Source organism: Cynocephalus volans, chromosome 7 (genome assembly GCF_027409185.1).
Source record: "Cynocephalus volans isolate mCynVol1 chromosome 7, mCynVol1.pri, whole genome shotgun sequence".
Lineage (NCBI taxonomy): Eukaryota > Metazoa > Chordata > Mammalia > Dermoptera > Cynocephalidae > Cynocephalus > Cynocephalus volans.
The window spans coordinates 150384415-150528593 of record NC_084466.1 but is presented as its reverse complement, the minus strand read 5'-3'; the positions used below and the strand labels follow the sequence as shown (position 1 = coordinate 150528593).

At 39.3% G+C, this 144179-nt stretch overlaps 1 protein-coding gene across 2 annotated transcripts; it reads right to left on the bottom strand.

The window, feature by feature from the left end:
* Nucleotides 1–45478: 45478 nt before the first annotated feature.
* On the bottom strand, nucleotides 45479–115806 carry WDR11 (WD repeat domain 11). Of its 2 annotated transcripts, none has more exons than XM_063102495.1 (29): nucleotides 115698–115806; nucleotides 114584–114695; nucleotides 102419–102572; nucleotides 101317–101490; nucleotides 98870–99056; nucleotides 96591–96756; nucleotides 96066–96180; nucleotides 95001–95196; nucleotides 94593–94696; nucleotides 83731–83907; nucleotides 81128–81212; nucleotides 75735–75841; nucleotides 73641–73716; nucleotides 71105–71213; nucleotides 69264–69388; nucleotides 68381–68528; nucleotides 61947–62053; nucleotides 61396–61510; nucleotides 60819–60990; nucleotides 53448–53556; nucleotides 52453–52515; nucleotides 51215–51280; nucleotides 50533–50710; nucleotides 49842–49937; nucleotides 49183–49348; nucleotides 48584–48681; nucleotides 48072–48217; nucleotides 47217–47296; nucleotides 45479–45942 (listed from the first exon to the last, which is right to left on the bottom strand). In XM_063102495.1, exons 1-29 carry the CDS (start codon nucleotides 115781–115783, stop codon nucleotides 45785–45787), a joined length of 3675 nt encoding a protein of 1224 aa, XP_062958565.1. In that variant the 5' UTR covers nucleotides 115784–115806; the 3' UTR covers nucleotides 45479–45784. The 2 variants fall into 2 exon arrangements, with proteins under 2 accessions (XP_062958565.1, XP_062958566.1); XM_063102496.1 differs by having other exon boundaries at nucleotides 48072–48178.
* Between the last annotated feature and the right edge of the window lie 28373 nt (nucleotides 115807–144179).

Here is a 144179-nt window from a genome sequence, read left to right as displayed (position 1 = left end):
ATATGTCTTTTATCTGTTCAAAAGTAAAGGGATGAACTCCGAAATGCCATCTGCTCTCCTATGCCAAGATACAGAGTCAGTTAAATGTACAGCTAAAAACTATGCTCCCTTTAAAATGACAATAAAGAATGGGCAGATTGCTCTGAAAGGGCCAGGCCTTAATACAAAAAGTAGTTGCTCACCTGCCTCCTGCCTCACCTGGAATTGTGAGCTCAACCTGAATGTCAATGCTAAGGCTGGCTCCACAGTAAGGCATGGCTTGTGCAATCTAGACATCTTTGGGGAAATACTAATGTCTCCATTTACTGCAGGTCCCAATCCCTGCCAACTCCTCCATCTGTTCTCATCACAACAGATGCTCACTTAGTCTTCTCCTCAGAATCCCAGGATTTTTATTCTCACCATCACTTCAGCCTCAACCTCTCTGCCTGGCCCCATGCAGCCACTCCCTCTGTGACGATGTCGCACTGAGCACAAACCTGGTTAAGCCTTCCAGGGCACCATATGAGTCAGGGAGCTCATTGTGACTTTAACGAACTGTAAGGAAATAAAACCTGTAAGCCAAGACTGGATCCAGCGCCCCCACATTCAGTTTCTTGAAAAGTATAAGAATTCCTTACGTTAGACCAGAATGTTGCATGAGAATTGCTGGGAACACTGGTTTAATCTGCACATCTGTGGAACGCACTTCTCCAGAAGAGGGGCTTAGGAAACTGTACTACAGAAAAGCACCGCAGATAATTCTTGTGATCATCCAAGCTTGGAATGCACGGATTTGGGCTATCAGTGCTAACTCTATATATCCTTGAGGTAATTTAACTATACATCAGATAAATTTATTTTAAAAGAATTATTTTTTCAAATATAATTATAATTGCTAATTTTATATTAACTTTCACTGCCAGTATTTCAACAATTACAATCATATTTTTAAATTGTAATTTTCTCTTTTTAGTGACAGTGGTACAGGCCTCCAATATAGGCCTTGTATTTTAATAAGAGGGTAGGTAATGTGGCAAGTTCGGTATTACTTTAGGTCACAGAATAAGGACATGCTGTTGTCATCAGGCTCCATATAATTTCCTGTGTTCCTCAAACATCTCCCAACTGACCTGACGTGACTTAAAATTAGCTTGAGCAATTTGACAGGATCACAACACCTGCCTTCAAGCTATAACTACACATTTCTCTTGTGAAATTTAATGTGCTCCAGTAATATGCTAAATATGGCTATTTTTACTTAATAAAGACAAAATAACAAAAAATAAGGTTATCAAAATCACTGTGCGCACCTAGAGGCAATCAAACAAATTCAAAGTTTATGAAGAAGTGTTATAAAGTAGTTTTATTATTACAAAATAGTGACCTAAAAAATGTATTTAGGTAGTTCTTTACATATTCTTTGAACTTTTTTCCCAGTTGGCTGATGCAATTTAGAAAGCATTAAAAAAGGTGACATTTAATATATATACAGTACTGTCATTTCTTATGTGTAAAATTAAACCTAGTAAGATGTGGACTACTGGATATGTGCTTATGTCCCTTATAGTACTAAACAAACATGCATTGACTGAATAAATGAGTAGGAATATAACCACAGAGAATAACAATTAGCGCTAGTGATTATAATTGCCATTATTTGCAATACTAAACATGCAATTTAAATAGCATGATGAAATTTTAAAGCTGCAAGAGGTCTAGACTTTTAAAATACAAAACTCATGTTGCAGGTTTGTGCTATTTACCATTTTCCCTCATTCCTCAGTCTTCATTTCCCCAGTAACCTACTCTCTTATTTTTTCTCCAATATATTTTCTTCTAAAATATGCAAACTTATTTTATCATTTTTCAAGCATCAAGCCTTTCCTCCTCACTAGCCCAATTACCTTAAGTATTGATATCGTCATCAAGATTATGGAACTAAAATTTCTCTTTAGGTAGCAAGAAAGTTTAAAACGGAAATACGCATTTTGTGTGAAATTAAACACTTTTCTTATTCTCCAGGGAAGTGATTGACTTCTAGAGCATCTTTAAAATATTTTTTTTCCTCAATAGCTTCAGTTACAATAATTTCGGGCTGAGGTTCTGTCCTGGAATGTGGGAGTCTCTGTTAAGAGTGTGACACATCGCGGTGCATGTCCACCGTTGCTGTGCTAGATCCTCTTGTCTTTCTCGTATCGATGGCCCAGCGTGAAGTTGATTTCACCCCTGGGGGCTACAGAGGGTGACAGGACTAGGCTAACCTGTTTACTCACCTTTGTGATTGGCTCAGGAATACAGATACTCCCTAAGTCAGGCTACCCAGGGACATCAAGACTCAACTCCAGGTGAGATCATGTCCCTGTCCGCTGGCCGGGGTGCTGTGATGACAGGCCTCAAAAGCTATTAGCCACCATGTGAGGCCTGGAAATGGGGCTAGCCCAGAGTTTAGCAGATCCCACGTTTAGATCCTGGTTATATTATTTGAATCCTAAGCTGATTTGCACCCAAAGATAGATTTTTGTCCTAGACCAGTGTTTCTCAAACTTTACTATGCATCCTAACAACCTGGAGGGCTTGTTAATGCAGATTGTTGAGCCCACAGCCAGGGTTTCTGATTCAGTAAGACTGGGGTGGAGACTGAGAAACTGACATTTCTAACAAGTCCCCAGTTGCTGCTGATGGCGCTGGATCAAGAATCACAGTTTGGGAATCACTGTCCCAATTATTTCCAGTAAGTGGACCAGAAAATTGCAATTTTTTCTTAAGCATGCTTTGGTTGCATTATCTATTATGTGGACTCAGGAAAAATGTCCTATCTGATACACTTATCAGTATCTGAAAGACACCTGTCCCCCAAATGAGCCTAAATTATTGCACCTTATTTAGTTGCTTATGTATTAAAATATATATAAAGGGAAGTCATGGGGAAATTATTACACAGAATAACAGATTTCATAGTATGTTTAGGGTTTTTTTTTTTTTCCTATTTCATATTATGCTGCAGTGTAATCAAATACTGGAGGTCCATGAAAAAATAATTTAATACATATATTTCTTTTCCATATAAAAGAAAGCAGATTTCTGATTTTTTTTTTTTTTTTTTTTTTTTTGCGGCTGGCCAATATGAGGATCTTGACCTCTGATATTTTCCACAAAAAATGTTATTATTGAGGAATTTAAATTGAAGCTATTTTTACATAATGAATATAATTAACAAGACAAATAGATCTTATTTTATTTTGGATATGGTAAAAATAACACTATACTCAGGAGTTACAGCTAGTGTTTTGTTTTGTTTTGTTTTGTTTACATACAACTTCTCATTCATCTTTCTCAACCCTAATGAGAAATGAGTAATTTATATCTAAAGGGGCAAAGAGCCTGGATACCCACAAATAAAATCACTAGTTTAAATAACTAGAAACATATCTGGATGTGATATTTTAGAGAAAATATGTTGCACTCAAAAGTCATATCTTTTAAAAATGTTCTTGGCTCCTAACGCATGCCCTAATATTATACAATGACATGGAAGTCTTTGGGAGCTGATGTATTCCTTGGTCGCCATGTGCCACTTGTGCACTGCCCTTTCGCAGACAACTGCTCCTCACGCCTTTGCCCCCCAAAGCATTGCCTTCTCCACTTCCCATTTCTGGCTCCAATATATGCCCCTCTGCTCTCCCAGTGGGAGATATTAAAAATATTTAGCCAAGAATGAGAAAAAGGTGTCAATACTCAGCACCAGAACAGGGCAGGGGTTCTCCAGATATTCAGGAATTTAACCCTTTAATTTCAAATAAGGAAGAGACCGGGGTGTCTCTGAGATGGGGGTGGAGAGGGAGGGGTTGCAGAACTTGCAATATTTGAAAACGAGAATGACCTTAACAGTTTACACTTACCAAATTACAGCCTTGCCCCCACCTCCCCAACCTGATCCCCAATTCTCTCGGTTCCGTCATATCACACGGTGCTTGGTGTTGTTTCTTTCTTTTTCTTTCTATGGCCACCTGCATAACTCAAAATAGTACTAGGTCTCACCATTGACTATGAAAATAGCTCTCTCATTGTTCCCTCCATGTGAGGGCTTTTCTTTTAGCATTTAGCCCAACAGCAGCCTCCCAGAAATTTCCATCTGGAAAAGCCTAGCGCTGTCCACATACATTTTGTTCGTTTGTTTCCTGTTTTTCTTGGCATTAAAAGGCTCCCTGTGAGCTTCTCCCATTTATCTCTGCAGGCTTCTCTGATAACGCCCCTAGAAGAAACATTGACCTAGACAAGCAAGACTACTATCCGTGAGGTCCCACCTTAAAATTGTGCTTGTTTTCTCCCGCTGGCTAGATCACCATACCTGCTAGTGAATGTCGTGCTCATCTTCAAAACAGAGTTCAAACTCCTCATGTACAAAGCACTTGTCCCTCCTTGACACTGCTTTATGCTACATCATAAACCTACTACCAGGTTCCCAAGGACAAGAACCACGTATTTTAATCTTTATTAACCCTGCAGCTGCCAATGCAGTGTCTTATCCATAATAATTGCTTCATACATAGTTGTTACTTGAGCAAAACATAATTACGCACATAGAATGTAAATATGTACCTCTCTTGTTTTATATCTATATATAAATCCTTAGCTTGTATATGAGAAAGCAGTCAATTTTCAGTTTCTTAAAGATTGTGACTATTTTTAAAGGATAACCTTTCTAATACTTGCACACGCACTTTTGTCTAAAATATTTATATACATGTGGACTTCTAATCAAACTGTATTTTAAATTTCAAAATCAATCAAACTTTATAGAAAAAAAAGTCCCTAAAGGACCTACAGGCCCTCATTAGAAAAAGGAAACCATATTCCACATTAAGTTAATGAACTGCATAAAAGTGTTTTAAATTAGTTTATAATAGGTGACTAGTCATCCAATGATAAACATAAGTTAAACTTTTTACATCTTCCTTTTTTCTTAAATAACTTGGATTTTATTTTTATTTAAAAACCTGAAGTGCAGATATCTGAATAATACTAAATACACTGACTGATTCCAATGTTTTTCTCCAATGAAGTTCTTAGAAGAAATTCTAAAAAACTAGATAATTCAAGAAACTAACCATATTGTGCTACATAAAATATTCTTTTGAGGTAGAAAAGGTGTGAAAATTAAAGAGAGTAATTTAACAAAAAGTAGATAATTGGTTTACTGAATATGCAAATGAAAACAGACAAGTATTGAATCTGTCTCACATAATGTGTCAATAGTTTAGTTTCATCTAACTGCTGTGCTTTATGGGATTTGGAGCATGCACTTACACTAAAATCTGTTGGAAGTTACCATAAAATGATAGACTGGGTATTTTTAAGTGCAATGTCCTTTGACTCACATGGCTTTTAGTCTAAATTTAGGGAATTAATTTTTATGAGATTAATATGAACTCCCTCACACATGAGCTTTTGTGTATTTTTGTATTTTCGTTTTTTAAGAATTTTTCTTGCCCCTTCACAAAAATCCTAAAGATGCCAATTATATATTCTTACATTTACTGTGTAACTAATTAATTGATATGTTTGGTTACACTGGAAATAAAAATGAAACATGTTTACCTCCCAATTAAATTTATATATTAGCTAGATATTTGCAATCACATCACTCAGCTCAGATCATCATATCAGCTAAATCCTATGGCTGATGCGGTTACTGCTGTCAGCTCTTCATCCCTCCTGCCATTGACACGGCAGAGAGCACAGATATCTGGCTTGGCCCCGTGACTGCTTTTCCTGCTGATATGTGGATATAAAGTGCAGGCCACTTGTTCTTTAAGAGACCTCAAGTATTTCCTCTTGCCCTCTAGTGCTTCTGGATCCACCATGGACAGCGTAAGGTAAGATAATGTGTAGCAGAACTGAGCCCAGCCTGAGCCTGGAATCCAGACTTCCAGCTGAGCTATGGCTGAACTGCACACCCAAGAGTGAAAAATATTCATTTTGCTTTTTATAAGCTGCTGAATTTGGGGGTGGTTTGTAATGCAGCATTCTTGGATCAATAACAGTAAAATCCTAAGAGAGAATATTATAGAAAATAATAATTCCTGCCCTTGAGGATTATATAATACAAGTGGAGTGATATGGGAATGGCTTGATAATAATAATGATATTGATAACAATAGTAATAGTAGCTGCTATTAAGCACGTGCTACATGCCAGGGGTTTTTCTGAGACGTTATACTCACAATAACACTATGAGATGAAGAAATAGAGGCACAAAGAAGTTAATTAACTTCCCAAATCACACAGTTCATACTGGGCAGAGCCAGTTTTTGAGTCTACCCAGTCCTTCTCTTTGTCTCCTCACTATTCTGCCTCTCATACTTTCACATACAAAAATGGCATTTAATTATTATGAATTAATACTGCATATGCTGATTCAAAATTGTGGAAAAGGGATTTAATATTTCTTGGGCATTTGTTACCCGGTGGCACTGTACTAAATGATATAACTTGCTAAGTGCACAGTTTTGATGTCAGACAACACGTGATCATAAACATTTCCTTTAATCTTTCTCAGGCTCATGCCTTTACCTTTATTATGGCAAGATGACTTACCCTACTATGGGTTTCTTGTGAGACTTTAACTGCACACAAGAGGCATATAGCAAATCCCAAACGTTAGCTGTATTATCATCACCTTATTTCAAATTCAAAAGCTTATGGGATACATTATTGTACTTAAATAGATTTTTAAAAGTACACTCCAAATAATGTTGCCCTTCTAGGAAAGGAATTTTTTTTTCGAGACTATTGGGTATAAATACCCCTCCCCCACAAAAACCTCATTCATCAGTTGTTCCTGAAGTTCATGGTTCTCTTGCTAGGTTTTCTTGCCTAGTTGACTCTTCTGCATGGAGGGCAGCAGAGACTATTGTGATTTTTTGATAACTACACACATAGGGGGTAAATTTTGAGCTGCACACAAATATTATTATTTTGTTGTACTTTAATAGGTTGTGTACAGAGAGTTGGAGAATTAAGGACAAACACCAATGCTTCTTTATAGGCTAGTAATACCTATATTACAATACCATGCAGGCATTGGGCACTCGTTAAATAATTGTTTATGGAAGTGAGAGTTCTTAAAATCCTCACAGGATTCTGCTCCTGCTGCCTTCTGATGGCTCAAGTCTCTCAGCTTCCACAGCTGGGTCTGGTCATAAGATTGCTCTGTCCTTCTCTAGACATCCTTCAGAGATGTTTAATAAATAAATGCTTGTTGAACTTAACTGAGGCTCAGAGACATTAAGTGACTTGCACAAGATCACACAATAAGTAACCACAGTGGAGAAAGAACAAATAGCTTTTGGTTTTTAATTCCAGTCCCCAAGGATTTTCCAGAGCAATCTGCTTCTGCATTTCCATCCTATCCAAACCAGCCTACTTAGCTTTCCCAAGGGAAAGATTACTAAATGCAATAAAGACTATATTAATAAGTCATAAGTCCTAAAATTCTACGTCTGGCATATCAGCAGGGATATTTGAAATATAGAAAGAGTAGAATTTCAGGAATTCTGAGCAGGCTGATGTGTGACACCGGCAGGATGTCCCCACAAGTCTCCCTATCATGACCCAAAGGCGGACACACCCATTTCCAAGGCATAAAGTGAACATTCATGATGACAATTGAAATTGTTTGGTTTTCTATAGACACCTTTCTTCCCTTACTGTCATTTCTTTTGGTTCACATTGCTTCCATCTCAAAAAAGCTATGTGTGTGTGTGTGTGTGTGCATATGCACACACACACACACATATATTTAATTGCATGTATTTGAATTTCTGGAGTTCATTTTATGCACACTTTAATTTTTATAAGAGCAAAAGAGAATCCCTAATGTGACTTATTCATAATAACCAAAATACATAGTACACAATATAACGTAAGTTAATGTTCATGAAAATAAAAATATGTAGTTTCAACTCTTCTACCTAACTTTTCTTTCACTTTTTTTAGACAAGGAAAATTGCCGGTTATGGAGGAATTCCTTCAGTTGCTGACTCGGGAGGATGCTTCTTTGGATAATTGTTGACGCTGAATGTAATCACTCTAAGAACTCCAATTACAGCTGAGAAAATGCTCTTTCTTGGTATGAGTAATTTTGTCCCAGTGATTTCTGTCACCTCAACTTCTTTTGACATTAAATGCATAAGGGGTGTTTTTGTCCAGTGCTTCTCCAGTATTTGAGATTTTATGACATATGTCTCTTTGACATAAGATAGAAATGAAAATGAAAATCTCCTTTTCCAAAAAAAAAAAAAATCAACAGGTTACATTTTTAAATGTAAAAATGAGATCCCTACAAATAATGTTCTCATTTCAGCACTCCAAAATTCATGAAAATATTTTCTCTAAATATGTGGTTTCAGGAAATCTTTAATATTATGCTTGAAGAGAAGCCTTCTATTGACTGAGTAAGGGTGGGGGAGAGCAAATTTCTTCTCAGGGTTACTCAGCATGACAGTTGGAGAATAATTCTTTTGACTACTTCTTAAAAGTTATTATGAAAATTGAATGAATATGTATGAAAATATTTCCCAGCAAAGCATACTCAAATATAAGCAGATATTTTCGCATTATTCTTTTGTATTCCTAATGTAGCATTAATCTCCAGGTTCAAATCCATCCATGCAAGCGATTGGGAGAAGTCTATCCAGCACATAACTAACAAGTCAAATATTTTCTTTCTTGAAACAAATGAATTATTTTTATGTCAAGACTGTTCTTGGAGCTTATATAACTAATGGTGTTGACCAAGAAAGAAAAAAAAAATTGTCTGTAACTTGTGTTTTAGATTTTGGAGAGAAAAAGGCTTAAGCGGCCAAATCATTTTGTTTAGAAAAATAACTAGTTTTATCTAAGTATTTTGCACTGCAGAAAATGATAGCTTTGAAAGAGCAGTAATGATCAATTAGGAAACACATTTACTGTGTATTGATTTTCTGAGTTTGGTTCCTTACTCTCTCCCATTGAGTAAGTCACAAATTTACAGTTAATGCCTTGCCATAAGAGGAGTTTCTTAGCAATACAAAAACTCATTGACCTCTTTTAAAAAATATTTTTTAGCCTGCTGTTCCCTAGGAAGTTTCCAGAGAAAATCATAGAATAAGAAACTAGGGTTTGTAACTATTCAGTTGGAATAGTTTTGTGTTTGAACTAGTGAATATGTACGATTACAACGCTAAGGCTCTTGGCATAGGAGCTTGATTTACTGCATAAGCTAAGACTGGGGTGGCGTAAGGTCAAGGCAGTCAGCACTCTATAAAGGCCTTATTTTTTCTTTTTCCTTTATAAAGCCATCATTCTCCTATCCACTCCCAAGATGACTGACAGCAGACAGAGGAATGAGTTCTATTACGAAATATAGTTTCTTATTTACCGGGAAATGTGATTCTCATAAAGACAAAGCACTGCTTTTTCAATGAAAATGAGATTTGCAACCTTCCTAAAGCTCTCTCTCTTTATCAGTTTAATAGTTAATGGAAAATAGCCTGAAAATTTGTGTGCAGGGGCCTAAAAATGCCCCAGTAAATCCCCTGGTCTCTCTCAGTCCCAGAAGTACTAGACTTCACCACCTTCTTACACATGACTATTGCCCTTGAAACCCAGACCAGGCTTGGAAGCTAAATTTCTCAAAGGATGATATCTCCCAGTTCCATTGATTTGAAGTGTCTCTTTGCCAATATCAGCCAGTGTGAAGACACTTTTATTAATACTTCTGTGTGGCTGGTGACTCCCTCATGCATGTCTGGGAACCCAACTCACACTAGTGGAAATATTTACATATGCATGCAATAGCCAGGGTGGTAGACAGCTGTGTGCCCATATGTGTATGAATGTAGGTGCTTATGTGTGTGTAATTTTAAATGGAAGTTTGAAATACTGATCTCCCCTATATGAAAGGACAAAACATACAACAATAACAAAAACTGGAAATTACCAAAATGTTCCTTAAGGCAGGCAGATAGTTAAATAAAGTAATACATCCATACCATAGAATATTATATACCTATTAAAATCCTTTTTAATATATATTATTAAATTAAAATGAGGGCCATGATATATTCTTAATAAAAAAAAAGTAAGAGAAAGGGAGAGGAAAAGACCTGTGTGCATGCATATATGTGTTTGTGTGTATATACACGTTTATAACAAACATATGAAAGGATATACCCTAAGTTTATATTGATTAACTGCATTGACTATGATTCAGAATAACAAGGGGTTCTTGGTATGCACATACTTAACTTCCTTGAATTTAATTATTGCATTGCTTAAGGACATGGGTAAGTTCTGAGAAATGTGTTCTTAGGTGATTTCGTTATTGTGTAAACACCATAGAGTGTACTTACACAAACCTAGGTGGTATAACCTACTACACACCTAGGCTGTATGGTACAGCCTATTGCTCTTACGTGAGTAATGAGTTGCACTATAAAGTCACTAGGCAATAGGAGTTTTGAACTCCATTTAATCTTATGGGACCACCATTTCATATGCAGTCCGTCGTTGACTGAAATGTCATTATGCAGCACATGACTGCACATGTGTTTAGGCATTCAAAGTATATATTTGGGGGGGAAAAGGGAGGAAAAATAATAAGGACACAAGATTACAGCTAGATAGGAAAAATAAGTTCTAGTGGTCTGCAGTATTGCTGAATGTCTGTAATTAACAGTGATTTGTTGTACATTTTCAAATGGCTAGAAGAGAGGAGTTCAGATGCTCTCATCACAAAGAAATGATAAATTTTTTCAATGATAGATATGATAATTATCCCAATTTGATCATCACACATTGTATACATGTATTGAAATAACTATGTACCCCATAAATATGTACACTTACTACATATAAACTAAAAAACAATAAAAATTTTTTAAAAGAAATATCTAAAAAATAGTGTGGAGATTCTGTCATTCCATTCAATGAGTGGAGGCTCTAAGTGGATGTGAAATGAGAGTGTGAAAGAGATGTCCCCTCAGTTGGCTGAGATTACTGGTGCACATCTCCTACTGTGAGCTTCTCACTGTACTGAGTGGCCCCAGAAGAGCAAAACCATCTAAGATGCATCTAATGCCCAGCCAAAAAACAAAAATGTCTTCCAGCCATGAACAAACACCCACTTACTAGTGTTTACTGTGCTAGACTAACTAAAAGATGGTGTAATGAATACAAACATGAAGCTTTTCTTAGAGATTTGTCAGGGTAATATTTAAACTTCAAATGCTGGAACTTTGCACTAATTTAGAACCTGTTCCCTGCATAAAATACAACCCCACTCTATTGACTTTTACTCATACACACCTGTATTGTTTGACTTTTTCCAGCAAATATGTATTGTGGTTTCATAATTTTTAAAGATCCAGATAAGTAAATTAATTTTAAAAGTTAAAATATTTAAATAAATAAATGTTTTTCGTACTCTCTGGGAATTTAATTCTGGTAGCCAGAATTTTAAAAATTATGCCATCATCTCATGGAAATAATAACCTCATAAAAACTGCTAGGCAAAAAAATGTACATGTTGAAAATATAAATAGGCATAGGGAATGCAGGCCCATACCTGGTCACTTAGTTACTAGAGTAAATACAATTAAAGGAGTATTCCCTTTCACCTTAGGATATTCCCATTAGAAATTCTAGGTAATAACAATAGTAATAATAGCTACCATTTAGAGTGATAATTATATGTCAGTTATTTTATTAGGTGCTTCATATATATCTTCTCCCTAAACTTTGCAATAACCCTCTCCAGAGTGTTAATTATGCCCCATTTTAAAGATGAGCTGAGTCTTACAGAATTTACCCAAACTGCTGAAGTACACAGAGCAGGTGAATTGGTTTGGAATCCAGCCCTACTGGTCTCATGAGCTCAAGCTCTCAACCATGGCATATATTCTACTCCTTGCCCTATTTTAATCGACTTGAACTTTTTGACAAAATCATTGTTTCAGACAGAATTAGATTTAGCTGCCAATAACAAAAAACTCCAAAGTAACATGGCTTAAACAAGATAAAAATTTGTTACTACCATATGCAAAAGCAATGCATGGTCAGGCAGTCCAGAACTAGTGTGACAGCTCCATATTGTCTCCAAAAAGCCAGATTCCTGTTTTGTGGCTAAGTCATCCTCATGGGTGGCCACCATGTTCATCTTGGTTCAAAAGGGCTGCTGGAATCACAGATGCGTTCTAGGCAGGAAGAAAGTCATTTCACTAGCAAGTCATTTCCCTTTTAGTCCCCCACAACACCTCTCCTTACATGTCTTCAGCCAAAATTTTATCACATGGCCACACTTAGTTCTTGGGGTGATTGGGGGGTGGGAGTGAAAAATTGGGTCTTTATCCTGGGTAGAAAGATTCCCAAATTAAAAATAATCAAGCCAGCAATCAGTCAGAATTAGGACTGCTGAAAATTCTCTCCTCCATAAAAGCAATAAGAAAACTGGCAAAAATTCTCAAAATCAACTTTTTCAGAACTCTGAAAATTAACCAAATGTCCATGGTAGCCTTGAAAATTAACAACCCATGTTCGTGGCTAAATCTAGCAGCTTTGGAGCTATCACAGGGAGTAAAACAGGAATAAAACTCTTTCAAAGTCTCATTCCCAGAGAATTACTATAATTTTATCTGTCTGCTGGTTCCCTAAAAGACCCCACCTGCAAGGCTATTTGTACTTTAGGTAACTTGGAGTTTGCCAGTGAGAAAAGCCTTTTCCCTGGTGGATTATTTGTTGAAAACAATTATAGGCAAGGGTTTGTTTAACTTCACTCTGAGGTAACTTAAGTTCCTGAGGCAAAAGATAACCTTGGAAAAAAAAAACAGACTAACCAATAAACTTAAAAGAAAAAGATGGAAAATAGGATGTCCACAGAGGCTTTGTAAAGTTCTGACCTATTCCTGGGAATCTAAAAGGTCATGTGAATATATAGCACTGTCTGCATGCTCAGAAAAGAACTAAGAATATCCTAGGCCATCATCTCTAGCTGACATTGAGGCCCTATGCAAGCACGAAGTAAAAGTTAAGGCAGAGTTGAAACATACTCGCTGAATGTTGCAGGCATGCCACAACATGAACACAGAGCCACTAGGCAAAGACTGAGAAACAAACAGGTTCCAAGCACTTAAGACAATCCCTATCCAATCGTTGGCTAAGTTTCTAAACTATTTGAGCAAAGACTTCAATGGCCATACACGATGAAGAATATATTTAACAAAATTAGTTCAGAAAAGTTACTAAATAAATAATAATAACCACAACAAGTAGTAACAATAACAAACCCTAGGGAAGGGGTAGAATCTGATTTCCAGAGTTGCCATACTATATTATTTAAAGTGTCAAGTTTCAACAAAAAATATAAGACACACAAAGAAATAAGAAAGTATGGCTAATACACATTTTTAAAAAAATCAATTGAAACCATCCCTGAAGATGCCCAGACATTACCACTAAGCAAAGACTTTAGTCAGCTATTTTAAATATTTTATTTAAATATTTTAAATATGTTCAAAGAACTAAAAGAAACCATGCCAACAGAACTAAAGAAGGTATGAGAACAATCTCTCACCAAATAGAGAATCAATAAAAAGATGGAAAAATAATAACATTTCTGTAATAAACAGTAGGATTTATTATTAGAGGCAAAACAATAGAAGAAGATATTGTTGCCTTAAAGATGCAGAAAATTTATCATTAGTTTTATATTTCTAAGACTATGTCTTCCAGAGGCTAGCTATAAGAAAATTCTGAGTGATTTTTGCCTCCAACCCTAGATACACATATTTAGCACGCAACATGGGATTTTGAGGAGTTTCCAAATTCTCCATAAAATGTATGTAGCATAAAAATATATTAGTTACAAGAATAGTACTATTATTTATAGAAAATAAGAAAAGCAGCTCTTTTCTCTTTCCTGTCTTTGAACAAAGTTTTAATATTACAGTAAGATTACCCATTTACCAAACAGTAATTCAAGTGTGACTTCAGCGCCTATAAACATTTGACTGGCTCAACAGTGAAAGAAGACCATCAAATTAGGAGTTACCCAAATAAATACCTCACTGTTCTCATGGTATTTATTGAGAGACAGTCACAGAAGTATTCCCCAATGAGATACTGATTTGTAGCAGGCTTACACATGTGGTAACAATTCCAAGGAGCCCTTTATATCAAGTGTCAGCATTACAAAGATTCGAAAGCGGACTCGACTACTGTCTGCAGCCCGCAGTCTACCAGATGATGGATTATGTATGAATGTCTGGTATGACATTTGCACTCATACACATCCATATAGACACACACATATAAATATGTTTCTGCACATGTGCATGTTTGTATATTCACGTATTTATGGTATATATATGAAATTAAGGTAGCAAATACATATGTACATGTACATATATGTGTGTGTGTGTATATAAATGCTTACAGAGGCAATTGGAATATTCTCATACACATGTAAAGAAAGAGAAGTTCAAAGAGGAGAAAGGGAACGGCTGAAGCCCATGCCAGTGTATTGGGAGTTTGAAGAACTAAAGTGACTACTGTTCAATCTGAAGTCGTTTGCATTCCTGTGATTAATAATCCCATCCCCAATGTCTCCAGAACATTCAGTAACGCTTACTACATACTCAAAAACTCCAAGAGCCTCCAGAAAAGAACACAGCTTGTCCACATCTTAGCCATGGCAGGCCTGTGTCAGGCTCCTGGCCTACGGAGCTAGAAGACAATTTGTCAGTTAAGGCACAAACTTTGTGGTAATTTGTTATAGCAGCAACAAAAAATAATACAAGGGCAGGATATGAAACTTAAGAAAATGGCTTGTCTTTGTAACTCTTTAGGCAGGGAATTCTCCAGACAAAGGATCATATCGGGGCTCTCCCTTCCCGCAATATTGATTCCCCACCTCAAGGCCATAAGAATCATGCGTCACAAAGTCAGATGTAACAGTCTGTGTTTGAGGCCCAGAGAGATGAGCAGCTTTTGGAGGGATTACTATATCAAGAGATGCAGAATGTCAGTTTTAGCATCATGTCTCAAAATATATTGAAGACTTTTGAGAACCCTATGACAGAGGTTTATGCTTTGAAAATTTAAAACATGTAACAAATAAATTTGTTCCCATATGTTCCCTTCTCTTTTGGGGGAAATTTTATGTAAAAAATAACTGATGAACTTATGACATTTACACTATTCGATCTGAACACCATAACGTTATAAATATGCTCTTCTAGATTGTCAAGGTGTGAGGATGACTGGGTCCGAGCCCAAGGTACGTCGTTCTCTATGGTAGAGCTGCAGAGCAGTGTCCAATTAAAGCAGTAAAAATGAGAAAAAAATGATATGCATGTCTGGCACTTTGAGGATAAAAACTTTTCATTCTTATGTGTCACTTGGGGTGAGACAAGATGCATTTATCTAAAATGGATGATCTAAGACAGTAGAGCCAACAAAAAAAGTGGCTTATACGAAGTGGGTGAACTTGTGGAGAACTCTAAATGCACTCTCCAAAACTACAAGAGACGTGAAGACTGATGAGAACACATCAGAGCAGGCAACGTGGAAACCAGAGGCTGTCTGTTCAATACATTAATTTACTGGTGAAGGGGGTTATTAAAGAGCTGACAATGTTCTTATGTACTTGGTGTCCCTGACGTGGGGACATAGAGAGGATATTTTAAAAAGGAGGGGTGTAGTAAATCTAAGGGGGGCCAGACAGAGTAAAGGAGTGGGCAAGTAAGACAGGCTAATGTTTGAAGGAAGGAAGAAAAGAAAGAAAATGGAAAATGACTAAGAAAGGAAAGAGTAACGAGTGATGCCACAGACTTGGAGGGAAATTATTCAACAATCTATGAAAAATGCAATTGCAAGGAAAAAGCAGATCCAACAGTCCTGCGACTATAAAGTGTCAGAAAGTCCAGTTCTCATGAATAATTACACATAATTTCCATACCATTCACTTAGCATTGTAAAAGTCAGAAATATCTGCAAGAAAAAAATTACTAATATTTATATATAAGAGATATTTCTGTGTATTTTAATTATTTTATTTTTACATTGTTTATACATAAAAACCAATATTATAAGAATGTCTTACAGTCTGAATAAATGTATACATTATATGAATATTAAATACTTTATATATAAATATACAAGTTATTATTAATATTATGCAGGATATAAGGTTCTTCCTATCCAGAAGGATGTTGTTCTAGAAGAAGACACTAAATTTCAGAGAAATCAAACAACTGACTTAAAGTTAACAATACAAACAAGTCAACCCAAGTTAACAATTGAGACAAGGTTCCTGTCCAGCCTCAGATCTGTCAGCCAGTAAAGTCCAGAGTCTCATTCTGTTAGCAATAATTCTTCATTTTACAGTAATTCCAGATAAAAATAAGGTTTTTAAAAAAATTTAACACAAACTTAAGGTCATTGATTGCCTGGTTTTTTCTGTGATCTCTTTATTCCCTCAGTTCGATCACACTTCCAGTCACTCAGACTTACAGACCCAGCATCAGGATGGATTCATCGTCTTACTCATCCTTGCATGCTAAATCATATTGATTCTACTTTTAAACACTCTTTAAAATTCAGGATTCATAATTCCATCCTTATTATGTGTCACCGGACTATAATTTAAACAGCATCTAAACTGGGTTCCTCCCCATCAAGTCTCTACTCCAACCTGCCATGCCCCGGGGCACCAGATTTTTCTCCATCACTCAGAGCGCTAGCCACCACTCCCCTTTGAAACACTTAATAGGTCCTATATGCTGTTTATTTGAGCACAAACTTTGCATTCACATTCAAAGCTCTTCACAATATGTTCAACTACAACTCTCGACATATTCTCTTCCGCTTTCCTGCAGCCTTAAGACCCAGCCAAGCTAACCCTTGCAGCCCTCACTATTCCCCAAATGCACCCACACGCTTTTCTGCCTCTGAATCTCTGCTTGAATTTTCCTTCACTCCAAATTCTCACAGTCCACCTTTTGGATTAAAAACCTCCCTATGCAAGGGTACTCAAAAGTACATGGGAAAATAGAATTAAAAGATAATACGAATCTTTCCGTGAACTTTTTGAAGCACCCTCATACTTATAGATTTATGTCAAACTCTCCCTCTTTCTCAAGAACTTTTAACTACAATATTTAATCCCTGCTTCAATAGAACCCTCATAGAAATTTGCAGAAATTATATTCTGCATTGAATTATAGATATCTGGTATTTCTCAGTCTCCCTACTCAGTTTCAGCTGCCATACAGTCCTCATCTTTGTCTTTATATTCCCTTCAACAGCAGAGAGCTTAGCAAGTATACAGCACTTCACAAGTGTGCTAAACTGAATTCAGTTAGCTCACTCCAATTACTAAAACTGAAACTCTTTTAAGTGACCTATCTCAAAAGTGATTTAAAATTATTTTTAAGAAATCAACATTTCAATTAAATGTAATCATACCTGTTCATGGGGCTACCAGGGATACCTCAGAAATTGCAAGTGTGTTTTCATGCAATCAAACATTTTGCTGTTATCAAAGACACATTTCACCAAAAGTAATGTACCACCATGTTATAGACCATCACATCCACAGGAAAAGTCATTAGCCCAGACCTTTATGCTATAGAAGTCTGAGGAAGATTCGTATGCCATGCACAAGGGGACACTGGAAGAAACAGACTTTTGATAGTGTGACCCTAATCACTTTCACCCAGCTCAAACTAAAATAAGTATTATTCTTATGATTCACAGTACAAAAATCCCAATAAATCTGACTTTAAAAGGGCACAGTGTATTTAATACAGCTGCTCTGAGGCTGGCCAACACCGTTATCTTTGCTTGACCTTTTGGGCCTTGAATCACTAACAGGCCTAGACTACATGAAGAAAATGAAATTGCTCTCACTGCACCAAATGCTCAACAAACATAAGACCACACTATCTATCCATCCATCCATCCATCCATCCACCTACCCACCCATCTATACTAGCCCACCTTTTGTGCATACTGTAGTAATATTTTGTCATATACATATATTAATATGTATTGAGCTCTTACTTTGTGTCAAACACTTTCCTAAGTGTTTTACATATGTTAAATCTTATGACAATTCTGTAAGGTAGGTACTGTTATTACTCTCATTTTACTGATGAAGAAATCAAAGCTTAGGACATTTAAGTAACTGCTCAAGTTTATACAACTATTAAGTGGTAGGGCTGGGATTTGAGTTCCAGGAATTTTCCCCCAGATCCCATACTCTTAACCACTCTATGATATACTACCAGAGTAGGATTTTGTTTTCTTTGTGGAAGTTGAGGAGGTCTCTGGAAGTTACTCCATTTCTGGAAAGAACCTGCAGGTTCTTACCATGGAGGTGAAGAGTGAGATGCACATAAACACAGAAAACCCACTATGTTTCCATCTTACTAGTTATAAAATTTGAACTCTTTCTTGAAAATGGAATTGAGAAGCCAAATTTAAATCACAAACAAGCCGGCAAGCAGGCAAGGCAGCCCGATGTACTAGCATGAGGCTCTCCTCACGGGCCTGGCGAATGTAGCCAGAGCATTTGCAGGGACAGATTCTGCTGGGGACCCTGCAGAGTAGGCCTCAATGGGCATGAGGCAGCCAGGCAAGAGTAGAAAATGAACACAATTACTTTGTTCAGCCTTGACATAAAGAGAAGCACTTCGCCTCCTGTAGAAATGCACACGTAACCAAACAAAACCAGGCGTGACTCAGTACTACATTTTGCATCAGGAAGGAATGCAGTGATGAAGGTGCTACAAGGAAGCAAGAAGTCCCTTTCTATGAAAGGACAAAAGCACTATACGCCATCGCATTCCCTCTGCATTATTTTTCAGAAAGGTACCAGCTCAGGTTCTTCAACTGGGGGGTTAATCTGATGGCACTGATAACTAGTATCACCGGTTAAAGGCTGCATCTCACCTCTTACTTTTCTAATGAAACAGTAATAGAAAAAGCCCTGGAAATTTTGCTCAGAGATCAAATTATTGAGGAGGCCTTGCAAGAGGCAATAAAAGCCAGAAAAGCCAGTTGAATTTGGAGCGAAACATTAGACGATGTGTAGCTTTCACTGCAAAGGGCCACCCTTCATAGTACTGCAGCTTGTGTGACTGATGAAGTTAAATGACAAGCTGTGGCATTCAGTATTTTTAATGGGTTGAACCACAACCTTCGCAGGTAAGCAAACCACATGGACGCACCTGTGCCCCAACAAATTACTTCTATGACCATTTTTTCTCTGCCAAACAGCCTGCGAATGAATTAGTCTCAGTATGCACTCCAGGACCCAGATGCCAAGAAAAAAGATTTTGCTATAAACTCATTCTTGATCTCGCTTGTGTTAGTGTTGGACGTTTAGTCTTAGCTACATTGAGAGTAAAATAAGTCTCTATTTTTTTCCTACACATTTGCCAAACCTCGGCTGGAATGTATTGTGTTGTCCTTTTACAAATGGAGTTCCTGTATCCTTGACAATGAACTAATTGAGGCTGGTGGCTTACATGACACATTTATGTGAAGCTGGTGAAGAGGCTAGGGGTGTTCTCTACAAAGGAATTTCTTGACCCTTTTCAATAACAGAACCTGAATCATTCCTTAAAAATGTGCAAGGGAAAAGAATGTATTTTCACTCCACCCTCACAAAATACCAAGTTTCACTGCAGCTCAGAAACTCAAGCGGCTGAAGTAATACAAGATCACTTCTAAGTACAAGTAAATATGTGCCTGTTTATTTTTTTCCTTGTTACAGTTTTTCGATATGCACTCCTGTCTTTGAACCATACCCTAAGCATGAAAGGGCATATCAGAATTCAAAGACACGATCTGCCCCCCAGGAGCTGAGGAAAATGCTGCCCCCCCCCCCCCGGTGTTTCCTAGGTGAAAATGAAATACACGTTTATGATCTGCAAATATTAGGGTTAACATTCTTGATGGGGATAAGAGAGCTCAGCAAAAGAACTCCATTCGGGAGGACGTTGGGGAATCTAGTCTGCAATGAGGACGTACAGGTGAGTGACATTTAGAATTAAGTAATTGCACCTTAAAAATATTATTTCCGTTTAAGTCTGGACCTTAGGGAGAAGTCTTGTAATAAATGATGCCAGACTGACTAGCAAAAGTAAGATCTTGGCGGACTGCAGTACTTGCTGGTGTTAATCCGAAGGGAGGTGCGTCCTCACCTCTCACTCCCGCGTGAAGCGGCAGACTTCCCGCAGGGGCGTGGTGACCCCTCAGGAGGCGGACCGCGCCGCTCGCTTACCTGCGCAGGTGCGCCGCTCCCTTACCTGCACAGGTGTGCCCGTGGTCGGTCTCGCAGTTCTGCGGATGTTTTCTTTGTTTTGGGTCGCCCTCTGCTTCCTCATTCCCAGTGTCTGGTAAATGTGGTTTGTAATTTTCTTTCAAAATGTGTTTACTGCGTTCATCATTGAAACGTTTGCAGAAATTAGAGTTCAATTTCAACAAATGTGGGGATCAAGAAGCAGCACGACTTCAACAGCCACCACGCAGGTACAGTACCAATGAGATGTCATCACCCACTCAGACATGGACGTGTCCCATCCTCCCCATCGGTGGAGCTTGAGGAAGCTTGGGTACAATGGACATCTATAATATGACTCAGGCAGAGAGACGTAAAATGTGGATACAAGAACCCAGCCCAGAACAACCAATCAGACTTTCTGGGTGGTGGGGCGAGGGCATCTATATTTTTTAACACCTCCATGGGTAGTTGTGATCCAAAACCAAGATTATCAACCACGTTTATTATGTACCTTTGACTTGACTCTGACATCACAAATCCTCAAAGGGCTTGCAGATAAAATATAGCAACTGTGGAATTTCCCATTTTTAGGAGTATTTATGTAATTGCATGCCTATATAATGGCCCTTATGAACAGGGTTAGAATTTTTGGAATGGAAAATATATTTCATTCAAAATGAAATAATCACAGTCCAATAAACTATTAAGAAGACTCCTCAACCCCCATGCTTGCATGTGATTTTTGAGGAATCACTGTGTATTCAGAAGGGTTCCCATGAGCTCCTGAGAAATTAGAGGTGGCTTGCACTTTTATTAAAAGCAGTACGGCAACTATTACATAAAAGGGCAATTCAGATCCAATGCTTTTGTTTTTTTTTTTTGGTCTGGTTTATTTTTGTTTGTTTTCGTGGTGGTTAGAAAGGAAGGGCAGGTTTATGTATCTTCTTTTAATATGAATCTTTATAAAAGAGAGAAAATAAAAATTCTCAAGAATAAAAGAATTAAATGCCTTGTAACAATTATTTTAATATTAATTTCTAAAAGAAACTTAACGTAAGTTTGTAAATACTTATAATACAGATCTGTTAGGACAAAGGTTATCTGTGAAAGAGCCAAGGCACAAATTTTACTTTAAAATCTTTGAATTGAACTTTTCATAATTATATGTTAAAATGCTATTTATTAAACATACTAATATTTTGGCAAAGCCTTATGTTGTTGCAGCATCTTTATCAAGCTTTATATATTTGAATTCTCTAGCCAGTTCTTATGATGAAATAGTGTTGATGTTATTCAATTTTGACAACCACCATTTAAACTTCCACAAAAGATTTTTTTTTAAGTGCTACCTACATTATGTCACAGATGCCATGTAGGGAAAGCCTTCGAGGAATCAACCACATCAAGTTCTTATCTCTTTTCTTGTCTCTTCTAGCAAACTAGGAGGAATAATAAAGTTCCAAGTCCATTCTGAGGGGAAAACCCCTCAAAGGGCATGTTTTCTGTTGGAGACATTGAGGTCTGGATGGAACACAGAACTATAAACCCAGCACTTAACATGCAGTGTTCCTGGGATATAACTTGAAATGTCTTTAGAACCCTATTATGTTTATTAAGTAACTCTTGTGTATTATAAAATCACAGCTGGAAATGTAGTGTTTGGAAGCACCACCAAATCAGCCAGCAGTTATAATAGAAAGTGAAATGTGAAGAGACTTTGAACAAAGTCGTACAAAATTATGCTGATGCAAAATTGTACCTAATCAGGAGGAATAAGCTGGTAATTCAGAGGGAGTGTGTCTGCATATTCAGCGGAGGTAATCACACAGAGAATTGTGAAAAACCTTCATTAAGAAAAATTCTGGGTCCTAGCCCGTGGCGCACTCAGGAGAGTGCAGCGCTGGGAGCGCAGCGACGCTCCCGCTGCGGGTTCGAATCCCATTTAGGAATGGCCGGTGCACTAACTGGCTGAGTGCTGGTCACGAAAAAGACAAAAAAAAAAAGAAGAAGAAAAATTCTGCAGCTGAGGACCCAGTTGTTAAACAACTGAAGCTCCCGCTGTCAGCCTGGGAGAAACACCACTTAGGCAGCCTAGCAACAGGCCCCCAGCACCGCCCACCCCTGCAAGCCACTTGCCAGTGGCCCCAGATGCTTCCGTGGGTATGGAAGGGGAAGACGTCATTTGTCATGATTCTGTTAGATTTGTAAAATCTGACCATACTCTGAACATGGACTTGTCATTAAGTGGTTTAAAACACTAAGTCACAAGTTTCTAATTGTAATAAGACACATGAGCTTTAAGGAGAGATGGTTACTGTATTATAAAGTATGCAGCCCTTCAGACATGAAGTCCATTCTTACCTTTCTCTAGTATGTGGAAAATTTGCAGTTGTTGCATATAAGTAATTCTCGCCAGCGAGCTAAAGGGCAGGTTGGACTTGCCGATGTCTCGAACTCTGTAGAGATCCCCTGACAGCCATGTGTGTAAGAAAACATACATATGCACATCAACAGGACAAGGAAGAGGCTTTCCAACATCTTAGGCAGGTCACTAGGAATTGACTCTAATATGGACCATTCAGAAACAAAAGGGAATCAGTGATGGGAACTGTTCCTTTACAATAATAAAGTAATATTTTAAAATTAATGGTTACCATTAAATGCCTCTGAGTCACAGCATAGAAACAAATTATAGAGAAAGTAATGCCCAGGTCTTATGAAGACCATAGTACAACATGTAACAGGGAAAATGATGGAGAAAATTTCAGATTAGTCATCATGAGTCTGCCTGAACTCCGATAGGGCTTGTGACTCTCATACTTGCATGATTATTAGAAAGGGGTCACTGTTGCCACAAGTTCAGTCATGTACTGGGTGGAGGGGCAACAGATTCATACACCCATGACGTAATGGCCCCCTGTGTCAGTCCATAGTAGGACTACCGTGCCACAATTTTGGGGGGGTTGCCCCAGCACCAGATGTTGGGATGCTGGGATGTGCTGGTGGACAAAGTCCCAAGTATAGCATCTCTCTAATCCTGACCTTCACTCCCATTACTTGGACGCTTCACTTCCGATACCTGTCACCAGTCCTGTGGTCTTCTGATCTAGACTGGCTTGTGATAGGAATGAGCTTACCCCAATTTTGCCTGAGTAGAACTGAGGGGACTACTGAACTTTAGGGCTGCACAGGCTACTTTTCCATTATGCATAGTGGCAGGAGACTTAGTGCAGGCTTCTGGCAGCCAGTACTTTCTTAACTTCTATAAACAAATTATGGTCCTATAGAGTCATTTAAAGGTTTAGTAAAAAATATTCTGATTGTATAAAGAGAGAAATCATTTCTGTGTCTGTTATGATCTCTGATGGAGCACTCTTGCAGACACAGGTTTTCTGAATTAATACCACCTAATTAAAGTAGAAGACTGAAAAGGGCAGAGTTGATGCAGGGGCAAAAGGCACTTTTGAGTTCTTACTCCTTTATGATTCCATCGACATTCTTAGAATATGGGTTTCTGCATTGCCTAAAGTAACATTCTCATAAATGTGCAGTGCTGGGTTAAAAAACAGAGAGGCAGAGATGAAAAGACACGTGATCAAAATTGGGAAAAATTTCTCCTCCAAGAAAGAACAATGTTCAACCTAATGCTCTAAGACAGTGCATTAGTAAAACCTTGTTTACTGTGTTCCAAGACCGTTGATCTTTCACATGAATCTACATCACGGAAGTCTGTGAGAGCGCAGGGTAATGCATGCAGTTCAGGAAGGGCTACTCTAGCCTAGCGCCAGAGTGAGCTCCCGCCAACGAGAACCTCGCAGTGGAGCAACACATTCATCACAGGAAGCATAAATGAGGGTTGCATGTGGTGAGGCAGAGTCATTGAGTATATTATCTAATAAGACAATCAAGCCAGGTGTCCACTCTCATTACCTTGTATAATAATGCCGATTACCTATTTTTTTTTAAAAAGATTGACTTTGATAAAACTCAAAGAACATAAGAATTTCAAAATAAATTTAGATTTTCTCCCCATTACCTATGTTTTTTTTTTTTTGGTGGCTGGCCAGTATGGGGTTCCAAACCTGTGACACTGAATTTATAAGGCTGTGCTCTAACCAACTGAGCTAACCGGCAAGACCAGACTTTCTCCCCGTTACCATGTCTGTGGATCTTGGGTTTGGAATTTTAATGTGGCTGCTAATAATTGCATCTGTTACCATGACTTTTTCTCTCACCACCTCTCCAAGTGTGGTCCCAGGGCCGGTAGATAACCTGTTATTGTTATCGTTGTCGTCATTGATGATATTTTGCCTATAGTAGAGCAATCCCCAAAAGCACTCTCAACTACTTTGTCAACCAAGTGACCCATGATGGAACCCTAACAGTTGGAAATGGACAAGCCCGAGATAGTTCTTGAGTCTGAAATCTCTGTGGGTTTCCAAGTTATTGTTCTAAGAGGAGAGAGCTCACGGAAATCCATTCGTGCTGTTATTGCTGATATCCTGCTAATTTATAACACCTTATTACAACCACTGACATATACTGAGAGCCGCACTAAGCGCTGATACCCCTCATGACCTTCCCATACCCCTGAGTCCCTGGGCCTCCTCCAGAGCCCAGCACCACGGGAGAAGGCCAGCCCTGCAGTCCACCGGCATGACTCTCTTCTAGGAGGGGATGTAAGACAGAATGAGGTGGAGTGAAAAGGCCAGTGCATTGGCCTGAGCCTGTCACCAGTGTGTGACCACAGGCTGTATCTTCCCTTTCTGGGCCTCAGTTTCCCAGTATGCAGAGGGGCTATAAAAGTGATTTAGAGGTATTGGACTCTTAAGAAATAAGCTTCTATGTAAGGTATAAAATCCCCTTTCTTAGTCACAAAAGAGAGCACAAATGGATTAGGAAATTTCCTGTTCCTTTGGCTGGTGGTTTTGGAGGGCTGAGTCTCCCCACAGGTGGTGTTCACACAGAAGACTGTCCAGTGAACTGAGTTCAGTGGTGGTTGAAGCAGCCTGAGCTCCATTTCCTGAGCTCTACTGCCTTCTGCTGCCCAGCGCTGGCTGGAACATGCTGATGCAGCGCAGAAGCATCTTCTAAGACTTTTACCCACAGAGAACCTTCAGCTCAGGATGGGCAGGGATTGCCCCCACCTCCACTCCCAGCCACACAGCAAGTCAGCAGGGCTCCTGCCTCCCCACTGGCCGGGCAGAGTCCTCTGGCTCATGGATTCTCCAAGTGTGGTCCCAGGGCCAGAGCCTCAGCACCACCGAGGAACTTGTTAGAAATGCAGCTCTCTGGGCCCCACCCCAGACCTCCGGAATCAGAAACTGTGTGGGCGGGGATCAGTGCTCAGCATTTTAATAAACCTTCAGATAGTTTGAGAACCTTTGCTATCTCTTTAGAAATACAAGTCCAGAAGAGAAACAGACTTTCTTATCATATTGTGCATCTTTAAAATTAAAACAAGATATGCAGGAGCTGGACTTCTTGTTTTCGTTTTCATGTTTTGAAAGTTTAGTGTTGTGAGAACATTCAGATTTCCACAGCTCACAGGTGGTTCAATCTGAGCTGTAGCAGAGGAGACTCCTCAGAGACAAATACTTAGAAAGTCTCTGCTGTTGAGTGATGTCTGTGTCACTTCCTTGAGTAACATACCTCTGCTGTTGAGTAGGATTTCTGCATTTTGGGGAGATACTTCTGAAGGCAGATATAATCAGGGACTGAATTTGGATTTTCTGAGACTGTCCTGATTTGAATTCATTCATTTGCTCATTTGGCAAACGTTTATTGAGCACCAACTATGGATTACAAAGACTGTGCTACTGGTAGGCGTGTGGTTCCTACCCTTGTTCAAACTGCATTCCAGTGGAGAAGAGAGATAGCAGACCAGAAATTCACACAGAATGAATTAGCTGAAATTAATTAGTCATGACTGTAATAAGCCCTATGAAGAAGACATTCTAAGTGCTCCGATAGGCAGTAGGGCAGAGACTAGAGAGAGAAAGAATTATAGAACAGTGTGACAACACATCTCATGAGGGACGTGGTCCTGAGTGCTATGGGAGGTAGAAGGACGCCTTAAATGCCACCTTCCCACATGGGCTGCAGGTGCAACCTGGAGAAAATACTTCACAGAGGTGGGGACTTGTAGTCTGAGTCTTTTCACAATTAGAATTGAACATGACTTTTTTGTGTGTGGAATAATTTTTATTGTTAAAATTTATTTTAAAATTATGTAAAATGTGGAAACTATAGATAGTGCAGATAAGGTAAACATTTTAAACCAGCTATAATCCCACCAGGTACACATAACCACTGACAAGAGTTACTTGTAGAGCCTTCCGGATCTTTTTATGTCAATATATGTGATAATATACTACATTGCATTATACTATGTTGGATTATATATGCTGTCATACTATATATTGTTTTGTAGTTTGCTTTTTTAGTTAGCAATGTAGCATGGCAGTTTGTCTTCTAACATGTTTGTTGAGCACCGACTATGTGTGAGGCATACAAAGTGTTCAGTGCTGGATGTGCCCTGTAAACAAAGCATACCAGGATGCTGCCTTCACGGATTTACTGGGTGTATTAAATGGAAAAATAAAAGAAACATCAAGGTACCATGAGGAATGACAGTAACCTCATTTGGACAGAAGAGTCAAGGGAAGCCTCTTCGAGAAAGGAAAGATAAAGAGAAGTTACCCAGAGAGGCAGGGAGGGAAGCAGCCTGGCAAAGGGAACAGAACATCCAATGGTCCAGAGAAGGGACAGGGCTGGGCTAGTCCCAGGGAAGCCCCAATAGAAGGTGGGTGTGGCCAGAGCACCAGGGGAGGGGGCGCTGGTTGATGGGGGTGTGATAACCTCAGGTCACCAGGTTGAGGCCACGGTGCTCCTGTGGGATCCTCAGGTAGAGAAGCACAGAGCCTTGATCATGCACAGCCTGGTGTTCTGGGGAGGGAAGTCACATTTACCTAAAGGCGATGGGAATGTGTTATGAGATTTTAAGCTGCCGGTGGCATGATTTCAGCTTTTATTTCTCACCCAATGCTCGGTGCAAATGTTTTGGAGAAGAGCAAAGAGGGATGTCTAGAGACCTGTTAGGAGGCATTGAGGAGGTCCAGGGCAGAGGTGATGGCTCCAAATAAAAAATTTACATTGGCGTCAATGTTTTTAACAGCATAGGATTCCACCATAAGGATGTACCGGAATTGCTTTAAGCAACTCTTGGATATTTAAAATTGCTACAATTACATCTGTGCAGCTAAATTTTTGTGCCCATTCTTGTTTCCATGGCAAAATGCTGAAAAATGAAATTTCTTAGCCACTTGAAAGAACTTATACGTACCACTAAGTGATGCCATGGCCAAGTTGTGTCAAATTGCACTCCCAGTAAGTAGGCTGGTGTGACGGGCTCCCTTCCCTTCCCTGCTCAGGCCTCCTCTGAAAGAATGAGGTGTTCCAGGAACACCCAAGGAGCAGGGGGGCACCTGAGCAAGAGTGGCCACATTGAATGGCTGAGGCCCTGGGTGGGGGCAGATGGACAGGCCGGGCACTGGGAAGAGCCGTGTGCGAGGGAACTCCATGCCCAGACGCAGGGCGGGGGCAGGAGAGTGACGCGCTCTCATCCCTGACTGAGAGACACACTCCCCTCCCTGTCCTGCAAGGCCTTCCCATGGCCTGGATTGGCTAGGTGATTGTGGGGCCACTAATCACTCAGTGAAAAGGGACAAGCAAGGAAGGGGGAGGGATACAGGGCCGTGGCAGATGCATCCAGTGCCCATTTCATTATAATCCCCTCGGCTTGTCCCCGCCCCCTAGTGTGTTCTGCAACGTGTCAGATCATTGGCAGGGGTTTTTCTTACTGGAAATATGGTCACTTTAAGAAGACAGTGGCAGTGCTCTAGGGCTTACTGTGTGGAAGATCATAAAGTATATATAGAGAGGATGACGTCTCCAGGGACAGGAGGGCATAACACGGATCAGGGGGCTCTGGGCAGGAGGCAGGGAGGGCAGTGGGGCCCTGCTTGGATGGAGCCTGGGGGGGAGGGGCAGAGAGCAGGGGCTGGGGTGATCACTGCCCACTTGCCACTCCGTGGGGGCGTTTAAGGGGCCGGCCCTTGGTAACAAGGGCTGAAGTCTCCTTCCCACAGACTGAGTGGATAAGCATGCAGAGCTGTGTTCCAGCCCTATGTCCTGGCCTGACACAGCCCCAAGGCTCAACACCTGGCAGTGACGGACCCCGAGGCAGTAGGGAGGGAGGGAGGGTCCAGCCCTTGGGATAGTGGCTCCCGGGGCAAGGGCAACTTCCAGCAGCAGCGGTGTGTTTGTTGGGAGCAGAGGACAGGTGAGGAAGTAGGCACGCACAGGGGACCGGGGCAGGGGAAGCTCAGAGCACTGACACCAGCACCCAGGCCGCAACTCATGGCTTGCTACCTGTCCGAAGGGTTCTGCTTGTTAAAAATGGGGAAATGGAGACTGAATAGGAAAGTGCCCAGCCAGCAGGGGACAGAAGGATGCCACACCAGGTCCATCTCCTGCCCTTTCCCTGGTCCCTATGATGGGTCCAGAGAGTGGTCCAAGATATCTGCGGACATTTCTGGGAAGATGGTCCTTTGCAAGCCACCGAGGACTTTGAAGAATGGGGTAGCCACCAGGGGTACATCAGTTCTTAGTTACAAGGACTATGACAGGAAAACAAGAGAGTGATGAGTGGAATAAACTCAGTCTGGGGTAAGTAAAATTGCCTGGGGTGCCATACAACCTCAGATGCTCAGCCCGACTCTCAAGCTCCAAGTGAAAAAGGTGTTGTGGTTATACAACATTTTTTTCAAATTTGCACATACAATTCAGGCAACCAGGAACGAGACAGAAATATCTGGGACACTACTTTAGAAGCACAAGTGTCTCCTTGAGGGGCCCTCAGTAGTACAGCAAGACCAAGATGCGCCAAAGTGTCAGACATATTTCAGCTCTCCTAGGGCATTAACATAGCTGATAGAAAACAAATCATGACACTAATGCTTTCTTATTTTTCTGATTATGGAAGTCACGAACTGTTGATGCAAAGCTGATTTTGGCCCAGAAAAGTATTTTGTTTGGCTTGTGCTGGATTTTCTTTAGTCAAGCCAACGTTAAAAGTTCTGGCTATTTCATGTATTTATTTGAATTTCCAGCTTCTTTTGAAAGATCAAAAGATCTGACACTCTGGGTCCCAATCTTTCTGTGCCAACAGTCAGCTGGAGCTCAGTAGCTGCTACGGATTCGGCTTCGAGTCTGTAACCCCAGAAATTCCCCTTCCACCTCGCTCCACCTAAGCACTAAGCAAGCACCGCACCTTGACCATGTCACTCACACTCTGTCTGCCCCATCCCTGCCGGCCTTTGACTTTCTGACTTGCTCTAGAGCTTGCAGATCATAGTTATCTATAAAAGAAAAAGGTTTGATCCATCTGAACCTAATCTGTACTAAAATCAAGTAATGCAAATCAAGGAGCTCATGGGCTCTTTGTGCAACACCAGAAATGTGTATATATTTCATTCTATCCTAGCCAACTGCTCTAGCCAACTAGCCCAAAATACAGCAACACTGTATGCTTTCACCTTTCAAAATAATCACAAATACATCTAGAAAAAAAGTTGTTGACCTCAACATTACTGGTCATTACCAAGCTTCCTGTTACACGCTGTGTTTGGCACTTTGCTCATTAGTGGAGGGTAAGCATGGTGCAAACCTGTGGAAGGTTTAAGACTCGCTTTCTTTTGGTGAGCTGGGAGAAGCAGGCCTTACTTGGTAGTTACAGCAGAGCAGGGTATGCAGCCTGTGGACCATGCGGGGGCTCACACTAGGGCCTCTGGAGTCTTACCTACTTCTCTAAGAAGTGGCCACAATATTTTTTCATGGGTTTAAAAGTGGTACTCGAGAGGCCAAAAACCTAAATGGAGCTTTCAGCAACAGAAGGGGGTCAGGAGACTATGAAAGGCTATATTCTAAAAATAAAAGTACACCAGAAAATAGACCAACCTCACCAGGATCAAAGCCCAATTTTGAATCACTTCAATTCCTAATTGGATTAAGGTAACCTGGAATTGCTGATGCACCTAGTTTAGCTGCCTGCAAAAAAGCAAAAGTAAATTCTCCCTGGAGGGAGACAACATCATCCAGTCTCAAATCATATCTAATTTTTTTAGATAGGGTGTCAAAAGAGTATCAGTAATACTGACAGCTGACTTCTCCATAGAAACAGCAGAAGCTAGAAGACAATGGAATATCATCAAAGTGTTGAAAGAAAACAATTGCCAACTAGGCCACCAGTGAAAATATCCTTAAAACACAGAGGTGAGAGAGAATTGTTGAAGCTGAGTGATTAGGACATAGAGGTTGAATACATTGTTTTCTTTACTATTGTATGCTTGGGATTTTCCATAAAAGAAATGAAAGCAAAATAGAGACAGTTAAGACAGGCAAAAGCTGAGAGAATTTGTTACCAGTAGTCCTGCACCAGAGGAAATACTGAAGTGTTCTTCAGGCAGAGGGAAAGTGATCCAGGCAGTAGCTGGGCAGTGCAGGGACTGAGAAACAGTGGAGGGCCGTGCTCTCTCCAAAGGCTCAAGGGAGGGTCACCTCTTCTTAGTTCTGGTGGCTGCTTGCAATCTCTGGTGCTTCCTGGCTCGTGGCAGCACCACCCCAGTCACTGCCTCCAGCATTCTGTGGTCTTCCTCCCACCATGTGTGTGTCGCTGTGCCCCCTCCTTTTCTCATAAAGATACCATTGATTGGATTTAGGGTCTACCCTAAACCCTAGATGATTTCATCTCATGACCTTTAACTAATCATATCTGCAAAGGCACTGTTTCCAAATACAGTCCCTTTCTGAGGTTCTAGATAGAGATGAATTTGGTGCGGGAGGCACTACAGGAGAGTCAGCAATTCCACCAGCGGTATTTCCAGCAGGTGCTGCAGTGTCCTGGACCTTGGCACAGGCCTATGCACACGTCCGTGGCTCGGGCTGTGGAAGGATTGCTTTGGGTAGGTCCATCCAGGAGTGCAGAGCCTTGAGACTCACCAAGCACTGCGATCACTCTGTGAAAAGCCACTACCCTCTCACCTCCCAAATTTAGTATTTCCATCTACATTCCCACTATCATGCTGCCTCAACTGCTTGTAGCTTAAGATCTATAGATTCTTACTGACATGGGAGTTAGTCTGATGAGCAAAGGGAGAAAGTGGCATGTGTTTGACAGGCCTGGGCCACAAAGGGAGCCAGAAGTCTGTCACTGGTTCTCCAAGGCCAGCAGCAGGCAGCACCTCACTGTGTCTCAGATTGGAGCTGGATCTTTACTAACTTCCCATTAGCCTTTGTCCTTTTCTGGGAGCTGTGCAGCGAGCTCAGGCCACTCTGTGTTAGTCGGGACTCGCTTCTCCATTTAACATTCTTGTGGACTCAAGTGGCTCCCACGTAGCCCAGTTCACACCTGGCAAGACTCCCAGCAGCCTCACCTAGGAGTGGCCAAGTTGGTTGGGGAAGGAAGGAAAGGGAGAAGGGTACAGATGGGCCTGTAGGTAATAGGAGTCTCCTCTATGGAGCTTTCTTGAAGGTTTGCCCCTGCTGCAAGTGCAGGCAGCATCCTGACTGCTTTTGAAATTTTCAGCCCTTGTCTTCTTTTGATCTTTGCTCATGATGCTTTTGCCTGCATGGTTGTTGGAGTTTTATTTAGTTTATTTACTGGATTTAAGCCCACCAGGATTCCCGAGTAGACCTCACAGTGGAAGCTGGCCCTGACCATGAGGAACTCTGAGATCAGGCTTTAAAGGATTTGTGGCCCCTGTGTCCCTGTCCAGGTGAAGAACAGGCCCTTCTGCCACTGTGGGGAGTGAGCACCATTCTCTGCTGGCCTTAGCATTAAAAACAGAACCACCTCTGAGGTAGCAGCATAAGAATGGAGGTTCCCAAGCCCTTGACCGAGAATGGCGAGCACACGCTCCCCCAGAGCATCTGCTACTTGTTTAAAAGAAAAATAAGGGCGAAGAGAAAGCAATGCATTCTCCAGCAGTTTTGATACAAAAGGAGAGCACCCCAAACCCAAATGGCATAATTCGTTCCAGTTTTGCAAATAAACCCACTTGGAACATCCAAACTCCACATGCTAAAAAGCTTTAAAAATGTTTTGGAAACCACGTTCTTGCCGGCAGTGCATGGCTAAGATGACGATTGATCCTTTGATTCTGGCTGCTGCTGACTGAACTCGGCTTCTGCTCCCATGTGAGGGGGAGCTCGGATTTCCCACTCGGCCGAGCATCAAATCCTTCTGAATCCCCCTCCTCTGGAGAGCTGGGCAGAGGGGAAGTAGCTTGGATGGGGGTGTCGGGCAGGCCTGAGTCTTGTACCAGCTTTGTCACTTACTGGTAGGGTGACCCACCATCCCAGTTTGCCAGGGACTGTCCTAGTCTTAGGATTGAAAGTCCCATGTACCAGGAAACTCATTTTGGGGCAATCCAGGACAGGTGGTCACCCTAGTCTTCTCAACCTCTCTGAGCCTTCGTTTCCTCTTCTGTGAAATGGGGCAATCACACCTACTATGAAGCTGTTAGGAGTAGATGGTGCTGGGCTTGGCACGCACAAGTAGATGGAAGGAAGCTTTGCTCCTTGAGAGGCTGAGCTCGGGGGCTCCCAGTAGGGCGCTCACTCACTGGGGCAGCTCCACCAGGCTCACCCAGATGTCTTCCACCCCTCACCCACTTTTGCCCAGCCCAGTATCCTTCCCATCCCCCATCCCTCACCTACTCTCTAGTTTCTTCCAGAGGACACACTGGCACCTGGGCACATCCCTAGGATAGGGATAGGCAGGGAGCTGCAGACGGAACTGGGCCTGGGGGCCAGGGGCTGAAGCCTCTCTGGTGACTGGAAGTGCCTCCAGACATCTGTGGGGCTGTCTCAAGCAAGAGGCACGAGGATGCTGTCTGGCCCCGTGGGCAGATGTGTGAATAGCTGAAATTTTGGGGGAAATTAAGTTTGGCTTGAAAAGTTATTGAAAAGTGGGCTCCTTTTCTTCCCTTTATCTTTTTTCTCTTTTAATGCTACAGCTGTGTCCTTTAAGCTGTGAGCAGGTTCTGTTCCTGGAGTTGACTAGAGACTCTGTAATTCACCTTGGAGATAAACTCTCTTTGTGTCTGGATAAGTTGGCCCCAGGGCCCCTGGGGAATCTACTTAGGACACTTTTCATTTACCAGGCCCGAGGCTTGGAAACAGATGGCAGGTGAAGTTAGAAGGTGCCCCTCCGCCACTGGTAGCCACAGATTTACACTGCTTCCCCCAGGAGAGGAAAGCCATTGAGCTACCCAACCCTTCCACTTGGGGGACGAGCCTTAGTGAGAGCAGGAAATGAGGCCAGGTGGCCATCAACCAAAAGGGAAGGTAGTTTAGACTTTAGGCCTGAACTCTAGACATAGAAACTGCCTATTTGCAGAGCAGCACCCAGTGTCAGGATCTTTCCCTGCCTTGTCCTCCTGGTGCTGTGGCTGAGCCTTGGGGCAGTGGCTTCCTGGTGTGAGTCCAAAGGGCGGAGGCACCTGGGGTCCAGGCTGGGCTCATAGACCTGCTTGTGCTGGGTGTAGAATCCAGGAAAAGATTGGCCAGTGGGTGCCCCAAAGTCCTCACAGTTTAGGAAAGAATAGCATCAAACACTTGTATAGCACTGCGTGCCAAACACTGTTGTGAGAGCTTCATGTCAGTCAACAACCCTATGGGATAAGTACAATGTATGATTCCCCATTTTGCAGATGGATAAATTGAGGCACAGAGAAGTATAGCATATTACTCATTGGTACATAGCTTATAGGTGATGGAGCTGGGATTCAGAATCCAGGCTTTGGACCACTACACTAGACAGCCACTCTGATGTGAGGGGCTCTCTCTAGAGTCATCCTGCTTTTACCTAAAGCACATTCTCGTGGTGGGAGCTAAGAGTAACACAAAGGACACCCTGGAAGGTAGTGAGTGCCCTGTCACATGAAGCATGTAAGCAGAAGCAGCATGCCACTTGGGAGAAGCCATGGCAAGGCTGAGTCCTTCCATCCTGGGAATCCTAAGAAACTAAACAGAAGGAAAGCTGTAGTGGTATGAATTAGTTAGAAACCACAAAAGGCTAAGAAATCTCATTAAATGTGTTTCTGTTCTCAGGGCTGCTTTCGTTTTGTTTTGGTTTAGTTTGGTTTGGTTTAAATGTTTTTGATTTTTTCTTCTCCATGAAACTTCTAGGTTTATAAAAAAATGTTTGATGTTCTAAATCCCAGCTTTGTATATATAAAAGATTCAATTTCTCTCTGGGAAAAGTCATTAAATCCTTTTGCGTAGACCAAGGTCACTCAGATCAGTTCAAAAAGAGCTCTAAGGCTATGTTCTGGAAAGGAGCCGTCTGTCTCTGCAGTTCAGGTGCCAGTCTTCTGCAAGGCTTGGACCCTGGGTCACCCCTGATGCAGTGATGCCGGGTGTTGCAGACATTCCTCTGAGAGTGTGGCATTACTGCTCTGTCCTTGCTTAGAATAGCATCCTCCACCCAGCACGTCCCTGTGCATCTCAGGCAACTGTGCCTACTCCAAAGGAATGGAAGGAAAGAATGAATGAATGAATGAGGGACGGCAGGAAGAAAAAGCATGGAGGGGAGAAGGGCATTCGTCCCGAAACTATTGTTGGCTGAAATGCGGTTAAGCCTGCTGCTTTACTGCAGGACTTCTCAGAGCCTTTAAAATGTTCTTGTGCATTGCCGATCCCCAGCTTTAGAATGCCTCATTTTCCCAACGCATTTGGTCCCCCACCCCTTTGTTTTTTCTGAGGAATATCTTGTGGGACTAGTGTTCCTCAGTATTTCCTTTTAGAAATTATAACTTTAAACTGTCATCTTCAGATAATAACTTTCCTCTCCACAAATATTTACTGAGTACCCACCATGAGCCTACGCGGACACTGAGTAGAGACTCTGGGGAGAGCTCAGCGAAGGACTTGTCTCTCCCATTGTTTACTGATTTCAGTTCAGACAGATGCTAGGGCTTTACAGCACCAGTAACGATAACCAATATTCTTTGGGCCAAGCTCTATTCTAAGAGCTTTACAACTCACCAAAGGAAGCACTGTCATTAGGCCCACTTTACAGATGAGGAAACTGAGGCATGGGGATGTTCACTTGTCAAGACTCACACCACTGGCAAATGGCAGATCTGGGATTCAGCCCTGGGGGTCTGGCTCCAGGGCACTGCTCTTTACTTCCTCGGGAGCAGCAGCACAGGCACTTGCAGAGTTGCTGAGGGGTCGCCTAGTGGCAGAAGGATACCAACATGGCCAGTGAGGGACTGAGTTCACCCCTCTAGTCCTCCTCCACCTCACCATATACACCGTAGAAACAGAAATCCTGGCTTTTCAAGACAGAGGTTGCCTCTTGGTTTCATACCTATCCACAGACTTCAGAAAACACACAACAATGACATGTCATTTTTCTTTTTTGAAAGTGCTTTTTTCTGTATTCATGAACTACAACAGAAGATAGTGTTAGCCTAACCAAACATTCCAGTTACTAATTCTGAGAGTTGCACTTAAAACAGAATGTGTTTGCTAAAGAAAATGAAATATGATTTAGGGTGGGAGTGGGGGAGTAGATAGTCCTGTTATATGTGCCAGGAAAAAATATTGAAACTTTTGGAATGTGATTACCCAACACCTGTTGGTAACCTTTCTAGAACACTCTGCAGAGAGTCGGGGGGCGGGCACCTGTCACACCGAGTCAGGTGGGAGGGCCTCTGGTGCCTTAGGGGTGAGGACTCAGGCTGGCACTGGCTGATCTCAGACGTGACCCTGAGCCTCCTGAGTCTTGCCCCTCAGCAGCCAGGTCTGGCTGAGCCAGGCCCCATGACTCCACCAGATGCTCCTTCCATGGGGACCCAAATGTGTGGCTGTTCCCTCATCATGGGGGCTGAAGCTGTCTTGATCTTGACTCAAAATTCAGCCCCCTCTCTGGCTTTTCCCCAAAACCCATCACATCAAGCATATGGTAGATTTCATAATTTTATTAAAGTTTTTTGGGGGTCCCAAGGATAGGGCACGTTGCACAATCTGCTGGAGCAAGCAGGACTAAAGACATGGTGGGACCCGAAACTGCCTGGGCTGTGAGATTTTTTAAAAAACAGGTTTTTTTATCCCTCTCTTCTTGTCCCCTGACTTTATCTTGTTTGCTGAACAGAAAACAAGGCTATTGAAAGCTAATCTGTACCTTGCAAAACAAGTTTCTCTTTGAGGCTTGCAGAATCAAGGCCAGCCAGAGACCTGCAAAGCTACATGGAGACTTTACAAAGAAGCAAATCAAAATCCTACAGGACCCTAAGATAATGTCAAGGATGAGAACAGAAACCAGACATAGCCTTGGTGAGACCTTGCACCTGGCTCCTTGCACAAAGCCCTCACAGCTCACGTCCCCCTCCCTCCTGCTTTTCATTCCCACGTTCCATTCTCTCAGCCTTTTTAAAACCCCTCAGTAAATCTGAGTCTTTGAGATGACTTTAGTCTGGCCATTGTCTTTCAAGTTTACCAGGAAGACGAGTTAGCCTAACATCTCCCTTAAGTCACCAGGATTCCTGCATAAAGCTGACCTCCTGTTCCACCAATTTAACTTTTCGGTCACTTGTTTTTGTTTGGAACAGCCAGAGTTGCGTTCAGTAACAAACCTATGGCAATCCCAAGAGAGATCCCTGTCGCATGCCAGTCTCCTCCCAAGGTAGCTCACTAACATCACCGCAACAGCTGTGATGAACGGCACGTGGGGTGCGGGACCATCTTGGTCTCCAGCATGTTCTGGAGACTGTTTCTCAGTGTGGAACACAGAGCCCAGTGTCTGCCCCCAAGCTCTGCCCACACCCTGGAGACTACAAGCAGCCCTCTCCATTCTCCCGCCCAGGAGGCAGAGGTGGCTATAAAGAAACCCTCCTGTAGGGAAACTGGGCTGCAGGACGGCCTTCCTGCTGCTGCTGCGGGGCTTCTAGGACCATGCCCTCAGCAGTTCCCACCTTTCCTTTCCCCTCCCTGAGCCCCACTCTGCCTGCCATGGTTCTGTCACCTTCTCAGGCTCCCAGGACACTTTGAGCCAAACTGAGGCCCATCTCCTCTACATCCTTTCTGTTCCACGATGATGTAGGGCTCATTCAACCTGTGAAATGGACTGAAAGGAGCATGAGTGGTCGGGTAAGGTGCAGACTTTGAGCTAGGGTGGTAGCCCCTGCCAGCTCCCTTGCTCCTGGACACAGCCTCCTCTGAAACAGGGCAGGGCGGGCCAGTCCCAGCCCTGAGCACCTCATGTCTTCTGGTCAGAGTTGGGTATATGTGGATTGCAGACCTCGCCCTCCTAAGGGGCACAGGCTTCTGGACAGAGGACACAGGCAAGGACCCAAGAAGCACCATAGACAGGAAGAAACCCTCAAGAAATCGGCCTCCTGTGAGATGCTCAGGCCTGCTGCCTGCCAGCCCCTACTGAGACAACTGTAGCTGGCTCCTTTTCCTCGCCTTCCCCACCAGGCTCTCCTTTATTTTGCATTCATTCATCCATCCTATATTTCTTGAGGGCTTTCTAATGTGCTAGACCCTATTCTGGGATCTGAGAATCCAGAAAAGAACAAGACAGACAAGTCCTGCCCTCATGGAGCTTACAATCTGGTCAGCAAGCTGGGGCAAAATAAGCAGATGTCAGAGGTTCCAGAGAAAAAAGGAAGTGGGGTAAGGGAGAAGAGGGATGGGGTGCCATTAACAAGGTCGGTCTTTCTGATGATGAGGCGACATTTGAGCATAGGGAGAGTGAATGTCTGAGGGAAGACAGCCCCAGGTAAAGGGGACAGCAGGTGCCAGGGTGATGAAGTGGAACAAGACGGGCTTGTTCAGGGTGCAAACAGGAAGAAGCCAGAGGAGATGTGCAGAGAAGTAGAGAGCTGGGGGCTAGATCCTCAGGGACTTGCTTACAGACAGGACACCGGAAGGGTTTTGGATTGTATGCTAAGTGTGGCAGGAGCCACTGGAGAGGTGGGGCCAGGGCAGCCTCAGACAAGAATTCCAGGTCTAAAGCTTTGTGAACAGACATTCTGCTACCTCTGGGGCAGGAGGAACAGCATAAAGCTGCCAAGTCCCCACCTCCTGACCTGACCTTCCCTCTCCAGTGCAGTCTGCTGGGTCCCACCAGAGTAGTCTGACCCACCTCACAGTGAGCAGGGTTGCAAGCTCCTGCCTTTCCTCAGCCCCATCTGTCCCTCCTGCCTTGGCCAGCCAAGCGAGTCTGAGAACGCAGCTCCCTGCCACCTGGAGCAGCTGATGGAGCCACCACCCAGGCCTCTGATCAGCAGTGTGTGTGCAGGACCGAGTCCCCAGCCAGGCCGTTCCTGGGGCATCCAGGCGGATGGCCCAGCCACTCCATCTACAGAGTCCTGGGGGACATGCTCCAACACTCCTCCAAAATGGAACCAGCTACTCGCTGGTGGCCTTAAGGCTCTTTTCACGACCACACCCTTTCCTGTGCTGTTTATCTGTCTGGACCCCTTGCGCTGATCCCAGCTGGTCCAAATTCTGCCCTTCTTTCAGGGCCACGCCAAGATACCTCCTGCTCCTGGAAGCTTCCAGTGAGTCACCCTGCTGCCTTTCTTTTCTTGCTGCATAGGTCTTTTGGAACTGTCTTGTTTTGCGTTGTTCTGAGCCATCCAGAGCCTGTCCCAGCTGTGAGAGGGTGCGTGTGTGTCTGTGATCCTGTTTTGTTCTTCCTTGGTGGGCGGTTAATTTCCTTTCTGGCCGAGGTTGCTGTTGGCCTCTCTGCTCCCTCCCAGCCCAGTGGCCTGTGGGGATGAGCAGGAGGGCAGAGGGGAGGAAAGCACAGAGCACACAGGGCTTGGCCCCTAGAGATGTGGCCCACTACTTGTCCCCCAGTGCTCTAAGGCCGGGTAGGCTGGGGCTGTCCCTTGCTGTTCCTGCCCTCGGGAAGCACACAGTCAGCCAAGGGGTAGACAGACATCCAGTGAAACCTGGAGGCGGCCAGGCCCCTTCTGTCTGTCCGGTGGGAGAGTCACTAAGGAGGGGCTGGGAGTGGGCAAGAAGACCAGCTCCCAGAAGGCACGGTGTGTGCTCCCTGCTGGTGCTGGCCTCTTGGCCTCGAGAGCCCTTCCCTTCTTTTCCACCAGGTGAATTCCAGGCTTTTCTCAAGAGTTAGTGACAGCTTCTTAGGGAAGCCTTGCCCCTCAGTTGTGGTGTAACACGCAATTCACCAGCCATAGCCTTGGGTGAAGGATGAGCTGTCCACACAGGACACGCTGAGGGTGGATGTGTCCTGTGCACCGCCACGTCGCTCAGCACCCACCAAGTTCATGGCTCCTGCAGTCCTTCAGAACCTGCCCAGATGGGCCAGCCTTGAGGGGAAGCAGCTTCTGCTTTCTGGTCATCAGTCACAAATGGACTTTCACATGCATTCTCTTGAAAGAAGTCCTCTCCTGCCCCCCAGACCTATTGTCTGCCTTCCCCATTTGGCCTTCAACCTGCCCCCTCCAGAATACCACCCCCTTGCTGCTGCTTTGTTCTCCCCTGCACCCCTAGTGCCTCCATGGGGTGCCAAGTCCCTGGAAGAAGGCGGTGGCTCCACAAATCCTTGGAGCTTGTTGTTCCCAGGGAAGGAAACGGGGAAAGGAAGTGGGAAGAGGCCAGGCGTGAGGCAGCATAAGGGTTGGGATGATTTCAGTGCTCGGGCAGGAGGGGACTTGCTGAAGGTGTGGGATTCTCAGGGGAGAGACTGCTGGAAGTGACTGAGCCTGTTTCTAGAGATGCCTCAAAGAGACCTGGATCCAGATCAAGTTCTTCCTGCTCAAAACAAGCTTTCCGCCATCTCAGAGTGGGTGATTTGAGGAGTCAGTCTTTCCTCCTTTTTCTCTCCCTCCTTCCCACTCCCAGCCATTCTAATCCCAGCTCCTACTTGTCTACGCCACTCAAGCCAGACTCCCGGTCCTGAATGAAAGCGGACAATGTGAAAACCTCATCCCTTTCTCATGAGCAGCCATGCTGACAGGTGACACACGTTCTTGAATGACTGCCAAGCACTAGAGCATCCTTCAGACTGACAAGCCCTTGCAGCTGTCATCTCTTTCTCTCAGCCACCCCGAAGGGAGACAATATTATCACCGTTCTACAAATGAGGCTCAAGGGACAACTTGCCCACAGTCAGGCAGCTGGAGTCCCGGCAAGTGCTGCTGCAAGCTCTGCTTTTACCCTTTGTTCTATATCGTGGCACTGGTGTTTAGGACCATTCCTGAGTGGATTTGCCAGAGGCAAAAAAAACAAAAGCAAAAACCAAGGCTTGGCTGACAGTTATTGTTAGCAAGAGCACATGGCTCCTGCGGACCCTGTGAAACATACTGTGGCATTTCCAAAAGCCCCAGCTCAGATCATATTCTTAACATCATTTGAGCGAACTTATGTCGAAGTCTTGCTAGAATACAATCCACCAGGACAGCCTTCTAGCTGCCAAATGGATAAGATGTATTTTCACTGGACTGCTCTTGGCGAAGATCTGCAACTTCAGACAAACAAGGGGCTGTTGCTCAATTAAACTCATGATGGATACACATTCTTGAAGAACACTGGGGAGTACATATCTGGAGCACTAAATTGTGCTGCTGGACAGGCAGTTCTTAAGAAAACTGAGTCATTTCCCCCCAAATCAGCCTGAAGAAATTTTTGTTACTTAGGCTTCCCTCTCTCCATCCTGCAATGTACCTGTGCACACTTATGGTTTGCCGATTCCCTCCTGGAACTTTTTCCATCTGATTATATTGCAGACTTGTCCATTCATCACTTCCGATTATTGGTCCACTTCCTGGTTCAGCTATATGGGATTCTTTGAAGCTCTAATCATCAGGCATTGCAGGGTTCCCTGACCCAGGATTCTCTTCAAGTGGATGCACATGAGTCCCTGCCCACTGTGAATTCTCTGCAATAGTAGTGCATACCACTGGTTTAGAACAACTGTTTTTGTTTTTTATCTGATAACCTGCATGAAGTATTCTGGCTTAAAAATGATGGCAGAAAGACTGGAATAAAGTGAAGGTCTGATAGCAGAACATATTTGGAGGTGTCTGCAGTAAAATGGAGATTTGTTTTAAAATGTTTTAATAATGAAACTGCTCTTGGATTTAAACATTTCCATCATCTACTGATGCCTTTTACCTGAGAATTGTCAGGAATAAGATTAAGGTTGGCCCGGGGGGTACACACTGCAGTTGCCTGGACCCACTCCCATGGAACTTGGGCCTGTGAAGGAGTCAGGTGGGATGATGCTTGTAACAACACTCTTCTGAGGAGGTAGGTTCTGGTGAGTCCGGCCAGGAAAATTGCAAAGGACCTCAAACCAGTCTGTAACCAAAGGGGCAGTAGGACATCTGACATTTCATCACAAGGTAGATTTCAGCCCTAGAACAGGAGTTAAACTTTTTTCCATGAAGGACCAGTTAGTAAAGTACATTAGGCTTTTCAGGCCACAAGATGTCTGTTACAAATACTCAATGCTGTCGTTGAAAGCAGCCATAGACAATGAGGTGGGCAAAAAACAGGTAGTGAGCAGGATTCAGGCTGCAGGATAGAGTTTGCTGACCCCAAGCCTGGAGCACCAATGACTGAAGTACAGACGCGACCGAGGCCCCTTCTCGTCAATGCCCCCTCCCCTGCCTGCGCACCAGCGCCTTGCTGTATCTTTTGAAATACCCCAAATGTAAAGAGAAAACTGACCCCTGAAGCTACATGTTTAAGGCAGTAACTAAGGAATATTCTTTTTAATCTCATCTCAAATTCTCAATGATTTGTTCAAATCCAGTCTTTCTGAAGTGGCACATTGCAGGGTCTCTGAACAAGTCCTCTTCCTTAATTGCACTTGCCTTTGCTAACTATAATATGGACAATGAGAAAGCTAAAAATCACCCCAAGTCCCCTGTGGAACCCAGAATGTCATTTTTCTTGTAATTAGGATAGTCACTTTTACTTTGATAAAGTCATATTTATTTATGTCTCCGAAAAAATTAAGGTAGGGGTGGTGTATATTTGGCTTTTTTAGGCATGAGAGCCAAACACTGAAGAGAAACACCTGAAATTGCCTGCTGGGTCTCATCAGGGAGCCTCAGTCACTGAAAATCTGAGCGGGAGAGAAGTGGGGCTTTCACAGGTTATTCTGAATGGGTGCTGCATGGCTGGCCGAGCAAACAAATGGAGGGAAAGAGAGATTCAGGATCCTTTAAGGCAAGGCAAGGCAAGGCAAGGCAAGATGGCAGGACAGTCTGCTTTTCCAAGATCCTTTCAGATCTGTCCATCTAATTGGATTCCAGCAATTTTAAGAACTGCATTTTGAAAGCCCAGCTCCTTCTCCTTTCTTCTCAAGCAGCAGCAAAGTGTAAAGTATAATCAATTAAAAATGCCTTTACATTTTAAGTGAAAGAGTTCTTTCATTCACGAGTTGTTTTGAGTCAGTCAAAATAATCACAAGCAGGTCCCCAGAGAAATGGCCCCGTTGGCTAAAACTTTCCCACTTCTCTGCTATTCCTGCCTGCCAGAACTCTTTTATTTCAGCAGCACATTACAAGATTGTGCTTTGAGGCTTTACTTCAATCACATACTATTGCTGAGAATGAAATATCCTGGGTAATCACAGAGCTCAGGATTCACTGAAACATAATGCCATCCTCATGCAAGATGAAATCTCCAGGAAGTAAATAGCCGAGAGGGGAGTTGCTTTCTTATGGGTGTCTATTATACCGAGACTGTCTGATTAGGCATGTGTGTGAGAGGGACATGAGGCTGTAAGAATGCTGCTCTGATAACTATTTTAAAAGAAAAAAGTGTCCTGCTCCACCTCCAAGGCAATGGGAAGACCTAAAGCAAGACTGTGGCAAGGCTGCAACAGAGCAGGAGAAAGATAACAGTGAGTGAACGCAGGTGATGGCTCTGACAAGACCAGCCGAGAAGCAGCCTGCAACATTAAGCCTTCCTCCCGCAGAAGCCCCACCTCGCAGACCTGGTCTTCCACCCCCCACCTAGGCTTTGCCTCAGGCAGCAGAGCAGAGCAGAGACCTGACAAGTAGCTCCCACAGGGGCTGGACAGACAGGGGCCTGAGGCCCTGAAGTCATTCTCAAGCTCACTCCCAATTCCAGCTGTGAAGACGCCTTAGCTAGTGCACTGATAACACAGTGCTCTTAAAGATCCTCTCTGACTGACACTCAGAAAGGCTGAATGTGAGAAATAATTCTACCCGTTCAGCTCGATTGCTAATGCTTAACAGAGATGAGTACAGCATGGTTTCAGCCATGCCCGTAAGATGACCATAGAGATATTTACAAGGGAACTTTCAGTTGTATCTTGGCACAGGCCTGGTCTCTCTGTCTTGCCACGACGAATACTAACTGCTACACCAACCAGCTGGACTGTGACACAAACCTGGGTCTTGGCCTTGTCTGCTCACTGGGTTCCTACCTAGCTGCTGTGCCTGGACACACCTCTTCATTCCCATAATCAAGCAATGTCTCATTACCTATTTGTTGGCCTCAAATTAAAGCATATTTAATTTTCAAAATGCACTGCTCCAGAATAAAATTTCTTCTTTTTCCTCTCTGCTTAACTAAGTTCAGCGTTCTTTTTTTCTTTAACTAGTTGATGGTTGTTATGGGTTGAGTGTGTGGGTTCTCCATCCCCTCCAAATTCCTATGTTGAAGCCTTTTCCTACAGTGTGATGGTATTTAGAGTGGGGTCTCAGGGGCAGGTAATTAGGTTTAGACTAGGTCCTGAGGCATTGACCCTCATGACAGGATTTGTGCCAATATGAAGACAGAGAGACCTGGCTCTCTCCAAGTGTGTGCACACAGGAAGGCCATGTGAGGACACAACAAGGAGATGACCCTCTACATACCAGGACGTAGGCCCTCAGCAGGAACTGAATATGAATCTGCTGACATCTTGATCTTGACTTCCAGCCTCCAAAATTGTGAGAAATATATGTCTGTTGCTTAAGCCACCCAACCTATGTTATTTGCTTACAGCAGCCCAAGCTAAGACAACGGCTGAATAAATATAATATATATGGACGATAATTTTAAATGGTAAATGATATAAAAAGAGCTGTGTTTGCCTAGTGCCTTTAGAAATTCTAATGGAACCCTCCTAGGCAAAGAAAGGTGCAAATAAAGTGAGCCAGGTACAGGACCAATGAATAGATCCTGGATTTCTTCTAGAACCGTTAGCCTGGAACAAGCATTCCTGGGACAGGGCTTTCCTCTCCATGGAGCTCAGTTCCTTGGCAGAGAAGGGTCAGGTGGTTGATTTCTAAGGGTAAAAAGAGGCTGTGCACCACCCTGCATGCCCAGGAGGGGAAAGAAGGGAATGCTCCTTCCCTCACCTTCTAGAGCACTGCTCTGGGACATGTTCCCACTCAGGAACTCAGAGGCAGACTTGCCCCACACGCGGGTGTCAGTCCTGCTCTGTGCTGCACCCACAAATCCCCACTTACAGGTTCCTCTGGATACAGCAGGAGCAGCTTGGACTTGGAGGAGGAGTAGCTGAATGATTTTTGAAGAGCCAGCATATCACCCATCTGACCTCACGCACAGCAACGTGGAGAATACAAAGACCTGGATGGAAGTTTCTTTTTATTTGTCATTTTTGTAAGTTATAGACATTTAAATTCTCAGCAATAATTTAGAATAGTTACATCACATATATTTCAGCTTTTGGAAGAACAAAGACAGAAAGTTAGAATACAAAGAAAGACTTCAAAAATAAGGATATTGTAATGCATCATAGAAGAAGTTAAAATCAGACTATCAAAGACCCATGTTCTAGAATTAAACATAAAGCTTAAAAACTCCCTATGAACCTAAGAGCCTGACATAACAAAATTTAGCCACTGCCTACGCCAAGGAATCAATAGTTCTGTTTTCAAGGTTAAGAAAACAAAAAGTGCTTTGGTAAGCTATCTTTAATGTTTAAGTATTTCTGCCCTGCTTGTATCTTGAATGTCTATATATATAAACACAGGCACAGCACATATTTGAGAACAGGTCTCACAAACTTCTTTTATTATAGATTCCACAAATATTTTTAAATTTAGTCAATGAGAAAAGCAATTTAGTATTTCAAATTTTAAGCTTAAAAAAATTAAAAGTATTTCCAGGGACTCTTAAAGCTCTCTCTCTAAAAGTATAAAATGTTATACACTTTCAAAGTCTAATGTGTTCACCTTTTTCTTTGAGATCAACACAGGATACAGAACTTGCTTGTAATAAAAGTGCCCATATACTGTTGTGTACTTATAACCTCAGAAAGGTGGTGAAACAGCTCACAAGGACCCTGTCTTCCTCCCCAGTCTGGAGCACGACCGCTGCCAGATCAGCTGCCCTCCCACCCTGCTTGTGACATCATATTACACATAGATTAACCTGTCACTCTGAAATTGGTTCTTCCTTGGGGGATTCAAGCTCATTCAGTAAATCTTTGCCAGCTGCTCCAGCTTTGGAAGCAAAAAGAACTGCTCCCTGTTTAAAACCGAGGTTCTTCAAACTTCGGGCATAATCTGCATATACAGCAGTGATGAGTTTCTGTAAACTGCAGTTAAGGAAAAGAAGAGCAAAAAGGGCCGTGATTATGCTCCACATGGGCTCTCAGGCAGGAAAGAAGAGCCCCTTCTTCCGGGCAGCTCAGGAAGAACCTGGGGTCCGCAGCAGGCTGCATGGGATGAGCACCCCCATCCCATGCGTTGGGGGAGGCGATTCCTGGCTGGGGGAGACCATGTCTCAATCTGGAACATCACTACACTTCGCACCAGCTGAGCCCAAAGCCACCCCTTCCAGAATATCCAACCAATGCCCTCCCAGATCCTCCCATGACCTACACTCAACTGAATTCTTAAAGAAGACGAGAGAAGAGAAACTTACACGCACAGCCTTGTTCCATTTGAAAGTCTGAGAAGGTGGTGGTGTGGGGGCAAGTATTTATTTTCTCTAAGGCAGGAATTGAGTTTTTAGACAGCCCTGTTCTGGTGTGTTCTGATATTCAAAACGGGTACTTTAAACCAGAGTCAACTTTACCAGTGACTAGATATGCATATAATCTTGAGTAAGCTTGGGCTTTAATTTTTTAAAAATTTTAATTTAGTTTTAGTTTAATTTTCTGTAAAAAAAATAAACACAGAACCAAATACCAGACATGTGGAAATGAGGCCAAATGCATTCAAGAAGAAGAGCAATGAGAAATGTAGAGTCACACAGACACAAGGGCTTGGGAGTCATACTCTCAAGTCCATTCTTTTCAAAGAAAAAAATGTGACTCAAGTGATGTCCAGAAGAAATAAAGTGTTCTGGGTTATGGGTTGACCACAGTGGTGTGCCTGGGTGACACATCTCTTTGGAGTGCTGTATCTTGTTCCATATTTGATGGTCACTATGGGTGACAGTGGGAGTCTTTCTTTTTTATTTATCCCCATATATATTTTTCCATATAAATATATAAAGTTTATTCCATGGAATGACTTGTTTTGGAAGAGTACTATTAAAGTACCAGGCCCTTATACCTTTCCTAAATTATTTCCGTCACCTTCCTTTTAAGTTCAAACAATGTATTACAAAATTGGGCTCCCTCTCCTTGCCAGTCCTTCCTGCCTCTCCCATCCTAGTTAGAACTGTGCCAGTGGAGCAGCAGCCTTCCTTCTCTTTCTTTCTCCTCCCTTTTCCCCCTGATCCTGGCTTTGGTGAATTAGAACATGGATCTTTCTTAATATAATCTAGATCCTGCCCAGGCAGCACAACTAAGAGGAATTCCAAAACCCACTCATGTCATTTTCTCCTTCCTCAGCATGAACATCCTTGCAAAGGATATCTGTGTCCTCATTGACTTCAAATGCCCCGTACTTGAGACAAGCTTCCACAAATAAGGCTGCTCTATCGAAGTATCTCATGCTGCACAACAGAACGAAATAAGAGTTAGTCTTTGTGATTTATATCGTTTGTGGGCAGAACCATCTATGTGTATATTTCTGTACAAAGACTTATACATGTTTTCCCTGGAAACCTAAGTGTTACATAAGTTACATTAGCACCTTTCTAAGCCCTGGTTTATAAAGGAAAGGAGGGGAGAATACACATCTCTCCAACTTCAAGCTTTTATTTTTCTATTATTAATAATACTTTAAAAAACTGTGAAATAGTTTAAATACACAGAAATCTACAGAGATATGACAGCTACCCATGTACCCACTGTCCAGATTTAAAAAGTCATATTAATCATCTTTTGTCATATTTGCCTCAACCTTCCTCCCTTAGTTTTAAATAAATAAAATGCCTTTTAAAAGTGATAGGTATTCCTCCTCAAGATTTTCAGAGAGGACATATGCACCTTGCTAAGCTTTCTGTTACCTTTCCTACTGCTCTCTGGGCTTCCTCTCGGTTGAGCTACTCAAAGCTGAATTGTTCTCAACTCTCTGAAAACTGATTTTATATTCTTTTTTAAATAGGTACCTGTTAGTCTGACCAGTGTATTGGAAGGACAACATCACAGCTCTTATGATACGCAGAATGGGCGGTTCCACTCTCTCTAGGCTATTTATAAACCTAAACTGTATACTCTCCTTTCACTCTGCATGTTGAGCACTACCACCCATCTGCTAGCACCTCCAGAAAGCATGAAGTGATTAATCCCGGAATCCTGAGCAGCCCCTGGGCACGCTGGGTGTACCTGTGAAGCGTCTCCGCCACGCTGGAAAAGCAGCCCAGAGAGAGAAGGACCAAGAGGGCTTTTGACTTCTGATTGACTTGTGGAGAACAGAGGTGGTCAACCCACCGCTTTAAAACATCAGCACACTCTTCAGAATTTAAACGGACCTGAGAAAGATGCGCATGTTAAAAACAAAAACATCACGATTGTTTCTAAGATACGTGTGCTTGGCTTTGCTTTTCCAGCATACTGCCCAGAAGCTGCTGCTTACCATGAAGAGTGGTGATAAAGACCTAGGGGCCTGGCAACAGGGAGCAGAGGCAGCTGCTTCCACTTAATTGCTACCAACATGAGCTCCATTTCTCAATAAGAAGAAATGCAACTTTTAAAGAATGAGGAGAGGATGAGAGTTGCAAGAAAATGTTTTTGCAAAGCTGCTTTGCAGGCCAAAAAATGCTTCCAAATCATGAGTTCGAAGTTCAAGGCAGAGCTTTTTACTCCACATACTCAAGGCACCTACTGGAATCACCTACTTTTGCAAGCCATGCTGCCCGATTCCATTCGCCATATGTCTGCAGGTAGCGGCACGCATCTGCGGCTTTGTCTATCAGGCAGAGCAACTGAACACCCTCTGGAAGACAATATAGCAGCCCCTCAAGTGACACTGCAGCTTCCAACACGTCATTAAAAACCAAAATCATCCTTTGACTACATCTAGTTCTGTGCATTTTAGACCTACTGAAGACATTGTTGACTTAAATTTTAAAATAAAATACTAAAATAGAGTCCTACTGTTCCAGTCAAGTAACCAGGGTAGGAAGCACAAAAGAATCCAGGGAATAAACAGGTAAAGCTTATCTTATTCAGAGGTTTTATCATTCTAGTTTGCCCAAGGTTGTCTGATTTATGCCTACTGTCCTGGCAATTATTAACAGTATCCCCTTTCACTCTTAAAAATGTTCTGGTTCAGATGATTAAATTATGGTCATCTTATATACAGCAGCAATCATTTTTCTATTTTTCTTCAGCATATATAAAAAAGGAAGAAATGTCCCTAATAATCGAATGTTTTTCTGGTAACAGGTCTGATTTTCCAGAGTATTGACAAATATACCCACAAAGTGTGCCTTACCTGCCAACTTGCCATTGGCAATCATATTAGTTGCCACCAGCTTAATGGTGCTCTGAGAGGGGCCTGATGAGGTGACAGTGGTGACCAAACAGGCTTTTAGTGAATCACAGTAATAATGCTGGTTATCTGCACTTGTTTCCAGTAGTAACTGCACAGCTCTGTCTGTCTAATAAGAGAAATAGTTTTTCTAATTATGAGAACATTTTCTGCCAGCATAACCTTTTAAAATTCATAATGTGGGACACTAAAGTTTATGCTTAAGGAAGATGCTCATTTTCAAAAAATGCTCTTGAATGTGTGGTTTACAGATATAAAACCTGAATAAAAGTCCTGTACTACTTCATTGAGACAAACGTAAAACCACAGTCTGGCATATACAGGTGCTCATGTAACCGCTTATTTTAGTTTTGCACCAGTCAATTCAGAGACACAAAAACAAAACAAAACAAATAGCTAGGCTTCATTTTACATTACAGAAGCCAAAATTGCAAGTTGGTTAATCACGTTTTTGCTTTCTTATAAGGTCTGTTGGTATTATTTTGAAAGAAAGTCTAAATTACAGAGAAAGGGATATATTCAAGAGAGAAATACTATGATGCTCTATACTAATCAACTAGCAACTCCACAAAGCATGAAAAGAATTATAAAAATTGACATACTTGACCCAAGAGTAGTAGCTGGTCTGTACATTTCCTTGTATGATCATAAGTTGACCGTTTTATTTCCTGCAGATTAACCCTTTCCAGTTGAAATTTCTATGATAGGAAAAAAAATTAAACCTGGATTTTGAGTTATTTAAATTTTATTGTATTTAATACAGTCATTTTAATAAACATTATTTTGACTTCTGAGGTTACTATGTAACCAACTTTACAGAAATCCAACATTTTAATAAAAACTGAAAAAAAGTATTGGTAAAGGGCCACAAAAAATGATACCACTGTATAATGCTGAATATACTAATTATCCTGACTTGAGCATCACCTATTGCACACAGGTATTGATAGTCAATGCTGTCCCCACACAGATATGTACAATCAACTGTTTCAATAAAAAAATAAAATATTTGTTATTTTAAAAAATTAATGAGAGAATTCAACTGAACCTTCTAAGTTAAAAAATTTAAGAAACTAAAAAATTAAGGCTATTAATAATAAAATTTTAATGTCTATTAAAAAACTCAGTGTTTATGAGCTTTTCAAGTCCTTTTTTACACAAATGTGCCAAAGGACTTATTTTTATTACATGGTTTTCAATTTAGTTTGAAAGCTTCCCAAGTTTAAGATATTTACAAAGATATAAATAATAAAGAAGACAGCTTTGAAGGTTTTCATACATATAGCATAATACCTGAAAATAGCCATTTTCACAGAGTATATCATAACATATATCCAGCGGGTTGTTCAGTCTGTCCTGAGGAGTAGCTTCTTTAGTAGTCGCTGTGCTTCCCAACTTTTCCTGGGACAAACTGTGCAGGTAGTGGGCAGCGACAGTCCAGAAGTGCAGCTCTGACTCATCGCCATAAAGCCTGAGAAGCGTGAAACCAGTTACGACTGCACTCACCCAGAAACCTGGGGCCTGGACGGGGCTTCCTAGAGTAGACTGAAGTACTGGGAACATACTGCTGTCACTTCAAAGTCCATTGGAACATTGGCACGGGGCCTAGAATGGTGAAAGGGGTGTCCAGCCCTGCTACTGGGTCTTGAGCAACAGAATATTGCTTCTAAATCTAACTTATTGTATATTTAAACACATACTATTTGTGTCTGATATTTTAAAACATATCTTAAAGAGCTGTCTGTAGGAGGGAGTCCTTGCAATAGAGAAGGCCTGGATTTCACATTTAAAATGTAACTTCGTTCTTTTCCCTATTTGTGTTACTACTCTCAAAATTAATTCTAAGTCAAATCTAAAGGATGAACTGATATATTTTTCTAAAATCTAGATTTGGTTGGAACTAAAAACGCTTAGAAAGAGAAAGGAGTTAACCTGAAATTCTGTCTCTTATACGGAATACTTCAAACAGTGTTACCTTGAAACAAGCAGGCACCTCTGCAAGAGAGTGAACTCTGGATCAAGCAAGAGTTTCTTTATGTCACTGCAGAAAGGAATCCAGGTAAAGGTAAGACAAAATTTTGAATCAAACAATAAAGCAAGGAGATAAGGCAATGTATTCATGAAATCAAAAGTTCCAGTCAAAGGATATGTTTAAAACTTACAAAAGAAAAGTTACTTTGCAATGACCCTGAAATTACAAAAGCTTAAGGAGGCTTAGAGGTATCTAGGCTTGGAGAAGTAGTGTCCATCAACCAGCACAGGGGCTGAGGGGTTCCGATTCTGGTTTACAGGCTTGCAACAGATCAGCTCATGTTTTTGAAAATATGAACAGTTGCCTAACTATAGGATCAAGAATGTTATTGCTGATAAAATCATTTTGCTAATTCTCAGGAACTGTATATCCTTTAGAGAAGATGGCATTCAGAATTTATTTCAAAACTATTCCAAAAATAAAATATTTAAGAAAGGCTTGTGTATTTATAAATTGATGTTTCTGAAATAGCCAAATATAGAATACTCATAAATTGGGAAAAGATATTCTTTAAATCTATAGTTTCCCATTTAAACATAAATGTTGATCACTGGATAGAGAAAACAATAATTATTTTGAATTTGCCATCAATGAAACATTTTTTTATGCTTAATTTGTTAAATTTATAATTACATGTGATAGGCGCTAGACTGTGAAAAAATGTTTTACCAAGAACTCCTGTGGACCCATATTTTTCTCTTTCTTTTACAGTATTATTCCCAATAGCTACTTTTAAGTGCTTTTTGCCCTAGAGAACATATTAATTTCTCAGCCAGAACCGTGCACACATAGCACTTGACACAGAGACCTCATTTTAGCAGAGGCACGCAGATGCAAAATCATCCCCCTGCATGTGTCCTCTAGCATAAGGCCTCACAGGGCTTCGTGGTGGAGGCAGACACGGATGCTCACACCACAGCTTCTAGTCCTTCCCTAACATGAGACCAGAGCAGTCTGATCCTTATGAACTTGGAAGATAGATGCTCTGTTATTATAACTATTAAATTAGTACTTTTTCTACAAGACAAAGTTTCTAAAGAGAAACAAACCCATGTGAACAGAACAGTCTCTCCTTGGACCACTAATACTCTAAACATAACGTATTTTAATTTTAAAAAGCCAAATTTATTAAGTTTCTCTTTCTCACATTGTTATCTTCTAATAAAACACAAAGTGCTTACTTAGACAATGAATTCAACTGCTCTTGAAGGAGATTCTTTATTTCTTCATTTTCTGGATAATCACTGTACAGAAAAGATTTTGAATGAGTTCATTATCTCTTCACTCACAACCACGTATTTCTTCACCAGAAAAACATTGTGTTGATTAGAAATAAACTCTTTGTAGTGCTTGGTTAAACACCTGGTTATGGACCAAAACAGCAAAATCCACTCAGGACCCCACCAATCATAGTTAATGTCTGCTTTTATTTTACTGAGTCAAAACAAAGAAATGAGTGAAGAAAGTGCCTGGCTTTCAAGTAACTAGAAAATTTACTAGGGGGCTCTAAAAACTGTCAGGTTCAGATTCCTTCTAATAAAGAACTTGGCAGTGACTAAAGAATTTGCTCATCCTGCTATGCAGAATGGACATTTGTTTCTCTAAGTAGATGCTGCAGTTCTTAGAGAACAGATACCTTTTGGCATTTTTTAAAAATCTCCCATCCCAGGTCCACCTATGTGCTCCACATGGCCTAAGTTCAGTAATACTTGTGGTTTTAATTAATAACCACTAATAACAGTTTATGTGAATGTTATTTGCAATGAGGCAGACATTGAGATCTATACACATAATATCCCTCTGAAGCAGGCCCATTGATGCTGCTTTTAAAAAGAACTAGGCCTGGCCTCCAAATGCCCTTGGCCTCAATTGGCCCTCCTCACACCCTTCATTCTCCCCATCACCACATGACCCTGTCCAGACCTACGACGACCACACAGCTGCCTGAGAGCAACGCAAGTACTCATAGCTACTCACTGCCCCACACTGCCACAAAGGCTCCAGAGGTGGAAACAAGAGGCAGACTGGTGATTCTTTTAGTGACTCTGCCTTTTCTTGGCTTGGTTATAAGGCTCCATTTCTTTTAAGCCCTGGAGTAGAGGCTACAGCTAATTTTCATGGGTGTCCTTCAATCCCAAGTAAATTATGAAAGGAAGACAAAAATGGAAAAACTTACACATGAGAAATATCCAAAGAATACCGTCCATTCCAAGGCTGGTGCAGTAAAAAGGCTTTCAAGGCCAGGGAGGCCCTTGGAACAAGGAGATATGGGCACCACACGGGCTCTAGACAAAAAAAAAAAGTTTTTTTTTTAATAAAATAAAGTTTTATAACTACAATGAAGCTTCAGCTATAGACTGTTTACAGAGAAGTCAGCAGAGAACAATATATAAGTCCGATGCAATTCAGAGAGTATATTCAATGTTGTCACTACTTCAGAAACAAAGGCTAAGAGTGGAGAGAGTCACTGAATTCAAATCTGATTGATAAATTCTTCTTCTCCCTTTTTAAATTTAAGAATCCTATATGGTATAAAACTCTGGTTTACTTGAAAAAAGATTCAATGCAATGACTCAACAGATATCAATAAAGTCCATTATTTTAAAACATTAAAAATACTTCTATTTACCTGTATCTCTCACAGCATGCAATGTCTTTGCTTTTCTGAGACTATTAAACTAACATGACCCATCAACCTTGAGCCTGACACCGAAAGGAACAGGCCACTTCTGATCACCGGCATTCCCGAGTTTCACTTATGAAGGTAGCCTTGAACTAAGGGGCTGTCTTCCTAGACTCTGGGTCCTAGCATCCCCCATGGGGGATGCTGGCTTACTTAGAACACTAACAAACAAGATTTGCCTGTTTTTCATCATGTTTCAGTGCAAAGTAATGGAAGACCTAAAGGCTCCAACACCCAGCAGCTATTCTCTGACTACCCTACACTCCATCAGACCCCCAACCCTAGATCTGGTTCTGTGGGGGTCCACTGACTTCTATAAACTCAGCCTTACTACCCCTCCAGCAACCTGCAGAGCCTTTCTCCCATGGATCCCTTGAATAGATACAATTATGTAAAATTATGAATTTATAATGGTGTTGCCTTACCTAAGTCACCCGTGTAGACTTCAGACCGTGCTGATACGAGAGCCACTAGTCATAAATGGGTGGCTACTAAGCACTTGAAATATGGTTAGTACAATGAAAAAAATTAATGTTTATCTTTTTTAATTTCAATAAAAAAACTGGTATTTGATTAAGTCACTGGATTACTTTTAAGTATGATTGGAATAACTTGGATACATGACTATTTTTACAACTGAAAATTTTATAAAATCTAAATACAGCTCAAGAATTTCTGCTGAAAATGTGACCTGAATTGAGAAGATAATTCAATTTATTTTATAGTAAGTGTAAAATACCCACTGGCTTTTGAAGACTAAAAAATGCAAAATATCTCATTAGTAATTTTTAATACTGATTATATGTTGAAGTAATAGAATTGTGGATATATTGGCTTAAATAAAATTTTTATGAAAATCAATTTCATGTTTCTCTTCACTTTTTTAAATGCGGGTACTACAAAATTTACACTTACATATGTCACTTACATATTTCTATTGGACAGCTCTGCTTTAGAAAACTCCATTCTCTGTAAACAAAAATTAAATCATAGATAAAATTTTTTTTGTGGACTTTTCAATTTAAAAGTCAGGAGGTGTCAGAAATGTTTCTAATACTACTTTTTTTCATACCCCCCAATTTTAATATTGATTCAATAATATATATTGCTTACAATGCAGTCCATATTCCAAAGTTCTCTGTTATTCCCCAAACATCCTGGCAGCTGTATTCTTCTCAAGAATCTAGGGTCTAGTCAAGACTCCTGTATTGCACTGTCATGTCTCTTGAGTCTCCTCTCATCTAGAACAGTCCTCACACTTTTTTGTTTTTGGTCTTACACAACACTTCCATTTTTGAAGAGTCCTGGTCAGCTGTTGTGGAAAATGTCCTACATTCTGATTTGTCTGTTTTCTGAGAATCAGATTCATGTTAAACAAACACTTTTGGCAGAAACCATACACGGGATGCTGTGCACTGCACCACATCAGAAGGAGCATGTTATTTGGTCTGGTTATGAGAAACACTAATTTTGATCATCTAGTTAAGGGGGAACCCACAAGAGCTCTTTCTCGTCAGGGTACTTTTTCCTCTTTATAATTAGTAAGTAACACGTGGGGGAGAGACTGTCAGACTGAATTTCCTATTCTTAAACATCCTTTTACCCAGTGACTTGACATCCGCTAATGATCCCTGCTTAAATCAATTGTTCCTTTAGGGGTTACAAATCGGTGATTTTCTAATTCTATTATTCTTCTGTACACTCAAACTTTTTGCCCATTCCCCCTTTTCTCTCTCTCTTTGAATACAGGTTGAGCATCCCTTATCCAAAATGCTTGGGACCAGAAGTGGCTTGAAGTTCAAAAAAATTTTTTTTGATTTTGCAATATTTCCATCACACTTACCAGTTGAACATCCCAAATTTGAAAATCCAAAATCCAAAATGCTCCAACGACCATTCCCTTTGAGCGTCATGTCAGTGCTGAAAAAGTTTCGGGTTTGGGATGCTCAACCTGCATTACTATGGAATGAAATTTTTTGGTATTAACACTTATGTCAGTACCACCATTATTCTTTGCGATGCTCAAACAGCCCTTGATGTGGCAGAAACTCCTCAAAACCGGTGTCTGTCTCTTTATGCCATATCCTCCTTGGTTTTCAAATTCTTTCCTTGAGTTCTGGCATCATTGAGTTGTAGGCCCTTTCAGTGGGCAGAGCCAGGAAATACATATTTCTAAAAAGTCATGAATTCTTACCAATTCAAATCCACTCCTGGAGTACACTTCCTCATTACCCCCTCTCCACATGTGTTATCTCTCTTTTCTCTCAGCAGGGACTCTGGTTCCCCTAAACTGCAATTAAGTTATTAATTTGTTCCAGCCTATAACACTTGCACAAAACAGTTTCAGAATTACTAGTGCCACCCTCAACTACTCAGGGTCAGCTCAAAATTCCTTTGCGACTCTTTGTCCAACCTCTAAAGGTGTACAGAGAGTGAGGGCTACATGTTTCAGTTATTTGAACTATTTTGGTGTTGGTGTGGTTATGCTACCAATTTGTTATACAGTTAGATTCAACTGTTTCTTGCATTCAATTTTAGGGTTTGCTTTTTCTTTCATCCTTGTTTTCACTGTATTTTTAAAATATGTAATACTTATAAATGTTTCAAAAGATAAAACTATGTAATAAAGATATATTCAGAGATATTTCACGCCTATCCCCATACTCTCCATCTTCCTATCTACTATTGGTAACTATTCTCATTGGTATACAGATTATTTTTTGAGTTTCTTTTTGAAAATAAGCAAACTTTTACACTTGCATTTTTCACTTAAACATATCCTAGATATCACTCTATATCAGTTCATAGAGATATTCTTCATTCTGTTTTATGGCTGCATAGATTATTCCACTGTGCGGGTGTTCGCAAATTTACTCAAGCAGTCTCCTATTGATAAGAAGTTAGGCTGTTTCCAAAATGTTGCTCTGAATAACTTTGCATACATTTTGGCCACAGGTATGGATGAACATCTTAAGGTAAATTCTTAGCAGTGGGATTGCTTGGTAAGCAGGTAAATGCACACATAGCTCTGTTAGATATTGCCAAATTCCCTCATATAGGGATTGCACCATGGGCAACAGATGAGAGTGCTTGCTTCCTCACAGCCTTGCCAACAGAGTATGTTTGTAAGCTTTTGAATTATTGTTAATCTGATAGGTACGTTTTAATTTGTATTTTTTTATTGTGAATAAAGTTGAGCATTTTTCATATGTTTAAGGGCCATTTGATTCTTTTTTCCCCTATAGACAGTCTGTTAATGACTTTCTCCCAGGTTATTATTTGTATTTGCTTATAGTTTCTTTTGCTATGAAAAGTTTTTGGTTTTTTTAAATTAATTAATTTATTTCCATTTAGTCATCTTTTCTTTTACACCCAGGTCATAAAAGAAGAAATGCATCTGGTAAGAATGAGGCTCATCTACCTACCTAAAGAACCATGAACACTTAACACGGGAAAGGATGAAAGTGGCTAACTTCTGCACCTCTCTTTCTACTTATTCCTAATAGACGACAATCCACATAATTCTCAAATTTTCAAGTCAGCCCCTTTCACGTTTAAACAGTAGCAGCTGCTGGCAAAAGTCACAATGTTTGGAAATGGTAAGTGTCAGGGAAGAAAATTAACTATTAAACTTGAATGATTCAAGGAAAGTTTCCACGGTACACGGCAGTTTCTTAATCAATGGACAAATGAAAAGACACAAGAGAATCCTCTCAGAAAGCTGCATCCAGAATGTTTACTTAATGTTAGCAAGACAACATTTACCAAGTCCATTTCAGTAAACTGAGAAAAATGTCTTATTTTTAAAAACAAATGTTTTATTACCCGCAAAGCAAAGTATTATTGATAGCATCCCATGAGCATGAACAAACTGAAAGCAATCCCTACTACCTCCTGACCTCAAATGAATTTAAATCTTTCTTCTGGAGAGCAAAGATGAGACATGATGAAGTAACAGGCAATCACCTGCTAGCTGAGAAACTCACCTGCCAGAGCTCATTCCCTTCTGGAAATTACACAATTTGAATAAAAGGGCAGTTAGCATCATTGCTACTTCTCCCACACACATTCTGCTCAGTCTGGGCTGTAGGGGTGAAAGGTTAATCATAAACATGCCCAGGTTGTTAGCTGCCTATCTGACAATAATGCAGAAAAACAGGAACCGTAGAGTCCAGAAGAAAAGTCATAGAAAAATTACTCCTCCACCACTTGGAAGTGGCAAATGTCAAGGTGAGCAGAAAATTTGGGAAGGAGAGGATCCTGCTTTGATGATTTTGTTCAGCGTGATTTTTGTTCAGCGTGAGGGGGAAGAAGGGAGACAAAGAACACTACTGGCATTTGGGGCTGGACAATTCTTCACTGTGCCAGACAGTTCCCCACATTGCATGCTGTTTAGCATACATATCTGGACCTCCCCACACTCGCAAGTCACTGGGATACATTTCCAAATGCTCCATTTGAAAACTACTGGAAATGACTGTGGAAAGCTGACGCAGACAAGAAACTTCTTTGTGTATAAACCTGATTTTAGAAAGCTTTCTACACATGCTCACGTAGGAAAAATGTGCTCAGCAGCGGCCCCTGAAGTTGGGAGGAAGTTAGGCTGAACAGTCTCTGATACCACATCAATACTGTTTAAAGTATGTGGAAAATGCATCATACTAGAATGTTATTAAACAAGTCTCATACTCTTCGATTTGTTTAGATGCTGCTAAAAAGACTATTACAATTTATTCTTATGTCATTTTATGTCCCTGATAAATGAGGCAGCAGATAAGAAAGTTTCTCCAAGTAAAAAATAGATATTCCAATCTTCTAAATTTGTCTAATAGCCCACCACCTTTATTAGGGGAGGGGGAGGAAGAAGAGGTTTATCTAAGCTCTTCTAAAAAACAGATTTGAATCAATATCTTATGTTCTCTAATTGTTATCAAGGAGAATTAAAGAAAATATATTAAAAATAATGATGTATCCATGCATATGACCTAAAATGATTTTATTTTTATTCCATATCAATAAGCCGAAAATATACCTCTAATTCTCCAGAACAAAAATATATTATATCAAAATTTTCTTTCCAAAACCAAATTAGCCATGTATCTAGAGGTAAACACACAGATGTCTTTTTCCTAACTCCACATTTACACTACTATCAGTTTTTATTCTTTAACATTTACTGAGTGCTACTCTGAGTTTAAAGTTCGATTTATGGCATGTATGCACAATTTTATTGACCTTTCCTCACCACTATTTTAAATTTTTCCCTTTTCTGGTTGAGGCTATACCACTTGAGATTGGATAGGAATATTAAAGAGAAATTCAATCTAAAATCTGGCTGCAGGCCAGATGTTCAAGTACAGTATTAAACGTGGGTTAATATGATGGACTCCATTTCTACAGTTGGTTTAAGAAACAGCTACCTTGCCTTTGGAGCTTTTTAGATTCAAATTTTAAATTAAAAGTGAAAGAAAAGCTTTTCAAACATTTAGATTATATTTCCACATTTCTTTACCTAGAACTAGTGACTAAATTAAAAAAAAAAAATCACCCCTGAATTTCCCTCAATTTCCTTAATAACTTTAGATTTAAAATGAGTATCAATGCTTGCCCTTCCCTGGGAGGAGGTCCTGATACCTCTGCAGAGCTGGCAAGTGTCTCAAGGACAGGTATGGAAATACGAAGATCGACTTCTGGCTTCACCTGATGGTAGTCATAGTTCCAAAGTAATAGGCGTTGGTACACAAATATAGTGGGCAGGGGTAGGGCAGTGACAAAAACCAAAGCATTACCTGATGTAAGTTAAAGGCACCCCAGCCAACACTAGCAGCAATGTGGTAGTGCCTTGAGCGTAATCATAAAGTGAACAGGCAGGTTTTCAAAACCTTAAAGCCTCCAAAAGTGCCAAATACTGACTCTACAAAGGTATAGACAATTCCCAGAGCTGACTCAGTAAATGACTAAATGAGTCTCTTAGGAAATTTTCTACAGATCAGTCAGCCTTGAAGTGCGCACCAAAGCTGTGCTGGGAGAACACTGAATGCAAGGAGTTCCCTGCTCTGCTCCAATTAGGATCATAATAACTGTCTCCCTCCAAAAGTACCTTCTAAGGATGAGCACTGCATGTCATCAGACAAAGCTATCTTTTAAACTGATGGATGGATACATGCACAATCCTCCCATTCTTTTTTTTTAAAAGTCACATATGGGTTGTTTTACTAAAATATTTTTCAATCTGGTAAAAAACATTTCAAAACAGTCATACGAAAAGGGAAAAATATTACAATCGCCTAATTTTGCTTTGGCCATTTAACAAGTCATAGACAAGTGTCAAAATTCATGATACTTATAACACTTTCCGAAGTGACTTTTCAAGCCTGGGCCGGCCTGTGGCTCACTCGGGAGAGTGTGGTGCTGATAACACCAAGGCCACGGGTTCGGATCCCATATAGGGATGGACGGCTTGCTCACTGGGTGAGTGTGGTGCTGACAAAGTGACTTTTCAATGATATATGGTTGCAAAAGATATGAGGCTCATTATTAAAAAGCCAGCAGCCCTATCACTAGATTCACTTCTTCTGATGAGTTCTCCTAAATCTGAGTAAGCCGTTTTTATGAATGTAAACATCTTTTACCTTGTTAACAAATCACTCAGAAAAGGGTCAAAAAAGAGGCACTTATAAAACCTGAGCTGGGAATGAATGACATCTGTGGTTACAAAGAGTACAGTACCTCAGCCATAAAAACACTCAAGATTTCTAGAAAATAAGACTGAAATAAAACAGAAGCAGTTCTCTCCTCAGAAGACAGGAGCTTATGAAAAAATAAGGACAGGTTTCAAGCTACCCTTTTATTAGAATTCCATACCGGTTAATTCTTGTTCATCCATTCGAAAACATGTGGACTTCATAGACATCTCCAGGACTCTGATGCACCCATCATCTGATGCCAGGATCACTTTATCTGACGTACACCAGTCCACGTCCAATATCCGAAAGGTCACATTTCTTCCACTTCTTAAACTGCTTACCATCTGAACCTTCAAGAGTGAATTTAGTTGTCACTTTCAAACAGAAAAGAAACATGTTTATTATTCGAGATTAAATGGTAAAGGAAGTGCCTGTAGCAAAAGCCCAGGGCAAGCACAGAATTACATAGCCTTTGGCAATCTCTCTTCCACATGCAGACTCTATTTTAAAGGTCTCAAAGACAGTGATAACATTAATTAATTAATTAATTAATTAATCTGTTGAGGTGTTACCTTTAGAACAGAAATACTGGAAAAACAAAAATTTTAAAAAGAAAATAACTTGTTATAACAAGTGACACATCCGTTATATAGTTTTCATTTCCACATCAGGAAGAAGAAAAAAAAAAAACAAAAACCACAGCTCCTGTGACCAGCAGCTTCATTTACATCTCATCCTCGTGGAACTGGGCCTACCTCCTTAGTGTCCCACACTTCAGCTCCATCGCTGTACATGGCTATTAATTTTTGGTTTCCTTTGCCAGGGGCAAAACGAATCTTCCTCACCCAACTTCGGTGGGTAGGTATTCCTCTGAGGACAAACAAACAAACAAAATCAAAAATAACAATATGATATAGAATAACATCTAGTCACCAGAAACTATGCCCAACGTCTCTTCCTGTTTCCGTTTCTGACAAGGTCTGATGATCGGAGAATCACTTTACTTTCTGGGACAGAGGGCTGCATCTGACAGAAAAGGCCTGCCCTTTATTAACATCAGCTAGAATAAGGTCCCAGAACTTCTGCACAGGCCAGCTGCAGATAAGGGTATCCTATGAATGATCTGGAGCCCAGCCCAAGGCCTTTCCTCCCAAGTTCAGGTGACAGGGGAAAGGGTCCAAGCTACACTTGGCCATGTTCACTGATCCTGTGTGCCAAGTCACAAGCCTCCAAGGAACTACATCAAGAGGATACTATTTTTTTTTTTTTTTAAACTAAATAACAAGATTTCATTCTTGGTTCATACCTGGATACTCTGCCTTTCAAATCCCAAAAATTTAAATTTCCAACCACATCTCCAAGCACTAGTGTATCACCTTTCCAAGCGATGCAGGAAATACTACCCATACTTCCCTATAAAACAACAGCAACAAACATACATAAATATCACTACTTATAAGCCATAATAACAGAGAAACATTTTTACTTAAGGACCATGATAAAATAATCAAAATATTTTAATAAAACTTAATTATAAAGGGTTTTGCTGGGTAGTATGAATGCCATCAAATCCTAAAACATAGACTTCACACACTAAAAGAGCTACACACATATCAATTTTAAGTATGAAGAAACAGGAGATTTCAATTTGATAGACTTTAAGTTATCTGAGCTAAATTTATAGAAAAGGGATCTCTTTTGAGGAAGAAATACCTTACAGAAAAGAAAACTAAAAGAAGAAAAAAAGAGAAGTAAAGCAAAGTCTTTCAAGAGAGCTGACTCTTAACATCTCTCATCCTAAAAAGATAAATCCATTCCAAGGGAAATTCAAAGCTGTTTCAAAACTAATTGTGAAGTAAATTTATATTGCAAAAGAGGATCCAGAGCCTCACTGATACCTTCTAGAACCTTCTGGAACAATAAAGGAGAAGAAATGCTGTTTATTAAGGGTATTTTGCATAGCTTGATTCATCAAAAGCTTTGCAAATAAGTTACATACGGAAACACAAATATAAGAATGAAACTATTGTAATAAAGCTAACCTGGAGGAAGAGAGGAACTGGCCTTTCTCATGGATGCACAGAGACAGTGTAATAGAGAGCTCAGCAGCCTGGGCTCTGGAGTCAGACTGCCTGGGCTTGAATCCCAGCTTCACCACTTAACCTGGTGAGTGATTTTGGGCACGCTTACTTTTAACCTTTCAGGGGCTTAGATTTGTCATCAATAATGTAGGGTAAGCTCATGAAACTTGAGGAGCTGCTATTAGTTTTACTAAATTTATAAAGGTAAAGAAAGGCCTTAAAGCAATGCCTGTCACACAGTAAACAGTCAACATGTTAGCTATTCATTAATACTACTGCTCAATTACTTCTCTACTTATTAAAAGAAATCTTGTTTTTCATCTATAATACAATATAAAAATTTACACAGTATCTGTGGTAAGAAGTAGGAAAGCTTTGATGGTTTAACAAATTGACCATTAACAGACAAACATCAAATATGGCATAAATCACAGCAGCATTCAAGAAATAGAAGAAAAACTGGATTAAAAAAATCAATATAGGCACCCCTCGTTTTACTGCACTTTGCTTTATTTGGCTTTGCAAATATGATGTTTTTTACAAATTGAAGGCTTGTGGCAATCCTGCGTTAAGCAAGTCTACTGGTGCCATTTTTCCAACAGCAAATGCTCACTTCATGTCTCTGTGTCATATTTTGGTAATTCTCATAATATTTCAGACTTTTCCATTATTATCTGTTATGGTGATCTGTGATCAATGACCTTTGATGTTACTATTGTACTTATTTTGGGGCACCATGAACCACGCCCATATAACACTGTGAACATAATCGATAAATGCTGAGTGTGTTCTGGCTGTTCCACTACTGGTTGTTCCCCCATTTTTCTCCCTATCTTTGGGCTTCCCTATTCCCTGAGACACAACAATATTGAAATTAGGTCAATTAGATACCCTACAATGACCTCTAAGTGTTCAAGTAAAAGGAAGAATCATACATCTCCCACTTTAAATCAAAAACTAGAAATGATTAAGCTTAATGAGGAAAGCATGTTGAAAGCTGAGACAGGCCAAAAGCTGGGCCTCTCGCGCCAAACAGCCAAGCTGTGAATGCAATGGAAAAGTTCCTGAAGTAAATTAAAAGTGCTACTCCAGTGAATGCATGAATGATAAGAAAGTGAAACAGCCTTACTGCTGATGTGGAGAAAGTTTTAGTGGTCTGGATAGAAGATCAAACCAGCCACAACATTCCCTGAAGCCAAAGCCTAATACAGAGAAAGGCCTTAAGTCTCCTCAATTCTATGAAATATGAGAGAGACAAGGAAGCTGCAGAAGAAAAGTCTGAAACCAGGAGAGGTGGGTTCATGAGGTTTAAGGAAAGAAGCTGTCTGTGTAACATAAAAGTGAAGGTGAAGCAGCAAGTGCTGATGGAGAAGCTGCAGCAAGTGATCCAGAAGATGTAGCTAAGACGACTGATGAAGATGGCTGCACTGAACAACAGATAGTCAATGCAGATGAAACAGCTTCATATTAGAAGAAGCAGCCACCTAGGACTTTCATAGCTAGAGAGAAGTCAACGCCTGGCTTCAAAGCTTTAAAGGACAGGCTTACTCTCTTGTTAGGGGCTAATGCAGCTGGTGACTTGACGCTGAAGCCAATGCCCATTCACCTAAGGCCGTTAAGAATTACGCTAAATCTACTCTGCCTGTGCTCTATAAATATAACAACAAAACCTGGATAACAGCACATCTGTTTACAGCAGAAGCTACTGAATATTTTAAGCTCATTGTTGAGACCTACTGCTAAGGAAAAAAGATTCCTTTCAAAATATTACTGCTCCTTAACGATGCACTTGGTCAACCAAAGAGTGCTGATGGAGACGTACAAGGAAATTAATGTTGTCTTCATGCCTGCTAACAAAACATCCATTCTGCAGTCCAAGGATCAATGAGTAATTTCGACTTTCAAGACTTACTATTTAAGAAATACATTTTGTAAGACTTCAGGTGCCACTGATAGCTCTGATGGATCTGGGCAAAGTAAACTGCAAACCTCCAAGAAAGAAGTTACCATTCTAGATGCCATTTGAAGAACATTTCACGATTTGTGGGAGGAGGTCAAAATATCAATATTAACAGGAATATGAAAGAAGTTGATTCCAACCCTCATGGATGACTTTGAGGGGTTCTAGACATCAGTGGAGGAAGTAACCACAGATGTGGTGGAACTAAAAAGAGAACCAGAATTAGAAGTGGAGCCTGAAGATGTGACTGAACTGCTGCAATCTCATGGTAAAACTTGAATGGATAAAGAGGTGCTTCTTATGCATGACCAAGGAGAGTGGTGTCATGAGATGGAAACTACTGGTAAAGATGCTGTGGACATTGCTGAAGTGAAAACAAGGTATTTAGAATATTACACAAACTTAAAACAGCAGCAGGGTTTGAGAATATTGACTCCAATTTTGAAAATTTTACTGCAAATAAAATGCTATCAAATAGTACCACATGTTACAGAGAAATCTTCTGTGAAAGGAAGAATCAAGAGTTAATCCAGGTGGCAAACTTAACTGTTGTCATATTTTAAGAAACTGCCACAGCTACCCCAACCTTCAGCAACCTCCACCCTGATCAGTCAGCAGCCACCAACATCGAGGCAAGACCCTCCACAAGCAAAAAGATTATGACTCACTGAAGGCTCAGATGATCGTTAGCATTTTTTTAGCAATAAAGTATTTTTTAATTAAGGTATCTACAATTTTTTAGACATAATGCCCTTGCACACTTAACAGACTACAATATAGTGTAAACATAACTTTTATATGCACTGGGAAACCGAAAAATTCATGTAACTCGCTTTACAGCAGTGTTCGCTTTATTGTGGTGGGTGTAGAACCAAACCCACAATATCTCCAAGGTATTCCTGTATTATAATGAATTCAATAATAAAAAACTTAGGTATATTAAACAAATAAAATTCTGTTTAATATGGAGCAACATTCCAAGATCTTACTTCTATTTTCCTATATACTAACAAAATGTTTAATTAAGAATTTGCCTTTAAATTTACTTTTTGGTCTTGAATATTTTCACATTTTAAATATTACTTATTTAATTTTTAAAAATTAGAATATTAAGGTTTAAGTTAGCCGAGAACTCAGAGTTACAAAGCAATTACCTTCCCACCTCAGAGTGTTGTTGATGGGATATAAGCCACATGGAGAGACCAAGGTGTTTTCAGAGGATGCGGCACGCCTAACCATTTTGGGGCTCTAAATCATCCCAAGAGAACCAAAATAAAACTAAACCTCAATAGAATATTTTTATTTGATATTGATATGTTATCTACATGCACAATATGATGTTCAAAAGGTCAGAAGGAAGGCTGGAAGCAAGGCAGAGACATTCACTCTCATTTGTGCTAATTTTCTAAATAAAGTCAGTCAACTATAGATTCTCCACATGCACATAATTTAAAATATGGCAGGCTTTCTCCTTCTCTTTACCACTTTTATATACTCTACAATTCAGGGGCCAAAATCCAGAGGGCAAGTTTCAACTCAAAATGAATTTTTAATACTCTACATTTGGGAAAAGGGTAAGATAAATATGAATTAAACAAAAAGTTCTGCCTAAATTCTACATTACAGTCACTGGAAAATATTTTAATTCCAGAAAACAGAAATAATTAAAACCAATTTTTCACATACTATATGTGTATAGTAGACGTCAATTCCCTTTCCCTAAAAATAATCTGCTCTAAAACATGCCCTAATTTCACTGGAGGCTGGATCCTTAATAAGCTGATCTTTCCTTGAGAGAGCTGCATCTAGCGTTGGAATAAAAGTATCTGGTAGGCAGAACAGAGACTTGCTATATCCTGACTTCAGGCTTCCACTAAAAGAGATGGAATCCTTCAAGCTGTATGGTGAAATTATCATCCTGAAAGAAGTATTTATAAAAAGGAACACTCATGTGTCCAATGTCAAAAAGTTTAAAACTTTTTTTGGGGGCAGTGAGATGGGGGAACTGTCATATCAAAAATTATTGGATTATTTCTACAGTCTAATCTCAAATGAGAAGTGATCAGAAAACAGAGCTCAGTGTTTGTGAATGTCACCGGAAGAGCTCAGATGGGGTCTTCTTTGGGGTTCTAAAAGAGGAGCTACATATATTGCTAAGAAAGCAAACTGGGACTTCCCAAAGGACAGCTATGTTACACTGAAACTCTACATCTACACCCTTTAACAATAGTTTCTCCTTATCACACTTAAAGTAAGGTCACTTTTCTATTATAACTACCAAACATCAAACTTCCACATTTGCATTGTTATTTTCATCCTTTCAAAATTCTGAAATTTTTTTGGCAATGTTAGAGGCAGTTTAAAACAGATGTAACTGGGTTTCAGAAAGGACTTGGCTTATATAATAGTATAAATTAAATCATAATTTGAAAAGCACTCTCATGTTAGCTTTGATTTTAGAAGTAGAGAAGGTTTTTGGTGAGAATGCCCTCAATTCTTCTATATTTACTCATAAAGAAGATTTGGTCGCCAGCCTCCAAGAGGCCCTCACTGACCCTGCCTTTTGGAAGTCATAAACCTGGTGTCATCTCCCACAGTGAATATGGTTGAGCCACGAATTGAGAGCATACTGCAAAAATCAGAGTGTGACTTCTGAAACTAGGTCATAAAAGCCATTGCAGCTTCCTTCTTGCTCTCTTGGATCACTCGCTCACGGAAGCTAGCTGTCATGCCGTGAGGACACTCAAGCAGCCCTGTACAGATGTCCACATAAGAAAGAACTGAGGCCTCTCACCAACAGCCAGCATTAATTTGCAGTTGCCATGTGAGTGAACCATCTTGGAAGCAAATCCTCCTACCCCATTTAACTTCAAATGACTGCAACCTCATGAGACCCTGAGCCACCTATATAATAGGAGGTTGGCATTCTACTAGAATGTTCCATTTTTGGCAGGCAATTTTAAATAAATATATATATATTTTAAAATCCCCTCATGCTTCCATTTAACTATTATAGTAGTCTGTACTAGTTAACAAAAACATTTTCTCAATCCATCTATTTTTAAAAACAACCTTTGAGGGAGGGGGTAGAGGGAGGTGGGAGGGAGGTTTCGGTAATTGGCCACAATAATCAACCACATTGTATATTGACAAAATAAAATAAAATATTAAAAAAAAACCTTTGAAATTCATGCTGACACAAATTATTAACAAAACCTTAGTTAAGGATTCCACAAGGCCATAAAAAGAATATACGAGTATATGAGTTAGTAAATATTAGTCATACTATTACACTTACAACCTGATTACTGTTATCCGAAAGTAATACTAGACTGTAAGGCAAATCCTTCAGGGTAATGCCTAAAATGGGAAGAGGACAGATACTGAAGTCAGACAGACCTGGGTTTAAAACACTGCTCTTTCACATAATTACACTGGGTAACCTTGAGAAAGTTACTTATTTTCTTAGTTTAGTTACAGGTAAAATAGAAATAATTCCTAATGAACTGTAAATATTTAATCAAAATAGTTGTAATGCTACTCTCTAGCAGTATGGAATAAGCTTAGTTAATGATAATGTCTCCTTAAATAGCAAAGTTTATTTACATTAAGTTTTTCTGAAGAAGCCTTCAGTGGGTATGAAACCAACAAAATCTTGACAAAAACTCTTAATGAAGATTTAATCAGGATTAGACTCACATCTGGTGGAATCCGAGCACTATCTTTCACCGAGTTTCCTTCAACAGTGAGATGATAAACTTGGCCATCATTATCAGTAAATACAAAATGCTCCCGGGCAGAGATGTTCTGACTGAGTTCAGATTTACTTTCTGCCTCTTGCAATAAGCTTTGGGATAGAGAAAAATAAGATAAAGTTATTTCTTTTCCCTAGGGTGACACCCATAATTGATTAACTTGCCCAAAGTACGAATGCATTAACAGGAGGTTCAGAACCATTTTTAAAAAGTCAAATTAATCTTCGCCCAGCTAATAACAGAAAAACACAAATCATTCCCAAATAGTCATATCATGAGAAAAAGTTTAACCTGAACAGAGGAAAATAGTGATCTAAACTTAACACAAGAAAAAGAAACCTCTTAGCTGTTTTTGCTGCAGAACTCTGCTCAACAAAAGACAGACCTTACACGGACCCATCATTATTTCTGAAGTTTTTTAACTTGTAAAATAGGTGTGGATGGGTATGGTACATAAGTTTAGAATTTCCGATACATTTTCTTTGGTGTGCATAAATAATAACATGATCTACTTGTATGTTTATGCTACTACGTTCATCTGAATTTCAGAAGCTGAAGTTTATGGAAGAGAAGGGTACTAAGAATGATTATATTCACTAATGGATGCTGATGGGTGGGCATTACTGCATATATTATTGACTATAATAAGTAATACAATAATAAAATTAACTCTTTGGTAATCTGGGTATGTACTGAAATACGAAACCAAGCATGTTCAAAAGCAGAGTCCAACTTGCTACCATAAATGCCTTTGGATGACACTTGCCAAATTCCCAGCCATGATACTGATAGTAAAAATGACAGTGGCAGGAAACAGTGTAGTGTACCTGATCACAGACGACTCAATGATACTCAGCTCTGTGTCTGAGACTACGGTCTGGCGGGCCATGGCCTCTCTCGTAGCAAGTTGTTTCTTTCTCAAGCTCTTCAGGTTGTGAGATGGTGACCACTCCTGTGAAGCAAAGACAGACAGACCTGGAAGTGCTAGGTGTCCTTCAGTCAATGAATTCTTACAGAACAGCTAGACTACTCATCACTACCCAGCATCATTTACTATTACTGCACATGAGTCCACAATTTGTTCTTTAGATTCTGCTCATTTATAGAAAGGCCAAATGAATGCATTTTAATTAGACCTTAAGGTGGGCAAGTTCAATGGCAAACTTCCAAAAGGTCTAACCTTTTGATGCTTTCTTTTTTACAAAATAAAACTAATGAATTCTATTATGGTATCTTCTATCTCCCACCCTCTCCTCTGCCCATTATGTGCACAAGGTGAAATAATTATCCATCGATCCACCCAAAACCAGTTATTTTATTTATTTATTCTTTTATATTCCATCAATTCTAGTGTCTTTAATCCAATATCCTCTCATATGTATAAGTTTTTAACATGTAGTTATTTCACATGCATCTATTTCTAATTTATATAAATAGTAATGCATTATATATCTCGTCCTTTTTCTTAACTTTTTTCACTGGAGTCAATATCCTTGCAAAAGTTCCTTTATCACAAAGAGCTGATTAGCTGGAGCACAGAGGATGCCCGTGTTTGTCTGAGCACCAAGAGTTTACTCCACAGTATGCCTGCACTGGTCTGCATTCTTACCAGTGGCACACAGGGCTTCCTATACCCTATATTCCATGCACAGTTGATGATATCTGGCTTTTCAATTTTTGTTAGTCTAAAAGGTATATATCAAGGCTATTTTACTTTGCACATCTCTGAAAACAGATGAGTTTGAACATTTCTTTATATGCTTGTTGGCTTTTAGGTTTCTCTACCATTCACATACTTTGTCCATTTTTCCACTGGGATTCCTATTTTTTCATTGTTAATTTGTAGGAGTTCTTTGTTAATTTTAGAAACTGGAAAATTTCTCTTCCCATGTGTTCTGTATTTAACTTTGACAATGTTTATCTTTCATCGAACAAAGAATTAATCTTGATGTAATCAAATCCATTAATTTAGCTTCTGATGTCTGCTCCTGCCCTCAGCTCACAAAAATATTATTATTTTGTTATTAAATTTTATAGCTTTACTTTTTTTACATTTAGGTCTTTAATACTGTGGAGCTTGCTTTTATATGGTATTAGGTAGAGATCTAGTATTTTTCTCCATGAAGTGAGACAGTTTTCCCAACACTATCTACTAAACAGTCTGTCCTTCCCCTTTGATTTGTATACTACTTTATTGTACATTAAGTTCCCAAATATTTATGGATCTATTTCTCAGCTCTTTATTATGTCTGATCATTTCCAGTTCTTGTGACAATATGATATTGATTTTATTTCCATGGTTTTGTAATATGTACTATTATCAGGTACAATGGGACCCAACTCTGCCCACACCTCCCACATTTACTTTTTTTCAAGGATGACTTCATTATTCAGAAACTTCATTCTTCCATAAACATTTCAGAGTATGTTTATAGTGTTCATCAAACTATCCCAATGAAATTGGAATTGGAATTGCACTAATGTAATATCAGGTTGACCCATCAAAGAAAATAAGAGGTATTTCCACTTATCTGCATTATCTTCTCTGAACACACATTTTTAACAAGAAAATACATGGCAGTAATGATTTCAATTCAAGCTAAAGAAAAACATTCGCCATACACACACATACCTAAATAAACTACTTAGTTCTTGAACTGTAACTTACCAAAGCAGTTATTGAAGGGAAGTTTTTGGACATTTCTCTAAGAAGGGTACAAGTCCTAACATCCCACAACTCCAGGGGTTTATCTTTGAATACAACTGCCAAATACTGCCTAAAATAAAACAAAATTGCTAAGTGAGCCCCTTTTTGTAAAAGTTTCACCGTGAATTAATACAATAAAAAGTTCAGTAAATTAGAAAACTCAGATGACACATTCTAAACATAGATAATTTAACATTTAGCCCCCACAATTAATAGTCGTAAGAAGGTAAAGCTCTAAGTTGACCTTTGAGAGCACATATTGCCTCACATAATTAGGCAAAAACATCTAGCTCAGAAGAAAGTGTGGCATGGGTTCAAATCCTGCAGCCATAACTTACATTAACCATCCAGAGGCTCAATTGCTCATATATGATATGAGAGTACTATCATCTACCTCAGTGGATCAGTATGCCTATTATGGTAAAAATTAAATAAAAAAGCATGTCAACTTTCTACCATCCTACCACAATAGGTGTTCAATGAATGCCACTTCATTCACTTTCTGTCAAGCCTGGAAGTACTGAATGACATCAATGAATGTAATTTCAACAAACATGAAAAAGATATCGTTCAGATCACAGAGACATTAGAAGGATAATAAGAGACTATCAAAACAAGTTCATATTAATAAGTTCAACAACTTCAATGAAATAAACAAATCACTTGAAAGACGTCAATTACCAAATCTCAACCAGAAATAAATAAATAAAAGAGAGAAAGAAAGAGAAAGAGCGAGAGCGAGAGCGAGAGAGAGAGAGAGAGAGAGAGAGAGAGAACCTGAATGGTCCTGCGTCTGTGAAAGAAACTGAATTTGTACTTAAACAATTTTCCACAAATAAAATTCTAGGCTCAGATGAGTTCTCTGATGAATTCATACTACTTAAGGAAGAAATAATATTAATTCTACACAAATTCATTCCAAAAAAAGAACAGGAAGGAATACTTCTCAACACATTATGCAAGGTTGGCATTTCCCTGATATCAAAACCAGATAAAGATATTATATGAAAACCAGACCAATATCCCTTCATGAGCATAGATATAAAATATTAGCAAATCAAATTCAGCAATATATCAAAACAGTAACACATCATGACCAACTACAGTTTATCCCAGAAGTGTCAAGTTGGCTTAAAATTTGAAAATCAACGTAGTTCACCATATTAGCTGACTTTAAAAAGAACTCACACACTTTCCATATGATGATGTCCATAAATGAACAAAAAGTATTTGACATATTCAACACCTACTTATGATACAAAGTGTCAGCAAACTAGGAATAGATGAGAATTTCTTCAACCTGACAAAGGACATCTACAAAAATGTATAGCTAGCATGATAATTAATGTGGAAAAACTGAATGCTTTCTCCATAAGATCCAAGAAAAGAGCAAAAATGTCAGCTTTCTTCACTTCTATTCAGCATTGCACTGGGGTTCCTAATCAGTGCAGCAAAGCAAGAAATAAAAGGCCTACAGATTGCAAAAGAAAGATGCAAACATGTCTTTATTGGCAAACAAGATTGTCCATACAGAAAATCCTAAGGATTCAATGGAAACACTGCTAGAATCAATAATTAAGTTTAACACAGTCACGAGGTTCAGGTAAATATCAAAAAAATTAACCATATTTCAGTATACAAATAATAAATAATTGGAAATTGAAATTAAAAAAGGTAAAAATGCCATTTATAGTAGCATCAAAAAAAACACAAAAAATAATTAATAAATGACATATCAGATTTATACACTGAACACTACAAAATACTGCTAAATTATAAAAGACTTAACTAAGTGGAGAACTATACATTGTTCACAAATCAAAATACTTAAGATATTAAATCTTCCCCATGCTGATCTATGGATTCAATGCAATCCCAATGAAAATCCCAGAAAGAATTTTTTGGTAAAATTGATAAGCCGATTCTAAAATTTATACGGAAATGCAAAAATCCTAGAAAAGCCAAAACAATTTTTAAAAGCGTACTCATTCTTTGTTTTTTTTATTGGTTTTCATTCAGTTTCAATTTTTAATAATACTGCTTTACATGTATTTTCCCTTAGAACAAAAAACTTTAAAAATTACTGGAAGTAAAATGGGTATAAATTACAAATAGAGAAAACGAGTTCTTTCACTCAATAACCCCATCCTTAGGTGGAAATGCATAAGAATTCCATCAGATAACAAATAACATTTTTTTAGTGGATCAACACAGATATCATGGAACAAAACTAGGTTCCTGGTTTTACCAATGCAATGAAATGTTAAAATTCACACAAAAGTTACCTCATTTTTTTAGAAGTGGAGAATCAAAACTTGTAGCAACATAATTTTGTGATCAAAATATTTTTTTTTGATATGGCTGCATATCACCATTTGCTATATCACTAAGACATTCTATATGTGTTCTAGCAACTGCCTACTTTCTTAAAGATTAAAAGAATCCATGAGATTCCATTGTGATAACACCATAGATTTTTTTTTAGGTTGACACTTACTTCAAATGTGATACTTTAATCATCTCGATGGGCGATTCATCATTGCCTCGTTCACCACGAAAAGCAATGCTCCTACCTTTAATTGCAAATATTAAAGAAAATGTGAAAACAGCATATAAAACATGAAAGAAACAGAAAACCATACCAGTACAATTTAATCAATCCTATTCTCTTTCTGTTCATTCTTCTAAGCTGTTTCTAATAATCTAAACTAAAAAATTACAAGTTAATGATCAATAATATATTACTTATATTCAAATATCTATTTCATAAAAGACATTTTCATTTGTTATAATTTCTCAAATTCTATAATTCAATTTAAAAAATTTAGAAATACCAATATCTAAAGTTTTAAGGCATCTAGGGTAAAGAAATTGTCTACTGTAAAATCTATCTGCATATATAAAGTAATATAAATATTCCCATGCTTCCAAATACTAACTAGTAGGGAGAAAACTATTGAAACACATATTTAAGATTTTCTTGTCCCATGTGCAAAGTACTAACTAAAATATTTTGAACATGTTTCCAAAAAAAATCTTTATAAACTGAAATTAGGGAATAACTACAGCGTTCATGTATGCTGTATGAGAACTAGCTAACTACATAAGAAGCTAAATGATTTTCTGTAAATGAAAAAATATAAATTCTACCTTATGTCTGGACAAATATATTTTAGTATCTTTCCTCAGATTTTTATTTACATTAAACAGAAGAGAGTACACACCCTTGTCAAAGACCACTGAATGCCTCAACTCTTCCCTGCTCTTCCTTGCCATGAAGTAGAATCTCACTATGCTCACTGTTGTTATACCCTAAACACCCATGTCCTTTCCTGCTCTGCTAGTCTGTTGCCCTCCTTAGAAGACAAGGCTATAAAGTGTTTAATCTATGAACTAAAATATCCCACTTAAAGAAGTCAGTAACTATTTCTACAGACATTTGTTCCTCAAAAATAAATCTGTGAAAGACAGATTTTAAGTTACCTAACAGTCCTAAACCTGAGCTCAGCTGAAAAAAATGAACACAAATTTTTTTAGTGAATGATATTAGACAATGGCATTTTTTCCCTGAGATACTACGTAACTAGAGAGAGCCAGTGCCAGTTTCCTGGCAAATGAGGAATCTAGGAGTGAGGCTGACTAGGTAGGTCACTTCCAATGACACTAGAGCAACACTGGACCAAAGATGCAGCTGATCCCTTGAGGTTTAGTAACACACTCTAATCAGTAAGAACCACTGTATCTTTGAGAGCTTAGAAAAATATTTATGGACAGGACAAGAAAGCAACCATACACTTGATTTATTATACGCATATGTACACACATACATATATTCTCATTGGTCAAAATCATGTACATATATTCATTTTACTATATCATTTTAAAGAAACTCATTGCAATTTTGTTTTTAAAAATCTACTAGAAATCACTGTACGTGCTATAAAATAACTTGAAATGCTCACCTTATATTTTCAAGTTCTTCATTTTGAAACTCATTGGGTTGTAGGTTTTTACCAATTCAGAACAAGTTACTTTATTGGAATGTTTTCTATTTTAGTCTTCAAACTCCCAATTGAATTTTCCCTATTCAGCAGCCAGACACTAGCAAAAGTTTTAAATTTGAACATTTAAAAACAATCCTTAACCTACAAGTTTTCTAAGGGTTTCCTACAAAGAAGAAAGTTTTAAACAGAGAATATAATAAAGTCTAATGACAAAGAGTTATTTTAAAATTGGTTTTTTGGTTATATGTAACAATGCACTTAAAAGTAGACCTGGTATCATATTTTCTAAAAAGTCTGTCTGTTCAACCTAATGGTGCTCCATTTTACCATGTATTTATGTTAACGAAATTTCCAAACAATGAGACTTTTCTATGGCAATTATTATAGACCAAAGAATAAATATATAAACATGGAATATAAGAAAAACCTCCCAGGTGGAAAAAAAAGTACTTTGAAATAAGTCTTATAAACAGCAACATCTCCTCTTACTGGCCAGCTGCAAAAATTAATAAATAAATAGCAACATTTTACATTTTTGATCAATATGACAAACTACTTTGAATCTTTTTTTTTTTTTTTAAACACACCTGTTGGAAGATCAACCAGTTGAAGTTCATTTCTCACTAATCCCATATTGTTTGGTGTTGAGGTAGCAAAAGAAAGAAAACTGGTCAAACTTGTCCATTCAATACCCCTATAATAAGAAATTAAACAAAGATTAATTTCAAAGAAAAGTATTTAACAAATTGAAACAAAATTTCAAACAACAATAAACTTTTTGTTTGAAAAGTTTATTTGAAAAATACATTTTTCCTATGATTGAAACTTTATTACACAAGTTAATTGAAAAATAATATGACCTTCCATTTTTCACTTGATCTTTCATTTGAGACTATATTACCATACATTCCAAACATATATAATGTTATTTCTAATTAAAATTTCTGTCTCCAAATGTAAAGACAAGATAGTTTAGTTATCAGGATCATTAAAATGACTACTGAAATATGGCCAGGGAGAGAGTCACATCACAGGAGTTTCCAAGAATTCCAGCTGCTTAAAAAGAGGTAATGTATAAATATTTAAGCAGAATTCTTAAAGTAAGGTGTACACTGAAGAATTTTATCAAATTTTATCAGAATTCCTAATTGGTTAGGAAGCAGAAATTCCTACAGCAAAGAACAGAAACTGAGCTGTTAGATTTAGAAGTGGCTCCAAGTTCCAAATGATATACCAATTAGAAAAAAGCACAAAAGAGAAAGAGACATGTACGATAAGACAGCAACCTATAACCCTAACGCCCTGGGAGTCTCGTTTATGCGGGACTGACAGTAGGTGATTACACATCTCCCCACTAATATAACTGGACAGTGTATACCACCATGATTTGCAGAAAATGGAAGAGAGAAGTGGGCCACTGGGACAACAGCAGACTCATCAGAGATATGAGAAGAAGGTTCTATATAGCTTACAAGGTAATAGAGGCTGGTTGGAAGGGAAGTCCAAACTTCTGTTGCTACACAACTGTTCACCAGCATCTGCGGGACAGCCATTTTTAAAAGGAACATATCATCAACGACTGCTTTCACAATACAACAGCAGAGCTGTGACAGGAAGTGCTATGACTTTAAATCCTAAACCTAAAATATTTACTATCTGGTTCTCTACAGAAAATGTTTACTGACCCCTAATGTATTTTATCCATTCCTACACAACTTTGCATGCTATTGCTAGGTTTTGCATGAAATATGGCTTTTATCATGTCCAAACTCCTCTATGTGGCTGTCAGGGCCATCCAGCCATTTGCCTCATCCTCACTAACAAAGCTTACCTCTCAATCATCTGAACCTTACCTGATACTTTACTAGAGTAACCTTCCCCACTGATCCCTGTGTACCCACATACTCATTTTTTTCTCAGAGGGGCAAACATAATCCAAAGAGAACTAAAATAATATTTACAACAGAGGGAACTGCTGCAGTTATCAAGGATTATAACTCTTTATACATGAAGTTGCATTGAAACACTCAGATCAGGCTGCTTAAAACTGAGCACCTTTAGGAATTGCTATGCCTGCAAAGTCCTCTCTCTCCTTTCCTCTTCAAATACTATTGGAGCTCAAGTCCTGGCTGCAGCATTTACTAGCTCTGTGCTCTCTGTGCACCTGTTCTCTCATCTGTTACACAAGAATAACAAAACTGAGTGCACAAAGAAGGCCTGGCATATAGTAAGCACTATATGTACTGGCAATCGCCATCATCATTACTATTACTCTCATTTCAAGATCTAATTCAAGCCCTATTTTCTTTATGAGGCCTCCCCATTTCCTAAAGTCAAACCATACTCACAGTGAATACTATATAATTTGTTTAATTATTCACTGGAAAAGTCCCTTTCTCTTTTTCTTCTTTCTTTCCCCTAACAGTTACAATACTTATTAGTGTTTCTACTTGGAGTGAACAAAAGAGAGGAATCATTTTGGTAGTATTCTGCTCTCTATGTAAGTCTGATAGCTTCAATCAGATCTGTTTCTCCACAGAAACCCTAAGACACACCCTCCAAGTCTTGCTGCTAGCAATCTTAACTAATTATACTAATTAGTGAACTAATTAAAGCTACTATCTCTGAACTATAGGAATTCTAGTCCTCCCCCTCCTCATTCTTTATTTTTAAAAATATATCTGTTAAATACCCAGCATATGCTAGTGACTGTGCTAAGCACTGGGAATGCAGTAGTGGCCTTCTGGAGCTTGCAATCTGGCAGAACAGACACAACTGTATTCTGTACTATCTACTACAAAAGATAGTGGTACAGAATTCAATAGGACCATATAAATGTCGCACATACTCTGGTCTCAGGGGCCAGGCAGGGCTTCCTGGGGGACCATTAAAGCTGAGACCCTAAGGGCAAATAGGCCTTTATCTAAGACTGAATGAGTAAATTGTATAAATAGAGTAAATAGAGAAACACTCACTGTGCTAGACTGTACTCTCTTTGAAGGGAGGTACTATGTCATGTCTCTCCAGGCACATGATAGGCACTTGAGAAAACGTATTTGATTAAATGAATCCTTCTATGTTTAGCCCTCCTTCTTATGTTTATTAGTGCCATGTATATGCGAAAAGTGTTTTCCTGCTGTTTACCAGATGTCCCAGTGTACAGAATATAAGCTGCCCAGAACATGGGGCAGCTGCTTATTTGCAATCTAGCAATAGGAGCATGTTGCCTTTGAACAGACTATAGCAGCAGCTTGTATATCCAATTCCTACTGAAGAAAATAAAAGTCAAATTGGACTTCAAAGTAGATTAGATAAGGAGGGGATTATTTTTCAGAAGAAAAGAATGAGAACTCTTCTCAAACGCAGCTGAGCAACACACTGCCCTCAGGATTAGATCCTGACCATCTGGGTTTAGCTGAGATCCTCTAGTAATGACTAATAAGGACAGTAGCTCATTTTCTGACTTGATCTAGGATTTTATTTTTGTTTTTGTAGGATTCCTAATCACTAAACAATTGTAACCTTAAAATCTACTGACAGATATTTGGGGTCCTGACTCCCACAGGTTCCCAAGTTGGGCCTGTGAAACACCTACTGGGGATGCTACAGAGACTGCTTTTCAACACTGGATGGCCAGGGGAGCACACACTTTCTCAAAGGCCTTGAAGCTCTAAGATTCTTATGCAAATTTACAGACAGACAAAATAGAGATCATTTTACTTTCCACAAATCACTCAGTTTACTCAAAGCAGTAGAGTCAACCAATGTTCTGATATCCATATAATCCATGTTATGATAATAATTTTTGACATGCAAGAGTCCTGGGCTATATTGTTATAAACTCAGCCTACTGAACAAAGACACAAACTAATAATATAAGAAAATCTACATGTACCATTCCACTATGTTTACTTCCAGATATCTTCCACTGTTCAAAGGCTTGGTCTGCTTAATTTGCACAAGAAAATCTAGAAAATACTGGGTTTATTGCTAATAAGTTCAGAAAATTTTATAACACATCTGTGAAATTTTCATAATAACTTTAATTGTTAATACTAAAATTGCATTAATCGAAACATAAAGACAGCAAGATTTTAACATCCTCTTGGGCAGCATCTTTGAATATAAAATGTGAATTATCTTAAAAATGGCAATTAAGAGGGGAAATTCACATAAAAATGGAGCATCTTTGTATAATCATTCACAACACTAGTCTGTCTGGGTAGCATATTCTTTACAGTGGTTATCCCAAGTAAAATTTTATAAACAATTTCAGTGTTACTCAATCATAAATATTATCATAGAATGGGTAAGTCATGTATTTAGTAACATCTACAACCTGACTAATCCAATACCTCACTGACAAACTATCTATTGAAGGTTCAGAGTTCAGAAAAAAAATGACAATGTGATCGTGTCAAATTCTTAGCATGAAACTTGGCTCAGTCAACATTTTAATTTTATTGCCAACATGATTCCTACTAATCTATTTGTATTTTTTAGCTACTGATCTAGTACTAGTCAGTGAAGAGCCCAGGCTCTGAGGCTTGAAAGGCCTTGACTGAATTCCATCTACCTCTTTCACAGATTACTCTGTAATTCTTGGTTTCTTCCTCTGTAAACTGGAAACATAACAGTGCCTACCCCATAGGGTTGGAGTGGGGATTCAATGAAATGAGGCTTGCAGAGCATTAATACTTAACATAATTCTTAGAACAAGTACTGGTTAAATGGAGAGTTTTGACTGGTTAGTGTTGGCCATAAAAGGAAACACCACACGTAAAAGGCAAGGATGAAAGGAAATGTCAAGAAAATAAATGTAGACAAGAAAGAGAAGGAGAAAGAAGATATCAGTAGTGGCAGCAGAACCTACTGGAAGAAGTGCCAGAATGGTAAATTGCAGACATTGTAACAGAGGAGAAGAGAAAAGAAGACGAACAGCAGCCTGAAATAGTCTAAACAGATACCTGTGTCACTACACCTTAAAATCCCAATGCTTTTGAAGACATTACTACTCCATGTAAATATATTTGGAGAGATATGGAGGGGCACAGCATAGATGACAATAAATAGTCACCTGGGCTGTACCACAAAACAATGAACTTGAAAGAATAAGGCAATGTAAACTTTTTGGAGATTTGCATCACATCAGAAGTTGTGATACTTAAAGGGATAACCCTTCTCCATTCAGAAAATGCATTTACTCAGAACAATGTGTTCACAAGGGTTCAATAAGAATTTTAATGTATACATAAGACCTGCAATTATATAATGTACAGAAGACAGAAAACAGCCTTTCTTATACTTTCATTAAAAGATCAAAAAATACTAGAAATTTATGTTATATATGTATAGCTTTACAATCTATCATAGCTAGAGCAAAGAAGGAAAATAGCCTTGTGTTCAGCAAAATAATGCTATGGAGCAGGTATGCATGCACTTTAAAACAGAAAACAAGAGGCATTCTCTCAATGTAGCCTCTCCTGCATACAGAGCACTCATAAACAGATAATGTCTCAAACTAAGAATAAATAAATGTCATACAGTTTTCATCCTTTTCTGACGTTGTTTAACAAAGAAATAAATAAGATTAATTAACAATTAAAATAACTTTACTCAAATTTGTCATGAGCAGTCCTACTGATGGATCTTCATAGAAATGAAAAATAAACTAAACAAACCTGAACAAAGCAACACAATGACTTCTAGAGAGAAAATAGCCTGGACTTTAGGAGAAATAAATATGATACAGCAATAAAAGAGAAAACATTCTCCACAGCTTCTGTCCTTTACAAAGCAAACAATTAGTACTAATCCTTAACACAGCCATTAGCTGTACATAAATATTTACTATTCAAAGTTTTCAGTCAAATAACCACTGCAGGTACCACTGCCGAGTATTCGATGTAGAAAAGTCTATGAGAACTTTTTTCTGATATCATGTATGCCTGTAATCTACACATTGTAATAACATACTCACTTGACTTCACATGAGTGGATGCTCAACTCCTTGTGAAGCAGACCGCTGGTGAGATGGTATACCAGGACAGAACCATTACTTGTACCTATCAGAATGATGTAACAGAAGGACTTTAATTCAGTGGGAGACCCAGATTTTTCCAACAAGTCTTTTCTCAAGATTTTAATCATTTTACACCATTTATCTTTTATAAAGGGGACCCTGTGCTTAAAAAAAGAATGAATTTCTCTGTCCACCCCCTTATCAGAAATGAGCCTAATCTCATGTGCTCTGAAATCTTACCTAACTCCTGGGATAAGTTTTCACAGTAAGACTTTAAAATCTAAATCAATACACATACAATTTGAAGATGTACTTTCCTGAGCTTTTCTACAAATGGGAGTTTATACTTTGAGATTCAAAATGTTTACTATAGGTGGTCCTCAAAGAGTCAAACTAGCAGAGCTCATTAACCAGATTTTTCTATTTTCCTTTACAAAGTTTTTGTTTTGTCTCATATGAAATAAATCAAGAGAAGACAGCAAAGTATGGTAGTCAGGTATGGTTTCTGCAGTTGAAGACTGTGTTCAAATCCTGACTGCTCTATACTTTTGGGTGAATACTAAATCTGTATTTTTTACCTCTTTACAATGAGAACAGAAAATCTATTCGTTGGAGATTAAATGAGAAAATATAGGTAAAGCACACAGCACAGCACTTGGCACAAAGTAAGCACTTGATTAACTATAAGTATCTCTGTTATCACTGTAATTAATGGTTTGTAGTTATTATTATTCCTAAAGATTTGCATGGTCTCACACAGTTTGCCTAAAGTACAAGCAGAAGAAACATGGACATACTTAAAGTAAAATTTTGGTCTCTAAAATCTTTCTATAAGTTAAGCAAGAAAAGTGAATAGTCTAATTGTTTGGAAAATACTTTCTCACTGCATATTATTTAAAAGGATTAAGGGATTGATACAAAGCAGTAGAATGAAAGTTAAAATGCAAGACAAATTCCATTTTTAGCTTATTTGCTGATTAAAGCTCTAGAAATCTTTTGCAAAACAATTCTAGAAAAACACATTTACTGTTGTTTAAATTTATCATCTATTCCATAATAATACTCTTCTGATACTGAGAAAGTTAGCTAAAGAATTAATTAAAAATTTTTAATTAACAGACTTTCATAACAATCAAATGATTTCTACATTCTGCAAGTTTTGATGATGCTGAACCTATGATCAAATACTCTAAGGGCACTATAAGGAGAAGTAATTCCATAGCTGAACTCTGTTTATCTTCTCTAGTGGCACTATAAAACTTCAGGCATTTATTTTACATTTTTACTTTTACTTTGTTATTACGCTAAATTCAGTAAATGACAATATGCACTATATACTAGCACATTACAGCTTATTCTGCAATGGATATCTCAGACCTTGACATAGCTTTTATTATACAGCTATCCCAAGAAGTAACTTCCCCAAGAAATTTACAAAATCCTAACTGACAAATTAGGTACATTAACATTGTACATACATGTACATAGGATGTACACTGATGGATCCTAATTAAAATCTCTATAAGAGGTTAACTATGAATCAATAGCTTCTAAAGCAAAATTTAAACATTTATATAAATCTGGACACATGTATACACAGGCTATTGAATCTTAAAATTTAAATCGCTTTCAGAAGATAGCCACAGAGAAAACAGAAAAATAAGAGTATTGCTAAAATAGTAATCTCCAAATGAACCTTTACTACTCATTAGTCAGCCATTAAGCTGAGACATGCTGGCCACAAAATAAATGTGTTCAGGTTTTTATTTGATAGAGAAGAAAAAGAATCACAATCACATGTTTACAGACTTGAGGAGAAAGTCTTCTTAAGAAACATTTCTTAAGAAAAAATGTTGACAGTTTCAAGCAAAGTGTATATTTTTCAAACATTTTAGAGAAATGTATTTCAACCTTATATACTTAACAGCAAACTGATTTTTGATTTTCTCTGTAAAGGAAATTAGGTTCATCAAATTACTACAAAATTAATGTGACAGCAAGTTGAAACCCAGACAAATTTTTCTATCTACAACATATGCAAAAAACTATGCAATTTCAAACCAAAAGGCAAATCTTAGTTTATAAGGACCACAGCCACTTCAACCAATATTTAATATACAGTTCTTAGCAAATGAAGAACATTGCTATAATTAAACTTTTAACTCTTAACTCTATATGAGTTATTAGTTAAGAAAGGCCCAATACAAAATGGCATGCACAGAAAGACTGGAGTGGTCCAAGAAAAAACAAGGAGTCTTGGATTCAGTGTCACACACGGACTATCCTCCTGATATTTCAGAAATGTATTGATAGTGTCAGAGATTCCATCATTCAGTCTCAGGTAGATGAGTTATTATTGCAAGTAAAACTGATAAAATTGGAGTAAAAAGACAAAAAAATTAAAAAATTAAAAAATGCTTCAATACATGTGTTTATATGATTTCACTTTGCCTCTTCAGCCTTTTAAAGCACCCTTAAAGGGGAAAAAAGGATTTTCTAGAAACTCGGAAACCTAACCAGCTTATAAAATGAATTCATAAAAGAACAGGTCAAATACTCACCAACAGCAAGCAGTGGCTGATACATCTTGATGTTTGTGGTGGTCAACGGTGGGCACATCCGGATAGCAAACTGTGGTGAGGGAAGTCCTGAAAGCAGTCCTGTCAGCAGGAATTTGAGGTGCACTTCTTGCAGAATTGAGCCTTTGGGATGTTCTTCTCCAGCAATTGCGCTTTGCCCTGATTTGTAATAAAAATACAACTCTATTAATCATAATGTATGCTGAACTTAAAAACCTAAAGAAACATTTCAGTGGAAATGCTCTTTAGGTCTAGAAGTAAAAGTATATTGTAGCACTCTAGGCTCTGGAGCTATTAGGGCCACAATAACTGTGTATTTCACTATGGAACTTAAATTGCATCAACTAACACCTCAAAGGACAGTTTACTCCAGGGTATTGCCATCTAAAATTCAGGGACCTATGAGAAACACTGTGCTAGCAAAGTTCCTGTTATTAGGGCAATAAACAGAGGCTTCAGGACAAATCAAGAATTAAAGAATAGTTTCTGTGGAGTGGGATGCTGCAACACATTCCTATCTTACTGCCTTTCTAAAGGGTTACTTTTCAATCTGATGTACTTTGTAAAGTGCATATAAAATGGGTAATCACAAAAAGCAGGTTCAAACAACTCATTTACGATTTCTAATAAGAAACCATAATGTGTCGATGTAATTACAAAATTTAAGCTTTATAATTAAATATTTTATATGTAAATATATAAATAAATATAAACATATATCAATAAATAATATATATAATATATAAACTGTCACTGTCAATAGTTAAGTCTTATATGGCATTATTTTTAGATACACTGTTCATACATAGGTCATCAAGTCTCAAACTAAAAAGGATGACTCCAATAAAAATCATTCTAACAAAATGTAAATATAAAGAGTACAACAAAATCAAGACTGTTCACTAAAAAGAGTATACAAAACACTACTAAATATTAAGATTAACTTGCCAAAACTACAAAATAAAAAATATACACGTACACATACACACATAAACATGTATACATTGGGGAAGGAAAAATGTAAATAATTACTATCAGTGGGTGATGGGATTACGAATATAACCTATTGAGGCTGTAAAGATGTTTTAATAATAATGTTATTTTAAAATCAATAAAATATACAGAAAAATGGCCATCAATTTAATCCAATTAAAATGATCCCTTAGGATTAGCCATACAACTGATACCAATCTCTGCCTATTTGGTAACAAAAAATGGTATACAAAGGAATCGTTAGTTCAACAGGTAGATACCACATACACCAACCCTATTAGCTTGGAGTTGACTCCTGGGAACTGCCACATTTTTCTTCAAGTATTTTTCATAAGAGGCAATTCACAAGGTAGGGCATACTATGGTTTAATAATCGCCAGCCCTTATCCAATGAATATAAATCAGCCTCTGTATTTAACTGAATTGCTTTCAGTTATCACTAAGAACACAGTGAATCTCAAATTAAAAGCTTAATTAAAAGTTTTAATTAGATGTTTTCAAGTAACAAAGCTTTATTTATTTAATAATTTTAAACCAATTACATTGTCAAGGACTGCTATACGATCTATTTCCTTTTATCTCTTAAAAACTATAATTTATATCACACAGATACCTAAACAGCATAAAACTTCAACCTCTTATGAGCTTCCTATTATTGATTAGTTCTGTTCATGTGTATTTATAATTCTTCTCACTTTAATATTTTATATTAATAACAGATAAGGTCAATTAAGTCAGAAAACTGTTCTACTGATAAAATGAATTTTGCAAAACAAATACGTAACTAAACTTTCTCATATGGATTTATGTCTGGTGAATGGATGGTGAATAGAAAGAATTTTATTTTATTTTATTTATTTATTTGTTTTTAAAATTTCATAAGATTTATTCTTTTTTTAAAAAATTTATTTATTTATTTATTTATTTTTTAATTTTATTTTGTCGATATACATTGTAGCTGATTATTGCTCCCCATCACCAAAACCTCCCTCGCTTCTCCCTCCCCCCCTCCACCCCAACAATGTCCTTTCTGTTTGCTTGTTGTATCAACTTCAAATAATTGTGGTTGTTATATCTTCTTCCCCCCCCCCCGGTTTGTGTGTGTGTGTGTGTGTGTGTGAATTTATATATTAATTTTTAGCTCCCACCAATAAGTGAGAACATGTGGTATTTCTCTTTCTGTCCCTGACTTGTTTCACTTAATATAATTCTCTCAAGGTCCATCCATGTTGTTGCAAATGGCAGTATTTCATTCGTTTTTATAGCTGAGTAGTATTTCATTGTGTAGATATACCACATTTTCCGTATCCACTCTGGGCTGGTTCCAACTCTTGGCTATTGTAAAGAGTGCTGCGATGAACATTGGGGAACAGGTATACCTTCGACTTGATGATTTCCATTCCTCTGGGTATATTCCCAACAGTGGGATGGCTGGGTCGTATGGTAGATCTATTTGCAATTGTTTAAGGAACCTCCATACCATTTTCCATAGAGGCTGCACCATTTTGCAGTCCCACCAACAATGTATGAGAGTTCCTTTTTCTCCGCAGCCTCGCCAGCATTTATCGTTCATAGTCTTTTGGATTTTAGCCATCCTAACTGGGGTTAGATGGTATCTCAATGTGGTTTTGATTTGCATTTCCCGGATGCTGAGTGATGTTGAGCATTTTTTCATATGTCTGTTGGCCATTTGGATATCTTCCTTAGAGAAATGCCTACTTAGCTCTTTTGCCCATTTTTTAATTGGGTTGCTTGTTTTCTTCTTGTAAAGTTGTTTGAGTTCCTTATATATTCTGGATATTAATCCTTTGTCAGATGTATATTTTGCAAATATTTTCTCCCACTCTCTTGTTTGTCTTTTAACTCTTTTAATTGTTTCTTTTGCTGTGCAGAAGCTTTTTAGTTTGATATAATCCCATTTGTTTATTTTTCCTTTGGTTGCCCGTGCTTTTGGGGTCGTATTCATGAAGTCTGTGCCCAGTCCTATTTCCTGAAGTGTTTCTCCTATGTTTTCTTTAAGAAGTTTTATTGTCTCAGGGTGTATATTTAAATCCTTAATTCATTTTGAGTTGATTTTAGTATACAGTGAGAGGTATGGATCTAGTTTCATTCTCCTGCATATTGATATCCAGTTATCCCAGCACCATTTGCTGAAGAGGCAGTCCCTTCCCCAGTGAATAGGCTTGGTGCCTTTGTCAAAGATCAGATGGCAGTAAGTGTGTGGGTTGATTTCTGGATTCTCTATTCTATTCCATTGGTCAGTGTGTCTGTTTTTATGCCAGTACCATACTGTTTTGGTTATTATAGCTTTGTAGTATAGCTTAAAGTCAGGTAGTATTATGCCTCCAGCTTTATTTTTTTTGCTCAGCATTGCTTTGGCTATGCGTGGTCTTTTATTGTTCCATATAAATGTCTGAATAGTTTATTCCATTTCTGAGAAAAATGTCTTTGGAATTTTGATGGGGATTGCGTTGAATTTGTATATCACTTTGGGTAGTATGGACATTTTCACTATGTTGATTCTTCCAATCCAAGAGCATGGAATATCTTTCCATCTTCTTGTATCCTCTCTAATTTCTCTCAGCAGAGGTTTGTAGTTCTCATGATAGAGATTTTACACATCCTTGGTTAACTCAATTCCTAAGTATTTTATTTTTTTGGTGGCTATTGTAAATGGGCAGGCTTTCTTGATTTCTCCTTCTGCATGTTCACTATTGGAGAAAAGAAATGCTACTGATTTTTGTGTGTTGATTTTGTATCCTGCTACTGTGCTGAAATCATTTATCAATTCCAGCAGTTTTTTTGTAGAGGTTTTAGGCTGTTCGATATATAGGATCATGTCATCTGCAAACAGGGACAGTTTGACTTCATCTTTTCCAATCTGAATGCCCTTTATTTCCTTCTCTTCTCTGATTGCTCTGGCTAGGACTTCCAACACTATGTTGAATAGGAGTGGTGAGAGTGGGCATCCTTGTCTAGTTCCTGTTCTTAAAGGAAAAGCTTTCAGCTTTTCCCCATTCAGGATGATATTGGCAGTGGGTTTGGCATATATGGCTTTAATTATGTTGAGATACTTTCCCTGTATACCTAACTTATAGAGGGTCTTTGTCATGAATGAGTGCTGAACTTTATCAAATGCTTTTTCAGCATCTATAGAGATGATCATATGGTCCTTGTGTTTGAGTTTATTAATATGGTGTATCACATTTATTGATCTGCGTATGTTGAACCAACCTTGCATCCCTGGGATGAATCCCACTTGATCGTGATGAATAATTTTTCGTATGTGTTGCTGTATTCTGTTTGCTAGTATTTTAGTGAGGATTTTTGCATCTATATTCATCAAGGATATCGGCCTGTAGTTTTCTTTTTTGGTTATATCTTTACCTGGTTTTGGTATCAGGGTGATGTTTGCTTCATAGAATGAGTTTGGGAGATTTGCGTCCGTTTCAATCTTTTGGAATAGTTTGTAAAGAATCGGTGTCAATTCCTCTTTGAATGTTTGGTAAAATTCTGCTGTGAATCCATCTGGTCCTGGGCTTTTCTTCGTTGGGAGTCTTCTGATAACAGCTTCAATCTCCTTTATTGTTATTGGTCTGTTCAAATTTTCTACGTCTTCACGGTTCCGTTTTGGGAGCTTGTGTGTGTCCAGAAATTTATCCATTTCCTCCAGATTTTCAAATTTGTTGGCGTATAGTTGTTTATAGTAGTCTCGAATGATTCCTTGTATTTCAGATGAATCAGTTGTAATATCGCCTTTTTCATTTCTAATTTTTGTTATTTGAGTCTTCTCTCTTCTTTTTTTTGTTAGCCATGCTAATGGTTTGTCAATTTTATTTATCTTTTCAAAAAACCAACTTTTTGATTCCTTGATCTTTTGAATTGTTTTTTGGTTTTCAATTTCATTCAGTTTTGCTCTGATCTTAATGATTTCTTTCCGTCTGCTAACTTTAGGTTTGGATTGTTCTTGTTTTTCTAGTTCTTTAAGGTGAAGTGTTAGGTTGTTCACTTGCCATCTTTCTATTCTTCTGAAGTGAGCATCTAATGCAATAAATTTTCCCCTCAATATTGCTTTTGCAGTATCCCACAGGTTTTGGTATGATGTATCATTGTTTTCACTAGTTTCAATAAACTTCTTGATTTCCTGCTTGATTTCTTCTTGGACCCATATGTTATTAAGTAGAATGCTGTTTAATTTCCATGTGTTTGTATAGTTTCCAGAGTTTCGTTTGTTATTAATTTCTAGTTTTAATCCATTGTGGTCTGAGAAGATACATGGGATAATTCCAATTTTTTTGAATTTATTGAGACTTGATTTGTGACCTAATATGTGATCTATCCTGGAGAATGATCCATGTGCTGATGAGAAGAATGAATATTCCGAGGTTGTTGGGTGGAATGTTCTGTAGATATCTGCCAATTCCAATTGGTCTAGAGTCTTGTTTAGATCTTGTGTTTCTCTACTGATTCTTTGCCTAGATGATCTGTCTAATATTGACAGTGGGGTGTTCAGGTCCCCTGCTATTAAGGTATTAGTGTCTATTTCCTTCTTTAGGTCTAATAGAGTTTGTTTTATAAATCTGGCTGCTCCAACATTGGGTGCGTACATATTTATGATTGTTATGTCTTCTTGATGGATCAGTCCTTTTATCATTAAGTAGTGTCCCTCATTGTCTCTTTTTATGGTTTTTAGTTTAAAGTCTATTTTGTCAGATATAAGAATAGCTACTCCAGCTCGTTTTTCTTTTCTGTTTGCATGGTAAATCTTTTTCCATCCTTTCACTCTTAGTCTGTGTGAATCTTTATGGGTGAGGTGGGTCTCCTGTAGGCAGCATATAGTTGGGTCCTGCTTTTTGATCCAGTCAGCCAGTCTGTGTCTTTTAATTGGGGAATTTAAGCCTTTTACATTAAGAGTTGTTATTGAAAGGTGTTGATTTATTCCTAGCATTTTATTGGTTGTTTGGTCATCTTAGGTGTCTTTTGTTCCTTGCTTTCTGATTTACTGTTTGGTTTCTTTGTTTGTTGGTTCCTTGGGTTGTAGATAGTGTTTTTGTTAGCTTGTTTTCTCTTCATGAATGCCATTTTTATTGTACTAGCGGGTTTAGATTTTTCTTAGGTTTTTATGGCAGTGGTAGTTATTTTTCAGGAACCAAACCCAGTACTCCCTTGAGGATTTCTTGTAAGGGTGGTCGTGTGGTAGTGAACTCCCGCAGTTTTTGTTTGTCTGAGAAATATACTATTTGCCCCTCATTTCGGAAGGATAGCCTTGCAGGGTAGAGTATTCTTGGCTGGCAATCTTTGTCTTTTAGTATTTTGAAAATATCATCCCATTCCTTTCTAGCTTTTAGGGTTTGTGATGAAAAGTCTGATGTTAACCTGATTGGGGCTCCCTTATAGGTGATTTGACGCTTCTTCTCTTGCAGCTTTTAAGATTCTCTCTTTGTCTCTGAGTTTTGCCTATTTGACTATGACATGTCTTGGAGAAGGCCTTTTTGGGTTGAATACGTTTGGAGATCGTTGAGCTTCCTGGATCTGAAGATCTGTGATTTTTCCTATACCTGGGAAGTTTTCTGCCACTATTTTGTTGAATATGTTTTCAATGGAATCTCCATTTTCCTCCCCTTCTGGAATACCCATGACTCGGATATTTGAGCGCTTGAGGTTGTCTGATATCTCTCTCAGATTTTCTTCCATGTCCTTGATTCTTTTTTCTTTCTTTTTGTCTGCTTGTGTTATTTCAAACAGCCCATCTTCAAGTTCAGAGGTTCTCTCTTCAACTTCGACAAGCCTGCTGGTTAAACTCTCCGTTGTGTTTTTTATTTCGCTGAATAACTTCTTCAGTTCAGCAAGTTCTGCTACATTTTTTTTCAGGACATTGATTTCCTTGTATATTTCCTCTTTCAGATCCTGTATACTTTTCCTCATTTCCTCATGATGTCTAGCTGAGTTTTCTTGTATCTCATTCAGTTTCCTTAGAATTATCACTCGAAATTCCTTGTCAGTTATTTCAAGGGCTTCTTGTTCTATAGGATCTAGAGTATGAGATTTATTAACTTTTGGTGGTGTACTTTCTTGATTTTTTGTATTTCTGGTGTCTTTTTTTTGGTGTTTATTCATTGTGGCAGGGGGTTTCACAGTCCACCGGTTTGAGACTAATGAATAACTAGGATGTTGCTGTGGTTGCCAATTTGGTATGGCTCCCGCCGTGACTGCTCAGTTGGCCTCTAGTGTCTTGTGTGTGTGGTTGCCTCGGGTCTTGGGCTTCTCCGGGGATCCACCTTTCTGGTCAGCTTGGACTCTGCTGGGCTGGTGGATCACGTACCACAGGGTGTGTGATCTCTGTTGAGCTTTCACTTCCTGTACAGGACTTCTCCCCGTTCCGTGTGCTCTGGCCCAGGCTGTTAGATCGTGCAGTGGCGACCCCACCGGGTGTGTGGTTTCTGTCGAGTCTCCGCCTCCCTGGCCGCACGTCTCCCCCCTCTGTGCACACTGTGCTGGGCTGGGGTGTGTCTTGTGCACCCCTCGTCTATCAGCTGGGCCTTCAAGACCCTGCTCAGCACCGCCTCGCCCAGGAAGTCTACCAGGTTTCTGCTAGGCACAGACGACCGGTCTCTCTGGGTGCCTTTGTAGCACTGTGTAGATCTTTCTCGGGTCTTGTTCACCTTTGTATCCCCCCGGTATAAACCGAGTCTAGTGCCCGCCTGCAGCCTGCTCTCCGGCAGGTTCAAGCGGACCTGGGAACTCTCCTACCACACTATTCCCAACCAGAAATTCATTAGGCTTTTTTCCAAAGTGGTGGTCGCAGAGATGGTATCTGCCTCCCAGTAACAGGAAGTTTACCGGGGCCAGAGTCCAGGGTGTGGTGGAGTGACAGTCGGCCCGCCGGTACTTCCTTGCCCTCCCAACACTGGTCGGGACGCCCCACACCCCCATCCCCGCCAGAGAACCGCGGAGGGAGTGGGAGAGGAGGCCGGCCCGCAGGCTCCGGAAAGCCCCGCGCCAGGCCAAGCAAATGGGCTCAGTGATGGCCGAGCAGGGTGGGGCTGCCCACACCTGGGAAAATGGAGGCAGCACCGGGCGGTGAGTGGCCTGGTGGTGCAGGCGTGAGCCGCGTGGGCATCCACCCCCCGAACAGAGCTGTGCCAGGGATCACTCACAGTGCTGTGCCAGGTCGGGCGCTCGCTCTGTCTCTGGTTTGTCGCCTTCCGTGTTCTCGGCGCTGCCGCCTCGGGCTGTTCAGTCGCGGCGCGGCTCGGGCGCTCCCAGGAATCTTTAATGCTGGCCTGAAACCTCGAATCCTGAATAGGGCAGCTGGCCGCCTTCAGTGCGGCCCCAGCCTCCGGGATCCTGGCTGCATCCACAGCAGCCCTGGCGCCGTGTTCCCTGTTTCAAGACTCGCTTTTGCAGCTAAGAATCAGTTCTTTTCCTGCTCCACACTTCAAAGCTGTTGCCTGTAAATGAGGCAGCTTCTCCTGCCGGGGGCAAAGTGGCGTTGAGCCCCCACGACCGGCCAGCAGCAACAGTCCTCCTTTAAGAGATGGCGAGAGGAAGGTCCACAAGTTTCCCAGCTGCCTGAGGCCCAGTGGCCACCTTTTCCACCTCAGCTACTCCGCGCCAACCGCTGCAGCCGCCGCCATCTTGAAACTCCTAAGATTTATTCTAAAACTTAATTTTCTCTCTAATAACTCTCAAGCTATCTAATTTTTAAAAAAATTTATCAATATACAATGCACCTGATTTTCGTGTCCCTTTACCAATTCCACTTTCCCTCCCCTCCCCTCCCCCAATCAACACATCTGTTCACTTGTCTTAACAAGTACAAGGAATTATCAGCACCGCACTCTCCAGAGTGAGCCATGGGCCGGCCCTCAAGTACAAGGAATTATGATTGTTGTGTCTCCCTCCCATACGGTTTGTTGGTATATTTATTTATTTATTTATTTATTTTTAGCTCCCACAAATAAGTGAGAACATGTGGTATTTCTCTTTCTGCATCTGACTTATTTCACTTAATATAATTTTAAATATAAAAATTAGTGTCATTCAAGGAGAGTCACCAGCAGAGATAAAGAAAAGAAGAGGATGTCTCTCTCCACAAAGTCCATTTCAGAGTGACAGAAGAAGCATCTGCTCTATGATAATATTGGGGGACCTGATCACACCTCTCAGTATTGGACAGATCATCTAGGCAACAAATCAACAGAGTAACCATTATTCTTTCAGAAGGAGAGAAGAAATCTAGGGTAATTGGGGCGGGGGATGGGGAAAGATTGGACAAGGGGCATAAAGAATAATTACGATCTGTAACAATATATATGCTAGTAATATTGATTTGATCAACAAGTCTCAATGTTAAACCCCCAAAATATGTATAATCAATTTTGATTCAATAAAAAAAAAGTTAGTGTCATTGAGCAAAAGGATTTTACAACTGGCAGGAATCCTGACAAAACCAAGGCCAAGAGAAGTCAGGGTCTTGTCTAAGATGACAGTGGAGCAGCCAGGACTGAAGGCCACTGTTAAAAACAGGCTCCAGAGCCAGGATGACTGGTTTCACATTTTGGCTCTTCTACTTACTGGCTGTGTGCAGTTTGAGGCAAGTTTTTTTAATCTCTTTGAGCCTCAGTTTTCATATATATTAAATGGAAATAATTATCTTCCTTGCAGGGTTGTGGTGAGGTAATACGTAGAGTATTTAAGACAGTATTTAATGTAGTGTTAAGCACTCAATAAATGACATTTGATTAATATGATTAATAATGTAATGCTCTTTCTAGAATATCATTTATCTAGCATTTAAACAAAAAACCCTACGAAATAATATCCATTTTCAATTACATTATGGAAGAATAAATAATGATACAGAAAATGCTTTATAAACCACAGCCACAATTTTAAAAGAACTAGATGTCAAAATTGGTCGGCATATTTACAAAGTCTTACAATTGGAAGTTGCATGATATTTGAAATCACAAATCCTCATTCTTCCTTTAATATATGCAGATACTTCAAATAGTTCATGGAAAGATTCATATTATCCTTTAATTCAATTTTTACATGAACATTTTGAACTATCCTCATACCCCCCATAATAGCCTTGAATATTTTATCTGCAAATAAATATTTGTTGAAAGTAAGAATCCCCAACATAAAAATAAGAAAATTCATGTCAAAAAGTTAAAATAATTTTTTCTAATATCATTCAGTTACTTTATTCCTTCAATAAATATTTACTGCACGTCTAGAATGCACAGGCCCTGTGCTAAGAGCTGGGGTATACAAAACTGAATCAAACACTGTCCTGCCCTTATGGAGCTCATAATTCATTGGAGGAGGCAGAAGTAAAACCACAATTACAATATATCTAGTAACTATACGGGACCACGAAAGAAGAAAATTTAAATTAGGTTTGGGGGATTAAAGAAAGCAACCTTGAGCTGAATTTTAAATTAGGAGTAGCAGAAAGGGAGAGAGAGGAAGCAGGCATTTAATTCCAAGCTGAGGGACCAGTGAGCATGAAGGCCCTAAAGAGGTATGGTATAGCTCAGCAAAGGCTATCAACCCAAAATCCAGATGCCCACTGTCATCTCTTTCATTTAGATCAGTCTCTCATCAATGAACGTTTTCTAATTCCACCAAGTACAATGCCAATCTATGCTACTTCAAGTACTTCTACGCTTAAATATTTTACATCCCACTGATATATTTAGGAAAGAATGGTTCTACATTTTAGTTTTCTCAGATATTAACTTTGACTTTGCAATAATTGCAAATCAGTGACTCTATTAATTTTGCCCTTCAAAAAGAATACCTAACATGAAAGGTAGAGGGGAAATAAAAAAAAAGCTTACCAATCATGTTATCTAAGGAAAGGTCTGGTAGTTTATTCTGTAGCACTCCTACAGGAATTCCACAGAAAGACACTGGTGAATATAAAGGTGACACACCAGAACTACTGTAAAGACAATAATTAAATGGTTTTACATATTTAAAACCTGTATTACATATTACGAATGCAAATTATTAATTCCAGATCATGCTATTCTATCTCTTTTTATATTGTTTATTAATCTTACCCATAGGTGAAATAGCTCTAGCAAGTTTACATAATTCCCTAATAATCTAAAGCCTCCTTATCACCTTAAAAATATTTTATAGAAAAATGGCCCTGTTATTTTTACATGATACTTGTAATTAAAAAAAAAAAAAAGAGGAACAGAAAACAAAAATTAGAAACATAATCCTACCAATTCATTTACCTGTTCCGTGAATTTCGATTACATAGAACAGACTTGAGTTCCCATATCATGACTCTGCCATCACTCACTATGAGAGCAGCTGCATTCTCATTGACAGGACAACACACCATACTGAAGGGACGGACAGTTTTTGTCACCCTGATTGCATCACACTGGCTTCGTAAATCATAGGTAAGCTCCTGAACAGGATCTGGATCTTAACAAAGAATTGTTTTCTTTTAAATATCAGAAAGTGACCATATCAGTATCACTACTATTTATATCAATTTAAATAAAACCCCAACTAAAAAGGATTTTTATTCCTTCACTAAGGCAAAGTTTGTCAAGAAATGTTTCACTTTTTAAAATTGTAGTACTACTTTCTTCAGAACATAAAGATAATTCACTTAACAACTACACATACCAAATTTGATCTCCAAAGTAGTAATTATGATCAAGACATCTTGTTTTTCAATATTTTCAAAGAAAACGCTTTGAAGAAGGATCAACGGTGATATATGATTAAATAATAAATAGTGCACTATACACCATCATAATTTGTAATAGTGTATAATAGGCCTGAAAATAACTGTACTTTACAAAAGATGTAAAAATTGCTTTCACCTTTACATAGTACATCATTTCACAAAAACATTATTTCTGTTCTCCCAGATAAAACTGACCTTACAACTGAGTGCCCTGGAGGCTTATTAACCTGTACCACTTTAGAATGGAAATTCCTAAACCAGAGGAGTTGTCAAGTGACTGTAATAAGAAAGGCGCACAAGGTTGGACTTATACTGAAGAAAAATTCACAAAAGATAACATCTACTTGGCTCGTGGATATAATTAAGAAGAAATTAAAAATATTACTTGCTTTGTTGACTATAAAAGGTGCACTATTCTAAGATGAAGACACTAATCTTGGGCTTGTACTATTTTATGTCTCATATTGTAACCATATTCTAACAACACTTTCTCAAGGTAATGTCTATCATTAAATCTATGCCTTGGCTAACACTTGCCACATGAAGTCTTATAAAATAATTTTGAAGATAAAATAATTATTGTGAAATATAAACTCACCTGGTTCCTCATTTGAAGTGGTGAAAATGCTATTGTAAGATCTTCGAACTCGTAAGGTTATACAACCATTTTCATGTAGACAAAATAAACCATCACGCTGAAAGCAGGGTATTACCTTTAAATAGATGATGTATTTATTTTAAAAAATATAATAGACTAACAAAGTATATACTATGAAACAAACTCATAGAGAATATGAGCAAAAAAAAAAAAAGAAAAACAACAAAAATACACAAATAAAGCCCAAGCATTAAAACTAAATGAACATTTAAAAAATTCATTTATAATCCTAAAAAAATTGTCTTTATCCATGTAGCTGAAATAGTTCAGTAAATATCTCAGGATCAGTCTGAAGAATTGCTAGGGTATATCAAAAGTGCAGAAAAATAAGGACTATAAAATAATGTTAATCTTTCAGTAAATAAAAAATAGAAAGTGAAACTAAGGACTTTTGCAAGATTATGATCATTCTCTATACAACATTTATACTAACTTTTGGAAGTATAATTTATAAATTGTAAATACCTGCAGAAATGGAACTCCTGTTCTTTCTATTGCAATCACACCCACTGTTTGATTCACCTCAAGGTCAAGGATTAAAATCTCTCGAGGATAGAGTAACAACATGTGATTTCTTTTTGAAGGCAGATAAGCCAACTGAAGGCAATCATTGAGAGTTATGAATTCAGCACTGAAAAAAATAAACATTTACTTTAGGCATGGAGAAATCAGTCAAAGACTTTATTCATATCAGAAAGAGCTACTAAGGAATTTAATTTTGTACTTTCTACATAAAAATTACCAGTGACAATGTACAACTATTTCCTGAAATCATCAACATGGATTAGCAACCAAAATTTAGACCTCTACTACGTGTCAAAATCCAAATTATGATAACATTGTATAGGCTGGGTAGAAACATCAGTGTTTCTAAATTTTTGAAATATTTAAAGTGGCAGAGTATTATGTTTATGGTATGAGATGATAAGTGACAACACTATACTGGCATTCATAAGATAGTTTTATTTTATTTTTACTTTGCAATTAGAACTACTAGACAGACTGCTAAAGTCAAGACTTGGGATTAAAACATAAACATTTAGGGTAATCAGGGCCATTGGACCAGGAGTTATTGCACTATCTGTATGGCGTTGGGTAAGTCACTTCCTCTATTCTGGCCTTCATTTACCTTTAAACTATCTTAAACCTTTTCTGAAACAAAGTAAGCTATTTTATTCACTCATATCACAGCATTTTTTTCTGTATGAATAAAGCAGATGAAACTATGAGGATTATAAATGACGGTTAAAGAATCTCAAAATCATTTTGGTAATCTGTGATTGTTGCAGATATTTAAACACATGCTTTTTATATTAAATATATTTCAATAGAAATAGACATATAATTATGTACTATTTTCTTTTTATATAATAATTTTATTGAAAGATTTTGAAATTAATTTAAAGTTAGTTTAGAGGACTAGAAAGAGAGAGGGATTTTTATTGCAGTAAAATCCTGACTCTCCCATTTCCTAGTTGGGTGAGCTTGAGAAACATTTAAAGGATATGGAACTGTTTTTTCACCTGTAAAATGAGAACAGTACTACTGCTCAAGATTGTAGATTACATGAATTGATACATGTGAAAGCATCCAGAGCAGTTCTACTTGCAGGGATAAATAATGAATTTTTCCAATACTCAAGATGAACATATGATTCATATGAAAGAAAACATAATAGATATAAATAATAACTTATCAAACTATTCAGGCTACCAAATAATTGTTTGTTATGCCAGAGAATCGATGAAAAATAGAAAGTCCTCTTAAGATACTTAAGGAACAATCTTAAATCATTTTGGCACAGGGTGAGGGATAAATTAGTGAGCTTAACCAGCCTATGGCTTAACACACAAGTATAAAAATGATATTTACATACAAATTCAGAATGTATTTGTATAGCAATTTATATTTTTATCATATATCTTTCAGGTAATTACCCACAAAGTCTATACAGCATAACTTTAGCATATTAAAAATAAAGGCTATCTTAAAATGAATGCCAAAAATCTGCTGAAGCAGTAATTTGAAAAAAACAGAAATCTATTTCTAACACATAAAACTCATTACTTAAAATTTTATTCATTTGCAATTTCCTAAACAAACAGTAACAACATTTTTTAAATGAATGCTTACTGACAACCACTACATTATGTACTTTATGTTATTGTATCTACTAATCTGTACACACCCTATGATAACTTTAAAACCCTATTTTAGAGATTGTTGAGAGTGAAATTTGAGCAAGATTAAAGAATTTTCTCAGAATCACTTAACTATGGATTTCTCCAGAATCTTGGCTCTTAACCAAGATGAGAAACACCTTCACCTGTATAAGAAAAGCCACATTTTGCTGGCTAATGACATTGCACAGCACTTAAGCTAGGAAAATATATTTAGAATAAAAACCCAGCTTGAGTCCCCAAATTTTTAATATATTCAATAATCCCAACTTTAGAATCATGTCATATTTTCATAAGTAAAAATCAGAAGTCAAAAATTTTAATATGTAAAAATCAGTAGGGGAGTTTAGCACAACTAATGGAAACAAAGGAACTATGTCAAGTGCTGAATCTCCTCCTAGGGGAGAAGAAAAAAAGAATATTTTTTTCTCTAATGGACTCAAAATTAGAAATGAGAAAAAGTGAGATGAAGAAGAAAATCAATTTTAGCACACCTCCAAAAACGATGCTTTCATATCTGATAAACAGATGAATGTTGTTGTTAGTTTTAGACTTGTAACTTACCTAGGCTTCTCTTGAGTGATTAAAATTTTTACTTTATTAAGAGCCTTCTTGGCACCCATGGCTGCAGCCAGCTTGTTATGAGCTGGGCTAGAGTGAGGGCTGGATATGTAAACTTTTTTCCCAGGGCCTGAGGGAGGCTTGGATGGAGAGAAGTCTGAGATGAATACAATACCCTCGCTGGTGAGTACTATATTGAGAGAACCAAAACTGCAATTAAAGTTTAATCAAGTTTAGCATAGAGTTTTATTCCACTATAATTTTGAGAACAAGATAATGATAATTTTAATAATACAGAACTGGCAATGTTCTGTAGTCATAACATAATGAGAATGTTCTCCAAGTTGAAGAGAAACAGGTGGTCCATTACAATTCATCACAGGCCTCCAAGCTCAGCATTCTAAATTATGTTTTATATTAAAAAGATACCAGAAGGTTATTGGTAGAAACAACAAATGTTTGTTTTTCCAAATAAATGCAGTTCATGGTCTTTCATTAAAAGCCTTTCCTCATTATATCCCATAACTTCAAAATCCAAACGCTTTTCAGAATATAAGATTCTGAAGGAAGGAAAAAAATGCCATAGTAAGAGGCTCTGCAAATCACAATCAGCTAAGTTCAAATGTCTGATTTGATGATACTGAATTTTTTATGATTATCATGAGCTACTCAGTCTAAATATATTTCCTTTTTCCATCAGACTGAACCTTAGGATGAGTAAAGAGTCTTCTTTTCCCTTTATATTTAGAAAAAAAGTAGAATTTCAACAGTGGCAAAGTGTATGTGAAATAAAAATATGCAAAGTGGGAGCACCACATTTAGCAATACAAATTTTGCCCTTCTATGATTGAAAAAATAATCTCCCTCAACACTGGGGCTAACTTAATACTGGGATATATGAGTTGAAATACCTTATCTACCCTGGGTCCTGGCAGTTGGTGAGGCTGCTTTACACACAGGGAACAAGAAAGTATTCAAGAGTTATGACAACTCTAGTATGTTCAGTATGAGTAAATCAAAGATCAGCTGACACTTTGAAATATACAGTGCTTTCACCCATCAAATTACAAACATGTAAAGAGTTGATGCAATCAACTTAGCCTAAAGCCTTGTCTCCTTTTCAGGTTCCAGAACTCATCATTCAAAGTCCCACTTGTTTCCTCTCTTTTGTGACACCTTCTCTCTCTGACTCTGCTGCTGAGCCACCCCTCCTCGGTGTTCCCACAGACCGCATTTACATGAGCAAACTGGTGATTGAGTGAGTGTATATATGTACACGTTCATACACAAAAATTTAAATACCTAAAAGCCTAAACACACTGTACTGTAGTTATTTACATAGCAGTGTTTCCCATTTTAGCTTCTACTTGTCTGCCTTTCTCTTCCTTCAACACACACACCCTTCAGTAAATGGTGATCGATAAAAGTTAGAATCTTCAGTCATTTGAATCCAGGGAAAACATTCTTTACCACAGCTAATTCCCTTACCTCCTTCAAGTTTCTGATCATTATCAAAATGAAGCCTATTTTGAACACTCTATCTAATACAACTTGTCCATCCTAATCCCCCATTCCCCTCCATCCCCTTTATTACTTTCTTTAGACAACTTATCACCTCTTAATATACTAGAATTTACTAACTCATTATGTTCATGGTTTATGATCTGACTCCCTCTCATTCATTGAGAATGCAAATGCTATGCAGGCAAGAACCCTTGTCTTGGTTCCCAAGGCAGTAGCAATAGCTCAAGAAATATCTGTTGGATGACTGAATAAAGAATATTTTCTGGGCTGACTGGTTAGCTCAGTTGGTTAGAGCACTACCTTGTAACACCAAGGTCAAGCGTTCACATCCCTGTACCAGCCAGTCGCCAAAAAGAAGAATATTTTCTAAGTAATTTAGCCACAAAAATACCTGTCTAAAACAGATCTCATTTTTAGTTCAGTAAAACAACAAAAGAACATTGGAAAAACCACCTCTGCAAGAAAAAATTCTCCTGGGCTTATTCTATTCTTTACATGCCTCTGTTTATGGCACTCAAAACGAATGGTACAAGTTAGGACAATTTTTTAAAAAGCAAGAACTTAATCTGGCCACAGATTAAATGAAACTCTTGATTTAAGTACTTTAAATGTTTCCAGAAAAATGAATTTATTACATCGGAATTAGAATATAACAGTAACTCTATCCCTGGTCAATACTATTCACTAACTGAACATAGCAAAGGTGTGGCATGCTTATTTAAATTTCTAACTTCAAAATGCTTGCGAATGATATGGGGTTATAATTTAGTGTGTGTATTAGGAGCTGCAGATATATGGACTAGATATGATTCTCTACTTTGCACAGTCATGCCAACATTATAGACGTATAATGTGTGTGTGTATAGTTTGTGTACATAGCATTAACTATATTATTTAACTCATTTCCACAAGCAACCATTACTCACAAGTTAAATGTGAGGGGTCAAAAGGGTCAAAAGAAAAAGAAAGAATGTTGTCTGCATAGCTCTTCTTCCACAGTTTGGTGCCAGTATCTGCATTCCACAGCACAATGTAATTTGGTGGGTGGATAGCAAGCAGTAAATCTCGGGAAGCATCTTGATTCCACAACCACTGGACATCTGGGAAAGACCATATAAATAAAGGCAAAATTCAGAAATCATCCACTTCGAAACTCTTAGCTCTCTTTTTTTTGTCTTTGATATTTAGTTTTTTAAACATAACCCTTAAAATCTTAACCATCCCCCTTCCCAAATGGCACATCCATATGTCTGTTTCAAGATTGCAGAGGGAAAAATAATTTTATATAAAAATGACTTGTCTGGTTAAAATCTCAAGATCAAAAATTCCAATTATCTTAAATATTACTTCAAACAAAATAAAAGGTAATTTGCACTAATCATTACTTAAAACTATAAAATCAATGTGTGTGACTCTCCTAGCCATAATCAAGATATCAGACTCCCCTAATGTTTTTGTGGAATTACTTAATGGGACTTTGCAGTTTTTCATGATTTTTAGCATAACAAACAGCATAAAGATCTAGTTCAGTACCTAGCACATAGTAAGTAATCAATAAATATTTGTTAAATAGTCATTTAAAAAATTCATTGTCAAGAGAGTGACTCAAAGACTTGAGTCTAAAGAAACTGTATTGGTTTTAGTAAGATAAACAAAGAAATGAGCAAACAAATGATTTATATGAAAATGAGAATAAAATTTTGTTCATCTCTATTAATGTAAAGTAAGCACTGATGGCTAACTCACAATAACAGCCCAGCCAAATTTACTTACATTACAGCTTTGATTACAAGATTGTAGCAGCTTAATTTTTCTCATCATGCTTGACTGAGGCTGATATTGAGATTTGAGGAAATATGCTCAGAAGTGTATTGACAAGAAAAAGAAAGTTAGATTCAGAACAGTAGAACAGGCTAAACACTATCAAGAATTAACTGGGAAGTGATGAAATTAAATGATTGAAAAAAAAAATACACCCCAAGAGTAAGTGTATCAAGATTAGCACTTAGCACAGTATACTTTCCTCACCCTGAATAGGTTTGGCATGCTCTTGGATCTCACACTGAGCTACTCCTGCTGCCACATCCCAAACGATGATCTTTCCATTGACATCAGCAGAAGCTAAGCGCAAGCAATATGGTGAGCCAATGTTATGGTGATAGTTTTCCCTGGCCCATTTAACCTAGTATCAAGAAGAAACCAAATCAAGTAAATACCGCACTGGACAAAACTAAACATAATTTTCATAAAACATCAACCAGAAATCATACTATACTTATATTACAAAAATACTTAGCAAGAATAAATAGGAAGCTGATTTTCATTTGTAAATTAGACATTTTTATTATTTCTAATATTTTTTAAAAGTTGTAGTTAAAATATTTTTGAAAACATCACAGTGCTCTAGCCTTTCAAATATGAAAAATGATGCATACCCTTAATATTTTAGGAAATTCAGGTAAAAATTCCAGAATACTTTGGAAATTAGTTTTCCTAAAATCTAATTATGACACAACCTCTAAAATTATAAATTGCTAAGTAGAATATTTTTCTGTATTCTATTCTCCTAATTAAAAGGAAACAAGACACACAACCTTGAAGAGAGAAAAACAGGAAAAAAAACAAAGCACACAAAAAACGCCAGCCGCCTCTTTTTCATAAAAATGTAAGTTTTTTCTCTAAGAAAAAAATCATGCTTCATACTTCTAGCAACATTATTAAGAATAGTTTTTAAATTAATGTTTTAATTTATCAATATACAATGTGTTGATTTTTGTCTAAGAATAGAATTTTTAAAATAAAAAACAAGAATTCCAGGGCAAATCTGATTCAGTTCTTGAACAATGACTACTGATAAGAGCAAGAGAGAAATTACATGGTCCTTACCATGAACTAAGCCCTCCCCTGATGACTTCCCTGGTGACTAACACACCTCGCTTCTATCTCAGCATCTTGCTTGTTTTCTTAAGCATTTACTATACAATTTGTAATTATTTAATTTATTTTTTTTAACTTATCATCAACCCATGAACTGTCAGCTCCATAGGGCAGATCATGCAGGCCTTGTTCACATTTCTATTCCCAGATGTTAGTACAGTGCCCAAAGCTGGTGTTCAATGTGTTTAATAAATGAACTTAAATACCACAAAATCTTCAAATACATACAAATATATAAATATATGTATACATACACATGTGTGTAAATATACATAAACATGCTCACACATAATGCTATGGTAGGAAAGTAAGCTAACCAATTGCAATAGTTTTCATGAAAAAGATAGAAACAAAGTTTTCTGAACATCAGTGTTAATAAGCCTTAGGGTTTTCTTGTTATACATCTTTTCCTCAGGCAAAAATTTTTAAATGAAATGTATGTTTGTCTAAATGAGGGCACTTCAAAAAGTTCATGGAAAAATAGAATTAAAAGATAATACAAATTTTTTCATAAACTTTTTGAAGTACCCTCAAATGTATATTATGCACGCATGAGTACGTATGTTTGAATGTGTTTGTGTGTTTATGTACATATATATATTGTGTGTATATATTTGATGCTCCTTATTTGCAGATTCCTATTGTGAATTTGCCTACTCACTATAATTTATTTGTAACTTTGAAATCAATACTTGCAGCCCTCTTGCAGTCATTTGCAGACAAGTGCAGAGTGGCAAAAAATTTGAGTTGCCCAACACACCTATGTGTTCCCAGGTGGGGTCAAACAAGGTGTTCTTGCTTCAGTTCTCACAATGCAAATAAATGTCCATTTTGTGTTCTATTTACTACCATTTCTTTTGCATTTCTGTAATTTCTGATAGTGATTTCACTGTTTAAAATGTCCCCCAAGCACAGTGCTGTCTACTGTTCCTAAGTGCAAGAAGTTGTGATGTGCCTTCCGGAAAAAATGTGAGGTAAGCTTTGCTTAGGTATGTGCTGTTGGCCATAGTTCAATACAAAATAATAACATATATTAAAAATGATGTCTTTAAACAGAAATACACATAAAACCAGGTTATGTACTGATCAGTTGCTGAAAACATTGTGACAAGGCTCACAGGAACCTAACCCCTAGGAGCAAACAATATTTCAGTATTCACTAATACTAAATTATTAGTATTCACTAACAATTTTCAGCATTCACTATTCAGTGTCTGTAGCAACTTAACTGAATATAACTACCATGAATAACAAGAATTGATTTATGTATGTATGTTTATATATACATATGTGTATGTGTGCAGTGTTGAAATCCATTTATGTAAACTTCAAGCACTGTACATATATTTTTTTAAAAATCACCTAGATACATCATAATCAAACAGCTGAAAACCAAGAATAAGGAGAAAATCTTGAAGGAACTCAAAGGAAAAAATATACGCCGCACACAGAGAAACAATAATTTCTCATCAGAAATTACATAAGGTGGAAAATAGTAGAATAATATCTTTAAAGTACTACTAGAGGGGTTCAAGATGGCGGCGGCTGTGGCGGCTGGCGCGGAGTAGCTGAGGTGGAAAAGGCGGCCACTGGGCCTCAGGCAGCAGGGAAACTTGTGGACCTTCCTCTCGCCATCTCTTAAGGGAGGACCGCAGCTGCTGGCCGGTCGTGGGGGCTCAACGCCACTTTGCCCCCGGCAGGAGAGGCTGCCTCACTTACAGGCAACAGCTTTGAAGTGTGGAGCAGGAAAAGAACTGTTTCTTAGCTGCAAAGGCGAGTCTCGAAACAGGGAACGCGGCGCCAGGGCTGCTGTGGATGCAGACAGGATCCCGGAGGCCGGGGCCGCGCTGAAGGCGGCCAGCTGCCCTACTGGGGATTCGAGGTTTCAGGCCGGCATTAAAGAAGATTCCTGGGAGCGCCCAAGCCGCGCCGCGACTGAACAGCCCGAGGCGGCAGCGGCCGAGAACGGGGAAGGCGGCAAACCAGAGACAGAGTGAGCGCCCGACCTGGCACAGCACTGTGAGTGACCCCTGGCACAGCTCTGTTCGGGGGGCGGATGCCCACCAGGCTCCCACCTGCACTACCAGGCCACTCACCGCCCCAGGGCTGCCTCCATTTTCCCAGGTGCGGGCAGCCCCGATCGGCTCGGCCATCACTGAGCCCTCCCACTTGCTTGACCTGGCGCGGGGCTTTCTGGAGCCTGCGGACCGGACTCCTCTCCCACTCCCTCCGCGGTTCTCTGGCAGGGCTGGTGGCGGGGGGCGTCCCAGGCCAGTATCCCGAGGTCAAGGAAGTACGGGCAGGCCAACTCTCACTCCACCACACCCTGGACTCCAGCCCCAGATAAACTCCCTGTTACTGGGAGGCAGATACCATCTCTGTGGCCACCAGTTTGGAAAAAAGCCTAACGAATTTCTGGTTGGGAATAGTGTGGTAGGACAGTTCCCAGGTCCGCTTGAACCTGCTGGAGAGCAGGCTGCAGGTGGGCGCTAGACTCGGTTTATACCGGGGGTGATACAAAGGTGAACAAGTCCCGAGAAAGATCTACATAGTGCTACAAAGGCACCCAGAGAGACCGGTCGTCGGTGCCTAGCAGAAACCTGGTAGACTACCTGGGCGAGGCGGTGCCGAGCAGGGTCTTGAAGGCCCAGCTGATAGACGAGGGGTGCAGAAGACACGCCCCAGCCCAGCACAGTGCGCACAGAGTGGGGAGACGTGAGGCCAGGGAGGCAGAGACTCGACAGAAACCACACACCCGGTGGGGTCGCCACTGCACGATCCAACAGCCTGGGCAAGAGCACACGGAACAGGGAGAAGTCCTGCACAAGAAGTGAAAGCTCAACAGAGATCACACACCCTGTGGTACGTGATCCACCAGCCCAGCAGAGTCCAAGCTGACCAGAAAGGTGGATCCCCGGAGAAGCCCAAGACCCGAGGCAACCACACACACAAGGCACTAGAGGCCAATTGAGCAGTCACAGAGGCAGCCATATGAAATTGGCAACCACAGCAACATCCTAGTTATTCATTAGTCTCAAACCGGTGGACTGTGAAACCCCCTGCCACAATGAATAAACACCAAAAAAAAGACACCAGAAATACAAAAAATCAAGAAAGTACACCACCAAAAGTTAATAAATCTCAAACTCTAGACCCTATAGAACAAGAAGCCCTTGAAATGACTGACAAGGAATTTCGAGTGATAATTCTAAGGAAACTGAATGAGATACAAGAAAACTCAGCTAGACATCATGATGAAATGAGGAAAAGTATACAGGATCTGAAAGAGGAAATGTACAAGGAAATCAATGTCCTGAAAAAAAACGTAGCAGAACTTGCTGAACTGAAGAAGTTATTCAACGAAATAAAAAACACAACGGAGAGTTTAACCAGCAGGCTCGTCGAAGTTGAAGAGAGAACCTCTGAACTTGAAGATGGGCTGTTTGAAATAACACAAGCAGACAAAAAGAAAGAAAAAAGAATCAAGGACATTGAAGAAAATCTGAGAGAGATATCAGACAACCTTAAGCGGTCCAATATCTGAGTCATGGGTATTCCAGAAGGGGAGGAAAATGGAGATTCCATTGAAAACATATTCAACAAAATAGTGGCAGAAAACTTCCCAGGTATAGGAAAAATCACAGATCTTCAGATCCAGGAAGCTCAACGATCTCCAAATGTATTCAACCCAAAAAGACCTTCTCCAAGACATGTCATAGTCAAATTGGCAAAACTCAGAGACAAAGAGAGAATCTTAAAAGCTGCAAGAGAGAAGCATCAAATCACCTATAAGGGAGCCCCAATCAGGTTAACATCAGACTTTTCATCACAAACCCCTAAAAGCTAGAAAGGAATGGGATGATATATTCAAAATACTAAAAGACAAAGATTGCCAGCCAAGAATACTCTACCCTGCAAGGCTATCCTTCCGAAATGAGGGGCAAATAGTATATTTCTCAGACAAACAAAAACTGCGGGAGTTCACTACCACACGACCACCCTTACAAGAAATCCTCAAGGGAGTACTGGGTTTGGTTCCTGAAAAATAACTACCACTGCCATAAAAACCCAAGAAAAATCAAAACCCACTAGTATAATAAAAATGGCATTCATGAAGAGAAAACAAACAAACAAAAAAGCTATCTACAACCTAAGGAACCAAGAAACACAGAAACCAAACAGTAAATCAGAAAGCAAGGAACAAAAGACACCTAAGATGACCAAACAACCAATAAAATGCTAGGAATAAATCAACACCTTTCAATAACAACTCTTAATGTAAAAGGCTTAAATTCCCCAATTAAAAGACACAGACTGGCTGACTGGATCAAAAAGCAGGACCCAACTATATGCTGCCTACAGGAGACCCACCTCACCCATAAAGATTCACACAGACTAAGAGTGAAAGGATGGAAAAAGATTTACCATGCAAACAGAAAAGAAAAACGAGCTGGAGTAGCTATTCTTATATCTGACAAAATAGACTTTAAACTAAAAACCATAAAAAGAGACAATGAGGGACACTACTTAATGATAAAAGGACTGATCCATCAAGAAGACATAACAATCATAAATATGTACGCACCCAATGTTGGAGCAGCCAGATTTATAAAACAAACTCTATTAGACCTAAAGAAGGAAATAGACACTAATACCATAATAGCAGGGGACCTGAACACCCCACTGTCAATATTAGACAGATCATCTAGGCAAAGAATCAGTAGAGAAACACAAGATCTAAACAAGACTCTAGACCAATTGGAATTGGCAGATATCTACAGAACATTCCACCCAACAACCTCAGAATATTCATTCTTCTCATCAGCACATGGATCATTCTCCAGGATAGATCACATATTAGGTCACAAATCAAGTCTCAATAAATTCAAAAAAATTGGAATTATCCCATGTATCTTCTCAGACCACAATGGATTAAAACTAGAAATTAATAACAAACGAAACTCTGGAAACTATACAAACACATGGAAATTAAACAGCATTCTACATAATGACATATGGGTCCAAGAAGAAATCAAGCAGGAAATCAAAAAATTTATTGAAACTAATGAAAACAATGATGCCTCATAACAAAACCTGTGGGATACTGCAAAAGCAGTATTGAGGGGGAAATTTATTGCATTAAATGCTCACCTCAGAAGAATGGAAAGATGGCAAGTGAACAACCTAACACTTCACCTTAAAGAACTAGAAAAACAAGAACAATCCAAACCTAAAGTTAGCAGATGGAAAGAAATCACTAAGATCAGAGCAGAACTGAATGAAATTGAAAACCAAAAAACAATTCAAAAGATCAACGAATCAAAAAGTTGGTTTTTTGAAAAGATAAATAAAATTGACAAACCATTAGCATGGCTAACAAAAAAAAGAAGAGAGAAGACTCAAATAACAAAAATTAGAAATGAAAAAGGCGATATTACAACTGATTCATCTGAAATACAAGGAATCATTCGAGACTACTATAAACAACTATATGCCAACAAATTTGAAAATCTGGAGGAAATGGATAAATTTCTGGACACACACAAGCTCCCAAAACTGAACCATGAAGACGTAGAAAATTTGAACAGACCAATAACAATAAAGGAGATTGAAGCTGTTATCAGAAGACTCCCAACAAAGAAAAGCCCAGGACCAGATGGATTCACAGCAGAATTTTACCAAACATTCAAAGAGGAATTGACACCGATTCTTTACAAACTATTCCAAAAGATTGAAACGGACGCAAATCTCCCAAACTCATTCTATGAAGCAAACATCATCCTGATACCAAAACCAGGTAAAGATATAACCAAAAAAGAAAACTACAGGCCGATATCCTTGATGAATATAGATGCAAAAATCCTCACTAAAATACTAGCAAACAGAATACAGCAACACATACGAAAAATTATTCATCACGATCAAGAGGGATTCATCCCACGGATGCAAGGTTGGTTCAACATACGCAAATCAATAAATGTGATACACCATATTAATAAACTCAAACACAAGGACGATATGATCATATCTATAGATGCTGAAAAAGCATTTGATAAAGTTCAGCACTCATTCATGACAAAGACCCTCTATAAGTTAGGTATAGAGGGAAAGTATCTCAACATAATTAGAGCCATATATGACAAATCCACTGCCAATATCATCCTGAATGGGGAAAAGCTGAAAGCTTTTCCTTTAAAAACAGGAACTAGACAAGGATGCCCACTCTCACCACTCCTCTTCAACATAGTATTGGAAGTACTAGCCAGAGCAATCAGAGAAGAGAAGGAAATAAAGGGCATTCAGATTGGAAAAGATGAAGTCAAACTGTCCCTGTTTGCAGATGACATGATCCTATATATCGAACAGCCTAAAACCTCTACAAAAAAACTGTTGGAATTGATAAATGATTTCAGCACAGTAGCAGGATACAAAATCAACACACAAAAATCAGTAGCATTTCTTTTCTCCAGCAGTGAACATGCAGAAAGAGAAATCAAGAAAGTCTGCCCATTTACAATAGCCACCAAAAAATTAAAATACTTAGGAATTGAGTTAACCAAGGAGGTGAAAAATCTCTATAACGAGAACTACAAACCACTGCTGAGAGAAATTAGAGAGGATACAAGAAGATGGAAAGATATCCCATGCTCTTGGATTGGAAGAATCAACATAGTGAAAATGTCCATACTACCCAAAGTGATATACAAATTCAATGCAATCCCCATCAAAATTCCAAAGACATTTTTCTCAGAAATGGAAAAAAGTATTCAGACATTTATATGGAACAATAAAAGACCACGCATAGCCAAAGCAATGCTGAGCAAAAAAAATAAAGCTGGAGGCATAACACTACCTGACTTTAAGCTATACTACAAAGCTATAATAACCAAAACAGTATGGTACTCGCATAAAAACAGACACACTGATCAATGGAATAGAATAGAGAATCCAGAAATCAACCCACACACTTACTGTCACCTGATCTTTGACAAAGGCACCAAGCCTATTCACTGGGGAAGGGACTGCCTCTTCAGCAAATGGTGCTGGGATAACTGGATATCCATATGCAGGAGAGTGAAACTAGACCCATACCTCTCACCATATACTAAAATCGACTCAAAATGGATTAAGGATTTAAATATACACCCTGAAACAATAAAACTTCTTAAAGAAAACATAGGAGAAACACTTCAGGAAATAGGACTGGGCACAGACTTCATGAATACGACCCCAAAAGCACGGGCAACCAAAGGAAAAACAAACAAATGGGATTATATCAAACTAAAAAGCTTCTGCACAGCAAAAGAAACAATTAACAGAGTTAGAAGACAACCAACAGAGTGGGAGAAAATATTTGCAAAATATACATCTGACAAAGGATTAATATCCAGAATATATAAGGAACTCAAACAACTTTACAAGAAGAAAACAAGCAACCCAATTAAAAAATGGGCAAAAGAGCTAAGTAGGCATTTCTCTAAGGAAGATATACAAATGGCCAACAGACATATGAAAAAATGCTCAACATCACTCAGCATCCGGGAAATGCAAATCAAAACCACATTGAGATACCATCTAACCCCAGTTAGGATGGCTAAAATCCAAAAGACTATGAACGATAAATGCTGGCGAGGCTGCGGAGAAAAGGGAACTCTCATACATTGTTGGTGGGACTGCAAAATGGTGCAGCCTCTAAGGAAAATGGTATGGAGGTTCCTCAAACAATTGCAGATAGATCTACCATACAACCCAGCTATCCCACTGTTGGGAATATACCCAGAGGAATGGAAATCATCAAGTCGAAGGTATACCTGTTCCCCAATGTTTATCGCAGCACTCTTTACAATAGCCAAGAGTTGGAACCAGCCCAAATGTCCATCATCAGATGAGTGGATATGGAAAATGTGGTACATCTACACAATGGAATACTACTCAGCTATAAAAACGAATGAAATACCGCCATTTGCAACAACATGGATGGACCTTGAGAGAATTATATTAAGTGAAACAAGTCAGGCACAGAAAGAGAAATACACATGTTCTCACTTATTGGTGGGAGCTAAAAATAAATAAATAAATTCACACACACACACACACAACTGGGGGGGGGGAGAAGATATAACAACCACAATTATTTGAAGTTGATATGACAAGCAAACAGAAAGGACACTGTTGGGGGGGAGTGGGAGAGGGAGAAGGGAGGGAGGTTTTGGTGATGGGGAGCAATAATCAGCCACAATGTATATCGACAAAATAAAAATTTAAAAAAAAAAAAAGAAAAGAAAAGAAAAGAAAAAAGAAAATAAATAAATAAAATAAAATAAAATTAATATCTTAAAATTAAAAAAATAAAAAATAAAAAATAAAAAAAATAAAGTACTACTAGAAAAAAAAGTTGTCAACCCAGAATTCTATATCCTTTAAAAACATCTTTCAGAAACAAAGGTAAAATACTTTCTCAGACAAATAAAAGCTGAGAGAATCAACCAATATTAGATATGCACTTGAAGAACTTAACAGTAATTTCTTCAGGCAAAGAGAACATACCTGACTGAAACTTGGATCTACACAAAGAAATAAAGTACCAGAAATGCCAAGAAAAAAGGACAGAAAAGGTAAATATAAGAATATTTTTCTAAAAAAAAACCCTACAGCCAACATCAGACTTAATGGTGAAGGACTAAATGCTTTTCCCCTAAGCTCAGGAGCAAGACAAAACCATCCTCTCACCACTCCTACTCATTATAGTGGAGGTCCTAGATAATGCAATATGGCAAGAAAAAGAAATAGAAGACATACAGATTACCAATGAAAAAAATTAAACTGTACTCATTTGCAGATGACGTAATTGTCTATGTAAAAAAATCCACCCCAAAATTATAAGATCTAATAAGTGAGTTTAGGAAGATCATAGGATGAAGGCTGATATACAAAAATCAATTGTATTTTTTCACTACCTTAAACCACAAATAAAAATTAAATCACAATGGATTACAGACCTATATGTAAGAGTTAAAATTGTAAAATTCTTAGAAGAAAACAAAGGTGTAAATCTTCTCAATGTTGAAGAAAGTAATATTTTCTTGGATATGACACCAAAAGCACATTCAACAAAAGAAAAAAATTGGACTACATCAGAATTAAAAACTTTTGTTCTTCAGAGGACACGATCGAGAAAGTAAAATGACAACCCACAGAATGAGAGAAAATATTTGCAAGTCATATATCTGATAAGGGACTTTTATCTAGAATACATAAAGAAATCTTATAACCTAATAATAAAAAGACAAAAAATACAATTTTAAAGTGGGCGAAGGATCTGAATACATATTTCTCCAAAGAAGAAATACAAATGGTCAATAAACACACACAAAAAAGCTTAACATCATTAGCCATCAGGAAAATGCAAACCAAACCCACAATGAGAACCACTTCACAACCACAAGGATGGTTATAATTAAAAGGAGAGAGAATAACAAGTGTTGGTAAGGATTTGGAGAAATTAGAAACTTCATACACTAATAATGGGAATGTAAAATTTGGAAAACAGTCTGGCAGTTACCCAAAAAGTTAAACATAGAGTTACCATGAGTCAATAAATCTAGTCTTAGATATACATTCGAGAAGTAAAAACACAGATTCAAAAAGAAAAAGAACAAAGGTTCACACAAAAACTCATATATAAATGTTCATAGTAGTATTATTCACAAGAGCCAAGTAGGAAATACCCAAATGTCCATCAATAAAATGAATGTGATATATCCTTTTTATTCAGCAATAAAAAGGAACAGAGTACTGATACATACTACAACATGGATGAACTCTGTAAACATGCTAAGCAAAAGCCTGGCACAAAAGGCCACACAGTATATGAATGACTCCATTTATAAGAAATGTCCAGAAGAGGCAAATCTACAAAGAAAGAAAAATTAGTAGTTGCTGAGGGATGAGGGGGATGGGGGAAATATGGTGACTGTTAATGGTACAGGGTTTCCTTTTGGGGTGATGGCTACACAACTGTGAATATAATAAAAAGAATGGAACTGTACACTTTAAATGAGTGAATTATATGGTATGAATATTTCAATAAAGCTATTATTTAAAAAAGAAAAAGACCCCTAAATCACTACCACCAATCCTGGCCTCTCTCCTAAACTTCAGATCACTGTAACATAATATAGACATCTCAGGCTTTGTATGTTGAAAATTTAAACTCATTGACTTCACACACACTCATAATCGGCAACACTGTCATTCAGTTACTCAAACAGAACACTTAACAGTCACATTCTAGGAAGGGTCTTCAAAAAGTCCATGGAAATATTCCTATTGTCTTTTAATTCCATTTTTCCACAACCTTTTTGAAGTACTCACCCTCTGACTCTCCTTTATATTGATCACTATATAGGGTATCAGGTTTATCTCTCACACAGGTCCTAAATATAATTTCTCCATGCCTCAGCCTTATTTTAGGTACTAAGAATTTCCTGCCAAAATTACTACAGAAGTCTCCTAAATGATCTCACTGCCTCCAATCTTGCCTTTCTCCAACAGATTCTCCAGTGCTGCCAGAATGAATTTTTCTAAAATGCAAATGTGGTTGTATCAATCTCCTGCTTGAAAACCCAAACTGCTTTGTAATCTTATAAAACTTTGAGGATTGAGAGCTGATTTCTCTGGCTGCCTCCTCTACCATCACTCCTACAAGTGTACCCGTCTTTTAGCCATGATTATGGCACACTACTTACCTCTGTGTACATACCTCCTTTTCCCTGCAATGCTCCTCCCCCAATTGTTCACTTGGCTAACAACTGTTCAGTAGTCCCAAAATTGGAAAGATTTCTGTGATCCTTCTCTGGTCTCCATGACTAGTTATATGTAGCTCCTTTGTCTTCCCACAGTATGTTAAGCAAGTCTGTCTTATCACATTTTGAGTCTTGCTCACAAGACAATGAATTGCACGAGAGCTTTCACCTCTCTATCCTTAGCACATGCTAAGTGCTCACAATGAATAAATGAGTAAATAGTCTGGTAAATGGTATAGAATCGATGTTCCAAACAAACTTTAAAATAACCTAAGAACTAGCATTTAATAATTCATTCCAATTGACATTAAGTCATATATATAGAAATACAAGGCTACCTCAAATGATTATGTTTAAAAACTATTCAACATGTGACTTAATGAGAACCTAGTGCTATATTAAACTTCAGACTAGATAACATGTTATAAGGTCAAAGTGGGATCTGACTTACCTTGACAACATCAGCTTTATGTTTTTCTAAAACTTGAAGAGTTTGGGCAGTATTGGAATCAATCACTACCACCAGTGAATGACATCCGTAAGCAATTAAACCTTGCCAGCCCCTAACAAAACAACAATATTAAAATTTAAGGACAAAACAAAGCAAGACTTCTCTCCTGCCAATCCTAAATAAATGATAAATCTAACTCACATGAACCACCATTAATAAAATTATTATTTAAACACACAGGCCAGTATTTTATGTCATCCCATTTAAATAAAAGGTCTAGCTAAGCTTACAAACGTCTGTTGAAATTCATTTTTCATTTGGACGAAAGAAAAAGGTTCTAAGGGATATGCATTACAGCCTTCAAAGCAACTCTGCCCTCTGACTGTCTTTGTGGGCAAACGCCTTGTCTTATTCAACTTCGAATCTTTAGTATCCACAATGTGCTTGGGATAAGTATCTGTGACTAGTCCCAGTCCTTCCAACCAGATAAAAAGACAAACACTGGGCAGGAGGTTTTAGTCCTCTTGACAACATTCCTAGCGCCACAGCTACAGAATTTCGCTTTACATTTGTCTAATTGTTAGTTTTCAGAACTGCACTGTTATTTCACAGTGAAAAGATAAAGAGTAACAGAGATGAACTGTGGTCGATAGGAACATCCTACACAGGAGGAGCCAGAAAAGATAGAGTTGAGGATAGGTGCGAGCACAGAGTCTGGCACATTGTCGAATGAATACAGATGAAAAACAGGGCTGAGAGAAGGAAAGAAAACACAGGACGGGGAAGAGAAAGTGGACAGCGAGGGTGAGGGAGGGAAGCCTGGAGGTTGGAGGCGAGGTAAAGAGAAGAGAAAGGGAAGGAGGTGCGGAGAAAGGAGCAGAGAAACAAGCATGGGAAAGAGAGGGCAGATGTATGTGCACGGAGGAATTCCCCACAGGGCATTTATTACTTCTATAGCAGCAAAAATCCATCCTCTAAAAGGAAATCTCAGTGTGATGGCGGCAGCCTGTCTCAGCGAGGCCAAACTAACCCAGGAGTGAAACCTCTCGTTCTTTCCCCTTCCCCTCACAAACTCGGGGCCGATCCTGACAGCCTGGAAGCCCGGCGCCCTCACCAGTCCACCGCCGCCTTGTTGTGGGCGCTGAGGGCCCCCGTGAGGGTGCGCGCCGACACCTTGAAGTTCACCGTGAAGGGCAGCATCGCAGAGGCCGGCCCCAGCCTTCCACGCCCACCGGCAACTCGGAAGCGGAGGACGCTGCGCTTCCGTTCCAAACAGAGTCCGTGTGGCACAGTGGGCGCCGCTGGCAGGTTCCGCCGGAACCAAGGTTCCACAGATTTCCCCGCCCCCCCCCAGGTTCCACCTCCCCCAGGTTCCGTGGCCTTCAGGTTCCACGGCTTCTGAGTTCCGCAGGCCCCGAGGACCCGCCACTCGGCGCGAGACGGTGCTATGCTTGCAAGAAGAGGTGCTGCCTCCGGTCGTGTCTGTTTTCTTCAGGTTGGGACTGCGGAGGCCTCTGTGCTCTGCCGGAAATCGTGAAAAGCAAAGATGTCAAGTCCTGCCCCGATGTACAGACACAAAGTCTATGCCCTCATGGAGTTGACAGAGAATAGTGAATGAATGAGATTAACCGGATGAAATGGACACAGTGAATGAAATCAATGGTCTGAATATAAACAATTCCCACATATAGAGAACACTTCATAGCTGGTCTTAGAAAGTGTCTTCACACTTGAGGGAACAGTGGCACTATGCCTGAGGCCAAGGGACCCTGTGCCTGTCTGTCGAGGTAACTTTTATTCTGCACTTTCTCCTCTGCCACTCTCCTGAGTCAGATCCAATCCTTCCTTCTTTTGTGCTCAGCAGTTGGTTTATACCCTTTACTATAGTATGTGGTGCAGTGATTTGCCAACAGTGGTGTTTGCAGATGTGTTTCTCCCACAACATTGTTAGCTCCTTGATCAACAAACGGGATAAAATTGTGCGTGTTTTTATTCACCTTAACCCTCTCCTAAGATGGCTTTCTCAAAGGATATTGCCTCCAATATCCTCTCAGTTGTTGAAGCCCATCTTGCAACTAGTCACTGTGGCTGCTTTCCTTCACTGTGGATACCCCACTGAGGCTTGATCCCACGGTAACTGTTGAAGGTGGGAAATCCTATTCTGGTAATTGAAAGGTGGGGCCTTGAAGAGGTGATTAGATTGTAGGACCATGCAGTAGTGAATGGATTAAAAATGGTGGTCATAGGTGTGGTTCTGAAGGATTTAAGAGAAGAGCATATGAGAGGTTAATCTCTCTCTGCTCCACACTTTCCTGCCACGTGAGACCTGTGGGTCACTGTTGTCACCACCGAGACCCTCATCAGATGTGTTCCCTGAACTTTGGACTTCCTAGCCTCTGAAACTGTAAGCAATAAATTTCATTTTCTTTATAAATCACCCAGTTTCATGTACTTTGTTATAAGCAACAGAAACAGACTAATACCCCACCCTTCCCCTTACTGCCTTACTTTTCCTTGCTCCACACACTTCTCTACTGATGCTTTCAGGGCCACCAAAGATGCCCATAACCACAAATCTAAATTTATCACTCCCTTATTAAAAATCTTTGATGCCTCCAGTGACAGAGATTGCTAATTGGTTTCCAAAATCCATTCTCTCCTTCACTCATTGGAACGGAACTGCAGTTTATATCTGGGCACATTGTCACTCCACTAAATGAGTACATTTCCCCTTTCTCCCTTACAACTAGCCCAGGCCATGAGACTAAATTCTGGCCAATGAGATGTAAATGGAAGTGTTGCTAAGAAGTTATTTTTCTGTGCTGTTCTTCTGTGCCATTTCAGTATTGATATTCTACATGATTGTTATCTGCAGATATGTCTTTCTCCTAGACATCCATTTTTAGGGGACCATAATGTAGGAGAATAAATATACTCTCGTAGACATAGAACTCCTCCCAGAAGTTCTATGGAATCAAATCTTAGTCTTCCTTCTTTCCCAAATGCCTAACACCCTTCCTGACATACAGTTGGTATTCAATAAATGATTTATGGTGCAAGAGTTCCAAATGCCCATAAAGTCAAACAGGCATGAGGTGGCAATCAATGCAGTAGCTTACAGATGGAGGCAGGCAGCAGGTAAGTGGTCTTTCCATCTCTCTGGTAAGAAAAAGCCTCCTGAAGGAAGAGAGATTCATCAGTTTAAATTTGTAAGCTACCTTGAAGATATAAATGTTGAATATTCAGGGCAAGGGCAAGCTGGCATTGGGACAGCTATCTGTGTCCCATGGTACAACAGTGTGTAATTAAGTATGTTAATGGATTTTTATGGCATTCTCTGAAGCATGTCTCTTGGCCAGAGTGGAAGACAGAATATTGAACACACTGGACAAGTGATCTCTTTAATAGGACAGAAACTATGCTCCTCTTTTATGCCCGAAAAACTCTTTCACCCCATGCCTGATGACATAAACTCCAAAGTCTGGTAATGTGGGCTCTGGGCATCCTGCTACTGCTAAATTATTTGCATCCCTAAACTAGGACAACTTTTCCTCTCCTTCTTTTAAAGTTGGTGGAGATAAGAACGTGTGAATTTCTGATTCCTACTCTGATTGAATAGTGGGAGCAAAAGAAAGGGATGATGACAGAAATAATATATAATGGAATAAATCACTTACTTCATTACTAAACCATCCAAGATCACATCAGAGAGAGCATGAGTAAACAGGTTTGAGCATGGATGGAGATGCTGAGGGTGAAGATGGTGACGTCATTGCTTTCTACTGAACACTCACAAAGTGCCAGGTACTGTGATAGACTATTTACCCGGGTCATCTCATTCGATCTGCCCAAAGCCACAGAGGCTGTATTATCACAAGTATTCTGTAGATAACAAAATTAAAGCTTACAGAGTTTCCCACGGTTATACAGCTAGTGTTGGAACTCTGGTGATCCAGAAAGCATCCATAGGGGAGAGTGTGGGCAAGGATAGGTAAGACACGGGAGTCTAATTCTGAAACTGAACGCTTTTAACTGCTAACAGCGCCACATTGACTCCGTGTCACGATCTACTCCATGGCCCAGTTTAAATGAACTCCAGCTGCCTGCAAAGCATGAGATTTAAAAAGAAAAAACACCCAGCTTTATTGAAATGCAATTCACATAGCATACAATTCAGTGGGTTTTGGCATATTTACAGTCTTGCTATCATCACCGTAATCAATTTTAGGATGTTTCATCACTTGTAAAAGAAACTGTACCCATTAGCAGTCACTCACCTTTTCCTCTGCTCCTACTCCCTCAGCTATAGGCAACTACCCATCTACTTTCTGTTTCTATAGATTTACCTGTTCTAGACATTTAATAAAAATGGAATCATACATCTGGCTTTTTGTACCTGGCTTCTTCCACTTAGCACAATGTTTTCAAGATCTGTCCATATTGTATTATATTTCAGTACTTTATTCCTTTCCATTGCTGAATAGTATTTCACAATATGGATATACCACTCTTTATTTATCTGTTTACCAGTTGATGGACATGTGGGTTGTTTCCACTTCCTGGCTATTACAAATAATGCTGCTATGAGCATTCCTGTATACATTTTTGTGTGAACATGTATTTTCATTTTGCTTGGGTTTATACCTAGGAGTAGAATTGCTGGCTCATATGGGAACTCTAGGTTTAACTTTTTGAGGAATTGCCAGACTGTTCTCCAGAGAGGCTGCACTGTATTACATTTTATCAGCAGCGTATGAGGGTTTCAATTTTTCCAAATCCTCACCAACGCTTGTTATTTTCTTTTTAATAGGGCTGACCCCGTGGCTCACTCAGGGGAGTGTGGCGCTGGGAGTGCCGAGGCCGCGGGTTTGGATCCTGTATAGGGATGGCCGGTGCGCTCACTGGCTGAGCATGGTGCAGGCGACACCAAGCCAAGGATTACGATCCCCTTACTGGTCACACACACACACACACACACACACACACACACACACACACACACACACACACACACACACACACACAAATAATAATAATAATTTATGGGGGTGTGAAGCAGTTCTCACTGTGGTTTTGATTTGCATTTCTCTGATGGTTAATGATGTTGAGCATCTTTTCATGTGCTTATTGGCCATTTCTGTCTTCTTTGTAGAAATATCCATTCTGATCCTTTGATCATTTTTAAATTGGGTTATCTGTCTTTTCACTATTGAGTTGTGAGAGTTCTGTATATATTCTAGACACAAGTTTCTTATCAGATATATGATTTGCAAAAAAATTTTCTCTCATTCTGTAGGTGGCAGACTTTGAGCCAGTCAGCTGAGCAAACATTCCCAATGAGATAAAGGTCTTCTTTCAAAAACTAAGAAAGTTAGCACTGGCCTGGTTGTAGCCTGATTGTGGAAAGCAAAGGGAACATGATTCTGACAATGTATAAGAACAGGGTGCACTCCCAGGAAGAAGGAAATGAATCAAAGGTAAAATTTGTGGATTATTTTTTCTTTTTCTTTTCTTTTTTTTTTAAATTTTATTTTGTCGATATACATTTTGGCTGATTATTGCTCCCCATCACCAAAACCTCCCTTCTCCCTCCCCCCTCCCCCCAACAATGTCCTTTCTGTTTGCTTGTCGTATCAACTTCAAGTAATTGTGGTTGTTATATCTTCTTCACCCCCCCCACTTTTGTGTGTGTGTGTGTGTGTGTGTGTGTGTGTGTGTGTGTGTGTGTGAATGTATATATTAATTTTTAGCTCCCACCAATAAGTGAGAACATGTGGTATTTCTCTTTCTGTGCCTGACTTGTTTCACTTAATATAATTCTCTCAAGGTCCATCCATGTTGTTGCAAATGGCAGTATTTCATTCGTTTTTATAGCTGAGTAGTATTCCATTGTGTAGATGTACCACATTTTCCGTATCCACTCATCTGATGATGGGCATTTGGGCTGGTTCCAACTCTTGGCTATTGTAAAGAGTGCTGCGATGAACATTGGGGAACAGGTATACCTTCGACTGGATGATTTCCATTCCTCTGGGTATATTCCCAACAGTGGGATAGCTGGGTCGTATGGTAGATCTATGTGCAATTGTTTGAGGAACCTCCATACCATTTTCCATAGAGGCTGCACCATTTTTCAGTCCCACCAACAATGTATGAGAGTTCCTTTTTCTCCGCAACCTCGCCAGCATTTATCGTTCAGGGTCTTTTGGATTTTAGCCATCCTAACTGGGGTGAAATGGTATCTCAATGTGGTTTTGATTTGCATTTCCCGGATGCTGAGTGATGTTGAGCATTTTTTCATATGTCTGTTGGCCATTTGTATATCTTCCTTAGAGAAATGCCTACTTAGCTCTTTTGCCCATTTTTTAATTGGGTTGCTTGTTTTCTTCTTGTAAAGTTGTTTGAGTTCCTTATATATTCTGGATATTAATCCTTTGTCAGATGTATATTTTGCAAATATTTTCTCCCACTCTGTTGGTTGTCTTCTAACTCTGTTAATTGTTTCTTTTGCTGTGCAGAAGCTTTTTAGTTTGATATAATCCCATTTGTTTGTTTTTCCTTTGGTTGCCCGTGCTTTTGGGGTCGTATTCATGAAGTCTGTGTCCAGTCCTATTTCCTGAAGTGTTTCTCCTATGTTTTCTTTAAGAAGTTTAATTGATTCAGGGTGTATATTTAAATCCTTAATCCATTTTGAGTTGATTTTAGTATACGGTGAGAGGTATGGATCTAGTTTCATTCTCCTGCATATGGATATCCAGTTATCCCAGCACCATTTGCTGAAGAGTCAGTCCCTTCCCCAGTGAATAGGCTTGGTGCCTTTGTCAAAGATCAGATGGCAGTAAGTGTGTGGGTTGATTTCTGGATTCTCTATTCTATTCCATTGATCAGTGTGTCTGTTTTTATGCGAGTACCATACTGTTTTGGTTATTATAGCTTTGTAGTATAGCTTAAAGTCAGGTAGTGTTATGCCTCCAGCTTTATTTTTTTTGCTCAGCATTGCTTTGGCTATGCGTGGTCTTTTATTGTTCCATATAAATGACTGGATAGTTTTTTACATTTCTGAGAAAAATGTCTTTGGAATTTTGATGGGGATTGCATTGAATTTGTATATCACTTTGGGTAGTATGGACATTTTCACTATGTTGATTCTTCCAATCCAAGAGCATGGAATATCTTTCCATCTTCTTGTATCCTCTGTAATTTCTCTCAGCAGTGGTTTGTAGTTCTCATTATAGAGATTTTTCACCTCCTTGGTTAACTCAATTCCTAAGTATTTTATTTTTTTGGTGGCTATTGTAAATGGGCAGGCTTTCTTGATTTCTCCTTCTGCATGTTCACTGTTGGAGAAAAGAAATGCTACTGATTTTTGTGTGTTGATTTTGTATCCTGCTACTGTGCTGAAATCATTTATCAAATCCAACAGTTTTTTTGTAGAGGTTTTAGGCTGTTCGATATATAAGATCATGTCATCTGCAAACAGGGACAGTTTGACTTCATCTTTTCCAATCTGGATGCCCTTTATTTCCTTCTCTTCTCTGATTGCTCTGGCTAGGACTTCCAACACTATGTTGAATAGGAGTGGTGAGAGTGGGCATCCTTGTCTAGTTCCTGTTCTTAAAGGAAAAGCTTTCAGCTTTTCCCCATTCAGGATGATATTGGCAGTGGGTTTGTCATATATGGCTTTAATTATGTTGAGATACTTTCCCTCTATACCTAACTTGTAGAGGGTCTTTGTCATGAATGAGTGGTGAACTTTATCAAATGCTTTTTCAGCATCTATAGAGATGATCATATGGTCCTTGTGTTTGAGTTTATTAATATGGTGTATCACATTTATTGATTTGCGTATGTTGAACCAACCTTGCATCCCTGGGATGAATCCCACTTGATCGTGATGAATAATTTTTCGTATGTGTTGCTGTATTCTGTTTGCTAGTATTTTAGTGAGGATTTTTGCATCTATATTCATCAAGGATATCGGCCTGTAGTTTTCTTTTTTGGTTATATCTTTACCTGGTTTTGGTATCAGGATGATGTTTGCTTCATAGAATGAGTTTGGGAGATTTGCGTCCGTTTCAATCTTTTGGAATAGTTTGTAAAGAATCGGTGTCAATTCCTCTTTGAATGTTTGGTAAAATTCTGTTGTGAATCCATCTGGTCCTGGGCTTTTCTTTGTTGGGAGTCTTCTGATAACAGCTTCAATCTCCTTTATTGTTATTGGTCTGTTCAAATTTTCTACGTCTTCATGATTCAGTTTTGGGAGCTTGTGTGTGTCCAGAAATTTATCCATTTCCTCCAGATTTTCAAATTTGTTGGCGTATAGTTGTTTATAGTAGTCTCGAATGATTCCTTGTATTTCAGATGAATCAGTTGTAATATTGCCTTTTTCATTTCTAATTTTTGTTATTTGCGTCTTCTCTCTTCTTTTTATTGTTAGCCATGCTAATTGTTTGTCAATTTTATTTATCTTTTCAAAAAACCAACTTTTTGATTCGTTGATCTTTTGAACTGTTTTTTGGTTTTCAATTTCATTCAGTTCTGCTCTGATCTTAATGATTTCTTTCCGTCTGCTAACTTTAGGTTTGGATTGTTCTTGTTTTTCTAGTTCTTTAAGGTGAAGTGTTAGGTTGTTCACTTGCCATCTTTCCATTCTTCTGAAGTGAGCGTTTAATGTGATAAATTTCCCCCTCAATACTGCTTTTGCAGTATCCCACGGGTTTTGGTATGATGTATCATTGTTTTCATTAGTTTCAATAAATTTTTTGATTTCCTGCTTGATTTCTTCTTGGACCCATATGTCATTAAGTAGAATGCTGTTTAATTTCCATGTGTTTGTATAGTTTCCAGAGTTTCGTTTGTTATTAATTTCTAGTTTTAATCCATTGTGGTCTAAGAAGATACATGGGATAATTCCAATTTTTTTGAATTTATTGAGACTTGATTTGTGACCTAATATGTGATCTATCCTGGAGAATGATCCATGTGCTGATGAGAAGAATGAATATTCTGAGGTTGTTGGGTGGAATGTTCTGTAGATATCTGCCAATTCCAATTGGTCTAGAGTCTTGTTTAGATCTTGTGTTTCTCTACTGATTCTTTGCCTAGATGATCTGTCTAATATTGACAGTGGGGTGTTCAGGTCCCCTGCTATTATGGTATTAGTGTCTATTTCCTTCTTTAGGTCTAATAGAGTTTGTTTTATAAATCTGGCTGCTCCAACATTGGGTGTGTACATATTTATGATTGTTATGTCTTCTTGATGGATCAGTCCTTTTATCATTAAGTAGTGTCCCTCATTCTCTCTTTTTATGGTTTTTAGTTTAAAGTCTATTTTGTCAGATATAAGAATAGCTACTCCAGCTCGTTTTTCTTTTCTGTTTGCATGGTAAATCTTTTTCCATCCTTTCACTCTTAGTCTGTGTGAATCTTTATGGGAGAGGTGGGTCTCCTGTAGGCAGCATATAGTTGGGTCCTCCTTTTTGATCCAGTCAGCCAATCTGTGTCTTTTGATTGGGGAATTTAAGCCTTTTACATTAAGAGTTGTTATTGAAAGGTGTTGATTTATTCGTAGCATTTTATTGGTTGTTTGGTTGTCTTAGGTGTCTTTTGTTCCTTGCTTTCTGATTTACTGTTTGGTTTCTGTGTTTGTTGGTTCCTTAGGTTGTAGATAGCGTTTTTGTTTGCTTGTTTTCTCTTCATGAATGTCATTTTTATTATCCTAGTGGGGTTTGATTTTTCTTGGGTTTTTATGGCAGTGGTAGTTATTTTTCAGGAACCAAACCCAGTACTCCCTTGAGGATTTCTTGTAAGGGTGGTCGTGTGGTAGTGAACTCCCGCAGTTTTTGTTTGTCTGAGAAATATACTATTTGCCCTTCATTTCGGAAGGGTAGCCTTGCAGGGTAGAGTATTCTTGGCTGGCAATCTTTGTCTTTTAGTATTTTGAATATATCATCCCATTCCTTTCTAGCTTTTAGGGTTTGTGATGAGAAGTCTGATGTTAGCCTGATTGGGGCTCCCTTATAGGTGATTTGACGCTTCTCTCTTGCAGCTTTTAAGAATCTCTCTTTGTCTCTGAGTTTTGCCAATTTGACTATGACATGTCTTGGAGAAGGCCTTTTTGGGTTGAATACATTTGGAGATCGTTGAGCTTCCTGGATCTGAAGATCTGTGATTTTTCCTATACCTGGGAAGTTTTCTGCCACTATTTTATTGAATATGTTTTCAATGGAATCTCCATTTTCCTCCCCTTCTGGAATACCCATGACTCGGATATTTGATCGCTTAACGTTGTCTGATATCTCTCTCAGATTTTCTTCCATGTCCTTGATTCTTTTTTCTTTCTTTTTGTCTGCTTGTGTTATTTCAAACAGCCCATCTTCAAGTTCAGAGGTTCTCTCTTCAACTTCGACAAGCCTGCTTGTTAAACTCTCCGTTGTGTTCTTTATTTCACTGAATAACTTCTTCAGTTCAGCAAGTTCTGCTACATTTTTTTCAGGACATTGATTTCTTTGTACATTTCCTGTTTCAGATCCTGTATACTTTTCCTCATTTCCTCATGATGTCTAGCTGTGTTTTCTTGTATCTCATTCAGTTTCCTAGAATTATCACTCAAAATTCCTTGTCAGTCATTTCAAGGGCTTCTTGTTCTATATGATCTAGAGTTTGAGATTTATTAAGTTTTGGTGGTGTACTTTCTTGATTTTTTTGTATTTCTGGTATCTTTTTTTTTGATGTTTATTCATTGTGGCAGGGGGTTTCACAGTCCACCGGTTTGAGACTAATGACTAACTAGGATGTTGCTGTGGTTGCCAATTTCGTATGGCTCCCTCCGTGAGTGCTCAGTTGGCCTCTAGTGCCTTGTGTGTGTGGTTGCCTCGGGTCTTGGGCTTCTCCGGGGAGCCACCTTTCTGGTCAGCTTGGACTCTGCTGGGCTGGTGGATCACGTACCATAGGGTGTTTGATCGCTGTTGAGCTTTCACTTCCTGTGCAGGACATCTCCCTGTTCCGTGTGCTCTGGCCCAGGCTGTTGGATCGTGCAGTGGCCACCCCACAGGGTGTATGGTTTCTGTCGAGTCTCCACCTCCCTGGCCGCACGTTTCCCTACTCTGTGCGCACTGGGCTGGACTGGGGCGTGTCTTCTGCACCCCTCGTCTATCAGCTGGGCCTTCAAGACCCTGCTCGGCACCGCTTCACCCAGGAAGTCTGCCAGGTTTCTGCTAGGCACAGACGACCGGTCGCTCTGGGTGCCTTTGTAGCACTGTGTAGATCTTTCTTGGGACTTGTTCACCTTTGTATCCCCCCAGTATAAACCGAGTCTAGCGCCCGCCTGCAGCCAGCTCTCCGGCAGGTTCAAGCGGACCTGGGAACTCTCCTACCACACTATTCCCAACTAGAAATTGGTTAGGCTTTTTTCCGAACTGGTGGCCACAGAGATGGTAACTGCCTCCCAGTAACAGGAAGTTTACTGGGGGCCGGAGTCCAGGGTGTGGTGGAGTGACAGTCGGCCTGCCCATACTTCCTTGCCCTCCCGACACTGGCCGGGGACGCCCCCGCCACCAACCCGCCAGAGAACCGTGGAGGGAGTGGGAGGGGAGGCCCGCCCGCAGGCTCCAGAAAGCCCTGCACTGGGCCAAGCAAGTGGGAGGGCTCAGTGATGGCCGAGCCAGGCGGGGCTGCGAGCACCTGGGAAAATGGAGGCAGCACCGGGGCGGTGAGTGGCCTGGTGGTGCAGGCGGAAGCCGTGTGAGCATCCACCCCCCGAACAGAGCTGGTCCAGGGGTCACTCACAGGGTTGTGCCAGGTCTGGCGCTCACTCTCTGTCTCTGGTTTGCCGCCTTCCCCGTTCTCGGCCGCTGCCGCCTCGGGCTGTTCAGTTGCGGCGTGGCTCGGCTGCTCCCAGGAATCTTCTTTAATGCCGGCCTGAAACCTTGAATCCTGAATAGGGCATTGGCCGCCTTCAGCGTGGCTCCAGCCTCCGGGATCCTGTCTGCATCCACAGCAGCCCTGGCTCCGTGTTCCCTGTTTAGAGACTTGCTTTTGCAGCTAAGAAACAGTTCTTTTCCTGCTCCACACTTCAAAGCTGTTGCCTGTAAATGAGGCTGCCTCTCCTGCCGGGGGCAAAGTGGCGGTCAGCCCCCACGACCGGCCACCAGCAGCAGTCCTCCCTTAAGAGATGGCAAGAGGAAGGTCCACAAGTTTCCCGGCTGCCTGAGGCCCAGTGGCCGCCTTTTCCACCTCAGCTACTCCGCGCCAACCACTGCAGCCACCGTCATCTTGAAACCTATTTTTTCTTTTTTTATTGTTTACTATTTGTACAGCTCTTATTTGTATTTTTTGTTTTAATTTACTTGAAATGGCAGGATGATGAGCAACTTCAGGCACATGATTGGTAGCCCTGCTCAATTCCCGCACGTGTAAAAATTCATGTGCATTTCATACTTGCCCAAATATCTTCTAGTACCAAGTGCTTCTGTGTGTACAAATCCATGAAATCTGTATGCTCTACATGATCCTTTAAAGGCTTTCAAATGCCTTCTGTTACTGATACAAAATATCATTTGTTGAGCATTTAAACATGTGCTAGGTGGTGAGCTAAGGACTTTCCATGTGAGCCACGCCTTTACACTCTTTAATCCTCACACTGGATTTTCTTCTTCTGGCCGTAGGGAGTCATGGAAGGTTAGCATTAGTTATAGAAGGGCATTCATTGTGACTTTGGGCAGATTACTTGACCTCATTATGCCTCCTTTTCTTCTGTTATTTGGGAGGAGCAGAGTAACTATTCCTGGATAATTAAAAACATTCATTAGATAACATATTTTAAAAGCCCAACACAGTGCTTAGTCTCCTACAATACCTTATTATTTGCTGACAGAGCTGGGGCATGAATCTAGACTTCCTGTTTTTAATGACAGCGCTGGCCCCTCTAAGCTATACCATCTTGCATTGGAAGATCTTTCCTCTTTAAGGTGTGACTTGCACAAGAATAAGTAATGAGAATCTGGGTAAAAATGGAGTTGAATGTGCTGTGTCAGTTACCAGGACATTAAAACCACTGCTGCCAGCTTTAAAATGAGGGCTTTAAAGAGTCATAACAGTAAACACGTCAGGCAAAGACATGGTTGTTTGAGCTGCTAGGCAGGCCCCACCAGCTCTCTGCTACAGCCATGGGCAGGGACAGCCACCCTGCAAGTCACAGTCTGCTTGCTTCAGCAGATGCTCCTTGAGACTTACCTCCAGTGGCTAAAGGAATTAGCTTTTAAAGGAGAGGGGCTGCAACTTGTGTGCCCTCCAGCATGACGTTGCCTCCTGCCTCCTCCTGCTCTGGCACACACTGAGCCTCCATTCTCAGGCCTTGTCTTCACTCCAAACCTTCTTCTGATGCTTGGCTGCTCAGACTCCCACCAACTCTAGCATTAAAGTGCAGCAAAAGGAACTTGGATGGTTCAGTGTTGGAATTCTTGACTGCCAGAGGGAAGGCCCAGATTGGATTCCTGGTCCATGAAGCACGCTGTCGTCCCCTCCCCTCACCCCACCCCAATTTCTGCCATATCTAAGAGGGATAAAGAAATTTTTTTAAATGTATGCTAAGATATTCATTACATTTGTCAGGTTATTTTACATATAACATTGGTATCTTAAACTGGCCAATCTTATTATTTAACTAAAAGCATTTGGATTTCAAGCCAACCCTATTTTGTCAATGGTTGGTATCACCGACCCCATTTCTCAATGAAAGAACTCAGCCTTAGAACAGTACAGTGACTTACCCAAGATCAAGCATTTAGCCAATGACAGAGACAAACCCGGACCAGGTTTTCTCACTCCGAAGCCAGGGCTCTGTCCAAGACATAGAGTTGCTTCTACGTGAGACTTAGGAGTGCTCGTGAAGTTATCATGAGGGATGAATGGAGACCAGGAGTGCATACTTTGTGCAGTCAAACATTTTAAAGGAACATCACCCAATTACATGGAAGACAAAGTAAGCGGCAGAGTGGGTATCTGGCTGAAGGGGGTCACTGAATCCACAGCTCACATCTGACATCAACCAATCTTTTCTCATGTTTTCCTTAAGCACCTTCCACCCACTCCTTACTTCACTGTAGATGGTTATCACATTTATTATTTGTCCATGCTCATTATTAATCTCTTTTTTATGTTTCTACATATTATGGTTAATAATTACAGTACAAAGGATTAGTGGCTGCACTTTATAACATGGTAATTGTGGTTTATTAGACTGAATGATGTTCCTGAGAAAAGCAGGCATGATGAAATGGATTTGTCCTGAGTAGGCTGGAAACAGTAAGGGCTTTGTAGTCAGACAGACAGGCAGAAGTCCTTTCCTGGCCCTACCACCTCCTAGCTCTGTGACTTTAGGCAAGTTTAGGGGATAAGAATATCACGATAGTACTACTATAAACATTAAATGAAATAATATATGTAAGGGGCCAAGTCAGTAATTGATAAATTGAAGTTAATATAATGTAGAAGAAAAAACACCAGGCTGGGAGCTAGGTGACTTGGGTGCCAGGCCCAGGAAGTCCATCACTTGCCCTGTGATCTTGGAAAAGTAACTTAGTCTTGCTGAGCCTCTGTTTCCTCATCTGAACAATGGAGCTAATAATAACCGACCTGGTAAAATTGTGAGGATTAAACGAGGTAATTCATGTAATATCTGCAGGGGCCAGTGCTCAGTCAGTGTTTTTCCTGTAGTTATGGAGACAGAGTCCAACCTTGAACTCTCAGCTCATTTGCAGGACCTCTGACTTGCTCCTTGTACCAGGGATGACCCCTGCTCCCTCAGCCAGGAGTGGTGATACCAGCATGCCTCAATCTTGGGGCTATTTATGTTCTGTCAGTGTGTGTTTTTCCAGTTATTGGATGTTTTTAAAAGAAAAATAAGCTAGAAGACTTCCTTATTTGATTCCTTCATGAGAATTTTATTAGTCCAAATAAACAACACCTTAACATTGTGCTCATGGAATGGCATTTCATACATTAGATTAAACTAATAAGGTTACATCTGGTATGTGATCATGATTTCTGGAAAAATAATAAATGATTCTATTGATTTCCATTCTTAACAAGCTGAACCTTGGTGGAAATGAGTTGTGAGATGCTCTAACGAGTTTAAGGATTTCATGATGTTGTCTGGTCTTTTACAGAATCCTCCAGCTGTTGTGATTAAAGATAAATGCCGATTTACCACTGGTACTTTGAATCCCTGAGTGTCAAATGTGTGTTTCTACTCAGAGTAAGAATAACTTGTAATTCAGAGTCTTCCCTATAAGAAGCTTGAGTGTAGACAAACTGAATCAAGAGGCCTAAACACCAGCTACAGGTCAAGCAGGGGACTCAGGACCTGTAAGGAAAGTAAAACCAGTGTAAAATAAAGAACAGCTTAGTCAGGTTCACTCATCTCACATCTGTTACAAATGGACAAGATTCAGTACATTCACTAGAAACAAGTTATAAAAGTTGTGTAACTGCTCATGTGTGCCCATTTGCTGATTCAGCATGATTGTTGTAATTATGTAATGCTTGGCTTGTGGACGCAATTGTGTACTAAGAGTATAAAGGTAACTGCTCTGAACTGCTGGTCAGTGGAGCATGGAAGAAAGGCAGAGCATGGAGGGTCAGTGGAGTAGAGCTTGAGCTTGTGTCTGAGAATAAAGCAAGTCTGTGAGGCTCACATCTGGAGAATAAAGTATGTTTACATTGCACAAAGCTGCCAGAATCTTCTTTCAATGACCTGAGTCACAACCTGCACAGGAAAGGGCAGAAGGATCTGAGATTCCAGCCCGACAGCACCCTAACCTATTGTGAAAGTGCTTCAGGACTATCCTGTTTTACTCTTTTGAAACATGAAAATAATATAATATTTTTTAAAGAGAAAAATGTATCCATAATCTTTATTTGCTAATATAATTATTTTTATGTTTACACTTTTCCTCCCAGTTCTTGTCCAAATGAAGATATATTTCACAGAGTTGTAGAGTATGCATACATACATCCTGTTGATCTTTCTCTTTGAACATTCTATTATAATCATATTTATAATCTATATAACCATTATAATTATCAGTTGAATGATTTCATAGTATTTGGTAGAGTAGAAATACCATAACTTATTTAGCTATTCCACGATTACCTAATATTTAAGTTATTTCCAATATTTTTAATAATAAAGATAAAGCTACAGTAAATATCTTTATGCTTATAGCTGATTTAACTCTATTATTTTCTTATGATGTTTCTCAGGAGTTAAGTAGAACTATTTTTTTTACTTTTAAAAATTTCTAAATTAAAAAATAAGCAGATGCATATTGTAGAAAAGATGGAAGTCTCAGAAAAGCATAAACACCAAAAAATTAATTATGTTATCACTAATAAGAATGGCTTCTTTTATTTGAGTCTTCTCTCTTCTTTTTTTTGTTAGCCATGCTAATGGTTTGTCAATTTTATTTATCTTTTCAAAAAACCAACTTTTTGATTCGTTGATCTTTTGAATTGTTTTTTGGTTTTCAATTTCATTCAGTTCTGCTCTGATCTTAATGATTTCTTTCCGTCTGCTAATTTTAGGTTTGGATTGTTCTTGTTTTTCTAGTTCTTTAAGGTGAAGTGTTAGGTTGTTCATTTGCCATCTTTCCAGTCTTCTGAAGTGAGCGTTTAATGCAATAAATTTCCCCCTCAATACTGCTTTTGCAGTATCCCACAGGTTTTGGTATGATGTATCATTGTTTTCATTAGTTTCAATAAATTTTTTGATTTCCTGCTTGATTTCTTCTTGGACCCATATGTCATTAAGTAGAATGCTGTTTAATTTCCATGTGTTTGTATAGTTTCCAGAGTTTCGCTTGTTATTAATTTCTAGTTTTAATCCATTCATCCTTGATGAATATAGATGCAAAAATCCTCACTAAATTACTAGCAAACAGAATACAGCAACACATACGTAAAATTATTCACCACGATCAAGTGGGATTCATCCCAGGGATGCAAGGTTGGTTCAACATACACAAATCAATAAATGTGATACACCATATTAATAAACTCAAACACAAGGACCATATGATCATCTCTATAGATGCTGAAAAAGCATTTGATAAAGTTCAGCACTCATTCATGACAAAGACCCTCTATAAGTTAGGTATAGAGGGAAAGTATCTCAACATAATTAAAGCCATATATGCCAAGCCCACTGCCAATATCATCCCGAATGGGGAAAAGCTGAAAGCTTTTCCTTTAAGAACAGGAACTAGACAAGGATGCCCACTCTCACCACTCCTATTCAACATAGTGTTGGAAGTACTAGCCAGAGCAATCAGAGAAGAGAAGGAAATAAAGGGCATCCAGATTGGAAAAGATGAAGTCAAACTGTCCCTGTTTGCAGATGACATGATCCTATATATCGAACAGCCTAAAACCTCTACAAAAAAACTGCTGGAATTGATAAATGATTTCAGCACAGTAGCAGGATACAAAATCAACACACAAAAATCAGTAGCATTTCTTTTCTCCAATAGTGAACATGCAGAAAGAGAAATCAAGAAAGCCTGCCCATTTACAATAGCCACCAAAAAATTAAAATACTTAGGAATTGAGTTAACCAAGGAGGTGAAAAATCTCTATAACGAGAACTACAAACCACTGCTGAGAGAAATTAGAGAGGATACAAGAAGATGGAAAGATATCCCATGCTCTTGGATTGGAAGAATCAACATAGTGAAAATGTCCATACTACCCAAAGTGATATACAAATTCAATGCAATCCCCATCAAAATTCCAAAGACATTTTTCTCAGAAATGGAAAAAACTATTCAGACATTTATATGGAACAATAAAAGACCACGCATAGCCAAAGCAATGCTGAGCAAAAAAAATAAAGCTGGAGGCATAACACTACCTGACTTTAAGCTATACTACAAAGCTATAATAACCAAAACAGTATGGTACTGGCATAAAAACAGACACACTGACCAATGGAATAGAATAGAGAATCCAGAAATCAACCCACACACTTACTGCCATCTGATCTTTGACAAAGGCACCAAGCCTATTCACTGGGGAAGGGACTGCCTCTTCAGCAAATGGTGCTGGGATAACTGGATATCCATATGCAGGAGAATGAAACTAGATCCATACCTCTCACCATATACTAAAATCAACTCAAAATGGATTAAGGATTTAAATATACACCCTGAAACAATAAAGCTTCTTAAAGAAAACATAGGAGAAACACTTCAGGAAATAGGACTGGGCACAGACTTCATGAATACGACCCCAAAAGCACGGGCAACCAAAGGAAAAATAAACAAATGGGATTATATCAAACTAAAAAGCTTCTGCACAGCAAAAGAAACAATTAAAAGAGTTAAAAGACAACCAACAGAGTGGGAGAAAATATTTGCAAAATATACATCTGACAAAGGATTAATATCCAGAATATATAAGGAACTCAAACAACTTTACAAGAAGAAAACAAGCAACCCAATTAAAAAATGGGCAAAAGAGCTAAGTAGGCATTTCTCTAAGGAAGATATACAAATGGCCAACAGACATATGAAAAAATGCTCAACATCACTCAGCATCCGGGAAATGCAAATCAAAACCACATTGAGATACCATTTCACCCCAGTTAGGATGGCTAAAATCCAAAAGACTATGAACGATAAATGCTGGCGAGGCTGCGGAGAAAAAGGAACTCTCATACATTGTTGATGGGACTGCAAAATGGTGCAGCCTCTATGGAAAATGGTATGGAGGTTCCTTAAACAATTGCAAATGGATCTACCATACGACCCAGCTATCCCACTGTTGGGAATATACCCAGAGGAATGGAAATCATCAAGTCGAAGGTATACCTGTTCCCCAATGTTTATCGCAGCACTCTTTACAATAGCCAAGAGTTGGAACCAGCCCAAATGCCCATCATCAGATGAGTGGATACGGAAAATGTGGTACATCTACACAATGGAATACTACTCAGCTATAAAAACGAATGAAATACTGCCATTTGCAACAACATGGATGGACCTTGAGAGAATTATATTAAGTGAAACAAGTCAGGCACAGAAAGAGAAATACCACATGTTCTCACTTATTGGTGGGAGCTAAAAATTAATATATAAATTCACACACACACACACACACACACACACACACACACACACACACACACACAATACTGGGGGGGGGGAAGATATAACAACCACAATTATTTGAAGTTGATACGACAAGCAAACAGAAAGGACATTGTTGGGGGGGAGGGGGGGAGGGAGAAGGGAGGGAGGGAGGTTTTGGTGATGGGGAGCAATAATCAGCCACAATGTATTTCGACAAAATAAAAATTAAAAATAAAAATAAAAAAAAAAAAAGAATGGCTTCTTTTAAGTGACTATATGTCTTACTTTAAAAAGTGCATATATGTATTATTTTTATGAAATTGAGGTCATACTATAAAGAATTGTGTTTACTCTCCTCTTTCCACTCAGTAATCTTATGTTAAATATTTTTCTAAATTGTTATCTACCCTTTATTTTGTGAATTTTTTTTGAAATACAGAAATTTAACATGTTTAATGGAAGAATGTCCACTGACTTTTAATTCAGTATGTCTTTTATTGCTTGAATGCTAGACTACCATTTGACCACACAGTATTCTGTATTTGTGATAACACATCTGGCTATAGGCCAGGTGTCAGTCATAGAAGCTAAAGAAAAGGAACTCTTGAAGTCCCAGTGATTTCAAATCTGGAGCTGAACCGGGTGCCAGGCCCTGAAGGCTTCATCCTTCCTTTCCTCTAATCCTGCTTCTATCTCTGACGTGTTCTCACTCCCCTGGGGGCACAGTGCAGTAGGAGCTATCGCACACAGAATCTACACTCACACATGGTGTGCCCTGCAGGGAGTCTGGTCCCTGGCTATAGTCTCTCAGCTCAGCACCTGGGAGGCTGGTCCAAGCAGCCACGAGACCATTATCTGTCCCAAGACAGACCTAGCTGGGTGGCTGCGAAACAAGCCAATTACTATGAGTCTGGCTCCTACCTTTGAAGGATGCTCTTTTGAGGGTCAATTATAATGCCCAGGGATTTTCAGCCACATTAATTAGGAAAGTCATACCTGACTTTGCTATGTGCCAAGTTTCTCACATTTGCTTCATTTGCATGGAGGGTTTCAATAAAAACTAGAGAAGGAAAACAGTAATTAATCTTCCTCATGGCAGAATGTAGTGGTTATAAAAATTATTCCCTGTAGGAATCAGGCTTAAATTTCACTTACATTTTTTAAAGAGAAAACCCCTAGGATTCTTGCATAATTGTAGAAAGAGACAACCTATAAAACTTGGTGAGCTGAATAACAATGCCATTTATTGAGAAGCAGTACAGTAAGTGAAAATTTATATTTGTGATTATATATGTTATACATATAATATTTCATATTTTATATATGTGTATATGCATATTATATATATGTGTGTGTGTGTATAAAAGTACAAATATGAATCAAAAGTACAAAAAATATATATACATATGAAATGTTTTAGTTCCTGCCTTAAATTGCTATCTGGTAAAATGTCAGTGTTTTAAAACGTTCTCATTTCCGGTCCTGCCTCCTCGCTGAGTGCCCTCTGGGGGCTCTGGAAGTAGAGAATGTGAGTTACTACTGAGAACCAGAACAAAACAGGCCACTAGAGCAGCCATTATCGAAGACATTTATGGTACCTATGATTGAGGAATCCATTGGTTAGTTCTCTTCTTTATTTAGCCCATAAGAACAGTCTTTACATGGTAATATGTTCGTGTCAGAGTTATATTGGTATTGCAGAATTTGCATTAGGGCTCATTAATCTATAACAGAAGGTTGTAGATGCCTTAACAGGAACTTTAGTGATTCAAAGCAGTGATAGTAATGCAACATCAATTTTTAAACTGTGGGGAGATTGTTCACCCCTGAACAGTATCTACTCTAAAACAGACAGCGCTAAATGCAGTGAAAACTTCTTTTATCTCTGAAAACCACAGAGGCTCCCAATGGCCTCTTGATCAAGACTGTCCTGGGAAATGGTGTTCTCCCCTGACCACTGCCCTTCTCCTGCCCTCCATCCCACTCATCCTCATTCAGTGTCACTGGTTCATGAAGCACCTGTTAGGTCTAGTGCTGCAGGCCCAGCTGTAGTCCACGCGCCCGTCAGTGACTTGCTGGATAGAGACAGAGGCAAGCCTCGTGGAGCTCCTCACACTCAGCCAGGATGGTGCCTGTGTTCTTGGTTGCTGGGCCTTTGTTCTCGTTGCTTCCTTAGCTTGGAACACAGTTTTGTCTTTCTTTGATGGACTCTTCCTCCATTAAAACACAGATTTTCTGGAAAATCTTTCCAGAATGTCAACATTGAAGGCTAAATACCACTACATTTTAGTGCAGTCATATTCTTTCTTTAAAAAAAATATATTTTCTGTGTTCTTGTGATTATATAATTAGCAAGAATTCACGAATAAAATATTGGTGAATTAACAAAAATGTATCATTGAAATTTTAGTAAGGTACAAAGACATATAAAAAAGAAAAATAACTACTAATCTATCTAAAGATAACTATTACACTTGTATGATTTTGAAAGTATCTTTTTATATGTCTGTTGCCTTCTCCAGACTTCTTGGGGTCACATATTCATGTCTTATTTATTGTATGCACTCCTCTCTAGCCCTGTGCCTGTCACATGGTAGACACTCAATATGTGTTTGTTGAACAGAACCAGATTAATTTACTTAAATGCTTTTATTGCTACAAAAGAAAAGAAAGAGAAAAATGACCAAATTAAGAATTTTATTTAGGGTGTTAGAAAAGAAACATAAATTCCTCCTGCCAAATAGAGGGATATAATTAAAGCAAAAGAGAAACTGAGTGTAGAATGAGAGTATAATTAATAAATCAAAGCATTCTTTTGAAAACAGCAGCAATAAATGGATTACCCTCTGGCAAATCTTAAAAAACAAAAAACCTGAAGTAAAACTCGAATAGTATTAGAAACGTGAAGGAGTTATAGCAATGGACACATTTTTAAAAAGTTTGTAGCAACATACATACTTGTATAGTATGCATTTGAAGGGCTAAATAAAATGGATGATTTTTTCCCAAAAATACAAATTGATGCCACAATAATTATTTTTGAATCTGAAAAGACAAGTCACAAAGTAGTTTGAATCAAAGAAATACATGTGCATCTTCCACCTCACTGCCAACTGCTAGCCTGGATTATTTTACAGGTGAATTAATTTACTGTCAACAAACTGATCAATACCATTATTGTGAAACCTGTGACTAAAGATAGTGTATTTGTTAATGTCTCAATTTGCAAACAACAGAACCTACTATGGTTTTAAATTAACCAGAAAAGGGATTTATTGTAAGAGTGTTTGGAAACTAGTGCCCTCAATGGGAAGAATGGAAAACTAGTAGTGAACAGGAAGGAAATGAGGTGTAGCAGAACCGAGCGGGATTGCACCGGGAATCTGCTCAGGACTTCCCTGTTCCGCAGCTGCTGCTGCCGCCAGCCCTGGACATCCCCCTTCCTGCTGCAAGACCTACCCCAACACCACCGTCCTCTTTAGTCTATAACAGCCACCATGGAAAAAAAAAATCTCTGACTGCCTCAATCCTTCAAGGTTCAAAGTCCTAGACAGAAGGATCTGCTTGACTGTTCTTGGTTATGAACTGGGCATTCCCACAACATAGAAAGCATGTTTGGACTCCAGACAGTAAAAAATGGGAAATATCTATGATGGTCTGTTCCTTTGGATCCCTATGGATGCTTCTTCTTATATTCATATGTCTAAATAATCACTCCTGCCTGACAGTTTTATTACCTCTCATGACACAAGTCTGCTTTTCTAGGAGAGATTCACCAAAATCCCACAAATTATTAGGTTGAATCATGTGAAAATGCCATTTTTATAGATGAAAAAATGGTTGAATATCATTATTTTCATTTGGTTCAACCTAACACTACACCCAGCTCCAATTTCTCTAATTTCTCAAAACCCAGGGTTGTGGATGGGGTAATGGGCCTTCTAAGATCAGTGTGTCCCATGGGCACTTCTCTCACCAGGAAGGAAGTTCCTGCATGGAAGTAATGCTGTGCGGGCTACCTGATGCCTCTGGTAAGTCATGGAGGATGGTGCTGGAAACAGTGAGGGCAGCAAGAGCAGATACAAATCCTGAAAAGAGGGCCTATCCCACTGAGGGAAAAATCTCTGCCCTTCCATGATGGAAAGAGTCTGGTGTCATCAACCTACTGCCAGGTTATTAAACCCTACTTGGTTTTTAGGTTTGGTTGCTGCTGCTATTGAGTTGTGCAGTCAGCCATGGCATTGCCAAAGTCATCTTCAGAGAGAGGAAGTCCATGTCATAGAGACCATGCATAGCCTCTGCTTCATGAGCAAGATCTGGGCTGGCCGGGGAAGGCAATCGACCGACAACCTTGGAGGGGATCTTTCCTCCCTCAGTGCAGCCCCCATCACTGAGAGCCTCTATCACAGTGGGGACCTTTTGATGGGAATTCTCATGAGACACAAACATTCTCACATTCTGGGTCCACTCACAGAGGTCTACCCACATATCTCTCCCTTGATCCTCCTGTGACACCATCTAACTATGCATTAACAGTGTGATTGAACTATATTTTCTCCCATATGCTAGCAAGAAACAGCCTTTGACCCAGAACAGAAGGACCCCCAGATGGAAACAGAATTAAACTTCTACAAACCATCACAGGCTATATCTCCTTCCTTCATTTGTCTGCCTAATGGCTCCTATCAGTCCTTCAGAACTGTCCTGAAGAACATTTCCTCCAGGAAGCTTTCCTTGATACCTGTGGCAGCTTAGCTTTTCCTGCAGCAGATGCTGAGATGGAGTTCAGCAGGGTAAGTTAAGTATTTATTGGAGATCAACACCTGAGTAAGGGAGCTGAGGGAAGCAGGATTAGGCAGAGGGAGAAGTTGAACTGGGCTGCAGGCCCAATGAGGACCTCAGTTCAATGCCCATGGATTGCCCTGTGTCCCAGATACCTGCCAGGGCTGGACACAGATATTCAAAAGTAGCCTTGCTCTAAGAGGGTTTTCTTTTAAAAATGTGAAAGCTGACTGCAGAGCCTGTTGTTCAAGGGAGAAGAGGAAGCACACAGGAGATTTATTGAGCTGCAGACACAGGTGGGGCCCTATTCTAGTGTTTTATCTATGCAATCTCTGGTTCTTAAAAAGGGCCTTCCTTCCCAAGGGGATGTCTATAATCTTCACCCTGAAACCTCAACCAGAATCTGCAAGTGCTGCACACACAAGGTTGTTCAAATATTTATCATTCAGTGGCTTCTTGACTAATCCTTGTACAACCCAGAATGACAATGGAATATGAGACACCTGAAGGAGGTGAGGGGCAGGGCACATGGCAGAGTTTTGCTGCTGTTACAAGTCTCCCAGTAGTGACCTAGCACCCTCTGTCTAGCATGTCATTGTTTTCTTCCAGTTTGGCTGGAGGGAACCACTGACCTCACGATGCTCACTTGCAGCACACTACAAGCATGGCCCACAGAATTCAAGTTGGCTTTCAGAAAATTCTGCATAATTGAAACCCTTTTCTAGTTGTATTTACATCAACCAGCTTCCTATTCCCTCAGATAACTTTTAAGCATCTTTTAGACAAAGGCTTTGCTTCCTAAATCACGACAGTCCCTCTTAATGGCTACTAGCATGGCCTGGACATATGACTATCTAGTTACTTCTATTGCTAAGTAAAAGAGGGGGAAGGAAAGGGGGAGGCAGGAGGGCGAGGGTGGAGTATACATGAAGTTTGCAGGACTTAATGCAACCTGCCTTATCCTCTGCTGTGAGCATCCTTATGGTGCAGCCCCAGGTGACATGCTCTGCTCTACCACTCATTATGTGACCTTGAGAAAATCACATCTCTTTGAATCTCAGTTCATTAATCTGAACTGTGAAAAAAATATCTACCTAACAGTGTTGTTGTAGGGATTAGATGTATTTCTGATAGTTCCTGGCACATCATGAGCCTTGAGGAAGTGAAAATCAAGCCCTCTGGTCATCAGACTGTCGTGTTCCTAACAGAACATAAACAGTGTTTCTGATGGGACAAAGACAAGGCCATGTGGGCGAGGCTTTTATGTGAGGCCATGCAACGGCAGCAGAAATGACTAAGGATTCCTTCTTCTGAGAGGTCACTGCCAACCCAACAGTGCCATCCCCTGCCTGCCTTCATTCCTCCCGCGTCCTGGGCAAAGCTTGCTGAGATGTTGGATTGCTAGACGGATCCCAGTTCGGGACAGTATACAGTCCAGCACTAAACCCTGCTTCCTTCAACCCTCCTAAGAACAATCTAGCAGAAGCCAAATCCTATAAGAAGCCCCTTTCAAGTCCCTCTTACTATGGAGGAGAGTCCATGGAGAACTCAGTGATGGCCAAAACCCAAGCTAGGTTTATTGAACTTGCTGCAACAAGGGGAGTATACCCAGAGGAACCATGAAACACCCATGGGGTGTACCTAAAACTGATTTATTTTGTTCCTCATGCTTTTTGATAGCAGAATGTGCATAGTCACAGCCTCCCTGGTGTGGAGTCATGTGTCAGGAGGACCTGTCACTGTCCCCAGTCCCCCTAGCTTATGATTCTCACTGTGTGTTCCTTGATGTAGAGTCTAAAAAGGACACTCTCAAGCAACCAATATCCTCTTCAGATTTTCTTTTCTAGTTTGTTCACCATCTTGTGAAAGGAGAGCTGACTTGGGATGCTGAGATGTTAGAGGCCTGGGGGATGAGCAGGGGTGACAGTGCACCCCACATTTACTATCTTGCCTGAGGCCAGCAAGAAGGGGCTCCAGCAGAAGGGACAGGAAGCATGATGGAAGGAGAGACAGGCTACAGAGGCGAGAGTGAGCATGGGTGTCTTCAATCACTGACAAGACACATGACTTTGGGTCTACCTGAGCCTCAGTTTCCTCATCTGAAAAACTGCAATAAAGGTAGAGCATAAAAGGGTCGTTAGGAAGATTGAAAAGGCCATTGTATGCAGAGTTCTTAGGAATGTCTCCTGGCACATCATAAGCCTTCAGCGCATGTTGTTGTTTTCCCAGGGCTCTAAGACTTTATTGCCTCATTGAGGAAACAAGATGCAAATGTTAAGTGGGCTTCAAAAGGTGATTTTTTAAAAACTATGTATATGAATCCAAAACAATGGGCTGAAATGATTCCAACAAATTCATAATAGTACTTTCTCTGAGAAGAAGGAAATAGAATGAGAGTGGGAAAGAGAACTTTAACATCATCCATAATGCTTTATTTCTTTGATTAAAAACAAAGATCTGAATCAATATTTAGAAAGTTCTAGGTGCTAGTATATGAGTGTTTGTTAAGTTATTCGCTATACTTTGATATACCTTTATATTTTCTCCAAAAAACTGAGGGTGGGACATCCAAATGGCCTAGTCCAACTCTATCTGGAGTCAGAGGTTGGCGTTGAACACCAAACCCACCTCTTGTATTAGGAGAGACGATCTGCATCCTTTGAACATCACATGGTTTCATGGTCTACTGTGCAGTCCAGGCTACAGAGTTAGAGTTCCTTAATGTATCTGTTCACTAGGATCTGTGCTTTGAATAAACTTTATTTTAATAACACTTTATAGAGGTATAATTCACATATAAAATTCACCTTTAAAAGTGTGCTTGAATATACTTACAATGTGTGGAGCAGACGGTGTAGATGTCCTGCCCATACCTCCTCTGACACTTATACCATTTCTGTGGACAATGGCTCCTGATGCAAGTTTCCTACTTTCAGCTGCCAGCACCCTGGGGTCAACCTCTACCCAGTGACTGAAGGCTACAGGGTGGGGTGGAGTGTAAATATTCCAGCTCCCTTCTTTGCTGACAGGGACCACTCTGCCCTTCGCATTTTCCGAAGCTCTCTGGGGAGCTGAGCCAAAGGCTAGCCCTTGTGCTGGTCTGCTGACAGTGCACCTTAACTTGCTCTCACTCGCACTTCCCAACTCTATTTCCCAGGAACCCTTTCTGATTCATTGTTGCCCTAAAAATCCCTGTCTCTGGGTCTTCCTCTGGGGAGCCCAAGACAACATATGGCTCACGGCTGTTGTTTCTCAGTGTGACCCAGAGAAGACCTGCATGGGAATCTCGTGACAGATTTGTCCACTACAGATTCCTGAGTCTCATGCAGACGCAATGAGTCACAATCTCCAGGACTGGGGCTCAGAGATGTGTATTTTGGACAAGGCCAATCCTCCACCCAAGATTCTTTTGCAGCCTGGAGTCTGAGCACTGTTGCTCTAGTCCATGTACTTGGTGCCAAGATGTTGCAAGTGCCCTTGTCCAGATGAGTACTTTCCCATGCCACATGAAGGATCTGCAGGAAAAAGACCAGCAAGAACTCTCAGGACAACACCAGCAATTTGCCCGTTCTTTCCATGTTGCTGAGGGCTCCCACTGCTTCTTATGGGGTGAGGGACATAGAGGTGGGAGTTGAAGAATTAAACTGCAAAGTGTATTTTTGTTGAAACTGCACTCTAGAAAGAAAAGTGGACTATTCAAGCTTTGAGCTAGTTAACATTATTGGGTGCCTGCCTAGCCCTATGTTTCCCCTGTCTCCTGTCTAATAGAAACCAGACTTGATTCAGCTATTTACTGCTTCCAAAATGGTCCACATACCTCAGAAGAAGTTAACCTTACCCTTGGCTCTAGGGGTGGGCCTGATTGGCCCAGGGAGGTCCTTTCCTCCTTACCAGGGGTTGGTTCAGGAATTGGCACATGATCTGCTTCTGGTTAATGAGACATGAGAAGTGTTTTGCTGAAAATTTCTGGGAATATTCTTTGTTTTCCCTCTGAAAGGCTTCCAGAAGCAACTCTTCCTTTCTCTTGTTGGATGTGAATAAGGGAGTATATAGTCCTGGTTGCTGCTAGAAGCCACCCTGTGACCAAGAGGAAAACCAACTTTAGGATGCAGTTGGCCCTGGACAGAAGAGCAGAGTCATGGAAAGAACCTGGGTCTTGATTATATCAAGAGATTGATTACATTAACCCACCCGAACCCCACCCTCTCTCTGGACTTCCTCTTATATAAGCAATGGATTTCCAAATTGTTTAATCCAGTTTGAGCTGCAGCTTCAAGCACCCAGATTGACATACTTTGACAATGAGAAAATCGTACCCTTCCAAAGTTAAATGGTAACATAAAATATTGGGGTAAGCAGTGTCTGCAGACATTCCTTGATAAGAGCCAGTGAGTAGTCCACACTGTCAGTCGGCCACACAGAAATGCAGAAGATGCATGCTGCCTTCTATCAGGAGCATCGGGTCCTACAAGGGCAGCGTGTGCTCCTGCAGCACTGGAGTTTGGCAAACTGTTTTGACAAGCATTACAACCACTCAGCTGCAGTCTGGACCCTTAGCCTTGAGTTGCTCCATAGAGTTTCTTAGGACCTCATTCTGTTCTTGTGTCTTCCACTGCTATCCCAAAAGGTAGAGCAGGGCAGTGGGCACTTACCTGAGGAGTGCTTTCATTTATATTCATGATTAATGTGTGGGGAGCCCGCTGGAAGACAGCAAGGGAAAAGCTGTTGCCAGGGAAACAAGATTCTTCTTGGAACTTTTTGAGAAATGTTGAGTTTTTGATGCTTCATGAAACACTGAGCATCACCTGAGAGCTGCGTCACCAGGGTAACCTGCCCTGCCATGCTAGAATGTGGAACTTCAGAGACTAAAGCCATTACCGAATTCTTATTTTGCTAAAAGTTTTTGAACTTGCTAGATGAAAAATTTGCACTCTCTTCCCAGAAAGTTAGACCTACTCTGTCGTAAACTCCACATTAAAAGAAAATAATTGAAAGCAGCAAATTCTGAGACACTCAAGACAGCTTCATCCCGCCACCCTGCCAGGCTGGTGCTGACCTGATTGCTGGCATGTTCTTCTTTTCGGGACCCTCACAGAGAGGATATCTGTTGGGCCTAGAGATGTTAGGATTATACACCACCGAGGAGCTCCCAGTTTTCCCCTGAGGCAACAGCATGTTACAACAGAAGCTGAATTTCAAAGGTAGCATCACAGCAGGTTTAATAAAATATTAAAAACCATGCCATCCTGGATAAACATGAGGGATGTTTAGATCAAACAAAAAAGGTTCTCCAAGTCAGGATTTTTGGTTGCAAGTGACAGAAACCCAACTCAAACTAGCTTTCAAATAAAGGTATTACTTTGGCTTGTAAAATCCAAGGAAGAAAACATCTAACCCACTGCGGGGAAAGAGGTAGAGGTGGGAGTCTGAGACAATCAGGACCAGGGTCAAGTACTGACTAGAGTCTCCCTGCATTGCTTGTCTGCTTCTCTCTCAGTGTTGGCTCCTTTGTCACTGCAGATGATTTTCCACCCAATGGCTGGCAAGATGGCTGTCAGCAGGTTTTGAGCTATATTTCATTTCTGCCCATAGCTCTTTCTCAATGCCATAACAGCTCCTGCAGAAGAACGCCAACTTACCCATTCAGATCGGTACCTCTAAGAATCAGCTCTTCTCAGGGGAAGCCA

Excerpts from the sequence above, each read along its gene's own strand:
- WDR11 (XM_063102495.1), bottom strand. The coding sequence starts at position 115,783 with ATGCTGCCCTTCACGGTGAACTTCAAGGTGTCGGCGCGCACCCTCACG. Across the intron at positions 101,491-102,418 it reads GCATGCCAAACCTATTCAGG|ATGTCCAGTGGTTGTGGAAT; the intron begins GTGAGGAAAGTA and ends GGTCTTTCCCAG. Across the intron at positions 73,717-75,734 it reads ACTGGTTGATCTTCCAACAG|GTAGGAGCATTGCTTTTCGT; the intron begins GTGTGTTTAAAA and ends TTGCAATTAAAG.